Consider the following 144,179-nt stretch of genomic DNA (forward strand, 5'->3'; position numbering starts at 1 on the left):
GCTGCAGGTGACATGCACCCATGGGGATGAAACCCTTGTGGGTGAGTCAGCCTCTGGGGTCATCCTTACTGAGCACTGCTGCAGGTGACATGCACCCATGGGGATGACACCCTTGTGGGTGAGTCAGCCTCTGGGGTGATCCTTACTGAGCATCGCTGCAGGTGACATGCACCCATGGGGATGACACCCCTGTGAGTGAGTCAGCCTCTGGGGTGATCCTAACTGAGCACAGCTGCAGGTGACATGCACCCATGTGGATGACACCTCTATGGGTGAGTCAGCCTCTGGGATGATCCTTACAGAGCACCGCTGCAGGGGACATGCACCCATGGGGATGACACCTCTATGAGTGAGTCAGCCTCTGGGGTGATCCTTACTGAGCACTGCTGCAGGTGACATGCACCCATGAGGATGACACCTTTATGAGTGAGTCAGCCTCTGGGGTGATCCTTACTGAGCACTGCTGCAGGTGACATGCACCCATGGGGATGACACCTCTGTGGGTGCGTCACCCTCTGGGGTGATCCTTACTAAGCACCGCTGCAGATAACATGCACCCATGGGGATGACACCACTGTGAGTTAGTCAGCCTCTGGGGTGATTCTTACTGAGCACCGCTGCAGGTGATATTCACCCATGGGGATGACACCCTGTGAGTGAGTCAGCCTCTGGGGTGATCCTTACTGAGCACCGCTGCAGGTGACATGCACCCATGGGGATGACACCTCTTTGAGTGAGTCAGCCTTTGGGGTGATCCTTACTGAGCACTGCTGCAGGTGACATGCACCCATAGGGATGACACCCCTGTGAGTGAGTCAGCCTCTGGGGTGATCCTTACTGACCATCGCAGAAGGTGACATGCACCCATGGGGATGACACCTCTGTGAGTGAGTCAGCCTCTTGGGTGATCCTTACTAACCACCGCTGCAGGTGACATGCACCCATGGGGTTGACACCACTGTGAGTGAGTCAGCCTCTTGGGTGATCCTTACTGAGCACTGCTGCAGGTGACATGCACCCATGGGGATGACAACTCTGTGAGTGAGTCAGCCTCTGGGGTGATCCTTACTGAGCACCGCTGTAGGTGACATGCACCCATGGGGATGACGCCTCTGTGGGTGAGTAAGCCTCTGGGGTGATCCTTACTGACCATCGCTGAAGGTGACATGCACCCATGGGGATGACACCCCTGCGGGTGAGTAAGCCTCTGGGCTGATCCTTACTGAGCACCGCTGCAGGTAACATGCATCCATGGGGATGACACCTCTGTGAGTGAGTCAATCTCTGGGGTGATCCTTACTGAGCCCTGCTGCTGGTGAAATGCACCCATGGGGATGACACCTCTGTGAGTGAGTCAATCTCTGGGTTGATCCTTACTGAGCACTGCTGCAGGTGACATGCACCCATGGGGATGACACCCCTGTGAGTGAGTCAGCCTCTGGGGTGATCCTTACTGAGTTCCGCTTTAGGTGACATGCATCCGTGGGGCTGACACCCCTGTGAGTGAGTCAGCCTCTGGGGTGATCCTTACTGAGCAACGCCGCTGCAGGTGACATGCACCCATGGGGATGACACCCTTGTGGGTGAGTCAGCCTCTGGGGTGATCCGTACTGAGCATCGCTGCAGGTGACATGCACCCATGGGGATGACACCCCTGTGAGTGAGTCAGCCTCTGGGGTGATCCTAACTGAGCACTGCTGCAGGTGAAATGCACCCATAGGGATGACACTTCTGTGAGTGAGTCAGCCTCTTTGGTGATCCTTACTGAGCACTGCTGTAGGTGACATGCACACATGGTGATGACACCTCTGTGGGTGAGTCAGTCTCTGGGGTGATCCTTACTAAGCACCGCTGCAGGTGACATGCACCCATGGGGTTGACACCACTGTGAGTGAGTCAGCCTCTTGGGTGATCCTTACTGAGCACTGCTGCAGGTGACATGCACCCATGGGGATGACACCTCTGTGAGTGAGTAAGCCTCTGGGGTGATCCTTACTGAGCACCGCTGCAGGTGACATGCACCCATGGGGATGACGCCTCTGTGGGTGAGTAAGCCTCTGGGGTGATCCTTACTGACCATCGCTGAAGGTGACATGCACCCATGGGGATGGCACCCCTGCGGGTGAGTAAGCCTCTGGGCTGATCGCTGATCCTTACTGAGCACCGCTGCAGGTAAAATGCATCCATGGGGATGACACCTCTGTGAGTGAGTCAATCTCTGGGGTGATCCTTACTGAGCCCTGCTGCAGGTGAAATGCACCCATGGGGATGATACCTCTGTGAGTGAGTCAATCTCTGGGGTGATCCTTACTGAGCACTGCTGCAGGTGACATGCACCCATGGGGATGACACCTCTGTGAGTGAGTCAGACTCTGGGGTGATCCTTACTGAGCTCCACTGCAGGTGACATGCACCCATGGGGACGACACCCCTGTGAGTGAGTCAGCCTCTAGGGTGATCCTTACTGAGCTCCGCTGCAGGTGACATGCACCCATGGGGATGACACTCCTGTGAGTGAGTCAGCCTCTGGGGTGATCCTTAATGAGCACCGCCGCTGCAGGTGACATGCTCCCATGGGGATGACACTCCTGTGGGTGAGTCAGCCTCTGGGGTGATCCTTACTGAGCACCACTGCAGGTGACATGCACCCATAGGCATGACACCCTTGTGGGTGAGTCAGCCTCTGGGGTGATCCTTACTGAGCACCGCTGCAGGTGACATGCACCCATGGGGATGACACTTCTGTCAGTTAGTCAGCTTCTGGGTTGATCCTTACTGAGCACTGCTGCAGGTGACATGCACCCATGGGGATGACACCCCTGTGAGTGAGTCAGCCTCTGGGGTGATCCTTACTGAGTTCCGCTTTAGGTGACATGCATCCGTGGGGCTGACACCCCTGTGAGTGAGTCAGCCTCTGGGGTGATCCTTACTGAGCACCGCCGCTGCAGTTGACATGCACCCATGGCGATGACACTCCTGTGGGTGAGTCAGCATCTGGGGTGATCCTTACTGAGCACTGCTGCAGGTGACATGCACCCATGGGGATGACACCCTTGTGGGTGAGTCAGCCTCTGGAATGATCCTTACTGAGCATCGCTGTAGGTGACATGCACCCATGGGGATGACACTCCTGTTGATGAGTCAGCCTCTGGGGTGATCCTTACTGAGCACCACTGCAGGTGACATGCACCCATGGGGATGACACCCTTGTGGGTGAGTCAGCCTCTGGGGTGATCCTTACTGAGCACCGCTGCTGGTGACATGCACCCATGGGGATGACACTCCTGTTGGTGAGACAGCCTCTGGGGTGATCCTTACTGAGCACTGCTGCAGGTGACATGCACCCATGGGGATGACACCTCTGTCAGTTAGTCAGCTACTGGGCTGATCCTTACTGAGCATCGCTGCAGGTGACATGCACCCATGGGGATGACATTCCTGTTGGTGAGTGAGCCTCTGTGGTGATCCTTACTAAGCCCCGCTCCAGGTGACATGCACCCATGAGGATGACACCATTGTGGGTGAGTCAGCCTCTGTGGTGATCATTACTGAGCACCGCTGCAGGTGACATGCACCCGTGGGGAAGACACCTCTGTGGGAGAGTCAAGCTCTGTGGTTATCCTTACTGAGCACCGCTGCAGGTGACAAGCACCTATGGGGATGACACCTCAGTGAGTGAGTCAGCCTCTGGGGTGATCCTTACTGAGCACAGCTGCAGGTGACATGCACCCTTGGGGATGACACCCCTGTGGGTGAGTCAGCCTCTGGGGTGATCCTTACTGAGTACCGCTGCAGGTGACATCCACCCATGGGGATGAAACCCTAGTGGGTGAGTCAGCCTCTGGGGTGATCCTTGCTGAGCACCGCTGCAGGTGACATGCACCCATGGGGATGACACCCCTGTGAGTGAGTCAGCCTCTGGGGTGATCCTAACTGAGCACAGCTGCAGGTGACATGCACCCATGTGGATGACACCTCTATGGGTGAGTCAGCCTCTGGGATGATCCTTACAGAGCACCGCTGCAGGGGACATGCACCCATGGGGATGACACCTCTATGAGTGAGTCAGCCTCTGGGGTGATCTTTACTGAGCACTGCTGCAGGTGACATGCACCCATGAGGATGACACCTTTATGAGTGAGTCAGCCTCTGGGGTGATCCTTACTGAGCACTGCTGCAGGTGACATGCACCCATGGGGATGACACCTCTGTGGGTGAGTCACCCTCTGGGGTGATCCTTACTAAGCACCGCTGCAGATAACATGCACCCATGGGGATGACACCACTGTGAGTGAGTCAGCCTCTGGGGTGATCCTTACTGAGCACCGCTGCAGGTGATATTCACCCATGGGGATGACACCCTTGTGGGTGAGTATGCCTCTGGGGTGATCCTAACTGAGCACCGCTGCAGGTGACATGCACCCATGGGGGTGACACCTCTTTGAGTGAGTCAGCCTTTGGGGTGATCCTTACTGAGCACTGCTGCAGGTGACATGCACCCATGGGGATGACACCCCTGTGAGTGAGTCAGCCTCTGGGGTGATCCTTACTGACCATCGCAGAAGGTGACATGCACCCATGGGATGACACCCCTGTGAGTGAGTCAGCCTCTTGGGTGATCCTTACTGAGCTCTGCTGCAGGTGAAATGCACCCATAGGGATGACACCTCTGTGAGTGAGTCAGCCTCTGGGGTGATCCTTACTGAGCACTGCTGAAGGTGACATGCACACATGGTGATGACACCTCTGTGGGTGAGTCAGTATCTGGGGTGATCCTTACTAAGCACCGCTGCAGGTGACATGCACCCATGGGGTTGACACCACTGTGAGTGAGTCAGCCTCTTGGGTGATCCTTACTGAGCACTGCTGCAGGTGACATGCACCCATGGGGATGACACCTCTGTGAGTGAGTAAGCCTCTGGGGTGATCCTTACTGAGCACCGCTGCAGGTGACATGCACCCATGGGGATGACGCCTCTGTGGGTGAGTAAGCCTCTGGGGTGATCCTTACTGACCATCGCTGAAGGTGACATGCACCCATGGGGATGGCACCCCTGCGGGTGAGTAAGCCTCTGGGCTGATCCTTACTGAGCACCGCTGCAGGTAACATGCATCCATGGGGATGACACCTCTGTGAGTGAGTCAATCTCTGGGGTGATCCTTACTGAGCCCTGCTGCTGGTGAAATGCACCCATGGGGATGACACCTCTGTGAGTGAGTCAATCTCTGGGGTGATCCTTACTGAGCACTGCTGCAGATGACATGCACCTACGGGGATGACACCTCTGTGAGTGAGTCAGCCTCTGGGGTGATCCTTACTGAGCTCCACTGCAGGTGACATGCACCCATGGGGATGACACTCCTGTGAGTGAGTCAGCCTCTGGGGTGATCCTTACTGAGCACCGCCGCTGCAGGTGACATGCTCCCATGGGGATGACACTCCTGTGGGTGAGTCAGCCTCTGGGGTGATCCTTACTGAGCACCACTGCAGGTGACATACACCCATGGGGATGACACCCTTGTGGGTGAGTCAACCTCTGGGGTGATCCTTACTGAGCACTGCTGCAGGTGACATGCACCCATGGGGATGACACCTCTGTCAGTTAGTCAGCTTCTGGGTTGATCCTTACTGAGCACTGCTGCAGGTGACATGCACCCATGGGGATGACACCCCTGTGAGTGAGTCAACCTCTGGGGTGATCCTTACTGAGTTCCGCTTTAGGTGATATGCATCCGTGGGGCTGACACCCCTGTGAGTGAGTCAGCCTCTGGGGTGATCCTTACTGAGCACCGCCGCTGCAGGTGACATGCACCCATGGGGATGACACCCTTGTGGGTGAGTCAGCCTCTGGGGTGATCCTTACTGAGCACTGCTGCAGGTGACATGCACCCATGGGGATGACACCCTTGTGGGTGAGTCAGCCTCTGGGGTGATCCTTACTGAGCATCGCTGCAGGTGACATGCACCCATGGGGATGACACCCCTGTGAGTGAGTCAGCCTCTGGGGTGATCCTTACTGAGCACTGCTGCAGGTGAAATGCACCCATAGGGATGACACTTCTGTGAGTGAGTCAGCCTCTGGGGTGATCCTTACTGAGCACTGCTGTAGGTGACATGCACACATGGTGATGACACCTCTGTGGGTGAGTCAGTCTCTGGGGTGATCCTTACTAAGCACCGCTGCAGGTGACATGCACCCATGGGGTTGACACCACTGTGAGTGAGTCAGCCTCTTGGGTGATCCTTACTGAGCACTGCTGCAGGTGACATGCACCCATGGGGATGACGCCTCTGTGGGTGAGTAAGCCTCTGGGGTGATCCTTACTGACCATCGCTGAAGGTGACATGCACCCATGGGGATGGCACCCCTGCGGGTGAGTAAGCCTCTGGGCTGATCGCTGATCCTTACTGAGCACCGCTGGAGGTAACATGCATCCATGGGGATGACACCTCTGTGAGTGAGTCAATCTCTGGGGTGATCCTTACTGAGCCCTGCTGCAGGTGAAATGCACCCATGGGGATGACACCTCTGTGAGTGAGTCAATCTCTGGGGTGATCCTTACTGAGCACTGCTGCAGGTGACATGCACCCATGGGGATGACACCTCTGTGAGTGAGTCAGCCTCTGGGGTGATCCTTACTGAGCTCCACTGCAGGTGACATGCACCCATGGGGACGACACCCCTGTGAGTGAGTCAGCCTCTAGGGTGATCCTTACTGAGCTCCGCTGCAGGTGACATGCACCCATGGGGATGACACTCCTGTGAGTGAGTCAGCCTCTGGGGTGATCCTTACTGAGCACCGCCGCTGCAGGTGACATGCTCCCATGGGGATGACACTCCTGTGGGTGAGTCAGCCTCTGGGGTGATCCTTACTGAGCACCACTGCAGGTGACATGCACCCATAGGCATGACACCCTTGTGGGTGAGTCAGCCTCTGGGGTGATCCTTACTGAGCACCGCTGCAGGTGACATGCACCCATGGGGATGACACTTCTGTCAGTTAGTCAGCTTCTGGGTTGATCCTTACTGAGCACTGCTGCAGGTGACATGCACCCATGGGGATGACACCCCTGTGAGTGAGTCAGCCTCTGGGGTGATCCTTACTGAGTTCCGCTTTAGATGACATGCATCCGTGGGGCTGACACCCCTGTGAGTGAGTCAGCCTCTGGGGTGATCCTTACTGAGCACAGCCGCTGCAGTTGACATGTACCCATGGCGATGACACTCCTGTGGGTGAGTCAGCATCTGGGGTGATCCTTACTGAGCACTGGTGCAGGTGACATGCACCCATGGGGATGACACCCTTGTGGGTGAGTCAGCCTCTGGAATGATCCTTACTGAGCATCGCTGTAGGTGACATGCACCCATGGGGATGACACTCCTGTTGGTGAGTCAGCCTCTGGGGTGATCCTTACTGAGCACCACTGCAGGAGACATGCACCCATGGGGATGACACCCTTGTGGGTGAGTCAGCCTCTGGGGTGATCCTTACTGAGCACTGCTGCAGGTGACATGCACCCATGGGGATGACACCTCTGTCAGTTAGTCAGCTACTGGGCTGATCCTTACTGAGCATCGCTGCAGGTGACATGCACCCATGGGGATGACATTCCTGTTGGTGAGTGAGCCTCTGTGGTGATCCTTACTAAGCCCCGCTCCAGGTGACATGCACCCATGAGGATGACACCCTTGTGGGTGAGTCAGCCTCTGTGGTGATCATTACTGAGCACCGCTGCAGGTGACATGCACCCGTGGGGAAGACACCTCTGTGGGAGAGTCAAGCTCTGTGGTTATCCTTACTGAGCACCGCTGCAGGTGACAAACACCTATGGGGATGACACCTCAGTGAGTGAGTCAGCCTCTGGGGTGATCCTTACTGAGCACAGCTGCAGGTGACATGCACCCTTGGGGATGACACCCCTGTGGGTGAGTCAGCCTCTGGGGTGATCCTTACTGAGTACCGCTGCAGGTGAAATCCACCCATGGGGATCAAACCCTAGTGGGTGAGTCAGCCTCTCGGGTGATCCTTGATGAGCACCGCAGCAGGTGACATGCACCCATGGGGATGACACCCCGGTGGGTGAGTAAGCCTCTGGGGTGATCCTTACTGAGCACCGCTGCAGGTGACATGCACCCATGGGGATGACACCTCTGTGAGTGAGTCAGCCTCTGGGGTGATCCTTACTGAGTACTGCTGCAGGTGACATGCACCCATGGGGATGACACCCCTGTGAGTGAGTCAGCCTCTGGGGTGATCCTTACTGACCATCCCTGAAGGTGACATGCACCCATGGGGATGACACCCCTGTGAGTGAGTCAGTCTCTGGGGTGATCCTTACTTAGCACTGCTGCAGGTGAAATGCACCCATGGGCATGACACCTCTATGGGTGAGTCAGCCTCTGGGGTGATCCTTACTAAGCACCGCTGCAGGTGTCATGCACCCATGGGGATGACACCACTGTGAGTGAGTCAGCCTCTGAGGTGATCCTTACTGAACACCGCTGCAGGTGACATGCACCCATGAGGATGACACCCTTGTGGGTGAGCCAGCCTCTGGGGTGATCCTTGCTGAGCACCGCTGCAGGTGACATGCACCCATGGGGTCGACACCCCTGTGGGCGAGTAAGCCTCTAGGGTGATTCTTACTGAGCACCGCTGCAGGTGACATGCACCCATGGGTATGACACCTCTGTGAGTGAGTCAGCCTCTGGGGTGATCCTTACTGAGCACTGCTGCAGGTGACATGCACCCATGGGATGACACCCCTGTGAGTGAGTCAGCCTCTGGGGTGATCCTTACTGACCATCGCTGAAGGTGACATGCACCCATGGGGATGACACCCCTGTGAGTGAGTCAGCCTCTAGTGTGATCCTTACTGAGCACTGCTGCAGGTGAAATGCACCCATGGGGATGACACCTCTGTGAGTGAGTCAGCCTCTGGGGTGATCCTTACTGAGCACTGCTGTAGGTGACATGCACCCGTGGGGATGACACCTCTGTGGGGGAGTCAGCCTCTGGGGTTATCCTTACTGAGCACTGCGGCAGGTGACATGCACCCATGGGGGTGACACCTCTGTGAGGGAGTCAGCCTCTGGGGTGATCCTAACTGAGTACAGCTGCAGGTGACATGCACCCATGGGGATGACACCTCTGTGAGTGAGTAAGCCTCTGGGGTGATCCTTACTGAGCACCACTGCATGTGACATGCACCCAGGGGGATGACACCTCTGTGGGTGAGTAAGCCTCTGGGGTGATCCTTACTGACCATCGCTGAAGGTGACATGCACCGGTGGGGATAACACCCCTGTGGGTGAGTTTGCCCCTGGGGTGATCCTTACTGAGTAACGCTGCAGGTGACATGCACCCATGGGGATGACACCTCCGTGAGTGAGTCAATCTCTGGGGTGATCCTTACTGAGCACTGCTGCAGGTGACATGCACCCATGGGGATGACACCTCTGTGAATGAGTCAGCCTCTGGGGTGATCCTTACTGAGCTCCGCTGCACGTGACATGCACCCGTGGGGATGACACCCTTGTGAGTGAGTCAGCCTCTGGGGTGATCCTTACTGAGCACCGCTTCAGGTGACTTGCAGCTGTGGGGATGACACTTCTGTGAGTGAGTCTGCCTCTGGGGTGATCCTTACTGAGCACTGCTGCAGGTGACATGCACCCATGGGGATGACACCCCTGTGAGTGAGTCAGCCTCTGGGGTGATCCTTACTGAGCACTGCTGAGAGTGACATGCACCCATGGGGATGACACCCTTGTGGGTGAGTCAGCCTCTGGGGTGATCCATACTGAGCACTGCTGCAGGTGGCATGCACCCTTGGGGATGACACCCCTGTGGGTGAGTCAGCCTCTGGGGTGATCCTTACTGAGCACTGCTGAGGGTTACATGCACCCTTGGGGATGACACCCCTGTGAGTGAGTCAGTCTCTGGGGTGATCCTTACTGAGCACTGCTGCAGGTGACATGCACCCATGGGGATGACACCTCTGTAGGTGAGTCAGCCTGTGGTGTGATCCTTGCTGAGCACCGCTGCAGGTGACATGCACCCATGGGGATGACACCCTTGTGGGTGAGTCAGCCTCTGCGGTGATTCTTACTAAGCACTGCTGCATGTGAAATGCAACCATGGGGATGACACCTCTGTGAGTGAGTCAGCCTCTGGGGTGACCCTTACTGAGCACTGCTGTAGGTGACATGCACCCATGGGGATGACACCTCTGTGGGTGAGTCAGCCTCTGGGGTGATCCTTACTGAGCACTGCTGCAGGTGACATGCACCCATGGGGGTGACACCTCTGTGAGAGAGTCAGCCTCCGGGGTGATCCTAACTGAGCACAGCTGTAGGTGACATGCACCCATGGGGATGACACCTCTGTGAGTGAGGAAGCCTCTGGGGTGATCCTTACTGAGCACTGCTGCAGGTGACATGCACCCATGGGGATGACACCCCTGTGAGTGAGTCAGCCTCTGGGGTGATCCTTACTGACCATCGCAGAAGGTGACATGCACCCATGGGGATGACACCCCTGTGAGTGAGTCAGCCTCTTGGGTGATCCTTACTGAGCTCTGCTGCAGGTGAAATGCACCCATAGGGATGACACCTCTGTGAGTGAGTCAGCCTCTGGGGTGATCCTTACTGAGCACTGCTGTAGGTGACATGCACACATGGTGATGACACCTCTGTGGGTGAGTCAGTATCTGGGGTGATCCTTACTAAGCACCGCTGCAGGTGACATGCACCCATGGGGTTGACACCACTGTGAGTGAGTCAGCCTCTTGGGTGATCCTTACTGAGCACTGCTGCAGGTGACATGCACCCATGGGGATGACACCTCTGTGAGTGAGTAAGCCTCTGGGGTGATCCTTACTGAGCACTGCTGCAGGTGAAATGCACCCATGGGGATGACACCTCTGTGAGTGAGTCAGCCTCTGGGGTGATCCTTACTGAGCACTGCTGTAGGTGACATGCACCCGTGGGGATGATACCTCTGTGGGGAAGTCAGCCTCTGGGGTTATCCTTACTGAGCACTGCGGCAGGTGACATGCACCCATGGGGGTGACACCTCTGTGAGGGAGTCAGCCTCTGGGGTGATCCTAACTGAGTACAGCTGCAGGTGACATGCACCCATGGGGATGACACCTCTGTGAGTGAGTAAGCCTCTGGGGTGATCCTTACTGAGCACCACTGCATGTGACATGCACCCAGGGGGATGACACCTCTGTGGGTGAGTAAGCCTCTGGGGTGATCCTTACTGCCCATCGCTGAAGGTGACATGCACCGGTGGGGATAACACCCCTGTGGGTGAGTTTGCCCCTGGGGTGATCCTTACTGAGTAACGCTGCAGGTGACATGCACCTATGGGGATGACACCTCCGTGAGTGAGTCAATCTCTGGGGTGATCCTTACTGAGCACTGCTGCAGGTGACATGCACCCATGGGGATGACACCTCTGTGAATGAGTCAGCCTCTGGGGTGATCCTTACTGAGCTCCGCTGCACGTGACATGCACCCGTGGGGATGACACCCTTGTGAGTGAGTAAGCCTCTGGGGTGATCCTTACTGAGCACCGCTGCAGGTGACATGCACCCATGGGGATGACGCCTCTGTGGGTGAGTAAGCCTCTGGGGTGATCCTTACTGACCATCGCTGAAGGTGACATGCACCCATGGGGATGGCACCCCTGCGGGTGAGTAAGCCTCTGGGCTGATCCTTACTGAGCACCGCTGCAGGTAACATGCATCCATGGGGATGACACCTCTGTGAGTGAGTCAATCTCTGGGGTGATCCTTACTGAGTCCTGCTGCTGGTGAAATGCACCCATGGGGATGACACCTCTGTGAGTGAGTCAATCTCTGGGGTGATCCTTACTGAGCACTGCTGCAGGTGACATGCACCTATGGGGATGACACCTCTGTGAGTGAGTCAGCCTCTGGGGTGATCCTTACTGAGCTCCACTGCAGGTGACATGCACCCATGGGGACGACACCCCTGTGAGTGAGTCAGCCTCTAGGGTGATCCTTACTGAGCTCCGCTGCAGGTGACATGCACCCATGGGGATGACACTCCTGTGAGTGAGTCAGCCTCTGGGGTGATCCTTACTGAGCACCGCAGCTGCAGGTGACATGCTCCCATGGGGATGACACTCCTGTGGGTGAGTCAGCCTCTGGGGTGATCCTTACTGAGCACCACTGCAGGTGACATGCACCCATGGGGATGACACCCTTGTGGGTGAGTCAGCCTCTGGGGTGATCCTTACTGAGCACTGCTGCAGGTGACATGCACCCATGGGGATGACACCTCTGTCAGTTAGTCAGCTTCTGGGTTGATCCTTACTGAGCACTGCTGCAGGTGACATGCACCCATGGGGATGACACCCCTGTGAGTGAGTCAGCCTCTGGGGTGATCCTTACTGAGTTCCGCTTTAGGTGACATGCATCCGTGGGGCTGACACCCCTGTGAGTGAGTCAGCCTCTGGGGTGATCCTTACTGAGCACCGCCGCTGCAGGTGACATGCACCCATGGGGATGACACCCTTGTGGGTGAGTCAGCCTCTGGGGTGATCCTTACTGAGCACTGCTGCAGGTGACATGCACCCATGGGGATGACACCCTTGTGGGTGAGTCAGCCTCTGGGGTGATCCTTACTGAGCATCGCTGCAGGTGACATGCACCCATGGGGATGACACCCCTGTGAGTGAGTCAGCCTCTGGGGTGATCCTTACTGAGCACTGCTGCAGGTGAAATGCACCCATAGGGATGACACTTCTGTGAGTGAGTCAGCCTCTTTGGTGATCCTTACTGAGCACTGCTGTAGGTGACATGCACACATGGTGATGACACCTCTGTGGGTGAGTCAGTCTCTGGGGTGATCCTTACTAAGCACCGCTGCAGGTGACATGCACCCATGGGGTTGACACCACTGTGAGTGAGTCAGCCTCTGGGGTGATCCTTACTGACCATCGCTGAAGGTGACATGCACCCATGGGGATGGCACCCCTGCGGGTGAGTAAGCCTCTGGGCTGATCGCTGATCCTTACTGAGCACTGCTGTAGGTAACATGCATCCATGGGGATGACACCTCTGTGAGTGAGTCAATCTCTGGGGTGATCCTTACTGAGCCCTGCTGCAGGTGAAATGCACCCATGGGGATGACACCTCTGTGAGTGAGTCAATCTCTGGGGTGATCCTTACTGAGCACTGCTGCAGGTGACATGCACCCATGGGGATGACACCTCTGTGAGTGAGTCAGCCTCTGGGGTGATCCTTACTGAGCTCCACTGCAGGTGACATGCACCCATGGGGATGACACTCCAGTGAGTGAGTCAGCCTCTGGGGTGATCCTTAATGAGCACCGCCGCTGCAGGTGACATGCTCCCATGGGGATGACACTCCTGTGGGTGAGTCAGCCTCTGGGGTGATCCTTACTGAGCACCACTGCAGGTGACATGCACCCATAGGCATGACACCCTTGTGGGTGAGGCAGCCTCTGGGGTGATCCTTACTGAGTTCCGCTTTAGGTGACATGCATCCGTGGGGCTGACACCCCTGTGAGTGAGTCAGCCTCTGGGGTGATCCTTACTGAGCACCGCCGCTGCAGTTGACATGCACCCATGGCGATGACACTCCTGTGGGTGAGTCAGCATCTGGGGTGATCCTTACTGAGCACTGCTGCAGGTGACATGCACCCATAGGGATGACACCCTTGTGGGTGAGTCAGCCTCTGGAATGATCCTTACTGAGCATCGCTGTAGGTGACATGCACCCATGGGGATGACACTCCTGTTGATGAGTCAGCCTCTGGGGTGATCCTTACTGAGCACCACTGCAGGTGACATGCACCCATGGGGATGACACCCTTGTGGGTGAGTCAGCCTCTGGGGTGATCCTTGCTGAGCACCGCTGCTGGTGACATGCACCCATGGGGATGACACTCCTGTTGGTGAGTCAGCCTCTGGGGTGATCCTTACTGAGCACTGCTGCAGGTGACATGCACCCATGGGGATGACACCTCTGTCAGTTAGTCAGCTACTGGGCTGATCCTTACTGAGCATCGCTGCAGGTGACATGCACCCATGGGGATGACATTCCTGTTGGTGAGTGAGCCTCTGTGGTGATCCTTACTAAGCCCCGCTCCAGGTGACATGCACCCATGAGGATGACACCCTTGTGGGTGAGTCAGCCTCTGTGGTGATCATTACTGAGCACCGCTGCAGGTGACATGCACCCGTGGGGAAGACACCTCTGTGGGAGAGTCAAGCTCTGTGGTTATCCTTACTGAGCACCGCTGCAGGTGACAAGCACCTATGGGGATGACACCTCAGTGAGTGAGTCAGCCTCTGGGGTGATCCTTACTGAGCACAGCTGCAGGTGACATGCACCCTTGGGGATGACACCCCTGTGGGTGAGTCAGCCTCTGGGGTGATCCTTACTGAGTACCGCTGCAGGTGACATCCACCCATGGGGATGAAACCCTAGTGGGTGAGTCAGCCTCTGGGGTGATCCTTGCTGAGCACCGCTGCAGGTGACATGCACCCATGGGGATGACACCCCTGTGAGTGAGTCAGCCTCTGGGGTGATCCTAACTGAGCACAGCTGCAGGTGACATGCACCCATGTGGATGACACCTCTATGGGTGAGTCAGCCTCTGGGATGATCCTTACAGAGCACCGCTGCAGGGGACATGCACCCATGGGGATGACACCTCTATGAGTGAGTCAGCCTCTGGGGTGATCCTTACTGAGCACTGCTGCAGGTGACATGCACCCATGAGGATGACACCTTTATGAGTGAGTCAGCCTCTGGGGTGATCCTTACTGAGCACTGCTGCAGGTGACATGCACCCATGGGGATGACACCTCTGTGGGTGAGTCACCCTCTGGGGTGATCCTTACTAAGCACCGCTGCAGATAACATGCACCCATGGGGATGACACCACTGTGAGTGAGTCAGCCTCTGGGGTGATTCTTACTGAGCACCGCTGCAGGTGATATTCACCCATGGGGATGACACCCTGTGAGTGAGTCTGCCTCTGGGGTGATCCTTACTGAGCACCGCTGCAGGTGACATGCACCCATGGGGATGACACCCTTGTGGGTGAGTCAGCCTCTGGGGTGATCCTTCCTGAGCACCGCTGCAGGTGACATGCACCCATGGGGATGACACCCTTGTTGGTGAGTATGCCTCTGGGGTGATCCTAACTGAGCACCGCTGCAGGTGACATGCACCCATGGGGGTGACACCTCTTTGAGTGAGTCAGCCTTTGGGGTGATCCTTACTGAGCACTGCTGCAGGTGACATGCACCCATGGGGATGACTCCCCTGTGAGTGAGTCAGCCTCTGGGGTGATCCTTACTGACCATCGCAGAAGGTGACATGCACCCATGGGGATGACACCCCTGTGAGTGAGTCAGCCTCTTGGGTGATCCTTACTGAGCTCTGCTGCAGGTGAAATGCACCCATAGAGATGACACCTCTGTGAGTGAGTCAGCCTCTGGGGTGATCCTTACTGAGCACTGCTGTAGGTGACATGCACACATGGTGATGACACCTCTGTTGGTGAGTCAGTATCTGGGGTGATCCTTACTAAGCACCGCTGCAGGTGACATGCACCCATGGGGTTGACACCACTGTGAGTGAGTCAGCCTCTTGGGTGATCCTTACTGAGCACTGCTGCAGGTGACATGCACCCATGGGGATGACACCTCTGTGAGTGAGTAAGCCTCTGGGGTGATCCTTCCTGAGCACCGCTGCAGGTGACATGCACCCATGATGATGACGCCTCTGTGGGTGAGTAAGCCTCTGGGGTGATCCTTACTGACCATCGCTGGAGGTGACATGCACCCATGGGGATGGCACCCCTGCGGGTGAGTAAGCCTCTGGGCTGATCCTTACTGAGCACCGCTGCAGGTAACATGCATCCATGGGGATGACACCTCTGTGAGTGAGTCAATCTCTGGGGTGATCATTACTGAGCCCTGCTGCTGGTGAAATGCACCCATGGGGATGACACCTCTGTGAGTGAGTCAATCTCTGGGGTGATCCTTACTGAGCACTGCTGCAGGTGACATGCACCTATGGGGATGACACCTCTGTGAGTGAGTCAGCCTCTGGGGTGATCCTTACTGAGCTCCACTGCAGGTGACATGCACCCATGGGGACGACACCCCTGTGAGTGAGTCAGCCTCTAGGGTGATCCTTACTGAGCTGCGCTGCAGGTGACATGCACCCATGGGGATGACACTCCTGTGAGTGAGTCAGCCTCTGGGGTGATCCTTACTGAGCACCGCCGCTGCAGGTGACATGCTCCCATGGGGATGACACTCCTGTGGGTGAGTCAGCCTCTGGGGTGATCCTTACTGAGCACCACTGCAGGTGACATGCACCCATGGGGATGACACCCTTGTGGGTGAGTCAGCCTCTGGGGTGATCCTTACTGAGCACTGCTGCAGGTGACATGCACCCATGGGGATGACACCTCTGTCAGTTAGTCAGCTTCTGGGTTGATCCTTACTGAGCACTGCTGCAGGTGACATGCACCCATGGGGATGACACCCCTGTGAGTGAGTCAACCTCTGGGGTGATCCTTACTGAGTTCCGCTTTAGGTGACATGCATCCGTGGGGCTGACACCCCTGTGAGTGAGTCAGCCTCTGGGGTGATCCTTACTGAGCACCGCCGCTGCAGGTGACATGCACCCATGGGGATGACACCCTTGTGGGTGAGTCAGCCTCTGGGGTGATCCTTACTGAGCATCGCTGCAGGTGACATGCACCCATGGGGATGACACCCCTGTGAGTGAGTCAGCCTCTGGGGTGATCCTTACTGAGCACTGCTGCAGGTGAAATGCACCCATAGGGATGACACTTCTGTGAGTGAGTCAGCCTCTGGGGTGATCCTTACTGAGCACTGCTGCAGGTGACATGCACCCATGGGGATGACACCTCTGTGGGTGAGTCACCCTCTGGGGTGATCCTTACTAAGCACCGCTGCAGATAACATGCACCCATGGGGATGACACCACTGTGAGTGAGTCAGCCTCTGGGGTGATTCTTACTGAGCACCGCTGCAGGTGATATTCACCCATGGGGATGACACCCTGTGAGTGAGTCTGCCTCTGGGGTGATCCTTACTGAGCACCGCTGCAGGTGACATGCACCCATGGGGATGACACCCTTGTGGGTGAGTCAGCCTCTGGGGTGATCCTTCCTGAGCACCGCTGCAGGTGACATGCACCCATGGGGATGACACCCTTGTTGGTGAGTATGCCTCTGGGGTGATCCTAACTGAGCACCGCTGCAGGTGACATGCACCCATGGGGGTGACACCTCTTTGAGTGAGTCAGCCTTTGGGGTGATCCTTACTGAGCACTGCTGCAGGTGACATGCACCCATGGGGATGACACCCCTGTGAGTGAGTCAGCCTCTGGGGTGATCCTTACTGACCATCGCAGAAGGTGACATGCACCCATGGGGATGACACCCCTGTGAGTGAGTCAGCCTCTTGGGTGATCCTTACTGAGCTCTGCTGCAGGTGAAATGCACCCATAGGGATGACACCTCTGTGAGTGAGTCAGCCTCTGGGGTGATCCTTACTGAGCACTGCTGTAGGTGACATGCACACATGGTGATGACACCTCTGTTGGTGAGTCAGTATCTGGGGTGATCCTTACTAAGCACCGCTGCAGGTGACATGCACCCATGGGGTTGACACCACTGTGAGTGAGTCAGCCTCTTGGGTGATCCTTACTGAGCACTGCTGCAGGTGACATGCACCCATGGGGATGACACCTCTGTGAGTGAGTAAGCCTCTGGGGTGATCCTTACTGACCATCGCTGAAGGTGACATGCACCCATGGGGATGGCACCCCTGCGGGTGAGTAAGCCTCTGGGCTGATCCTTACTGAGCACCGCTGCAGGTAACATGCATCCATGGGGATGACACCTCTGTGAGTGAGTCAATCTCTGGGGTGATCCTTACTGAGCCCTGCTGCTGGTGAAATGCACCCATGGGGATGACACCTCTGTGAGTGAGTCAATCTCTGGGGTGATCCTTACTGAGCACTGCTGCAGGTGACATGCACCTATGGGGATGACACCTCTGTGAGTGAGTCAGCCTCTGGGGTGATCCTTACTGAGCTCCACTGCAGGTGACATGCACCCATGGGGACGACACCCCTGTGAGTGAGTCAGCCTCTAGGGTGATCCTTACTGAGCTGCGCTGCAGGTGACATGCACCCATGGGGATGACACTCCTGTGAGTGAGTCAGCCTCTGGGGTGATCCTTACTGAGCACCGCCGCTGCAGGTGACATGCTCCCATGGGGATGACACTCCTGTGGGTGAGTCAGCCTCTGGGGTGATCCTTACTGAGCACCACTGCAGGTGACATGCACCCATGGGGATGACACCCTTGTGGGTGAGTCAGCCTCTGGGGTGATCCTTACTGAGCACTGCTGCAGGTGACATGCACCCATGGGGATGACACCTCTGTCAGTTAGTCAGCTTCTGGGTTGATCCTTACTGAGCACTGCTGCAGGTGACATGCACCCATGGGGATGACACCCCTGTGAGTGAGTCAACCTCTGGGGTGATCCTTACTGAGTTCCGCTTTAGGTGACATGCATCCGTGGGGCTGACACCCCTGTGAGTGAGTCAGCCTCTGGGGTGATCCTTACTGAGCACCGCCGCTGCAGGTGACATGCACCCATGGGGATGACACCCTTGTGGGTGAGTCAGCCTCTGGGGTGATCCTTACTGAGCATCGCTGCAGGTGACATGCACCCATGGGGATGACACCCCTGTGAGTGAGTCAGCCTCTGGGGTGATCCTTACTGAGCACTGCTGCAGGTGAAATGCACCCATAGGGATGACACTTCTGTGAGTGAGTCAGCCTCTGGGGTGATCCTTACTGAGCACTGCTGTAGGTGACATGCACACATGGTGATGACACCTCTGTGGGTGAGTCAGTCTCTGGGGTGATCCTTACTAAGCACCGCTGCAGGTGACATGCACCCATGGGGTTGACACCACTGTGAGTGAGTCAGCCTCTTGGGTGATCCTTACTGAGCACTGCTGCAGGTGACATGCACCCATGGGGATGACGCCTCTGTGGGTGAGTAAGCCTCTGGGGTGATCCTTACTGACCATCGCTGAAGGTGACATGCACCCATGGGGATGGCACCCCTGCGGATGAGTAAGCCTCTGGGCTGATCGCTGATCCTTACTGAGCACCGCTGGAGGTAACATGCATCCATGGGGATGACACCTCTGTGAGTGAGTCAATCTCTGGGGTGATCCTTACTGAGCCCTGCTGCAGGTGAAATGCACCCATGGGGATGACACCTCTGTGAGTGAGTCAATCTCTGGGGTGATCCTTACTGAGCACTGCTGCAGGTGACATGCACCCATGGGGATGACACCTCTGTGAGTGAGTCAGCCTCTGGGGTGATCCTTACTGAGCTCCACTGCAGGTGACATGCACCCATGGGGACGACACCCCTGTGAGTGAGTCAGCCTCTAGGGTGATCCTTACTGAGCTCCGCTGCAGGTGACATGCACCCATGGGGATGACACTCCTGTGAGTGAGTCAGCCTCTGGGGTGATCCTTACTGAGCACCGCCGCTGCAGGTGACATGCTCCCATGGGGATGACACTCTTGTGGGTGAGTCAGCCTCTGGGGTGATCCTTACTGAGCACCACTGCAGGTGACATGCACCCATAGGCATGACACCCTTGTGGGTGAGTCAGCCTCTGGGGTGATCCTTACTGAGCACCGCTGCAGGTGACATGCACCCATGGGGATGACACTTCTGTCAGTTAGTCAGCTTCTGGGTTGATCCTTACTGAGCACTGCTGCAGGTGACATGCACCCATGGGGATGACACCCCTGTGAGTGAGTCAGCCTCTGGGGTGATCCTTACTGAGTTCCGCTTTAGGTGACATGCATCCGTGGGGCTGACACCCCTGTGAGTGAGTCAGCCTCTGGGGTGATCCTTACTGAGCACCGCCGCTGCAGTTGACATGTACCCATGGCGATGACACTCCTGTGGGTGAGTCAGCATCTGGGGTGATCCTTACTGAGCACTGCTGCAGGTGACATGCACCCATGGGGATGACACCCTTGTGGGTGAGTCAGCCTCTGGAATGATCCTTACTAAGCATCGCTGTAGGTGACATGCACCCATGGGGATGACACTCCTGTTGGTGAGTCAGCCTCTGGGGTGATCCTTACTGAGCACCACTGCAGGTGACATGCACCCATGGGGATGACACCTCTGTCAGTTAGTCAGCTACTGGGCTGATCCTTACTGAGCATCGCTGCAGGTGACATGCAACCATGGGGATGACATTCCTGTTGGTGAGTGAGCCTCTGTGGTGATCCTTACTAAGCCCCGCTCCAGGTGACATGCACCCATGAGGATGACACCCTTGTGGGTGAGTCAGCCTCTGTGGTGATCATTACTGAGCACCGCTGCAGGTGACATGCACCCGTGGGGAAGACACCTCTGTGGGAGAGTCAAGCTCTGTGGTTATCCTTACTGAGCACCGCTGCAGGTGACAAGCACCTATGGGGATGACACCTCAGTGAGTGAGTCAGCCTCTGGGGTGATCCTTACTGAGCACAGCTGCAGGTGACATGCACCCTTGGGGATGACACCCCTGTGGGTGAGTCAGCCTCTGGGGTGATCCTTACTGAGTACCGCTGCAGGTGACATCCACCCATGGGGATGAAACCCTAGTGGGTGAGTCAGCCTCTGGGGTGATCCTTGCTGAGCACCGCTGCAGGTGACATGCACCCATGGGGATGACACCCCCGTGGGTGAGTAAGCCTCTGGGGTGATCCTTACTGAGCACCGCTGCAGGTGACATGCACCCATGGGGATGACACCTCTGTGAGTGAGTCAGCCTCTGGGGTGATCCTTACTGAGTACTGCTGCAGGTGACATGCACCCATGGGGATGACACCCCTGTGAGTGAGTCAGCCTCTGGGGTGATCCTTACTGACCATCCCTGAAGGTGACATGCACCCATGGGGATGACACCCCTGTGAGTGAGTCAGTCTCTGGGGTGATCCTTACTTAGCACTGCTGCAGGTGAAATGCACCCATGGGCATGACACCTCTATGGGTGAGTCAGCCTCTGGGGTGATCCTTACTAAGCACCGCTGCAGGTGTCATGCACCCATGGGGATGACACCACTGTGAGTGAGTCAGCCTCTGAGGTGATCCTTACTGAACACCGCTGCAGGTGACATGCACCCATGAGGATGACACCCTTGTGGGTGAGCCAGCCTCTGGGGTGATCCTTGCTGAGCACCGCTGCAGGTGACATGCACCCATGGGGTCGACACCCCTGTGGGCGAGTAAGCCTCTGGGGTGATTCTTACTGAGCACCGCTGCAGGTGACATGCAACCATGGGTATGACACCTCTGTGAGTGAGTCAGCCTCTGGGGTGATCCTTACTGAGCACTGCTGCAGGTGACATGCACCCATGGGATGACACCCCTGTGAGTGAGTCAGCCTCTGGGGTGATCCTTACTGACCATCGCTGAAGGTGACATGCACCCATGGGGATGACACCCCTGCGAGTGAGTCAGCCTCTGGGGTGATCCTTACTGAGCACTGCTGTAGGTGACATGCACCCGTGGGGATGACACCTCTGTGGGGGAGTCAGCCTCTGGGGTTATCCTTACTGAGCACTGCGGCAGGTGACATGCACCAATGGGGGTGACACCTCTGTGAGGGAGTCAGCCTCTGGGGTGATCCTAACTGAGTACAGCTGCAGGTGACATGCACCCATGGGGATGACACCTCTGTGAGTGAGTAAGCCTCTGGGGTGATCCTTACTGAGCACCACTGCATGTGACATGCACCCAGGGGGATGACACCTCTGTGGGTGAGTAAGCCTCTGGGGTGATCCTTACTGACCATCGCTGAAGGTGACATGCACCGGTGGGGATAACACCCCTGTGGGTGAGTTTGCCCCTGGGGTGATCCTTACTGAGTAACGCTGCAGGTGACATGCACCCATGGGGATGACACCTCCGTGAGTGAGTCAATCTCTGGGGTGATCCTTACTGAGCACTGCTGCAGGTGACATGCACCCATGGGGATGACACCTCTGTGAATGAGTCAGCCTCTGGGGTGATCCTTACTGAGCTCCGCTGCACGTGACATGCACCCGTGGGGATGACACCCTTGTGAGTGAGTCAGCCTCTGGGGTGACCCTTACTGAGCACCGCTTCAGGTGACTTGCAGCTGTGGGGATGACACTTCTGTGAGTGAGTCTGCCTCTGGGGTGATCCTCACTGAGCACTGCTGCAGGTGACATGCACCCTTGGGGATGACACCCCTGTGAGTGAGTCAGCCTCTGGGGTGATCCTTACTGAGCTCCGCTGCAGGTGACATGCACCCATGGGGGCGACACCCCTCTGAGTGAGTCAGCCTCTGGGGTGATCCTTACTGAGCATCGCTGCAGGTGACATGCACCCATGGGGATGACACCCCTGTGAGTGAGTCAGCCTCTGGGGTGATCCTTACTGAGCACTGCTGCAGGTGAAATGCACCCATAGGGATGACACTTCTGTGAGTGAGTCAGCCTCTTTGGTGATCCTTACTGAGCACTGCTGTAGGTGACATGCACACATGGTGATGACACCTCTGTGGGTGAGTCAGTCTCTGGGGTGATCCTTACTAAGCACCGCTGCAGGTGACATGCACCCATGGGGTTGACACCACTGTGAGTGAGTCAGCCTCTGGGGTGATCCTTACTGACCATCGCTGAAGGTGACATGCACCCATGGGGATGGCACCCCTGCGGGTGAGTAAGCCTCTGGGCTGATCGCTGATCCTTACTGAGCACTGCTGTAGGTAACATGCATCCATGGGGATGACACCTCTGTGAGTGAGTCAATCTCTGGGGTGATCCTTACTGAGCCCTGCTGCAGGTGAAATGCACCCATGGGGATGACACCTCTGTGAGTGAGTCAATCTCTGGGGTGATCCTTACTGAGCACTGCTGCAGGTGACATGCACCCATGGGGATGACACCTCTGTGAGTGAGTCAGCCTCTGGGGTGATCCTTACTAAGCTCCACTGCAGGTGACATGCACCCATGGGGATGACACTCCTGTGAGTGAGTCAGCCTCTGGGGTGATCCTTAATGAGCACCGCCGCTGCAGGTGACATGCTCCCATGGGGATGACACTCCTGTGGGTGAGTCAGCCTCTGGGGTGATCCTTACTGAGCACCACTGCAGGTGACATGCACCCATAGGCATGACACCCTTGTGGGTGAGTCAGCCTCTGGGGTGATCCTTACTGAGTTCCGCTTTAGGTGACATGCATCCGTGGGGCTGACACCCCTGTGAGTGAGTCAGCCTCTGGGGTGATCCTTACTGAGCACCGCCGCTGCAGTTGACATGCACCCATGGCGATGACACTCCTGTGGGTGAGTCAGCATCTGGGGTGATCCTTACTGAGCACTGCTGCAGGTGACATGCACCCATAGGGATGACACCCTTGTGGGTGAGTCAGCCTCTGGAATGATCCTTACTGAGCATCGCTGTAGGTGACATGCACCCATGGGGATGACACTCCTGTTGATGAGTCAGCCTCTGGGGTGATCCTTACTGAGCACCACTGCAGGTGACATGCACCCATGGGGATGACACCCTTGTGGGTGAGTCAGCCTCTGGGGTGATCCTTGCTGAGCACCGCTGCTGGTGACATGCACCCATGGGGATGACACTCCTGTTGGTGAGTCAGCCTCTGGGGTGATCCTTACTGAGCACTGCTGCAGGTGACATGCACCCATGGGGATGACACCTCTGTCAGTTAGTCAGCTACTGGGCTGATCCTTACTGAGCATCGCTGCAGGTGACATGCACCCATGGGGATGACATTCCTGTTGGTGAGTGAGCCTCTGTGGTGATCCTTACTAAGCCCCGCTCCAGGTGACATGCACCCATGAGGATGACACCCTTGTGGGTGAGTCAGCCTCTGTGGTGATCATTACTGAGCACCGCTGCAGGTGACATGCACCCGTGGGGAAGACACCTCTGTGGGAGAGTCAAGCTCTGTGGTTATCCTTACTGAGCACCGCTGCAGGTGACAAGCACCTATGGGGATGACACCTCAGTGAGTGAGTCAGCCTCTGGGGTGATCCTTACTGAGCACAGCTGCAGGTGACATGCACCCTTGGGGATGACACCCCTGTGGGTGAGTCAGCCTCTGGGGTGATCCTTACTGAGTACCGCTGCAGGTGACATCCACCCATGGGGATGAAACCCTAGTGGGTGAGTCAGCCTCTGGGGTGATCCTTGCTGAGCACCGATGCAGGTGACATGCACCCATGGGGATGACACCCCTGTGAGTGAGTCAGCCTCTGGGGTGATCCTAACTGAGCACAGCTGCAGGTGACATGCACCCATGTGGATGACACCTCTATGGGTGAGTCAGCCTCTGGGATGATCCTTACAGAGCACCGCTGCAGGGGACATGCACCCATGGGGATGACACCTCTATGAGTGAGTCAGCCTCTGGGGTGATCCTTACTGAGCACTGCTGCAGGTGACATGCACCCATGAGGATGACACCTTTATGAGTGAGTCAGCCTCTGGGGTGATCCTTACTGAGCACTGCTGCAGGTGACATGCACCCATGGGGATGACACCTCTGTGGGTGAGTCACCCTCTGGGGTGATCCTTACTAAGCACCGCTGCAGATAACATGCACCCATGGGGATGACACCACTGTGAGTGAGTCAGCCTCTGGGGTGATTCTTACTGAGCACCGCTGCAGGTGATATTCACCCATGGGGATGACACCCTGTGAGTGAGTCTGCCTCTGGGGTGATCCTTACTGAGCACCGCTGCAGGTGACATGCACCCATGGGGATGACACCCTTGTGGGTGAGTCAGCCTCTGGGGTGATCCTTCCTGAGCACCGCTGCAGGTGACATGCACCCATGGGGATGACACCCTTGTTGGTGAGTATGCCTCTGGGGTGATCCTAACTGAGCACCGCTGCAGGTGACATGCACCCATGGGGGTGACACCTCTTTGAGTGAGTCAGCCTTTGGGGTGATCCTTACTGAGCACTGCTGCAGGTGACATGCACCCATGGGGATGACTCCCCTGTGAGTGAGTCAGCCTCTGGGGTGATCCTTACTGACCATCGCAGAAGGTGACATGCACCCATGGGGATGACACCCCTGTGAGTGAGTCAGCCTCTTGGGTGATCCTTACTGAGCTCTGCTGCAGGTGAAATGCACCCATAGGGATGACACCTCTGTGAGTGAGTCAGCCTCTGGGGTGATCCTTACTGAGCACTGCTGTAGGTGACATGCACACATGGTGATGACACCTCTGTTGGTGAGTCAGTATCTGGGGTGATCCTTACTAAGCACCGCTGCAGGTGACATGCACCCATGGGGTTGACACCACTGTGAGTGAGTCAGCCTCTTGGGTGATCCTTACTGAGCACTGCTGCAGGTGACATGCACCCATGGGGATGACACCTCTGTGAGTGAGTAAGCCTCTGGGGTGATCCTTACTAAGTACCGCTGCAGGTGACATCCACCCATGGGGATGAAACCCTAGTGGGTGAGTCAGCCTCTGGGGTGATCCTTGCTGAGCACCGCTGCAGGTGACATGCACCCATGGGGATGACACCCCTGTGAGTGAGTCAGCCTCTGGGGTGATCCTAACTGAGCACAGCTGCAGGTGACATGCACCCATGTGGATGACACCTCTATGGGTGAGTCAGCCTCTGGGATGATCCTTACAGAGCACCGCTGCAGGGGACATGCACCCATGGGGATGACACCTCTATGAGTGAGTCAGCCTCTGGGGTGATCCTTACTGAGCACTGCTGCAGGTGACATGCACCCATGAGGATGACACCTTTATGAGTGAGTCAGCCTCTGGGGTGATCCTTACTGAGCACTGCTGCAGGTGACATGCACCCATGGGGATGACACCTCTGTGGGTGAGTCACCCTCTGGGGTGATCCTTACTAAGCACCGCTGCAGATAACATGCACCCATGGGGATGACACCACTGTGAGTGAGTCAGCCTCTGGGGTGATTCTTACTGAGCACCGCTGCAGGTGATATTCACCCATGGGGATGACACCCTGTGAGTGAGTCTGCCTCTGGGGTGATCCTTACTGAGCACCGCTGCAGGTGACATGCACCCATGGGGATGACACCCTTGTGGGTGAGTCAGCCTCTGGGGTGATCCTTCCTGAGCACCGCTGCAGGTGACATGCACCCATGGGGATGACACCCTTGTTGGTGAGTATGCCTCTGGGGTGATCCTAACTGAGCACCGCTGCAGGTGACATGCACCCATGGGGGTGACACCTCTTTGAGTGAGTCAGCCTTTGGGGTGATCCTTACTGAGCACTGCTGCAGGTGACATGCACCCATGGGGATGACTCCCCTGTGAGTGAGTCAGCCTCTGGGGTGATCCTTACTGACCATCGCAGAAGGTGACATGCACCCATGGGGATGACACCCCTGTGAGTGAGTCAGCCTCTTGGGTGATCCTTACTGAGCTCTGCTGCAGGTGAAATGCACCCATAGGGATGACACCTCTGTGAGTGAGTCAGCCTCTGGGGTGATCCTTACTGAGCACTGCTGTAGGTGACATGCACACATGGTGATGACACCTCTGTTGGTGAGTCAGTATCTGGGGTGATCCTTACTAAGCACCGCTGCAGGTGACATGCACCCATGGGGTTGACACCACTGTGAGTGAGTCAGCCTCTTGGGTGATCCTTACTGAGCACTGCTGCAGGTGACATGCACCCATGGGGATGACACCTCTGTGAGTGAGTAAGCCTCTGGGGTGATCCTTACTGAGCACCGCTGCAGGTGACATGCACCCATGGGGATGACGCCTCTGTGGGTGAGTAAGCCTCTGGGGTGATCCTTACTGACCATCGCTGGAGGTGACATGCACCCATGGGGATGGCACCCCTGCGGGTGAGTAAGCCTCTGGGCTGATCCTTACTGAGCACCGCTGCAGGTAACATGCATCCATGGGGATGACACCTCTGTGAGTGAGTCAATCTCTGGGGTGATCATTACTGAGCCCTGCTGCTGGTGAAATGCACCCATGGGGATGACACCTCTGTGAGTGAGTCAATCTCTGGGGTGATCCTTACTGAGCACTGCTGCAGGTGACATGCACCTATGGGGATGACACCTCTGTGAGTGAGTCAGCCTCTGGGGTGATCCTTACTGAGCTCCACTGCAGGTGACATGCACCCATGGGGACGACACCCCTGTGAGTGAGTCAGCCTCTAGGGTGATCCTTACTGAGCTGCGCTGCAGGTGACATGCACCCATGGGGATGACACTCGTGTGAGTGAGTCAGCCTCTGGGGTGATCCTTACTGAGCACCGCCGCTGCAGGTGACATGCTCCCATGGGGATGACACTCCTGTGGGTGAGTCAGCCTCTGGGGTGATCCTTACTGAGCACCACTGCAGGTGACATGCACCCATGGGGATGACACCCTTGTGGGTGAGTCAGCCTCTGGGGTGATCCTTACTGAGCACTGCTGCAGGTGACATGCACCCATGGGGATGACACCTCTGTCAGTTAGTCAGCTTCTGGGTTGATCCTTACTGAGCACTGCTGCAGGTGACATGCACCCATGGGGATGACACCCCTGTGAGTGAGTCAACCGCTGGGGTGATCCTTACTGAGTTCCGCTTTAGGTGACATGCATCCGTGGGGCTGACACCCCTGTGAGTGAGTCAGCCTCTGGGGTGATCCTTACTGAGCACCGCCGCTGCAGGTGACATGCACCCATGGGGATGACACCCTTGTGGGTGAGTCAGCCTCTGGGGTGATCCTTACTGAGCATCGCTGCAGGTGACATGCACCCATGGGGATGACACCCCTGTGAGTGAGTCAGCCTCTGGGGTGATCCTTACTGAGCACTGCTGCAGGTGAAATGCACCCATAGGGATGACACTTCTGTGAGTGAGTCAGCCTCTGGGGTGATCCTTACTGAGCACTGCTGCAGGTGACATGCACCCATGGGGATGACACCTCTGTGGGTGAGTCACCCTCTGGGGTGATCCTTACTAAGCACCGCTGCAGATAACATGCACCCATGGGGATGACACCACTGTGAGTGAGTCAGCCTCTGGGGTGATTCTTACTGAGCACCGCTGCAGGTGATATTCACCCATGGGGATGACACCCTGTGAGTGAGTCTGCCTCTGGGGTGATCCTTACTGAGCACCGCTGCAGGTGACATGCACCCATGGGGATGACACCCTTGTGGGTGAGTCAGCCTCTGGGGTGATCCTTCCTGAGCACCGCTGCAGGTGACATGCACCCATGGGGATGACACCCTTGTTGGTGAGTATGCCTCTGGGGTGATCCTAACTGAGCACCGCTGCAGGTGACATGCACCCATGGGGCTGACACCTCTTTGAGTGAGTCAGCCTTTGGGGTGATCCTTACTGAGCACTGCTGCAGGTGACATGCACCCATGGGGATGACACCCCTGTGAGTGAGTCAGCCTCTGGGGTGATCCTTACTGACCATCGCAGAAGGTGACATGCACCCATGGGGATGACACCCCTGTGAGTGAGTCAGCCTCTTGGGTGATCCTTACTGAGCTCTGCTGCAGGTGAAATGCACCCATAGGGATGACACCTCTGTGAGTGAGTCAGCCTCTGGGGTGATCCTTACTGAGCACTGCTGTAGGTGACATGCACACATGGTGATGACACCTCTGTTGGTGAGTCAGTATCTGGGGTGATCCTTACTAAGCACCGCTGCAGGTGACATGCACCCATGGGGTTGACACCACTGTGAGTGAGTCAGCCTCTTGGGTGATCCTTACTGAGCACTGCTGCAGGTGACATGCACCCATGGGGATGACACCTCTGTGAGTGAGTAAGCCTCTGGGGTGATCCTTACTGAGCACCGCTGCAGGTGACATGCACCCATGGGGATGACGCCTCTGTGGGTGAGTAAGCCTCTGGGGTGATCCTTACTGACCATCGCTGAAGGTGACATGCACCCATGGGGATGGCACCCCTGCGGGTGAGTAAGCCTCTGGGCTGATCCTTACTGAGCACCGCTGCAGGTAACATGCATCCATGGGGATGACACCTCTGTGAGTGAGTCAATCTCTGGGGTGATCCTTACTGAGCCCTGCTGCTGGTGAAATGCACCCATGGGGATGACACCTCTGTGAGTGAGTCAATCTCTGGGGTGATCCTTACTGAGCACTGCTGCAGGTGACATGCACCTATGGGGATGACACCTCTGTGAGTGAGTCAGCCTCTGGGGTGATCCTTACTGAGCTCCACTGCAGGTGACATGCACCCATGGGGACGACACCCCTGTGAGTGAGTCAGCCTCTAGGGTGATCCTTACTGAGCTGCGCTGCAGGTGACATGCACCCATGGGGATGACACTCCTGTGAGTGAGTCAGCCTCTGGGGTGATCCTTACTGAGCACCGCCGCTGCAGGTGACATGCTCCCATGGGGATGACACTCCTGTGGGTGAGTCAGCCTCTGGGGTGATCCTTACTGAGCACCACTGCAGGTGACATGCACCCATGGGGATGACACCCTTGTGGGTGAGTCAGCCTCTGGGGTGATCCTTACTGAGCACTGCTGCAGGTGACATGCACCCATGGGGATGACACCTCTGTCAGTTAGTCAGCTTCTGGGTTGATCCATACTGAGCACTGCTGCAGGTGACATGCACCCATGGGGATGACACCCCTGTGAGTGAGTCAACCTCTGGGGTGATCCTTACTGAGTTCCGCTTTAGGTGACATGCATCCGTGGGGCTGACACCCCTGTGAGTGAGTCAGCCTCTGGGGTGATCCTTACTGAGCACCGCCGCTGCAGGTGACATGCACCCATGGGGATGACACCCTTGTGGGTGAGTCAGCCTCTGGGGTGATCCTTACTGAGCATCGCTGCAGGTGACATGCACCCATGGGGATGACACCCCTGTGAGTGAGTCAGCCTCTGGGGTGATCCTTACTGAGCACTGCTGCAGGTGAAATGCACCCATAGGGATGACACTTCTGTGAGTGAGTCAGCCTCTGGGGTGATCCTTACTGAGCACTGCTGTAGGTGACATGCACACATGGTGATGACACCTCTGTGGGTGAGTCAGTCTCTGGGGTGATCCTTACTAAGCACCGCTGCAGGTGACATGCACCCATGGGGTTGACACCACTGTGAGTGAGTCAGCCTCTTGGGTGATCCTTACTGAGCACTGCTGCAGGTGACATGCACCCATGGGGATGACGCCTCTGTGGGTGAGTAAGCCTCTGGGGTGATCCTTACTGACCATCGCTGAAGGTGACATGCACCCATGGGGATGGCACCCCTGCGGGTGAGTAAGCCTCTGGGCTGATCGCTGATCCTTACTGAGCACCGCTGGAGGTAACATGCATCCATGGGGATGACACCTCTGTGAGTGAGTCAATCTCTGGGGTGATCCTTACTGAGCCCTGCTGCAGGTGAAATGCACCCATGGGGATGACACCTCTGTGAGTGAGTCAATCTCTGGGGTGATCCTTACTGAGCACTGCTGCAGGTGACATGCACCCATGGGGATGACACCTCTGTGAGTGAGTCAGCCTCTGGGGTGATCCTTACTGAGCTCCACTGCAGGTGACATGCACCCATGGGGACGACACCCCTGTGAGTGAGTCAGCCTCTAGGGTGATCCTTACTGAGCTCCGCTGCAGGTGACATGCACCCATGGGGATGACACTCCTGTGAGTGAGTCAGCCTCTGGGGTGATCCTTACTGAGCACCGCCGCTGCAGGTGACATGCTCCCATGGGGATGACACTCTTGTGGGTGAGTCAGCCTCTGGGGTGTTCCTTACTGAGCACCACTGCAGGTGACATGCACCCATAGGCATGACACCCTTGTGGGTGAGTCAGCCTCTGGGGTGATCCTTACTGAGCACCGCTGCAGGTGACATGCACCCATGGGGATGACACTTCTGTCAGTTAGTCAGCTTCTGGGTTGATCCTTACTGAGCACTGCTGCAGGTGACATGCACCCATGGGGATGACACCCCTGTGAGTGAGTCAGCCTCTGGGGTGATCCTTACTGAGTTCCGCTTTAGGTGACATGCATCCGTGGGGCTGACACCCCTGTGAGTGAGTCAGCCTCTGGGGTGATCCTTACTGAGCACCGCCGCTGCAGTTGACATGTACCCATGGCGATGACACTCCTGTGGGTGAGTCAGCATCTGGGGTGATCCTTACTGAGCACTGCTGCAGGTGACATGCACCCATGGGGATGACACCCTTGTGGGTGAGTCAGCCTCTGGAATGATCCTTACTAAGCATCGCTGTAGGTGACATGCACCCATGGGGATGACACTCCTGTTGGTGAGTCAGCCTCTGGGGTGATCCTTACTGAGCACCACTGCAGGTGACATGCACCCATGGGGATGACACCTCTGTCAGTTAGTCAGCTACTGGGCTGATCCTTACTGAGCATCGCTGCAGGTGACATGCAACCATGGGGATGACATTCCTGTTGGTGAGTGAGCCTCTGTGGTGATCCTTACTAAGCCCCGCTCCAGGTGACATGCACCCATGAGGATGACACCCTTGTGGGTGAGTCAGCCTCTGTGGTGATCATTACTGAGCACCGCTGCAGGTGACATGCACCCGTGGGGAAGACACCTCTGTGGGAGAGTCAAGCTCTGTGGTTATCCTTACTGAGCACCGCTGCAGGTGACAAGCACCTATGGGGATGACACCTCAGTGAGTGAGTCAGCCTCTGGGGTGATCCTTACTGAGCACAGCTGCAGGTGACATGCACCCTTGGGGATGACACCCCTGTGGGTGAGTCAGCCTCTGGGGTGATCCTTACTGAGTACCGCTGCAGGTGACATCCACCCATGGGGATGAAACCCTATTGGGTGAGTCAGCCTCTGGGGTGATCCTTGCTGAGCACCGCTGCAGGTGACATGCACCCATGGGGATGACACCCCCGTGGGTGAGTAAGCCTCTGGGGTGATCCTTACTGAGCACCGCTGCAGGTGACATGCACCCATGGGGATGACACCTCTGTGAGTGAGTCAGCCTCTGGGGTGATCCTTACTGAGTACTGCTGCAGGTGACATGCACCCATGGGGATGACACCCCTGTGAGTGAGTCAGCCTCTGGGGTGATCCTTACTGACCATCCCTGAAGGTGACATGCACCCATGGGGATGACACCCCTGTGAGTGAGTCAGTCTCTGGGGTGATCCTTACTTAGCACTGCTGCAGGTGAAATGCACCCATGGGCATGACACCTCTATGGGTGAGTCAGCCTCTGGGGTGATCCTTACTAAGCACCGCTGCAGGTGTCATGCACCCATGGGGATGACACCACTGTGAGTGAGTCAGCCTCTGAGGTGATCCTTACTGAACACCGCTGCAGGTGACATGCACCCATGAGGATGACACCCTTGTGGGTGAGCCAGCCTCTGGGGTGATCCTTGCTGAGCACCGCTGCAGGTGACATGCACCCATGGGGTCGACACCCCTGTGGGCGAGTAAGCCTCTGGGGTGATTCTTACTGAGCACCGCTGCAGGTGACATGCAACCATGGGTATGACACCTCTGTGAGTGAGTCAGCCTCTGGGGTGATCCTTACTGAGCACTGCTGCAGGTGACATGCACCCATGGGATGACACCCCTGTGAGTGAGTCAGCCTCTGGGGTGATCCTTACTGACCATCGCTGAAGGTGACATGCACCCATGGGGATGACACCCCTGCGAGTGAGTCAGCCTCTGGGGTGATCCTTACTGAGCACTGCTGTAGGTGACATGCACCCGTGGGGATGACACCTCTGTGGGGGAGTCAGCCTCTGGGGTTATCCTTACTGAGCACTGCGGCAGGTGACATGCACCAATGGGGGTGACACCTCTGTGAGGGAGTCAGCCTCTGGGGTGATCCTAACTGAGTACAGCTGCAGGTGACATGCACCCATGGGGATGACACCTCTGTGAGTGAGTAAGCCTCTGGGGTGATCCTTACTGAGCACCACTGCATGTGACATGCACCCAGGGGGATGACACCTCTGTGGGTGAGTAAGCCTCTGGGGTGATCCTTACTGACCATCGCTGAAGGTGACATGCACCGGTGGGGATAACACCCCTGTGGGTGAGTTTGCCCCTGGGGTGATCCTTACTGAGTAACGCTGCAGGTGACATGCACCCATGGGGATGACACCTCCGTAAGTGAGTCAATCTCTGGGGTGATCCTTACTGAGCACTGCTGCAGGTGACATGCACCCATGGGGATGACACCTCTGTGAATGAGTCAGCCTCTGGGGTGATCCTTACTGAGCTCCGCTGCACGTGACATGCACCCGTGGGGATGACACCCTTGTGAGTGAGTCAGCCTCTGGGGTGATCCTTACTGAGCACCGCTTCAGGTGACTTGCAGCTGTGGGGATGACACTTCTGTGAGTGAGTCTGCCTCTGGGGTGATCCTCACTGAGCACTGCTGCAGGTGACATGCACCCTTGGGGATGACACCCCTGTGAGTGAGTCAGCCTCTGGGGTGATCCTTACTGAGCACCGCTGCAGGTGACATGCACCCATGGGGGCGACACCCCTCTGAGTGAGTCAGCCTCTGGGGTGATCCTTACTGAGCTCCGCTGCTGGTGACATACACCCATGGGGATGACACCCCTGTGAGTGAGTCAGCCTCTGGGGTGATCCTTACTGAGCACTGCTGAGGGTGACATGCACCCATGGGGATGACACCCTTGTGGGTGAGTCAGCCTCTGGGGTGATCCATACTGAGCACTGCTGCAGGTGGCATGCACCCTTGGGGATGACACCCCTGTGGGTGAGTCAGCCTCTGGGGTGATCCTTACTGAGCACTGCTGAGGGTTACATGCACCCTTGGGGATGACACCCCTGTGAGTGAGTCAGTCTCTGGGGTGATCCTTACTGAGCACTGCTGCAGGTGACATGCACCCATGGGGATGACACCTCTGTAGGTGAGTCAGCCTGTGGTGTGGTCCTTGCTGAGCACCGCTGCAGTTGACATGCACCCATGGGGATGACACCCTTGTGGGTGAGTCAGCCTCTGGGGTGATTCTTACTAAGCACTGCTGCATGTGAAATGCAACCATGGGGATGACACCTCTGTGAGTGAGTCAGCCTCTGGGGTGACCCTTACTGAGCACTGCTGTAGGTGACATGCACCCATGGGGATGACACCTCTGTGGGTGAGTCAGCCTCTGGGGTGATCCTTACTGAGCACTGCTGCAGGTGACATGCACCCATGGGGGTGACACCTCTGTGAGAGAGTCAGCCTCCGGGGTGATCCTAACTGAGCACAGCTGTAGGTGACATGCACCCATGGGGATGACACCTCTGTGAGTGAGGAAGCCTCTGGGGTGATCCTTACTGAGCACCGCTGCAGGTGACATGCACCCATGGGGATGACACCTCTGTGGGTGAGTAAGCCTCTGGGGTGATCCTTACTGACCATCGCTGAAGGTGACATGCACCCATGGGGACGGCACACCTGTGAGTGAGTCAATCTCTGGGGTGATCCTTACTGAGCATTGCTGCAGGTGAAATGCACCCATGGGGATGACACCTCTGTGAGTGAGTCAATCTCTGGGGTGATCCTTACTCAGCACTGCTGCAGGTGACATGCATCCGTGGGGATACCACCCCTGTGGGTGAGTAAGTGTGTCACCCTGGCCTGGATGCCACAAATATATTAAAGCTGTGTCTGAGAGCAAGCGGGAGGTTCTCTGTTCTGGGGAACATTAGCATGCAATGCCTCCTGTCTCAGGCCAGTAGGGGGAGCTGGCTGCCCCTATAAAAGCTGGTACTGGGGGCAGGGTTAGGGAGAACTGGATGACCTGTCTCAGCACTGAGACGTGTCCCGGAGCAGAGCAGGGACAGAAAGTTGTATTGCACCTAAGAGGAAGTGTGGCAGGAGGAGAGCCACAAGCCAGAGACAAGAGGCGAAGTGAGCCTGTCTTGGCAGATAGAGGATTTAATTTACCAGACTTTGGTGTCTGAGGCTGGGAGGATTCCACATCCTAAAGCAGATAACCAGTCCGCAGGGTATATTCCTTGGCCTAAGAAGCCTGGAGCCCCTGCCACAACAGAAGGTACCAGCAAAGCCGTACAAGGCTGGGAGCAGAAAGGAACCCACGTCGCAGGTCATACAGGTGAGAATACACGGAGAGCTCGGAAACGTGGGCTGTTACCCTATAAGGAGGAGATAGCCAGAAGGAGCGCAGAAAGCACGGTAGGCCTACACCCTCACCCTGACCAGGGCCAATTTCCCCATTGCTCTCAGACATCCAGGTCCTCTCCTAGCCAGGACTGTTTGTGGGTCAGTTTACCTGTTCTAGTAAAGACCCTGGACTGCAACCTGTTGTCTGTGTGCTCCTTGCTCCTTCAGCACTATCAGCACTGGGACTCTCACTACCATCACTCCCACCATCCACTACACTGCCCTGGGGCCGCACTCTTCCCGTGGGGAGTCACACCAACCCAGCTGCATACATCATCAGCCCCAGCGGTCTGCCTTGCAGCGGCGGTTCCTAATGACCGCAAATCCACGAGTGGCGTAGTCGGACATAATCATTAGCACATAACGGACTACCACTGGCCTGACCACCCTGAGCCACGGAACCGGGTTGCCACTACTACTCCCACCGTTTCCCTATTGCCCGGATCCGAGTGCCCCACGGCCCAGGGGACGAGTCAGCTTTGGCGTAGTCGGCAGGATTGCAAACAACCCACCACAAACGGGTGTTGCGTGCCTGAAAAAGACTTTGCACTTACCTGAAAAGAGGTTTCCCGCCGTTCGGAGCCGTTTCCCGCCATTTCCAGCCGTCTCCCGCCATCTTCCGTCGGTTCCCGCCATCTTCAGCCGTTTTCCCGCCATCGGACGCCATCTTCAGGACGCCGCGCGGGAAGAAGAGGGGCGTGGACGTCCAAACCGCGCGAGACCCAGAAGCTCCGCCCCAAGCACCGACGCTGCGCAAGGTCCTGGAAGGGAGAGAGAGTGACGCTGACGTCATCAGGACGCGACGCAAGGTCCTCGTCCAGAGCAGCACCAGCGGAGACGCGGCCTACAGAAGAGGATCGTCGGAAGGTAGGCCACGCTTAACTAGGGGGGAGGAAGATGTCGGATACGGAGGCGCCCACTACCACCAACGCAGCTGCAGCAGCGGTGATGCCATTTTCCCTGCCCTACATCCCTGGAGCGGCCTGACTGCCCAAGTACTCAGGGGAGCCCCATGCCCTTACTGACTTTAAGGAAAGGCTGTACAGTTTGTTCCAGGTTTACCCCCTGACAGAGGAACAGAAGGTTAGCATACTAACAGGGCAGTTAACTGGGCAAGCCCAAAGGGAGGTAAAGTCATGGCCCACTGAGGAGAAAAGGACCGTGAAGGGTATTGTGGCCCGGCTGCGGGGTACCTTTGACACACGTACCTCCGCTGAGATTAAAATGAGGTTCTATGGATGTAAGCAGCGGGCACAGGACAGCATCAGAGACTATGCCCTAAATTTGCAGGAAGCCCTGAGGGCTATCCAACAAACTGACCCTGGCAGCGTGCAGGAAACTGATAAGCTGCTAACAGAACAATTCATAGAAGGTCTGCTGTCTAGCGCCCACAGGGCCCAACTGCGCCTCATGTTCTTTCAGAACCCTGATCTGACCTTTGCCCAATTTAAGGACAGGGCCATAAGGGTGCTCCGTAAAACCGCAACCAGTGGCGCTATAAACCCCCGGCGCCCTGCTCTCACATACCACCAGGAGGCGGCGCCCTCCTCTATGGACTCCGTGGAGGCTGACGCACAGGCCCTGAACCAAGCCCCGTTGAAAGACCTGCACCACCAAGTCCAGGAGCTGACCAGGAGCGTCGCGGCGTTGACCAGGACTGTCCAGGCGTTGCAAGTGGACCCGTCAAGACCGATCGAGTTGGCTTCAAGTCCGGAGGATGTCCTGTGGCGTCGACAGAGGAGGATCCCGTCGTTGCAAGGGAGGCCCACAGACCGCTACGCAGAGGATGGACAGCCCATTTGCCGTCGATGCAACCAGCCCGGACACATTCCCAGGTACTGTAATTTAAACGGGTCCAACCTGAGGCAGAGGGCCAACCCCCAGGCATAAGATCACCAGGCCCTTATAATTGGCGTGATAAGTACGTTGGGGGGCGCCCGGTTTTACCCGTGGTGCTGGATGGTATCCCCATGAGCGCCTTGCTGGATACTGGGTCGCAAGTAACCACTATCCCTTATGTACTTTTTAAGCAGTATTGGAGTGATGCTGATATCACACAGTATCCAGACAGTAACTTGAGCATCATCGCCAGTAATGACTTACCCGTGCCGCAGATGGGGTTCAAGGAGATGACCATTAAAATTGGTAAAGTTGAACTGCCGGCACAGGGAGTGATTATTGTTGACATTGACCGTCATGAAATTCACCCTAAAATAACTGTGGGTACTAACGTGATTGAAAATTGTCTTTCAGAGGTAATTGTAATTCTACAACAGGTGGCGGTGAATGCTAGTTCCAGCTAACAGAGGGTCCTCAACAAGGAGATAAAAGCCCTGATGAGACGGCAGCAGGTAGAACTGTCTGGTGGTGAGATCGGTAGCGTAAGACTGAGTGACCCATTCCCCATTTCCATGCCTCCCAAAAGTGAAATGATGACCTGGTGTCGGACTGCAATCGGGTTGAGAGGTAGAGACTACCAAGCCATGGTAGAACCCGTGTACTCAGACAGCAGGCCCACCATTTTGACAGCACGGGGGGGTGGTTGATGTCCGTCATGGGAGGGTGCCTGTCCGCATCCTCAACATTGGGGAGAGGGAAGTACACTTACCCAGGTATGCTACTCTCGCCAAACTGTTTGTTGTCGAACACAAAGCTATCAGGGCCGTGGAACCCTTGCCTCCATCTCCACAGGCGGAGGGTAATGGCTCCCAGAAACAAAAGGAGGACTGGTGCCAGAAACTCCATGTGGGTGCTGACTCCACTCCCCTGCACCAAAAACAAGGAGTCTACCGGGTGGTACAGGAGTACGAGAGAGTCTTTAGTAAGCACCCGCTAGACTTCGGCAGAGTAAAAGGGATAGAACACCACATCCCCACAGGGAGCCACCCACCAATAAAAGAGCGGCACAGACCTGTACCCCCTGCACACTATCAGAACGCAAAGGGCATGCTAAGAGAGATGAAAGAAGCTGGGGTCATTAGAGACAGCTGTAGCCCCTGGGCAGCCCCCTTGGTTCTGGTCAAAAAGAAAGACGGCACCATGAGAATGTGCGTAGACTATAGACAAATCAACCGTATCACCAATAAAGACGCATATCCGCTGCCTAGAATAGAGGAGTCTTTAGCCGCACTAAAATCTGCTAACTTCTTTTCTACTTTGGACCTTACTAGCGGGTACTGGCAGGTTCCTTTGGCAGAGGCTGACAAGGAGAAGACCGCCTTCACCACCCCGATGGGACTGAGCGAGTTCAACTGTATGCCTTTCGGGCTCTGCAACGCACCAGGGACCTTCCAGCGGCTGATGGAATGCTGTCTAGGGCACCGAAACTTTGAGACGGTCCTCCATTACCTGGACGACATGATCGTCTATTCGAAAACCTACGAGGACCATCTAAAGCACCTGGCCGAGGTGTTCAAAGCCCTGGCAGGCTATGGCCTGAAGGTCAAACCATCGAAGTGTCACCAGCTGAAACCAAAGGTCCAGTACCTAGGGCACGTGGTAAGCGTGGAAGGAGTGGCCCCCGACCCTGACAAGGTCACGGCAATGAAGAGCTGGCCAAGCCCCTCGAACATCAAAGAGGTGAGACAGTTTCTCGGATTGGTAGGCTACTACCAAAGGTTCATCCCCGGGTTCACTAAGATGGCAGCTCCTATGCAGGACCTCCTAATCGGACAGTCTAAGTCCAGGAGCCAAAAGCCGCCCTTCAAGTGGGATAAACCGGAAGAGGAGTCCTTCCGCCAGCTAAAGATGGCCCTCACAGGGGATGAGATCCTGGCCTACCCTGATTATGGTCAGCCTTTTATTCTCCACACGGATGCCAGTAATGTGGGACTGGGAGCCGTACTGTCCCAAAACCAACAGGGCAGAGAAAGGGTGATCGCGTACGCCAGCCGGAAGCTGAGGCCCACCGAGAGGAACCCGGAGAATTACAGCTCCTTCAAGCTAGAATTCTTGGCGGTGGTGTGGGCCGTGACGGAACGCTTCAAGCATTACCTGGCCTCCGCAAAGTTCACCGTGTACACGGACAACAACCCATTGACACACCTGGACAATGCAAGACTGGGTGCCCTAGAACAGCGGTGGATGGCCCGTGTCTCCAACTATGACTTCGTGATCAAGTACCGGGCCGGCAAAACCAATGCCAACGCTGATGCCCTGTCGAGGACGCCTCACTTACCTGAAGGTGACGAAGACCCAGAAGAGCTGGAGGAGGTAGAACGCCCCGCGTTTCACCGGTATGGAGCCGCTCAATACTCCCACCGCGTGAAGGTGGAGGATCTAACAACCGTGATGATCAATCCCCTACCTCACCACAGCTGGGCCGAGACCCAAGATAGTGACCCTGCCATCCGCCTGGTGAAAGATCTGCTGACCCAGGAAGACGCCCGCATGGATCCGGATGCTCCAGAGGAATCCAAGCAGCTGTGGAAGGAGAAGAGCAAGCTGTTCCTCTACGAAGGCAAGCTGTGTAGAAGGATTGTCAACCACCGGACCCATGAGCTTACCTGGCAAGTCGTGGTCCCAAGGTGGGATGCAGCTATGGTCCTGGGGCTTACCATGACAGAGCGGGGCACTTCGGTTGGGAGAAACTGGAGTTCCTGCTAAGAGGATGGTTCTTTTGGGTCGGCATGAGAGGGGCTGTAGAAAAGTGGTGCAGAGACTGTGGCCCTTGTCACCTAAGGAGGAAGGACCGCACCAGCCAGAAGACACCCTTGAGGCCCATCGTCACCACGCAGCCTCTTGAGCTGGTAGCTCTAGACCACGTCAAGTTGGCTCCAAGCCGGTCAGGGTACATCTATGCCCTGACAATCGTGGACCACTATTCCCGTTTTCTCGTGGTGGTCCCGGTAAAAGACTTGACAGCCCAAACAGCGGCCAGAGCCTTCCAGCAATACTTCTGTCGTCCAAACGGGTATCGGGAACAGGTCCTGACAGACCAGGGTCCAGCATTCGAGGCTGAAATCTTCCAAGAGTTCTGCAACCTCTATGGCTGTAAGAAGATTCGTACAACGCCTTACCACCCCCAAACCAACGGAATGTGTGAGAAGATGAACAATATAGTCGTTGATCTCCTGAAGATGTTGCCCCTGGAGGAACGCAGCCTGTGGCCAGACATAATAGACCGGTGAATGCTACAAACTGCACCCCGGCTTACCTGATGCGAGCCAGACCAGGTAAGCTGCCAATAGACCTGGAGATGGGAGTCCTAATGCCTGAGGACACCTCCCCGGATGCAGACTGGGATACGGAAAGGCAACTGCAGTACAAGAAAGTACAGGAGAGTATGGAGAGGAGCCTGGCCCAGGTGAGAGAAAGGCAAGAAAGACTCTTCAACCAACACGCCCCTGCTGGTCCCCTAGAACCTGGTGAGCAGGTCCTGAAGCGGAAGAGAAGGCTACATAAGTTGGACGACCAGTGGGAAAGGGAACCTTACACCATACTGCAGTCTGACCACGACAACCCAAAGGTGTGCGTAATCACCAAGGACAGAGGAGAAACCACTAGTGTCGTCTCCAGGGACCACCTCAAAAGATGCCCCGAGCAACTCCGTAGTGCAGAAGAGGATCAGAGTGACCTTGAACCCGCAGAGGACAAGGAAGAAATAATCAGGACCGTTCTCGGAGAGTTCCCTCAGTCCTGGACTCGCATAAATGATGCCATAGTGGTACCCGTCCTGCATTTCCTGCAACCGGCACAGCAACAACCAACACCAGAGCCGGAAGGTGAAGAGGAGCAAGCGGTTCCAGAGGCAGAAGAGCCGGCACCAGCAGCTCAGGAGAGTCAACCCTCTGCTGACAGTGAGCCTGCCATGCCTGCGGTAAGCCAAAGGACCCGCAGACAGCTGCCTGCCCTACCTGTACACCCAGCTGGTAGCTGTACCCCTAACGCTAGTGGGGAAAGCCAGGTTGGTCCACCACCAGACAGTGGGCTACATAGATCAACCAGGAGCACAAAGGGGCAGATACCCGCTCGCTGGAAAATATAGAGCGCGCTAAAATTGTAAATAACCAAGTTGCCAAATGTTGAAATGTTTGTCAAGTTACATGCGTGATTAGTAATTGTGTGTTTCAGTTCCTTACAGTTGCCGTACAGACTCGAAGGTTATGGACTTTTAGTAACCAGGATTTTGTATGGACTGTGTGCGGAGCCTGACCAAGGAATGAACTAAGACTGTAAAGGACTTGAGGTAGGACAGACCCCCACCTGGTTAAGGCTCCCCGTTGTGCTGGTGATATGGACACCCAGTCACAGGCCACACTGTGACCTTAAGAACTCAATCTGGGCGTCGTCTGTCTGTTAATGTTTTATGGTTATGCACATTGTCTTTGTTTATTGTTTAGTCCCGGAGTACTAAATTTCACTAGGGGGGAATGTGTCACCCTGGCCTGGATGCCACAAATATATTAAAGCTGTGTCTGAGAGCAAGGGGGAGGTTCTCTGGTCAGGGGAACATTAGCATGCAATGCCTTCTGTCTCAGGCCAGTAGGGGGAGCTGGCTGCCCCTATAAAAGCTGGTACTGGGGGCAGGGTTAGGGAGAACTGGATGACCTGTCTCAGCACTGAGATGTGTCCCGGAGCAGAGCAGGGACAGAAAGTTGTATTGCACCTAAGAGGAAGTGTGGCAGGAGGAGAGCCACAAGCCAGAGACAAGAGGCGAAGTGAGCCTGTCTTGGCAGATAGAGGACTTAATTTACCAGACTTTGGTGTCTGAGGCTGGGAGGATTCCACATCCTACAGCAGATAACCAGTCCGCAGGGGACTGTATATTCCTTGGCCTAAGAAGCCTGGAGGCCCTGCCACAACAGAAGGGACCAGCAAAGCCGTACAAGGCTGGGAGCAGAAAGGAACCCACGTCGCAGGTCATACAGGCGAGAATACACGGAGAGCTTGGAAACGTGGGCTGTTACCCTATAAGGAGGAGAGAGCCAGAAGGAGCGCAGAAAGCACGGTACACCTACACCCTCACCCTGACCAGGGCCAATTTCCCCATTGCTCTCAGACATCCAGGTCCCCTCCTAGCCGGGACTGTTTGTGGGTCAGTTTACCTGTTCTAGTAAAGACCCTGGACTGCAACCTGTTGTCTGTGTGCTCCTTGCTCCTCCAGCACTATCAGCACTGGGACTCTCACTACCATCACTCCCACCATCCACTACACTGCCCTGGGGCCGCACTCTTCCCGTGGTGAGTCACACCAACCCAGCTGCACACATCATCAGCCCCAGCGGTCTGCCTTGCAGCGGCGGTTCCTAATGACCGCAAATCCACGGGTGGCGTAGTCGGACATAATCATTAGCACATAACGGACTACCACTGGCCTGATCACCCTGAGCCACGGAACCGGGTTGCCACTACTACTCCCACCGTTTCCCTATTGCCCGGATCCTAGTGCCCCACGGCCCAGGGGGCGAGTCATAAGCCTCTGGGGTGATCCTTACTGAGCACTGCTCCAGGTGAAATGCACCCATGGGGAAGACACCTCTGTGAGTGAGTCAATCTCTGGGGTGATCCTTACTGAGCAACGCTGCAGGTGACATGCACCCGTGGGGATGACACCCCTGTGAGTGAGTCAGCCTCTGGGGTGATCCTTACTGAGCACTGCTGCAGGTGACATGCACCCATGGGGATGACAACTCTGTGAATGAGTCAGCCTCTGGGGTGATCCTTACTGAGCTCCGCTGCAGGTGACATGCACCCGTGAGGGATGACACCCCTGTGAGTGAGTCAGCCTCAGGGGTGATCCTTACTGAGCACCGCTGCAGGTGACATGCAGCTGTGGGGATGACACCTCTGTGAGTGAGTCTGCCTCTGGGGTGATCCTTACTGAGCACTGCTGCAGGTGACATGCACCCTTGGGGATGACACCCCTGTGAGTGAGTCATCCTCTGGGGTGATCCTTACTGAGCTCCGCTGCAGGTGACATGCACCCAAGGGGACGACACCCCTCTGAGTGAGTCAGCCTCTGGGGTGATCCTTACTGAGCTCCGCTGCTAGTGACATGCACCCATGGGGATGACACCCCTGTGAGTGAGTCAGCCTCTGGGGTGATCCTTACTGAGCACTGCTGAGGGTGACATGCACCCATGGGGATGACACCCTTGTGGGTGAGTCAGCCTCTGGGGTGATCCTTACTGAGCACTGCTGCAGGTGACATGTACCCATGGGGATGACACCCCTGTGGGTGAGTCAGCCTCTGGGGTGATCCTTACTGAGCACTGCTGAGGGTGACTTGCACCCATGGGGATCAAACCCTTGTGGGTGAGTCAGCCTCTGGGGTGATCCTTACTGAGCACTGCTGCAGGTGACATGCACCCATGGGGATGACATCCCTGTGGGTGAGTAAGCTTCTGGGGTGATCCTTACTGAGCACTGCTGCAGGTGACATGCACCCATGGGGATGACATCCCTGTGGGTGAGTAAGCTTCTGGGGTGATCCTTACTGAGCACCGCTGCAGGTGACATGCACCGATGTGAAGACACCCCTGTGGGTGAGTCAGCCTCTGGGGTGATCTTTACTGAGCGCCACTGCAGGTGACATGCACCCATGGGGATGACACCCCTGTGAGTGAGTCAGCCTTTGGGGTGATCCTTACTGAGCACCGTTGCAGGTGACATGCACGCATGAGGATGACACCACCGTGGGTGAGACAGCCTCTGTGGTGATCCTCACTGAGCACTGCTGCAGGTAACATGCACCCATGGGGATGACACCCCTGTGAGTGAGACAGCCTCTGGGGTGATCCTTACTGAGCACCGCTGCAGGTGACATGCACCCATTGGGATGACACCCCTGTGGGTGAGTCAGCCTCTGGGATGATCCTTAATGAGCTCCGCTGCAGGTGACATGCACCTGTGGGGATGACACCACTGTGGGTGATTCAGCCTCTGGGTGATCCTTACTGAGCACCACTGCAGGTGACATGCACCCATGGGGATGACACCTCTGTGGGTGAGTCAGCTTCTGGGGTGATCCTTACTGAGCACCGCTGCAGGTGACATGAACCCATGGAGATGACACCTCTGTGGGTGAGTCAGCCTCTGTGAAGTTCCTTACTGAGCACCGCTGCAGGTGACATGCACCGATGTGATGACACCCCTGTGGGTGAGTCAGCCTCTGGGGTGATCCTTACTGAGCACTGCTGCAGGTGACATGCACCCATGGGGATGACATCCCTGTGAGTGAGTCAGCCTGCGGGGTGATCCTTACTGAGCACCGCTGCAGGTGACATGCACCCATGGGGATCACACCCCTGTGAGTGAGTCATCCTCTGGGGTGATCCTTACTGAGCACCGCTGCAGGTGACATGCACCCATAGGGATGACACCCCTGTGAGTGAGACAGCCTCTGGGGTGATCCTTACTGAGCACCGCTGCAGGTGACATGCCCCCATGGGGATGACACCTCTGTGAGTGAGTCAGCCTCTGGGGTGATCCGTACTGAGCACTGCTGCAGGTGACATGCACCCATGGGGATGACACCCCTGTGGGTGAGACAGCCTCTTGGGTGATCCTTACTGACCATCCCTGAAGGTGACATGCACCCCTGGGGATCACACCTCTGTGGGTGAGTCAGCCTCTAGGTGGGATTGATAAAAGGGGTAGAACCTGTCTGTGTAACACCAAAATCCACTTTCAGGCCCCATCAAAGGCAGTATCCTCTTAAGCCAGAAGATGAGCAGGGTATAGAACCCATTATACAGCGCCTCCTCCAGGCAGGGGTGATTGTACCCTGCCCCAGCTCACCTTGTAACACACCCTTGTTTCCAGTAAAAAATCTGTTGGATGGCACTTGTTGCAGGACGTTCAAGCTGTAAACAAGGCTGTGATTCCAAGAGCCCCCACAGCACCAGACCCCTAAACCAGTCTCAAAAAGACAAATGATGTCCTTATTAGGAATGAGTAACTTTTGCAGGCGCTGGATAGCCAACTATGCTGCTATTACCGGCCCCCTCAGTGCACTCATCTTTGATGAGCCGTTGGCAGCACAAGACCATATATCCTGGACACCAGTGGACGAGAAAGCCTTCTGTGAGCTAAAACAGATTTTAGTTAGTTCCTCAGTGTTAGGATTGTGTCACCCCAGGCCTGGATGCCACAAACTTGTAAGGCTGTGTCTGAGAGCAGGAGGGAGGTTCTCATGTCATGGACCATTTGCATGCAGCATCTCCTGTCCCAGGCCAGTAGGGGGAGCAGGCTGCCCCTATAAAAGCTGGTACTGAGGGCAGGGTTAGGGAGACCAGGACCCACTTCTGAAGCATCCAGAAGGGTTCCCAGAGGAGAGGGACAGGTCAGCCACAGCTGAGGAGTCCAGGAGGCAAAGGAGGAACAGAAAGCCAGGGACAGAGGCGACGAGAGCCGGTCCTGGTTGAAAGAGAGAACTACACAGCCGGACACTGGGGTCCGAGGCTGTCAGGGTTGCAAGCCCTGCAGCAGATAACCAACCCGCAAGGGATTTCAGGTCCCTTGGCCTAAGAAGCCTGGAGGCTCCGCCACACAGAGGGACCGGTACAGCACAGAGAAGCTACAGGTACCTAAGGCCCGAGTCGCAAGCCATGCAGGCGTAGTACACGGCCAGCTTAGGGACGTGGACTATCATTAGTGTTGAGCCGAACTGTTCGTCGAACTGTTCGTCGAACACCTTCGAACACCATTAAAACCAATGGCAGGCAAACAAAAACACAGAAACACATAGAAAACACCTTCAAAGGTGTCCAAAAGCTGACAAACTGCTCAGAAGACACAACTAACACATGGAAAAGTGACAAGTACATATAGTCATGCGAAAAGAAAAGAGGTGGAGTAAAAGGAGGGGGAGACACAAAAAGTGAGAAGCCGACACGTTCAGTCCGCTCCTGCCCGTGCCACCTCCGTGTCGCCGGGTTTGTGCTAGAGCCGCGGTGAACCCTGACTGCCAGCCCCCTCTCCCAATACTGGTGCCTGTCCGCTGGTGGGTCGAGCGAGCCCCCCGGAGGTGGAGGCAGCTCTAAGCTTTTTCATTTAAATTGTCTCTCTAATTTGAATTAATACACTTTAAATCCATTTACAAGGATCTATTGGAGGGCAAGTCTCATGCCAGCAGCCGCGTAATTCCAGTTTCAGTAGCGTCCACTAAAGCTGCTGCAGTTAAAAAGCTTTTATAAGGATCGAGCTCGGCTGTCCACCGCAAGGCATCCTACTGCCAGTCCCAGCCCCTATGCCTTGGGGTGCCTCCTGATGCTCTTCACTGAGTATCCCGTGGTCCCGAAGCATTTCCTTTGAAAAAATTAAGTGTCCAAACTACAGGTGGTGTAGCTTGCTTAACAGCCGGGATAATCCGCTGACTAGCAGACACTGCTACTAGGCACAAAGTATTTCCTGGGCTAGATGCAGTTAAAAATTTGTAATTAGATACTCTCGTTGGATGCTGAGAAAGCATTCCATAGAGTCTCCTGGCACGCCATATATTATTCTCTTAAAAAGTTTGGGGTAGGGGTCTAGGGGACCCTTTTATAGCCAAAATCACGGCCCTGTATCGCAATACGTCACCTAGGCTGAAGATAAATGGAACTGTAGCACCCTGAGGGCTCGGTTGCTACAGAGGTATTGCACCTCACCCAGAGGTGTGATATCTCACTTTCAGGTAAGGATGGAGTGTGGATCAGGACCCGACACCTGCATGCATTACACCACATTGCCGTGGGGCAGGGCGACCAATATGCCCCTGAGATGGGCACGACAGTCCCTGTCCCTGGCTGGAGTGGGGGGAGGGAACACTGAGGAAGGGGAACCCTGTAGTGCAGGAGCAGGGAGGAAGCAGTTCCTGGGTGCATTGAGAAGGGAGTATAAAAGGTGGGCACCATCTTAGTTCAGTGCAGAGAAGTCTGAGCAGAAGTGACAGGGAGCAGGGGCTCTGCATGAGCTCTGCTCCGGAGACGGGCCTAGTAACAGAGGCCCAGGCCTGGAAGAGGGAGAAGGAAGGAAGAGGAGCAGAGAAGGCTCCAGGAACGAGGAATGAAGGGATCCCAGGGGTGCGGACGGGCGAGTCGCCACCGCACGCCCGAATCCACCTGCGTGGAGGGGTCAGGCCAAAGGGGGAGACCGGTCCCCGAAACTAGTGGAGGCAGGAAACGACCCTCAGCTAGAAACCAGAGGCTGTGACATTTTATGTGGCACAGCCACTCGCTACACCCGCTAGGAAGGCACCACATAGGGTCAGGGAAACTGGCGCCAAGTTTACCAAGAGGAGGCCCGAGGCAGCCGGACAGAAGGGTTGGTAAGAAAGGCCAGACAAAGGACACACAAAGGGGGTCCTGTGAAGCACTCCAAAGTTATCTGGGAGTTGTCTGAGCCCCTCACCTGGTGAGCACAGTATGACGTGGGCAGCCGTTACCTGCAGACGTGGTCTGGATAATAAGAACTGTGAGTAAAGGCCCTGGATTGCATCACTGACTCCGTGTCGTTACTGCTGCTGCCCTGCACCATCACCCCCATCCTCCGCATACACTGCCCTGAGGCTATACTCCTCCCGTGGGGAGTTATGCTACGCTCTGCTGCACCCACAACACCAGCCTCAGCGGTCTGCCCTGCAGCGGCGGTTCACTCTGACCGCAATCCACGGGTGGCATAGTCGGACATTTAAACATCAAAACCACATAAATAGTTCCGCCACTGGTTTGACCGCCCTGAGCCACGGAACCGGGTCGCCGCCACGGAGACTACAACCACCAGCATCCACCAAAAAGGGTCCGGCTCCGGGTGTCCCAAGGCCCAGGGGGCGCGTCAGAACATTTTCATCACCTTTCATAATCACCAATGGGACAAGGCAGGGATGTCCTCTGTCCCCTCTCTTATACATCCTAGTGACGGAGCACCTGCTCTCATCAATTCGCCATAACCCCAATATTAGGTGGATTGAGGTGGGAGGCACCGAGTACAAGTGCTCTCTATTTGCTGATGATGTCCTAGTATATATCACTCAATCACATATATCCATCCCTGCTGTTATGGCTGAAATAGATCACTTTGTTACATGGTCAAATTTTAAAATCAATGCAGCGAAGTCTGAGGCCCTCGATGTCTCCCTCCCCAAATCCATACAGGATTCCATCCAGTCCAACTTTCCCTTTGCCTGGCCCTCACAGGGTATCAAATACTTAGGAATTCCTATTCATAGAGACCTCTCCCATCTATGTTATCTTAATTTTGGGCCCTTTATTGAACAACTCCATACAGACCACGGTTGGCAAGTTAGAACTGTAAGATTCACTACGTGAACCACTGGTGTTTTGTGGAAAAGCACATGTACACTGTGTTCCAAATTATTATGCAAAAAGTGTTTAGGAGTGATAAGGGAAGAATTTGTTTGTTTGTCAGTTAAACTCATTGAAAGTGATGTGTGTCAGGGCTCTTTATATCACTGTAAGCAATTGCAGACACCTGTGCTAATTAGTTTGGCAGGTGTGTCCAATGAAAGGCAAGACTACTTAAGAAGGCTGTCCCACATTATTAAGCAGCCTACATTTTCTGCCAAAATGGGAAAGAAAAAGGATGTGTCGGCTGCTGAGAAGCAACAAATTGTAGAGTGTTTAAGTCAAGGCATGACTACAATCAACATTGTGAGATGATCAGGATGAAGTGACTTGGCAATCAAGAAGTATGTAGCTGATTCACAGTACACACGTGTGCGTGCTGATAAGAGCAAATTGAGGACTCTTTCCTACAGGCAATTACGTCAGGTTAAAAGAGCAGCGGCAAAAAAGCCTTGTCATAGCAGCAGACAAGTTTTTGAAGCTGCTGGTGCCTCCAAAGTCCCCCGAACAACAAGATGCAGGGTCCTTCAGAGGTTTGCAGCTGTGCATACGCCATCCTGTCGACCTCCTCTATCCACTTCACACAAGCAGAAACGGCTCCAGTGGGCCAAACATTACATGAAGACTGATTTCAATACTGTTTTATTCACGGATGAGTGCCGTGCAATGCTCGATGGTCCAGATGGATGGAGTGGAGGATGGCTGGTTGATGGACACCCCACGCAAACACGGCTACAGCGCCAACAAGGAGGAGGTGGAGTAATGTTTTGGGCTGGAATCATGGGGAGAGAGATTGTCGGCCCCTTTAGGATCCCTGAAGGGGTAAAGATGAACTCCATAATGTATGTGGAGTTTCTCAAACAGCACTTCCTGCCATGGTTCAAGAAGAAGAACCTTGTATTCCACAGCAAGATCATTTTTATGCATGATAATGCACCGTCTCATGCTGCACATAACACATCTGCATCTCTGGCTGATATGGGCATAAAAGGAGACAAACTTATGGTGTGACCCCCATGCTCCCCTGACCTCTACCCCATTCAGAACCTCTGGAGCATCATCAAAAGGAGTGTCTATGATGGCGGGAGGCAGTTCACATCTAAGCAACAGCTCTGGGAGGGTATTCTGTCCTCATGCAAAACAATTGAAGCAGAAACCATCCAAAACCTGACAAATTCAATGGACGAGAGAGTTCAGAAGCTCCTTTCGAACAAGGGGTCCTATGTGCAAATGTAACATCACCTAGAATAAAGTTTTGAGTTGAAAACTGTTTGATTTCAGTTTCTAATAACCTGCTAATGCTTATAATTTCAAAAATGACCATTTTTTTGGTCTTTATTAAAATGAAAAGCTTGATCGAAGAGTGTGGGGGATCTAAGAGTGTGGCAACCCAGTAGTCAGGATTACTTCAAATTCTGACAATCTGAGGGTCATGTTGCAGGTAGTGCAGCAAGAAGGCACTTATGTGTCTTGCGCATCTCGGAGCCCCAAAATTATTTTCCGGGCTAGATGCAGCTAAAAATTATTATTAATTTTAAATCTGGTGGAGCTTAGTATAGATGGCCTAATAGAATCAGTACTGCACACTGCTACAAAGCCCAAATTATTTTCCAGCCAAGATACAGATAAACATGATTAGTAATTTTAAATCTGGTGGAGCTTAGTATAGATGGCCTAATAGAATCAGTACTGCACACTGCTACAAAGCCCAAATAATTTTCCAGCCAAGATACAGATAAACATGATTAGTAATTTGAAAGCTTAAAATGGTTGGTGAGGTGATTTTAACCAATCATCAAGCTTTTACTCTCCCCAGGATGACACAGGGGTAGAAAAGTCGTTTCGGATCCATGATTTGTTCATCTTTATAAACGTGAGTCTGTCTACATAATCAGTGGAGAGCCGCGTGCGCTTATCTGTCAGCACACCACCAGCAGCGCTGAACACACGTTCAGACAGAACGCTGGCTGCGGGGCATGACAAGATCTCCAAGGCGTAAGTGGCTAGCTCCGGCCATTTATCCAGATTGGAAGCCCAAAAAGAACAAGGGTCCAGTGACACAGTCATGGCTTCAATGTTTACTTGGAGATACTCCTGTACCATCGTCTCTAGGCGTTGACTATGTGTCAGACTTCTTGTCTCCTATGGCCTTGCAAAGGATGGGCTAAAAAAGTGGTGAAATGATTCCGCAAAATTGATGTTACCAGCAGATACTGTGTTTCTGTTATGGTTTGAGTGCTGAACACTCGACGGACCCACGGTTGGCAAGTTGGAACTGTGAGATTCACTACGTGCACCACTGGTGTTTTGTGGAAAAGCACATGTAAGATTCTGCAACAGTCTCTGCTTGATACTCCTGCATGCATGCATCCCTTTCTATGGCAGGAATAATTTCTGCAAATTTACTTTTGTACCGGGGATCTAACAGTGTGGCAACCCAGTAGTCAGGATTATTTCTAATTCTCACAATTCGAGGGTCATGTTGCAGGTAGTGCAGCAAGAAGGCACTCATGTGTGTTGCGCATCCAGGAGCAGCAAGTCCCTGTTGTGTTGGTGGCGAGGTAACAATCATGCTTCCTTCCTCTGTCCTCTCCCCCCAACCTCGCACAACAGAAATGTGATCAAGGTCTCCCTCATCTGATGAGTCTTCCATCAGTTTGTCCTCCACTTCTTCCTGGGCTCCTGCACCTTCTTCACTAGTTTGGCTGCTACCATGCGCCCTGGTAAAACCATCTCCCCCACCCTCACATGCCTGCCGCCTTGGTGCTGCCGACCGTCTGGACCTTGCAGATGTTAGCCCTTCCGCATACAACTCCTCCTCCTCTACTTCCTCCACCTCCTCTTATGCCACCACCTGACTCCGAATTCTGTTTAACATGTGCTCCAGCATGTAAATCACTGGAATAGTCATGCTGATAATGGCATCGTCAGCACTAAACATCTTCGTCGCCATTTCAAAACTGTGCAGAAGGGTGCATAGGTCCCTGATCTGAGACCACTCCTCCAGCGTGATTTGCCCCACCTCTGGATCTCGTTGGCCCAGGCTATACGTCAGAACGTATTGTACCAGGGCTTGTCGGTGCTGCCACAGTCGCTGCAACATGTGCAGAGTTGAATTCCACCGGGTAGGCACATCGCATTTTAGCCGGTGAAGTGGCAGGCCCAACGACTTCTGTAGAGATGTAAGTCGCTGAGCTGCGGGATGCGAACGGCGGAAGTGAGCACACAGTGACCGTGTCCTCTGCAGAAGGCCATCTAGTCCGGTATAGTGGGCTAAAAATTGCTGGACAACCAGGTTCAACACGTGAGCCATACAAGGCACGTGTGTGACATTGCCCCGGCGAAGGGCCGCACCCAGGTTTGCAGCATTGTCGCACACGGCCTTCCCTGGTTTCAGGTCCAGTGGAGACAACCATTCATGAAATTGGTTCTCCAGAGCTGACCACAACTCCTCAGCTGTGTGACTCACATTTCCCAGACATTTCAAAGTAAAAACCGCCTGATGACGTTGAGCCCTACTGCCAGCATAGTAAGGAGGTGTGCAGGATCCCTTCTGCGCAGTTAGAAAGCTTGTGGCATGACCAGACAGGCTTTGGGTGCAGGTGGAGGACCGAGAGGAGGTTGAGGAGGCAGAAGCAGTGGAGGTACTTTGAGATAAAGAGGATTGACGCACAACTCGTGGGGACGGCAAGACTTGGACAGCAGCCCCTTGTCCTGCTGTCACCATAGTTACCCAGTGCCCAGTCAGCGACATGTAACGCCCCTGTCCATGCCTACTCATCCAAGTGTCTGTGGTGAAATGCACCCTGTCACATACAGAGTTTCTCAAAGAAGCGGTGATGTTGTGTGCGACATGCTGGTGGAGCGCAGGCACACCTTTCTTTGAGAAGTAGTGCCGACTGGGCATCTGGTACTGGGGCACTGCGACGGACATAAGGTCTCGAAAATCCTCTGTGTCCACCAGGCGGAAAGGCAGCATTTCTGTAGCCAAGAGCTTGCAGATGGTGAAATTCAACCTCTTAGCTTTCTCATGGCTAGGAGGAAATGGTCTTTTACTTGTCCACATCTGAGGGACCGAGGGCTGGCTATTGTGCTTAGACGGGGTTGATAAGGGTGTCCCCGGCAAACTGCCAGTCTGTGAGGAAGATGCAGGCGGACATGTTAGGTTGCCTTGATCCAAAGGTGGTGCTATCGATGTCGGACAGCGCTCAACACCAGCTGGTGTTACCACCTCCAAAGAAAATGATGACCTGCCAATCACGCTGGCTGTTGCGGGTAAAGAGGTGGCAGGTCTGCGCCCCAAAACAGGTGTGACTGCTGTCCCCCCAGTCACAGAGGATGAAGAGGCCGCGGATGCACAAGATATGGCAGACGGTGGTTGGCCCGGCCGGCTAGGCCGCATTGTAGCACAGTGAGCTTCCCACTGCAACTTATGCTTCATGTCCATGTGGCGGTTCATGCATGAAGTACTCAAACTATGTATTTTTTGGCCTCTACTTAGCTTTTGCTGACAAATGTTACAGATAACACGAGTTAGGTCATCTTTATCGATCTGAAAAAATGCCCAGGCTATGCAAGGCTTAGCACCCATGCGACCTGAAGAGCCACCACGACTTGTGGTCAGAGCCAGAGTTGTGTTTGAGGATGCAGTTGTTGACGTGCTTCCAGTACTATGTCTCTGTCCAGGAAGGCGCAACCTGACCTCGTCGTCACTAGCATTCTCCTCCACCTCCACTGCTGACCTCATCTCTTGGCTGACTGTGGGTTGACAGTAAGTGGGATCTCCAACCTCATCATCATCACCCTGTGCGTTATCACACCCGTCGTCCTCAGAGCCAACCTGTTCCTGCCCTGACAAAAAACTAAAGTTGTCGCTCCAACCAGGTATTTGAGTCTCATCATCGTCTTCCTCATTGTCTTCACCAAAAGGAGTTACAGTTTGGGAATGAGGGTCTACATTATGGTCAGAACCTTCAGCGTCTGGTCCTGGATCCAACTCATAAAGATTCTGGGCATCAGTGCAGATCATTTCCTCGTCTGGATTCACAGAAGCGCTCGATCCGATCTCTGATTCCCAGGCTATAGTATGAGTAAACAGCTCTGCAGACTCAACCATCTGTTCTACCTCATACTCAGATGGGCAGCTGGAGATTTGGGAGCTGTGAGGAAGCAAATGCGACTGGGGTGACACCTTTGAGGACTGGAGTATTTGTGATGTTGAAGTTGATGTGGAGGAGAGCCCACTTAAAGGAATACTTTATACCCGTTGAAGCACCTGCTGTTTTTGTGCCTCATCTGCAATTTGTAGCGATTGGCGTGGCCGTAAGAAAGGGATCTTATCACATTGTCCGCTAAAAGAAGTAGACATTTTAGTTTGGCTGGAAGATGGTCTTTCTTCTGCAGATGTTACTGTTGCTTTAACACCTACCCCACGGACACAACCTTTTTTCCCCTTTCCAACACGCCTATTCCCCTTTCCACCAGCAGCAGGCCTTTTTCCACTCATTTTGGTGGTTAACTAATTCACAACTCTGGAGTTGTTTGCACAAAAAAACAATGGATGGGAACCGAGCAGAGCTGAGTGGCCAAACTGTGGTATTAGGCCAAAACTATTGGCTGGGTTAGATGCAGAAAAAAATTATATTCTATTTGCAACCTGATGGAGGTCAGTATAGATGGACTAATAGAACAAGTCCCACACACAGCTAGAAGCCAAAATATTTTTTCAGAGGTAGATGAAGAAAAAAATTATATTCAGTTTTCAACCTGATGGAGGTCAGTATAGATGGACTAATAGAACAAGTCCCACACACTGCTAGAAGGTCAAATATTTTTTCAGAGCTAGATGCAGAAAAATATTATATTCAATTTGCAACCTGATGGAGGTCAGTATAGATGGACTAATAGAACAAGTCCCACACACTGCTAGAAGGTCAAATATTTTTTCAGAGCTAGATGCAGAAAAATATTATATTCAATTTGCAACCTGATGGAGGTCAGTATAGATTGACTAATAGAACAAGTCCCACACACTGCTAGAAGGCCAAATATTTTTTCAGAGCTAGATGCAGATAAAAAATTATTTTGAATTTGCAACCTGATGGAGGTCAGTATAGATGGACTAATAAAACAAGTCCCACACACTGCTAGAAGCCCAAATATTTTTTCAGAGGTAGATGCAGAAAAAAATTATATTCAGTTTGCAACCTGATGGAGGTCAGTATAGATGGACTAGTAGAACAAGTCCCACACACTGCTAGAAGGACAAATATTTTTTCAGAGCTAGATGCAGATAAAAATTATTTTTAATTTGCAACCTGATGGAGGTCGGTATAGATGGACTAATAGAACAAGTCCCACACACTGCTAGAAGGCCAAATATTTTTTCAGAGCTAGATGCAGACAAAAAATTATTTTAAATTTGCAACCTGATGGAGGTCAGTATAGATGGACTAGTAGAATAAGTCCCACACACTGCTAGAAGGACAAATATTTTTTCAGAGCTAGATGCAGAAAAAAATTATATTCAATTTGCAACCTGATGGAGGTCAGTATAGATGGACTAATAGAACAAGTCCCACACACTGCTAGAAGGCCAAATATTTTTTCAGAGCTAGATGCAGACAAAAAATTATTTTTAATTTGCAACCTGATGGAGGTCAGTATAGATGGACTAATAGAACAAGTCCCACACACTGCTAGAAGGCCAAATATTTTTTCAGAGCTAGATGCAGAAAAAAATTATATTCAATTTGCAACCTGATGGAGGTCAGTATAGATGGACTAATAGACCAAGTCCCACACACTGCTAGAAGCCCAAATATTTTTTCAGAGCTAGATGCAGAAAAAAATTATATTCAGTTTTCAACCTGATGGAGGTCAGTATAGATGGACTAATAAAACAAGTCCCACACACTGCTAGAAGGCCAAATATTTTTTTTCGAGCTAGATGCAGAAAAATATTATATTCAATTTGCAACCTGATGGAGGTCAGTATAGATGGACTAATAGACCAAATCCCACACACTGCTAGAAGCCCAAATATTTTTTCAGAGCTAGATGCAGAAAAAAATTATATTCAATTTGCAACCTGATGGAGGTCAGTATAGATGGACTAATAGAACAAGTCCCACACACAGCTAGAAGCCCAAATATTTTTTCAGAGGTAGATGCAGAAAAAAATTATATTCAGTTTGCAACCTGATGGAGGTCAGTATAGATGGACTAATAGAACAAGTCCCACACACTGCTAGAAGGCCAAATATTTTTTCAGAGCTAGACGCAGAAAAATATTATATTCAATTTGCAACCTGATGGAGGTCAGTATAGATGGACTAATAGACCAAGTCGCACACACTGCTAGAAGCCCAAATATTTTTTCAGAGCTAGATGCAGAAAAAAATTATATTCAATTTGCAACCTGATGGAGGTCAGTATAGATGGACTAATAGAACAAGTCCCACACACAGCTAGAAGCCCAAATATTTTTTCAGAGGTAGATGCAGAAAAAAATTATATTCAGTTTGCAACCTGATGGAGGTCAGTATAGATGGACTAATAGAACAAGTCCCACACACTGCTAGAAGGCCAAATATTTTTTCAGAGCTAGATGCAGAAAAATATTATATTCAATTTGCAACCTGATGGAGGTCAGTATAGAAGGACTAATAGAATCATAGAATCATAGAATGGTAGAGTTGGAAGAGACCTCCTGGGTCATCTGGTCCAACCCCCTGCTCAAAGCAGGATTCACTAGATCATCTCAGACAGATGTCTGTCCAGCCTCTGTTTGAAGATGTCCATTGAAGGGGAACTCACCACCTCTCGTGGCAGCCTGTTCCACTCATTAATCACCCTAACTGTCAAAAAGTTTTTTCTAATATCTAATCTGTGTCTCCTCCCATTTAGTTTCATCCCATTGCTTCTAGTCTTTCCTTGTGCAAATGAGAATAAAGATGATCCTTCTACAATGTGACAGCCCTTGACATATTTGTAGACAGCTATTAAGTCTCCTCTCAGTCTTCTTTTTTGCAAGCTAAACATTCCCAAATCCTGCAACCGTTCCTCATAGGACATGGTTTGCAGACCAGTCACCATTCTGGTCGCTCTTCTCTGAACTTGCTCCAGTTTGTCTATGTCTTTTTTAAAATGTGGTGCCCAAAACTGTACACAGTATTCCAGATGAGGTCTGACCAAAGAGGAGTAAAGACCGATAATGACTTCACGTGATCTAGACTGTATGCTTCTGTTAATACATCCCAGAATTGTATTTGCCTTTTTTGCTGCTGCATCACACTGTTGACTCATGTTCAGTCTATGATCTATTAGTATACCTAAGTCTTTTTCACATGTACTGTTGCTTAGCTCTATTCCTCCCATTCTGTATATGCTTTTTTCATTTTTATTGCCCAGATGTAGTACTTTGCATTTTTCCCTGTTAAAAACCATTCTGTTGGTTGCTGCCCACTGCTCCAGTTTATTTAGGTCTTTTTGAATCCTCTCTCTCTCTTCTCTAGTATTAGCTATCCCTCCTAGCTTTGTGTCATCAGCAAATTTAATCAGTTTACCCTCAATTCCTTCATCTAAATCATTGATAAAGATGTCGAACAATACAGGTCCCAGGACGGAGCCCTGTGGTACCCCACTTGAGACATTCATCCAGCTGGATGTGAAGCCATTTACAACCACCCTTTGAGTCCGATCACTAAGCCAGTTATGAATCCACCTAACAGTTGCCTGGTCCATTGCATACTTGGTCATTTTTTCAATAAGGATGGTGTGAGATACTTTGTCAAATGCTTTGCTGAAGTCAAGATATACTATATCTACAGCATTTCCCTGATCCACCCAGTCAGTGATTCTGTCATAGCCAAGTCCCACACACTGCTAGAAGCCCAAATATTTTTTCAGAGCTAGATGCAGAAAAAAATTATATTCAATTTGCAACCTGATGGAGGTCAGTATAGATGGACTAATAGAACAAGTCCCACACACAGCTAGAAGCCCAAATATTTTTTCAGAGGTAGATGCAGAAAAAATATATATTTGTAGCGCCCCGAGGGTTCGGCTGCTACAGGGGTATTGCACCTCAGACCAGAGGTGTGATATTCCACTCCCGGGTAAGGATGGAGTATGGACCAGGGCTCAGTTAGCTGCATACAGCACACACACCCCATTTCCGAGGGACAGCTCAACGGTGCTCCCACTAGACAGAAGTGCAGGCACGACCGAGTATGTCCCTGCCTGGAGTGGGGAGGGGGGGTGGAACACCCAGTGCTGTAGGGGCAGATAGGGGTTGGTTCCTGAGCGTAGATAGGAGCTCATTGGTTGCTGGTCACCTGGGTTCATGGTCAGAGGGAGGTATAAAAGGTGGGCACCATCTTAGAACAGTGTTCAGTCTGTGAGGAGAGGAGAGCAGACAGGGAGCAGCAGCTCAGGCTGAGTGCTGCTCCAGAGGCAGGCCTAGAGAAGAGGCCAGAGCCTGAGAGGAGAAGGAGAAGTGGGCCTGGAGAAGAGGCCAAGGGAAGGAGGAGAAGACAGAACAGGAAAGAAGGAGAGAGAGAGAAACAGAAGGGCTCAGGAACAAGAAGGTGGAAGGGACCCTAAGAACCCACGAGAATCCAGGGTGAAGGGTCAGGCAGATTAAGGGTACCGGATCCCAAGTTGGTGGAGGAGAAACTACCCTCAGCCAAAGACCGGTCGTCGTGATCATATATTGGTGCGACACCTCATCAAACCTGCTAGGAAGGCACCATATAGGACAGCGGAGGACGGGGCCCACGTTTAACCGCACAGGTCCGCGGCAGCTGGACAAAAGTGGATCACTGGTGAGGCAGGCCAGAGAAAGGACAAAAGGGGGTCCTGAGCCATGCTCCTGAACTGCCTGGGAGTTGACCGAGCCCCGCACCTGGTGGACGCAGCACGGCTCGGCGGTCACTGCCGACGGAAGTGACCCAGAACAAATGAACTGTGAGTAAAGACCCTGGACTGTAACTTGTTGTCCGTGTGCTCCTTCACGCCTCCAGCACTACCAGTACCGAGACTCTCACTACCATCACTCCCACCATCCACTACACTGCCCTGGGGCCGCACTCTTCCCGTGGGGAGTCACACCATCCCAGCTGCACACGTCATCAGCCCCAGCAGACTGCCTTGCAGCGGCGGTTCCTAATGACCGCAATCCAAGGGTGGCGTAGTCGGACATTATCTGAAGCATGTAGCAGACTACCATTGGCCTGACCACCCTGAGCCGTGGGACCGGGCCGCCACCACTACTACTCCCATCGTTCCCCTATCGCCCGGATCCGCGTGCCCCACGGCCCAGGGGGCGAGTCAGCTTTGGCGTAGTCGGCGGGATCATTACCAACCCGCCACAAGCGGGTATTGCGTGCCTGAAGAAAACTGCACATGTACCTTAAAAAGAAGTTTCCCGCCGTCCGGAGTCGTTTCCCGCCATCCGGAGCCGATTCCCGCCATCAGACGCCATTTTGGACCGTTTCCCGCCATCTTCATCCGTTTTTCCCGCCCTGGCAAAGCGGACGCCATTATGTGCGCACCAAAGGACAGCAGGAAGCCACCTCCCATCGTGGGCCAGGTCCCAGAATGGCGCCAAAGAAGGAGCCCGCCCCCACCAGCCATGAATGCAGCAGTGGAGATGTCCATCAGCGTGGGAGGGCTGCCCCTGAGAGTGATTGTCAGCAGAACGCCCCAGGACCACCCCCCATGGGGGCGGAAAGAGAAGAAAACTGTGGGGCAGGGGGTGGTCTGGATCAGTTTGGCCAGGCCGCACCCGGAGATGGAGAAAGAAATCAGCTCCAGTACTTTGGCGAGGGGCCTGCTGCAAGCTACACCACCATGCAGCCTCACCGAGCTGCTAGCCCATCTCCCCAAGGAGGACCCCGAGTATACGCGGGCGGCGTTGGAGGAGCTGGACCGGAGGATGGTCCAGGCGCAGCAGGACGTGATCGCCGGGTGGAAGGAGGAAGTGGCCCGGCGGGCTGTGACCCTGCAGCAGGAGGCGCCATCGACGTCCAGCAGCACACCAGCCACCGAGGGCAGTGAAGGCAGAGCGGAGGCTAAAGACGACGCCGCGGAGGAGGCCGCGACAGCAGAGGCAGGTAACAGAGACGCCCCTGCCCCGAACCCTAGGGCCGCCGACCTGCCCCTGCACCCTGTTGCGGAGCCCAACGCACCTGGACCCGCCGTCGACACCGTGCCTCCACCGCCATCAACCGGCCCCCAGGCCATCGACGCTGCCAGTGAGCCCCGCCCCACGCCGTGCCCTCTGACCCCGGGCTGCTCAGCCAACCGCCATCGCAGGCCCGGCCGCAAGGCCCAGCGCCCCCGGGCGCCGCTGCCCCGACGGAACCCCCTGCACCTGCTGTACCACCCTTGGGAGCAACAAGGAAACGACTAGCACGGGCCTGGTCGCAAGGCCACGTGCCCCCGGGCGCCGCCAACCCGCTTGCGCCCCCTGCTGCTGCAGTACCACCGCTGGGAGCAGATCTCTTCGCCCAACACACCAGTCCGGATGGGCTTCCATTCATCTGGCCCCCCGAATTTGTCAACCCCCGCTTCCAGAGGAGCCCGCCCGCGAAGGTTGAAGTACCATCTGAGCCCCTCATACCTGCTCCGGCGCCTCAGGAAATCCCCCAGCTGCCATTGGAGGATGCCCAGTTTGAATGGGACCCCACAGGGGAGGACCTGATGGGGTTCACGAAGGAAACACGAGCGGGCGCAGCCGAGCGGCGGGAGGCCTGCCGCCAACAGCTGGAAATGTTTGAGAAGGAGCAGCGAGAGCGGCGGGTGAAGCAAGAGAAGCTGCAGGTCCAGAGCGCGGAGCAGAAAATGAAGGCTCGGCGAGATCCCCGAACTGCCCGCAGTCCCCGAGTCACCGGGACTGTTGTGAAGTTCCAGATGGAGCACGGCTGGGGTTTCATCCGAGACCCTGAGACCATCAGCGATATATTCGTGACAAGGAGAGATGTGGAGAGTCACCTGCCGGAAGGCCATCGTGGGCGGGACCTATTTCCGGGTGATGTGGTGTCTTACACCTGACACCAAGGCGTGAAGGGATGGTACGCCCTCCACGTCCACAGAGTAGTAGAGGAGGAGGAACAACACTACTCGGACGCTGAGTATCAAGAGGACCCGGATGGGCCTGAAGATTATGAGGAGCAAGGAGCGGCTGGAGGGTATCGCTACCAGTAAACAGTAGCATACCAGCGTAAATAGTTACCCGTCAGGGTACAGAGAACTGTGTGGGACTGTTTCAAATTGAGTGTGGTCCCCGTTGGGACTGATATAGGACCGTGTGAAAGTTATCCCCTACATCCCCTACCCTGAGCAGCCATTTCCCTTCCCAAAACTGGCCGAGGACTGAGAGCGACCACCCCTTTGTACATAGTTGCGCTTCTTAAAGCGCCCCCTACTGGTTTTATAAAAAAGACTGCAACGTCTACCTCAAGATTTACTGGACTGTTGCACCTTTACCTGGTCGAGATCCAAGAATACAAGAATGTGTCTTGCTTAAAAATGTTTTACATGAGAAAGTTTAATATGCTGCTAGGTAATAATGCAAATGTTTTACAAGATGTTTTAAATGACAAAAGAGTTCCAGAGGCATTAGCAAAGTGTTTTATAATAGTGACAAGAAAAGAAAAGTGTTTCCCATAAAGGGAATTGAACCGTATTACCTGTTTTCTGATGTGAAAAGTTATTGAAAAAGTTTTGCATGTCCTGTAATTATCTGTTTTTGCTCTTTTCCAGCCCGAGGACGTACTGTGCTTTACCAGGGGGGAATGTAGCGCCCCGAGGGTTTGGCCGCTACAGGGGTATTGCACCTCAGACCAGAGGTGTGATATTCCACTCCCGGGTAAGGATGGAGTATGGACCAGGGCTCAGTTAGCTGCATACAGCACACACACCCCATTTCCGAGGGACAGCTCAACGGTGCTCCCACTAGACAGAAGTGCAGGCACGACCGACTATGTCCCTGCCTGGAGTGGGGAGGGGGGGTGGAACACCCAGTGCTGTAGGGGCAGATAGGGGTTGGTTCCTGAGCGTAGATAGGAGCTCATTGGTTGCTGGTCACCTGGGCTCATGGTCAGAGGGAGGTATAAAAGGTGGGCACCATCTTAGAACAGTGTTCAGTCTGTGAGGAGAGGAGAGCTGACAGGGAGCAGCAGCTCAGGCTGAGTGCTGCTCCAGAGGCAGGCCTAGAGAAGAGGCCGGAGCCTGAGAGGAGAAGGAGAAGTAGGCCTGGAGAAGAGGCCAAGGGAAGGGGGAGAAGACAGAACAGGAAAGAAGGAGAGAGAGAGAAACAGAAGGGCTCAGGAACAAGAAGGTGGAAGGGACCCTAAGAACCCACGAGAATCCAGGGTGAAGGGTCAGGCAGATTAAGGGTACCGGATCCCAAGTTGGTGGAGGAGAAACTACCCTCAGCCAAAGACCGGTCGTCGTGATCATATATTGGTGCGACACCTCATCAAACCTGCTAGGAAGGCACCATATAGGATAGCGGAGGACGGGGCCCACGTTTAACCGCACAGGTCCGCGGCAGCTGGACAAAAGTGGGTCACTGGTGAGGCAGGCCAGAGAAAGGACAACTGCCTGGGAGTTGACCGAGCCCCGCACCTGGTGGACGCAGCACGGCTCGGGCGGTCACTGCCGACGGAAGTGACCCGGAACAAATGAACTGTGAGTAAAGACCCTGGACTGTAACTTGTTGTCCGTGTGCTCCTTCGCGCCTCCAGCACTACCAGTACCGAGACTCTCACTACCATCACTCCCACCATCCACTACACTGCCCTGGGGCCGCACTCTTCCCGTGGGGAGTCACACCATCCCAGCTGCACACGTCATCAGCCCCAGCGGACTGCCTTGCAGCGGCGGTTCCTAATGACCGCAATCCAAGGGTGGCGTAGTCGGACATTATCTGAAGCACGTAGCAGACTACCATTGGCCTGACCACCCTGAGCCGCGGGACCGGGCCGCCACCATTACTACCCCCATCGTTCCCCTATCGCCCGGATCCACGTGCCCCACGGCCCAGGGGGCGAGTTATATTCAGTTTGCAACCTGATGGAGGTCAGTATAGATGGACTAATAGAACAAGTCCCACACACTGCTAGAAGGCCAAATATTTTTTCAGAGCTAGATGCAGACAAAAAATTATTTTGAATTTGCAACCTGATGGAGGTCAGTATAGATGGACTAGTAGAACAAGTCCCACACACTGTTAGAAGGACAAATATTTTTTTAGAGCTAGATGCAGAAAAAAATTATATTCAATTTGCAACCTGATGGAGGTCAGTATAGATGGACTAATAGAACAAGTACCACACACTGCTAGAAGGCCAAATATTTTTTCAGAGCTAGATGCAGACAAAAAATTATTTTGAATTTGCAACCTGATGGAGGTCAGTATAGATGGACTAATAGAACAAGTCCCACACACAGCTAGAAGCCCAAATATTTTTTCAGAGGTAGATGCAGAAAAAAAATATATTCAGTTTGCAACCTGATGGTGGTCAGTATAGATGGACTAATAGAACAAGTCCCACACACTGCTAGAAGGCCAAATATTTTTTCAGAGCTAGATGCAGAAAAATATTATATTCAATTTGCAACCTGATGGAGGTCAGTATAGATGGACTAATAGACCAAGTCCCACACACTGCTAGAAGCCCAAATATTTTTTCAGAGCTAGATGCAGAAAAAAATTATATTCAGTTTTCAACCTGATGGAGGTCAGTATAGATGGACTAATAGAACAAGTCCCACACACTACTAGAAGGCCAAATATTTTTTCAGAGCTAGATACAGAAAAATATTATATTCAATTTGCAACCTGATGGAGGTCAGTATAGATGGACTAATAGACCAAGTCCCACACACTGCTAGAAGCCCAAATATTTTTTCAGAGCTAGATGCAGAAAAAAATTATATTCAATTTGCAACCTGATGGAGGTCAGTATAGATGGACTAATAGACCAAGTCCCACACACTGCTAGAAGCCCAAATACTTTTTCAGAGGTAGATGCAGAAAAAAATTATATTCAGTTTGCAACCTGATGGAGGTCAGTATAGATGGACTAATAGAACAAGTCCCACACACTGCTAGAAGGCCAAATATTTTTTCAGAGGTAGATGCAGAAAAAAATTATATTCAGTTTGCAACCTGATGGAGGTCAGTATAGATGGACTAATAGAACAAGTCCCACACACTGCTAGAAGGCCAAATATTTTTTCAGAGCTAGATGCAGACAAAAAATTATTTTGAATTTGCAACCTGATGGAGGTCAGTATAGATGGACTAGTAGAACAAGTCCCACACACTGCTAGAAGGACAAATATTTTTTCAGAGCTAGATTGAGAAAAAAATTATATTCAATTTGCAACCTGATGGAGGTCAGTATAGATGGACTAATAGACCAAGTCCCATACACTGCTAGAAGCCCAAATATTGTTTCAGAGCTAGATGCAGCAAAAAAATTATATTCAGTTTGCAACCTGATGGAGGTCAGTATAGATGGACTAGTAGAAGAAGTCCCACACACTGCTAGAAGGACAAATATTTTTTCAGAGCTAGATGCAGATAAAAATTATTTTTAATTTGCAACCTGATGGAGGTCAGTATAGATGGATTAATAGAACAAGTCCCACACACTGCTAGAAGCCCAAATATTTTTTCAGAGCTAGATGCAGATAAAAATTATTTTTAATTTGCAACCTGATGGAGGTCAGTATAGATGGACTAATAGAACAAGTCCCACACACTGCTAGAAGGCCAAATATTTTTTCAGAGCTAGATACAGACAAAGAAATATTTTTAATTTGCAACCTGATGGAGGTCAGTATAGATGGACTAATAGACCACGTCCCACACACTGCTAGAAGGCCAAATTTTTTTTCAGAGGTAGATGCAGACAAAAAATATTTTTAATTTGCAACCTGATGGAGGTCAGTATAGATGGACTAATAGAACAAGTCCCACACACTGCTAGAAGCCCAAATATTTTTTCAGAGGTAGATGCAGAAAAAAATTATATTCAGTTTGCAACCTGATGGAGGTCAGTATAGATGGACTAATAGAACAAGTCCCACACACTGCTAGAAGGCCAAATATTTTTTCAGAGCTAGATGCAGACAAAAAATTATTTTGAATTTGCAACCTGATGGAGGTCAGTATAGATGGACTAGTAGAACAAGTCCCACACACTGCTAGAAGCCCAAATATTTTTTCAGAGCTAGATGCAGATAAAAATTATTTTGAATTTGCAACCTGATGGAGGTCAGTATAGATGGACTAGTAGAACAAGTCCCACACACTGCTAGAAGCCCAAATATTTTTTCAGAGCTAGATGCAGATAAAAATTATTTTTAATTTGCAACCTGATGGAGGTCAGTATAGATGGACTAATAGAACAAGTCCCACACACTGCTAGAAGGCCAAATATTTTTTCAGAGCTAGATGCAGACAAAAAATTATTTTGAATTTGCAACCTGATGGAGGTCAGTATAGATGGACTAGTAGAACAAGTCCCACACACTGCTAGAAGGACAAATATTTTTTCAGAGCTAGATGCAGAAAAAAATTATATTCAATTTGGAACCTTATGGAGGTCAGTATAGATGGACTATTAGAATGATGCTATGCCCAAAAGGTTTTACTTCACTAGGTGCAGTAAAAAAATTGGTATTCTATACACAGGTGGTGTATCTTGCAACACAGATAGGCTACTCCACTGACTAACACACTCTGCAATAGGCCAAAAAGGATTAGCTTTGCTAGATTCAGCCAAATGCTGTGAAAAAAACTTGCACAGCACTGGCACAGACCTGCCTGGCAAAAACTGATAGAAACTGATGTAACTTAGTCCTGAAAAGGACTGCAATTACAATTAGTCTTTACTCCCACAACCTATCTATTTAAGAGCACAGACCAGCCTGATAAAAGTCGTAGGAAATGCTGTAACCTAGTCCTTAAAAGGACTGCAATCACAACTATTCCCTACTCCCAAGCTATCTGTAGATTTGTGCGAAAATTGGCTTGAAATTAACAAGGTATAGCGCACACAGCAACAGCGGTGCCGTCTAACACGCAGCTGCAGCAGTGAGAAAATGGTGGCGACGGGGAAAATGGTTGGGTCTTATAGGGCAAGGACATGCGACATACACTGCCAATGACACATGCCCTTGCTTGTGTGAAAAAAAGCACTTCGCTCCGTGTGTGCACTGCTGATAGGCTGACAGATTGCACCTCCCCACTGTAAATGCGGGAAAGAGAAAAAAAATGGAGATCTTCATTATTCCTGCAGAGATCCATCCCCTGCCCCTCCCCCCGCCCCGCTGTACACTCAAACTGCTTATTAACATTAATTTTCATCATTACTGAGAAAAAATCCAGTTATGATTTTGGTGCACGAACAGTTATCGAACATAACCTCGAACAGCCGAATTTTTCTCAAATCGTTCGTGTTCGCCGAACGGCTCGAACACCACCCAAAACAGCTCGAATTTGAGATTGGCGAACAGTTCGAGTCGAACAACGCTCATCTCTAACTATCATACCATTAAAGGGGGAGATAGTCAGCAAGGGCAGAGAGAGAACGGTAGGCCTACCCACTCACCCTGACCAGCGGAGCTCACCCGAATGCCCTCAGACACCCAGGTCCATTCCTACCCTGTATCCTGGTGGGTCTGTGATAAGATCTTCAGTAAAAGACCCTGGACTACATTATTGGACTCTGTGTGGTTACTGCTGCGCCTGCACCATCACCCCCAGCATCCTGTTACACTGCCCTGAGGCTACACTCCTCCCGTGGGGAGTTGTACTATTCCCTGCTGCACCCCCAACACCAGCCTCAGCAGTCTGCCTTACAGCGGCGGTCCTCCCTGACCGTAATCCACGGGTGGCGTAGTCGGACTTTCAAAACCTACAAATACACTGCCACAGCATATGGTCTGACCACCCTGAGCCACGGGACCGGGTCGCCACTACTACTCCCAGCATTGCCCTGAAGCCCAGTCCCGAGTGCCCCATGGCCCAGGGGGCGAGTCAACTTTGGCGTAGTCGGCAGTATTGTGACCAACCCTCCACAAACGGGTATTGCGTGCCTGAAAAAGACTGTACGCGTACCTTAAAAAGGAGGTTTCCCGCCATCCGGAGCCATTTCCCGCCATTTTCAGCCGTTTTCCCGCCATCTTCAGCCGTTTTCCCGCCATCGGACGCCATCTTCAGGACGCCGTGCGGGAAGAAGAGGGGCGTGGACGTCCAAAGCGCGCAAGACTTGAAGCCCCGCCCTATGCACCGACGCTGCGCAAGGTCCTGGAAGGGGGAGAGAGCGATGCTGACATCACCAGGGCGCGACGCAAGGTCCTCGTCCGGAGCAGCACCAGCTGAGCCGCGGCCTACAGAAGAGGATCGTCGGAAGGTAGGCCACGCTTAACTAGGGGGGAGGAAGATGACGGACACGGAGTGGCCCTCTACAACCGGCGGGGCTGCAATAGCGGTGATGCCGTTCTCTATGCCCTACATCCCCGGAGCAGCCTGGCTGCCCCAATACTCAGGGGACTCCCATACCTTAACTGACTTTAGGGAAAGACTACACACCTACATCCTTATAGGCAACATTAAGGAGTATACTGGAGTTTGGACACAAATGAAAGTTTAAAATTCTTATATATTTTATTGAATCATAATTAAAACAATCACCACAACAATTAAAATTTAAGCAGGAAAGCCATCCATCAGCACACAGGATTATACATGTAGGTCTCAGGTAACGGCTGCATTTAATAATTTAGCATAATCAAAGATAATAGAATTAATGAAAATTGTCAATTAAATTTGTAGTTTCCTCATCGGTCTAAGGTGTCCATTGCCATAGAGTGACAGTGTCAGCGGTATAGGCAAAAGCACAAATTATGTGCTCTAAAGTGACCATGCTAGCAGCAACAATTTGTAGTCAGGTTGATGCCTAAATAGTCAGAGGTAGTAGGATTGGAAAGTGACAGTGCTAGCAGCAAAAATAAAAGTAGATTAATGCCAACGCAGCGACAACATGATTTGATTGGACACGGTTACTATTTAAGGTGCAGGTTTACTTAGGATAGTTAACGCCCCTTGGAAGAAGCGTGGCGAAACGGCGGCGTCGGGGTGCAGAACCAGGAATCGTGGGTTACTCTTTCTGGCTGTAAGTAGTTTACCCCACTGTCTATGTTAAACCTGAGGTCTGTTTTGGATTGACACTTGTGTGTACCAGTGTCTAGTTATTATTTACTATGCGTTACGCAATAGCCTACTATTGGGCATTATTTGGGCATCAATTTAACCACATTTTGTTGCCGCTAGCACTGTCACTTTAAAAGTCCGTAGTCTGGTTTTCATTTTATAGGCTGGCACTAATCTACCTTTAATCTTGTTGCTGCTAGCACTGTCACTTTTTAATCCAACCCTCTCTGACTATCTAGATATTAACCTAACTACATAATTGACACTTTGTGTGAACCAGTGTTTAGTCATTACCTACTGTGCGTTACGCAATAATCCATTATTGGACATTATTTGGGCATCAATCTAACCATATTTTGGTGCCGCTAGCACTGTCACCTTAAAAATCCATAATTTGGTTCATATTTTCTAGGTTGGCATTAATCTATTTTTATTTTTGCTGCTAGCACTGTCACTTTCCAATCCTACTACCTCTGACTATTTAGGCATCAACCTGACTACAAATTGTTGCTGCTAGCACGGTCACTTTAGAGCACATAATTTGTGCTTTTGCCTATACCGCTGACACTGTCACTCTATGGCAATGGACACCTTAGACCGATGAGGAAACTACAAATTTAATTGACAATTTTCATTAATTCTATTATCTTTGATTATGCTAAATTATTAAATGCAGCCGTTACCTGAGACCTACACGTATAATCCTGTGTGCTGATGGATGGCTTTCCTGCTTAAATTTTAATTGTTGTGGTGATTGTTTTAATTATGATTCAATAAAATATATAAGAATTTTAAACTTTCATTTGTGTCCAAACTCCAGTATACTCCTTAATGTTGCCTATAAGGATGTAGGTGTGTTGTCATGTGCAATTTGGAGTAACTTTGTTAGTGCTGTGACGTATGATAGTCATTATATTCTTTCTGTTTATTAGCAGAGTGTCACTATAATTCCCTAGATGGATTTCAAGGCAAAAGAGACCTCGTGGCGGTCTAAGGCCACGGACCTATTTAAGCAGGGAAACACTTGCACTTCCCAGGAGATTTCTCAAGAGGGCAAAGATCTAATCACACAGTATAGGAGTGCAGTACAGAGAAAAACTAAACTTTGGTGGAACAAAATCTCTCTGGAGAATTACTTTGAACAAAAAATCGTACCACGGGACCTTAGGGTTCAAGTTTATCCGTCTTTTGATTTGGATGATACGGAATTGGTAAAGAGGTGGAAGTTAGCGGCACAAATGTGCTCTCTAGAATTTATAAATATCATTATAGAGAAAAACACACGGTCTTTTAATACACTTGATAAGGAAATCGATGATATCCACAGATCTTTGCAGAAAGATATTACTAAAGAGAAATTGGAATTATCTCTAAAGAATATTGACAAGGATTTGGATAAATGGGAGAATAATATCAGCAATAAAATCTAAAAAATATCAGAGAGATTTGAGAGATTATGAGAATGACAAAATTTTCAAATGGCAGAACTCGAGAAAACAAACATATATGGCTTCTAATATTCAACCACGAGAGAGTCAAACCTCTCGATCTGAAGAAAGCATGTCTTGTAGTGAGACGGAGAGTATAGGAGACTCTTACCCGAGGACCAGAGCTGGCCAGAACAGGACACGGAGATATCCTGATATTTTTTCCCGGAAAGGAACCAGAAAAAGGAATGATCAACTAAAGGTAGTAAACCTGTCCAATCATATCATTACCGACGCACAACTTCAGCTATTGCAAAAAGGACTAACGTTTTCCCCATCGTGTCATCTAGATAAGTTCGAGGTGGTGAAAGATGTACACTTATTTGCCAGAAAAATTCTTCTAAAAAAATTTCACCATCGGACGAGCAATGACCAAATACCCCAGACTATCCAGGAACAGGAGGCATTACAGATTCTTGAAGAGCTATCGGAGGAACAACCGCCTTCCAACTATGGTAAGTTTCCTCTAAATCTGATTAAAAAATCTAAAACTTTTCCCCCCTTAGGGTCGTGTGCTTCCGTGGATATCTTTACCAAAATGGTTGTGGCCGAAATTGAAGGACTTCCACCCAGTCCGAACTGGATATCCAACTTATCTAAAAACGAGAGGACGGCACTTCAGGAATTACAGTCCTTAAGGGGTGTCACAATAAAACCAGCGGACAAAGGGGGGAATTTAGTAATATGGCCGAACGACCTCTATGAGAAGCAAGCTTACAAAATTCTAGGGGTACCTACATGTTACAGGAAACTCTCGTGGAACCCAACCAATGAATTCCATCAACAATTAATAAATATTCTAACGAAAGCATATGAGCAGGATATTATTCCTAAAAGATTCCTTGATGCCGTGACAAATTTACATCCCAAACTTCCTACTTTTTACCTATTACCCAAACTACACAAGAATCAGCTAGATCCGCCAGGGAGGCCTATAGTGTCAGGCAATGGGGGTCTATGTGAAATTGTATGTCTTGTCATCGACGATTACCTCAGACCTATAGTTCGTACCCTGCCTTCCTTTATCCAGGATACGACGGCTGCATTACAACGACTAAGTGATCTTCAATTAGAAGACAACATGACAATGGTGACAGCCGAATTTGAAGCTTTATACTCTTCAATCAAACACACTGACGGTATTAAGGCAGTGAAATGGTTCTTGGAATCAAGTGGAATGGATCCCCCTCTTGCCGAACTCTTGGTGATTCTTTTGGAGTTCATCTTGGAGCATAATATTTTCATGTTTAATAATACAGTATATTTGCAAACACAAGGGACAGCAATGGGGGCTGCATGTGTCCCCTCATATGCAAATCTATTCTTAGGGGCGTGGGAACGTCAAATCTTTCAGGTCGAACCAATATCTGGTAAAGACAATGTACATGGTTGGATGCGTTACATCGATGACGTCTGGTTCATCTGGGAGGGTCCCTTAGCGGAACTTGTAGATTTCATGGCTAATTTGAATTGCAACTGTCTGAATATTAAATTGACGTATAACTATGGGAGATCATTGGATTTTCTCGATATCCGCATTGGGACCCTTCCGGATGGACGGATTGTCACCGATGTATTTCGAAAGGCCACCTCTACAAACACTCTTCTACATGCCTCCTCATCACATATCCCCTCTACAATCAGAGGAATACCGATCGGCCAATTTATGAGGACCAAAAAGATCTGCTCAAGTGATGAGGTTTTTATGAACCAGGCCAAAGAGTCGGCAAGTAGATTTGAAGAAAGGGGATATAGCAAGAGATGTATACAGAAGGGATTCTCAAGAGCCCACCATACCCCGAGAAGGGATTTATTATTTGGAACAGCCACAAGGGAGAACCGGATACCAAGTCAAGAAATAAGACTAATCACTACGTACAACAAACAATGGAAAGAGATGTCAAACATAGTGCAGAAACATTGGGGTATACTAGTAATGGATCCAACATTGAAAACAATTCTACCTAAGACACCATCCATAGTGGCCAGAAGATCCAAGAATTTGAAGGATGTCCTGGTACATAGCCATTACCAACCAGATATGATGCCGAAGAACCTAGTCAGCAGTACATTGGTCGGTTTCTTTCCATGTAGCTTCTGTAAGGCATGTAGAAACTTGAAAAAGAGCAGGACCTTTTCTAACCATGATGCCTCAAGGACATTTCAAATAAGAAAATGTTTGACCTGCACCTCAAAAGGTGTTATTTATCATGCCGAATGCCCTTGTGGGATGATCTACATAGGCCTGACAATGAGGGAATTAAAGGTACGTGTGCGTGAACATGTCAGAGATATCGAGAAGGCTATAGCTGTTAATGACACTAAAATGTTAAAAACTCTGCCTAGACATTTCAAAGAATATCATGGCTGTAAAACAGAGGGTTTAGTGATCAAGGCTACTAATCAGGTCACCCTGGGTCCCAGGGGTGGTGACTTGGGGAGGATCTTGGCCCAAGTGGAAAGTAGGTGGATTTATAGGTTGGGCACTATATCCCCGCAAGGCCTAAATGAAAATCTGGGTTTTGCCTCCTTCTTGTGATAAACTTGATAAATTTGCAACGGTAATCTCCTGTTTGAAGTGTATGTTTTTAACCTTTTTTCTTTTAATTATGCATATTTATTGTATGTATTTTATATCTTGCACTTTAGTGGTACAGTAAATCTGAGAGTCCTTGCTGGGCAGAGCCGTTGAATTTAACTGGAAGAATATTTCATCTTCTGGACTGCTTGGAGGGAAAAAGAGGAACATCATCAGGGCCTACACAAAAGATGTTGGACCGAATAGATCCCTGATATTTGGCTTCACCCAGTGTACAATTGGGTGACCAGAGGCAACTGCCCCACAGGGAAGAAATCTGTGATATATGTGTACTATTTGAATTAATATGGGCTGTTGGATTTTGGGATAAAAAAGTACATTTTTGATTGATCCCCCTCTCACCCCTATTATACACCCCTTTTTGGCTTTGCTGAGATGATTTTTGTTGGTGTTACATACAGGGTCTAAGTGTATAAGGGATGGTGATTGGGTGATCGATGCAAATAGGGACCCTCAGTGAATTTCTTTCTCTTTCTTCTTCTTTTTCTTTTCTTTTCTTTTATTTTGTTTTTCTAATTTGACTTAGTTTTCATTCTATATTTACTTACTTCTGGTTTTCTTCTCCTTCTCTCCAGCAGTCATAATTAATTAATTTGTTCTTTCTCTTTTCTTTTGTGTCTTCTGTCTCGCTAGTATAACTCTCCCACCACTACTACATTGTCCCTGCTCTGTGAGCCCCCCGCTGCCAGATATTGCGTATATCATGCCTTGCTTGGTAGGTGCGCGTGCGCAGCCGACGTGACCTGCTGACTTCCGCTTTGGCGCACCTGGGAGGGCTAAGCGTTCCACGCTTGCGTTCCAAGCGCCGGAAGCGGAAGTCTCTGGTTTGTGATGCAGGCTGCCGGACGGCGATCACGCGCCCATAATACCGAGCAACGCAGCAACAACATGATTTGATTGGACACGGGTGCTATTTAAGGTGCAGGTTTACTTAGGATAGTTAACGCCCCTTGGAAGAAGCGTGGCGAAACGGCGTCATCAGGGTGCAGCACCAGGAATCGTGGGTTACTCTTTCTGGCTGTAAGTAGTTTACCCCACTGTCTATGTTAAACCTGAGGTCTGTTTTGGATTGACACTTGTGTGTACCAGTGTCTAGTTATTATTTACAATGCGTTACGCAATAGCCTACTATTGGGCATTATTTGGGCATCAATTTAACCACATTTTGTTGCCGCTAGCACTGTCACTTTAAAAGTCCATAGTCTGGTTTTCATTTTATAGGCTGGCACTAATCTACCTTTAATCTTGTTGCTGCTAGCACTGTCACTTTTTAATCCAACCCTCTCTGACTATCTAGATATTAACCTAACTACATAATTGACACTTTGTGTGAACCAGTGTTTAGTCATTACCTACTGTACCTTACACAATAATCCATTATTGGACATTATTTGGGCATCAATCTAACCATATTTTGGTGCCGCTAGCACTGTCACCTTAAAAATCCATAATTTGGTTCATATTTTCTAGGTTGGCATTAATCTATTTTTATTTTTGCTACTAGCACTGTCACTTTCCAATCCTACTACCTCTGACTATTTAGGCATCAACCTGACTACAAATTGTTGCTGCTAGCACGGTCACTTTAGAGCACATAATTTGTGCTTTTGCCTATACCGCTGACACTGTCACTCTATGGCAATGGACACCTTAGACCGATGAGGAAACTACAAATTTAATTGACAATTTTCATTAATTCTATTATCTTTGATTATGCTAAATTATTAAATGCAGCCGTTACCTGAGACCTACACGTATAATCCTGTGTGCTGATGGATGGCTTTCCTGCTTAAATTTTAATTGTTGTGGTGATTGTTTTAATTATGATTCAATAAAATATATAAGAATTTTAAACTTTCATTTGTGTCCAAACTCCAGTATACTCCTTAATGTTGCCTATAAGGATGTAGGTGTGTTGTCATGTGCAATTTGGAGTGACTTTGTTAGTGCTGTGACGTATGATAGTCATTTTAGGGAAAGACTGCACAGTTTATTCAAAGGTTATCCCCTGACAGAAGAACAGAAAGTGAGCATTCTGACGGGGCAGCTCACCGGTGCAGCCCAGCGGGAAGTGAAATCATGGTCAGATGAGGAGAAAAGGACAGTAAAGGACATTCTGACCCGGCTGCGGAGTATCTTTGATACCCGCACCTCAGCAGAAATCAAAATGCGGTTCTATGGCTGTAAGCAGCGGGCCCAGGATAGTATCAGAGACTATGCTTTGAACCTGCAAGAAGCCCTGAGAGCTATCAAACAAGCTGACTCTGGTAGCAAGCAGGACACTGATAAACTGTTGACTGACCAGTTCATAGAAGGTCTGCTGTCCAGCGCCCACAAAACCCAGCTGCGCCTCATGGCCCTACAGAACCCCGATTTGACTTTTGCACAGTTCAAGGATAGGGCCATCCGGGTACTCAGAGAACCCGCACCAGGTGGCGCTGTAGCTTCCTGGCGCCCTGCCATCACTTACCACCAGGGGGCAGCGCCCTACCCCGCAGACCTTGTGGGGGCTGATGCACAGGCCCTAAACCCATCCCAACCTGCAGACCTGCACCATCAGGTCCAGAAGCTAACAAAGAGTGTGGCTGCATTGACCAGGACCGTGCAGTCGTTACAGGTGGACCCGTCAGGACCCATCAAGCTGGCTTCCAGTCCGGAGGATGTCCCGTGGCGTCGACAGAGGAGGATCCCGCCGTTCAGAGGGAGGCCCGCCGACCGCTACACTGAGGATGGACAGCCGATTTGCCGCCGTTGCAGTCAGCCAGGACACATAGCAAGGTACTGTACTTTAAATGGGTCCGACCTGGGGCAGAGGGCCAACCCCCAGGCATAAGGTCATCAGGCCCGTCTAATTGGCGTGATAAGTACGTGGGGGGACACCCGGTCTTACCCGTAGTGCTGGACAGTATCCCCATGAGTGCACTGCTGGACACCGGGTCTCAAGTGACTACCATCCCCTACGTACTTTTCAAGCGGTACTGGAGTGACGCTGACATAACCCGCTACCCAGGCGATGACTTAAGCATCATCGCCAGCAATGGCCAACCCGTGCCGCAGGTGGGGTTCAGAGAGATGACCATCAAGATTGGTAAGGTGGAATTACCGGCACAGGGAGTGATCATTGTGGACATTGACCGTCGTGAAAGTCACCCTAAAATAACCTTGGATACTAATGTGATTGAAAACTGTCTTTCAGAAGTAATTGTGATTTTACAGCAAGTGGCGATGAATGCGAGCTCCAGCCAACAGAGGGTCCTCCAGAAAGAGATAAGAGCCCTGATGAGACGGCAACAGGTAGAACTGTCTGGTGGTGAGATCGGTAGCATAAGAATGAGTGACCCATTCCCCATTTCCATGCCTCCCAAAAGTGAAATGATGATCTGGTGTCGGACTGGGTTGAGAGGCAGAGACTAACAAGCCATGGTAGAACCCGTGTACTCAGACAGCAGGCCCACCATTTTGACAGCCCGGCGGGTGGTTGATGTCCGTCATGGGAGGGTGCCCGTTCGCATTCTCAACATTGGGAAGAGGGAGGTACACTTACCCAGGTACGCTACACTTGCCAAACTGTTTGCACAAAGCTATCAGGGCCTTGGAACCATTGCCTCCACCTCCACAGGCGGAGGGTAATGGCTCCCAGAAACAAAAGGAGGACTGGTGCCAGAAACTCCATGTGGGTGCTGACTCCACTCCCCTGCACCAAAAAAAAGGAGTCTACCGGGTGGTACAGGAGTACGAGAGAATCTTTAGTAAGCACCCGCTAGACTTCGGCAGAGTAAAAGGGATAGAACACCATATCCCCACAGGGGAGCCACCCACCAATAAAAGAGAGACACAGGCCTGTACCCCCTGCACATTATCAGAACGCCAAGCGTATGCTGAGAGAAATGAACGAAGCTGGGGTCATTAGAGATAGCTGTAGCCCCTGGGCAGCTCCCTTAGTTTTGGTAAAAAAGAAAGACGGTACCATGAGAATGTGCATGGACTATAGACAAATCAATCGTATCACCCACAAAGATGCATATCCGCTGCCTAGAATAGAGGAGTCTTTAGCAGCTCTAAAATCAGCTAATTTCTTCTCTACTTTGGACCTTACTAGCGGGTACTGGCAGGTTCCTGTGGCAGAGGCTGACAAGGAGAAGACCGCCTTCACCACCCCGATGGGATTGAGCGAGTTCAACTGTATGCCCTTCGGGCTCTGCAATGCACCAGGCACCTTCCAGAGGCTGATGGAATGCTGTCTAGGGCACCGAAACTTCGAAATGGTCCTCCTTTACCTGAATGACGTGATCGTCTATTTGAAGACTTACGAGGACCATCTAAAGCACCTGGCCGAGGTGTTCGAAGCCTTAGCAGGCTATGGCCTGAAAGTGAAACCTTCAAAGTGCCACCTGTTAAAACCAAAGGTCCAATACCTAGGACACGTGGTGAGTGCAGAGGGAGTAGCCCCCGACCCCGACAAAGTTACAGCCATCAAGAGCTGGCCAAGCCCCTCTAACATCAAGGAAGTGAGGCAATTCCTCCGGTTGGTAGGCTACTACCGAAGGTTCATCCCCGGGTTCACTAAGATGGCAGCCCCTATGCAGGACCTCCTGATAGGACAGTCTAAGTCCAGAAGCCAAAAGCCACCCTTCAAGTGGGACAAGCCAGAAGAGGAGTCCTTCCACCAGTTGAAGATGGCCCTCACGGGTGATGAGATCCTGGCCTACCCAGATTATGGCCAGCCTTTTATCCTCCACACAGATGCCAGTAATGTGGGGCTGGGAGCCGTACTGTCACAGAACCAACAGGGCAGAGAAAGGGTGATCGCGTATGCCAGCCGGTAGCTGAGGCCCACTGAAAGAAACCCGGAGAACTACAGCTCCTTCAAGCTAGAATTCTTGGCAGTGGTATGGGCCGTCACAGAGCGGTTTAAGCATTACCTGGCCTCCGCAAAGTTCACCGTGTACATGGACAACAACCCGTTAACACATCTGGACAATGCAAGACTAGGTGCCCTAGAACAGCGGTGGATGGCCCGGCTATCCAATTATGACTTCACAATTAAATACCGGGCAGGCAGAACCAATGCCAATGCAGACGCCCTATCAAGAATGCCCCACCAACCTGAAGGAGAAGACGACTCGGAAGAGCTGGAGGAAATAGAGCTCCCTGCGTTCCACTGGTATGGGGCCACTCAGTATTCTCACCGGGTAAGAGACAAAGACTTAACCACTGTCATGTTCAACCCCTTACCCCACCATGGCTGGGCCGAAACGCAAGATAGCGACCCTGCAATACGCCTGGTGAAAGACATGTTAGCCCAGGAAGACGCTAGCCCTGGCCCGGACGCTCCAGAGGAAGCCAAGCAGATATGGAAGGAGAAAAGCAGGCTATTCCTCTACGAGGGTAAGCTGTGCAGAAGGCTTGTCAATGTCAACCACCGGACGCACGAGCTGACCTGGCAGATAGTGGTCCCAAGGCGAGATGCAGCAATGGTCCTGGAGGCCTACCATGACAGAGCGGGACACTTCAGGTGGAAGAAACTGGAGTTCCTACTGAGAGAGCGGTTCTACTGGGTCGGCATGAGAAGGGCCATCGAGAAATGGAGCAGGGACTGCGGCCCACGTCACCTCAGAAGGAAGGACCGTACCAGCCAGCAGACACCCCTGAGGTCCATCGTCACCAGGCAGCCTCTTGAGCTGGTAGCTCTGGACCATGTGAAATTGGCTCCAAGCCGGTCGGGCTATGTCTATGCCCTGACAATTGTGGACCATTACTCCCGGTTCCTGGTAGTGGTTCCTGTTAAAGAACTGACAGCCCAAACAGCGGCCAGAGCCTTCCAGCAACACTTCTGCCATCCACATGGGTATCCGGAACAGGTCTTGACAAATCAAGGTCCAGCGTTTGAGGCTGAAGTATTCCAGGAGTTCTGCAACCTCTACGGCTTAGGAAGATTCGGACAATGCCTTACCACCCGCAAACCAACGGGCTGTGTGAGAAAATGAACAATATCGTCATTGATCTCCTCAAGACGTTACCCCTGGAAGAACGCAGCCTGTGGCCGGAGAAGCTGCCAGACCTAATTGACTTGTACAACCATATCCCGGTGAATGCTACAAATTGCACCCCGGCTTACCTAATGCAAGCAAGACCAGGTAAGCTGCTGATTGACCTGGAGATGGGAGTCCTGACACCTGAGGACACCTCCCCAGACGCGGACTGGGATACAGAACGGCGGCTACAGTACAAGAAGGTACAGGAGAGTGTGGAGAGGGTTCTGGCTCAAGCGAGAGAAAAGCAAGAGAGGCTCTTCAACCAACACGCCCCTGCTGGTCCCCTCGAACCTGGTGAGCAGGTCCTGAAGCGGAAGAGAAGGCTACACAAGCTGGATGACCAGTGGGAGAGAGACCCATACACAATACTGAAGTCTGACCACAACAACCCCAAGGTATGTGTCATTACCAAGGATGGAGGAGAAACCACTAGCACCGTCTCCAGAGACCACCTAAAACGGTGCCCCGAGCAACTACAGAGTCCAAGTGAAGATCAAGATGACCTTGAACCCGCAGAGGACTAGGAAGAGATGATCAGCACAGTTCTCGGAGAATTCCCCCGGACCTGGACTCAGATAAATGGCGCAATAGTGGTACCCGTCCTACACTTCCTTCAGCCTACCCAGCAGGAGCCTACAGGAGGGCAGGAAGAACAAGAAGAGCAAGCAGCCCCAGAGGCAGAAGAATCCACGCCAGCAGCCCAGGAGAGTCAACCCTCTGCTGACAGTGAGCGTGCCATGCCTGCGGTAAGCTAAAGAACCTGCGGACAGCTGCCTGCCCTGCCTATGAACCTAGCTAGTAGCTGTACCCTCAATGATAGTGGGGAAAGCCAGGTTGGTCCACCACCAGACAGTGGGTTAAGGAGGTCAACCAGGAGCACTAGGGGTCAAACACCAGCTCGCTGGAGGATATAGGTACAAGATCTAAATGTACCATGTATATATTTAATATGTTTGTTACCTGTAACTAATAGTGTTTTCTCCAGTTTTTCTAGATATATGGACTGACTGGTTATGAACTTTGGATAACCGGAACTACATTGTAAATAGTTGCACTTGGTGCCTTTTGCGAAGACGGCCACGGAAGAAAAACCTGTCTGGCCTCGTGTGGTCTAAAGTGGATAGCTTCGCCTTGCAGCCATGCCCAGGGCCAACGTTTGAGGTTTGCTTTGGACAGGTCCCCGCACCGGTTGAGACTTCACCTTATTGGGTGAAATGGACACCCGGTCACAGACCATACTGTGACCTAAAGAACTCAATATGTGGTGTTGTTTGTTATTTCTTTCTCTGTTGTGTTTATGTTATAATTTATACCCTGTATTCGTGTTTCTTGTTAGTCCCGGAGTACTAAGCTTTACTAGGGGGGAATGTGTCACCCCAGGCCTGGATGCCACAAACTTGTAAGGCTGTGTCTGAGAGCAGGAGGGAGGTTCTCTGGTCATGGACCATTTGCATGCAGCACCTCCTGTCCCAGGCCAGTAGGGGGAGCAGGCTGCCCCTATAAAAGCAGGTACTGGGGGCAGGGTTAGGGAGACCAGGACATACTTCTGAAGCACCCAGAAGGGTTCCCAGAGGAGAGGGACAGGTCAGCCGCAGCTGAGGAGTCCAGGAGGCAAAGGAGGAACAGAAAGTCAGGGACAGAGGCGACGAGAGCCGGTCCTGGTTGAAAGCGAGAACTACGCAGCCGGACACTGGGGTCCGAGGCTGTCAGGGTTGCAAGCCCTGCAGCAGATAACCAACCCGCAAGGGATTTCAGGTCCCTTGGCCTAAGAAACCTGGAGGCTCCGCCACACAGAGGGACCGGTACAGCACAGAGAAGCTACAGGTACCTAAGGCCCGAGTCGCAAGCCATACAGGCGTAGTACACGGCCAGCTCAGGGACGTGGGCTATCATACCACTAAAGGGGGAGATAGTCAGCAAGGGCAGAGAGAGAACGGTAGGCCTACCCACTCACCCTGACCAGCGGAGCTCGCCCGAATGCCCTCAGACACCCAGGTCCATTCCTACCCTGTACTCCTGGTGGGTCTGTGATAAGATCTGCAGTAAAAGACCCTGGACTGCATTATTGGACTCTGTGTGGATACTGCTGCGCCTGCACCATCACCCCCAGCATCCTGTTACACTGCCCTGAGGCTACACTCCTCCCGTGGGGAGTTGTACTATTCCCTGCTGCACCCCCAACACCAGCCTCAGCGGTCTGCCTTGCAGTGGCGGTCCTCCCTGACCGCAATCCACGGGTGGCGTAGTCAGACTTTCAAAACCTACAAATACACTGCCACAGCATATGGTCTGACCACCCTGAGCCACGGGACCGGGTCGCCAATATTACTCCCAGCATTGCCCTGAAGCCCGGTCCCGAGTGCCCCACGGCCCAAGGGGCAAGTCAGGATCACCAGACTACACAACACCTGTTATTCAGACAACTGATTGTAAAGCTATGTGTGACACTTTGCAACGATCAGGCCCCTGCTGTGAGGTCGCTGATCGTTGCAAAGTGTCCTGGACCATTTTTTGGTCGTTGCTCTCCCGCTGGTCAGCACACATCGCTGTGTGTGACCAGCGGGAGCAGCGATCAGGCTGGTAACTATGGTAAACATCGGGTTACTAGGGGCACACGCGCACCTAGTAAGCCGTTGTTTATCATGGTTACGAGCCTGCTAAAGTGAGCGGTAACCTCCCGCTCACTGTAGCAGAGTGGTAACCATGATAAACAACGGGATACTAGGAGCGCGTGTGCCCCTAGTAACCCGATGTTTACCATAGTTACCAGCCTGCTCCTGCTTCAGCAGGCTGGTAACCTGGAGCAGGACATCGTGGAAAGATTCTTTCCACGATGTCGCTGCTCCCCTGATCGTTGGTGAGCCTGCCTGTTTGACAGCTCACCAGCGACCACATAGCGACGCAGCAACGATCCCTGACAGGTCGTATCGTTGTCGGGATCGTTGCAGCGTCGCTAAGTGTGACGGGGCCTTAAGGATGGGTACATGACTTCTGTGCTTCTGCAGGAATATGGAGGCAAGAGCCGGCCACTGGCCTACTATCCCTCCAAGCTGGATGCAGTAGCGAGAGCCCTGTCCCCATGTGTACATGCAGCAGCTGCAGCAGCTGAGGCTGTGAAGTCTTCAGCCTCACTAGTACTGTTTCACCCTCTCACCCTCAGGGTGCCACATGCTGGAGCCATAATACTTCCGCTGAGTAAGATCTCCTATCTTTCTCCCTCCAGATATCTTTCTTGTATGACCTTGTTACTATCACAGCCACACCTGATGATAGAAGGATGCACCACGCTGAACCCATCCACACTTATGCCGATACCTCTAGATGGGGAACGACATAACTGCTTAGACTCCATCTCAGAAAGAGTGCTGCCCAGAGCCGATCTTAAAGATACGCCGATTCCTGACAGTGACTTAGTACTGTTTGTAGATGGATCCTGCAGAGAGAACCCAGATGGTACAAATGCTGCAGGGTATGCAGTGGTGACACAGGATAAAGCGCTCCCAAAACACCTAGCAGCACAAGCAGCAGAACTTGTAGCACTCACAGAAGCTTGTAAACTCGCTAAAGACAAAAAGGTGTCTATATACACTGACAGGCAATACGCCTTTTCTACCACACGTGTTTGCACAACAGTGGAAAAATAGGGATATGGTTACTTCCACAGGTAAAGAAATAAATCATAAAAATCTCATTAAACCCGTTAGAGGCAATACAGCTTCCCAAGAAAATAGCAATATGTAAATGTGCAGCATATACACGTAAAGATTAAACCATTTCCAAGTGCAACGAAAAGGCAGACAGGGCGGCAAAGCAAGCGGCTACCACAAATATACTGACGTTACATGAGGCAAAAACATTGACTTACAATCCTCAAAGAAATGCAACAAGCATCACCAAAATCTGAACAAACTAAATGGGTAACAAAAGGGGCCATCTTAAAAGATGGCCTAGATGTATCTACAGAAAATATATATATATACTGCCCAGTAACCTCTTCAGATATGCCACTGTATTGAGCCATGGCATTAGCCATGTCTCAATAGGAGGGATGGTAGAGATCATATCGAAGGTATTTACAACGTACGGCTTTACCAACTATTCAAAACATTTGTTTAACCTGTATTACTTGTGCAAAAAATAATTCCCAAGGGAACCTGAAACCAAAGAAAGGACAATTTCCACACCTGAATATCCATTCCAACACATCTGTATGGATTTTATTGAACTGAACAAGTGCAAAGGAAAAAAGTACTGTCTTGTCATTATAGATGCTTTCAGCAGGTGCATTGAAGTTTTTCCAACAGTCCACCCTGTTGCATTAACGGAAAAACCATGCACGAAACAGGGAAAAATTGGCTGTATTGTCTCCCACTGTTTGTACTAAATATGCATGTCACGCCAACATCTGTAGGGCTGACGGCCTTTGAAATCATATACGGGAGACCTTTTCTGTTACCTCAGTTAAAACCCTTTAAAAGAATAGAGGAAGTTGACTGTACATTAGCAGAATACATGGCTAAGATATTAACTCACAAAGAAGTTTCTATCCCTAATTTTGTTCCAAGAGACCCATTAACAAAACCTGAGATTGTGAAACCTGCAGATTGGGTCTTTGTGAGGGTTATAAAGAAGAAATACTGGCACTACTGGCACTGTTGACTACTCCTACTGCGGTCAAGATTGCTGAGCGCTCCTCTTGGATCCATCTCTCACACTGTAAACTTGTCAGACAGGTAGGGACAGAGTAGGATCTGACTTGCCTGTAAAAGTCCAGCTACAAAGGGAGGTTTTCCACAAGGGGAAGCTTGCCTCAAACTGGTGAAGTCTCCCATTCCCTTCCCGGATAGAAGTGTCAGATCTAGTATGTGTATATCAGGGTTAGTTACATGTATATTTTTATGTCCATGGTAATGGGAGATTGGAGAAGAATGGATCCAGAAGGAAAGGAAAGTCCAGGGTGGTGAAATGGTTTCTAATTTAAGACCTTAAATCTTACTTTTGAAATCGGACAGGAGGCTGCTATACTAGTGGACTTCTGCCTGTTATATAAAGGATGCAGAGATAAGGAACTAGCAGAGTCCGATAAGTATGTTTGTATCATAAGTTCAAATAGCAGGGGGGACCGAATGTGTGTTGACTGGCATAAAGCAGCATGGACAACAGTACCCCGAGGTTATGGGTATAAGCCTTAGGCTGTGTGCCCACGATGCATTTTTAATGCATTTCTGCAGCATTTTTGCAGCTGCGGAAACGCATTAAAAACGCTTGGTAGAAGGCCTGCCATGTTCCCCAATGATAATCCGTATGTGCTGTGCACATGATGCGGAAATTTCCGCTGCGGATTATCATTGCGGAAAAAAACGCAGCACTACCAATTATTTTGCGGAAGTGCTGCGTCTTTGCCGCCATTGACTTGCATTAGAACGCATGGATTACGCATCACTGTATATGTAGATGCGTAATCCAAGCGTTCTAATGTGCGGATGGTACCCGGGTGTAGATGAGAGGAGAGTCTCATCCACACCCAGGTACCATTAAAAAATCTGTAAAAAAAGAATAAAATAAAAAATAAATGTATATTTACCTTCTGGCGGCCCGCGCAGCGCTCCTCCTTGCTTCCCGGCACTTTGCAGTGGATTGAAGGACCTGCGCTGACGTCAGAGTCATGTGACGGGTCACACCACGCTGACGTTGGCAGGTCTTTCAATCCACTGCTGCCGGCAGCCGGGACCGAGCGAAACAAGCCAGCACGGGCCATCGGAGGGTGAAGTATATATTTATTTTTTTATTTTTACCACTCTCTCGGGTCACACTATATAAATCCATGCCTTTTGCATGGATTTATATAGTGTGATCTAGTTGTCACAAGCACTTTCCAAGTGATGCTAATCACTTGGAAAGCGCTTGTCAATCCACATGCGGAAATGTCAGTGAATAACGCTCCATTTCCGCATGTCCCTGGCAGGAAAACGCATGTACAATCCGCATGTACAATCCGCATGTACAATCTGCATGTACAATCCGCATGTACAATCTGCATGTACAATCCGCATGCGTTTTTTTCTGCCAGGGAGATGCAGAAACGCTCAGGAAAAAATCATTTCTGCATCGTGGGCACATAGCCTTATGGCTACACAGACTTAAAAGCCCGACTCTCCATTAGAAAAAAAAACTTCCTCTTGCACAAATAAGGAAAATTGCAACCAGCTACGTTATTACCAGCGGATTTAGAAAAGGGAGGAGAATATCAGGATGAGGAAGAGGGAAGGACTGTGAGCCAAAACCTGCCCCTGCTTTTCAGACTGGCAGATGAGGAAGCTCGGTGTGACATTGACACATGAACATGACTGGAGGCAGACACATAGGGGTTGTTAGATATCACTGATGTCCCCTCACTAACCCCTCTGCTGAGTATTTTGTAGATGGTTCCAGAGCTCGGGACAGCGATCAAGGACGGTTCATCACCGGGTGTGCAGTAGTCCACAATGGTAAGGCAGTAATACATGAACCACTCTCCTCCAGCGGCTCTGCGCCAGAGACTGAGCTGACGGTGCTCGCTGCAGCTGGCAATCTGGGAAAAGGTAAAGAGATTCATGTATTTTCGGACTCGAGATATGTTTTAAAGGGTCACACATGACTTTGGCGCCATTTGGCGGAGCCGTAATTTTCTGACCTCTGCTGGCAAACCTATGAGGCGGTAGAGCAGCTACTCACAGCACTCACCCTTCCCTGAAGGGCAGCTATCGGCATACATGGAACAAATTCCCCTTGCAGTAGGGATTGCCTTGGCCGACCAGGTGGCTAAGGAAGCAGCACGACTACCTCTGACTGGTATACTGGCCATAGCAGACACGGCCCCGCTAGGGAACTCAGTGACCACGAGTGCAGGTAGCCCCTTTTCACAGAGGAGACTGTCACTGCACCGGCCCCAATGGCCATTGATCGTGAACAACTGCAGGTCTTCCAGATCCAGGCTCCCCCACACAAACAGAACGCATAGGCCAAAGCGGGTGCTGTACGGTCAGAGTCAGGGGTATGGCAAGTAAACACTAGGATTTTCCTCCCACGCTGCCTGTTCCCCATGATGGCTGCCCTAGCACGTTCCCCTGAGGTATAAAGCAAAAAGTTTCGAGCCCTCCAGCGTGGAACACAAGGCAGCTATAGTGATGTGGCTATAAGCTCAGAACTAACTTTGAGCAGTGGGTCCAAGGACTGTCAGTCACCACTTTCGAGGAGCTGAAGAATATTATGGTAAAAGACCAATTTCTTCATCTTTGCTCCGTGGAGGTGCGACAGTTTGTGTTGGACCGAGAGTCAAAGGAGGCCACCAAAGCAGCACAGATCGCTGATGCGTATGTGGCCAATCATACGCCTGAGGTGTGGAAGTCAGCCATCGCCAGCTGGAAAACGGATAAGCCAACATCCACCCCCCAGTGACCCTGCCATCCGATCCTCGAGGGGTCCTGCCCCATCTTCCAGCACCGGCCTGCATTTGACTCCCGGCTGTGCTATACCTGTGAACGAACCGGTCACATCAGCCTCGTCTGCCCGGAGTGGCAGAAGATGAACTCCACTCCTGAGGTCCCAGGTCCTACTGCAGCCATTCTTTTTGTGGGTGGGGCAGTTGGCAGGGCTCGTGAGAATTCGCAACCGGTTACTGTGGGCAACACCGTTACTGTTGTGCTCAAGGACACCGGACTCCTGAGAAAAAATACTGACCGAATACTGACCAAATACTGATAGTGGAGTAGTTATCGCATAAGTTGGGATTTCATAAAATTCTGAAGGGCTGAGGACAGCCCACAACCCAGCCCATGTGAGGTCATCATGAAGAGGGGTGTGTGTGGGTGGAACAGATCAAGCCGAATTAAGATCTGGGTTCCTGTAGAGAGATACATTTCGGTGTATGTGTGGCACCCCAGGGGTCCGGTTGCCACATTGGCATTGCCTCCCTCACAGGGGGTGATGCCATGCCTAAAAGCAAGGAGGGGTCCCCTGATCAGGTGTACCAGCATTCAACACTTTCCTGGCTCCAGACCAGACAGGGGAGCTCCTCCCCTTTAAATTGGAACCTGGAGGCGGGGTTAGAAAAGGTTAGTTGAAGGAGAGTTGGAGACAGGAGAGCGACGAGGAAGGACCTGGGGAAGGGAGCTGTGAACAAGCTTGCCCCAGAGAGAAGCGCAAGGAATCGGACACAGGAGTCCGTGGTTGTGGGGCACTGAAGGCCCGGCAGCTAAATCCGGAGGGCAGGAGACTGCAGGTCTCCTGGCCCCACCAGACGCCCGGCGGCTCAGCAGCATCCTAGGGCCCAGCGCCGCCAAGAAAGAGCGACACTTGAAGAAGGCTCGAGCTGCCTGCCATACGGGTCAGGAATAGACGTTTTGCTAAGGAACGAGGGCAGGAGCATAGCTTAAGCGACAGGGCCAAAGAGAATAGCGCAGAGGGAAGGCCTACAGCTCCACCTGGTCGAGGTGGATTCTGAAACTAATTCTAGGCCACCCGGATCTCCACCACCAGCTAGTACCCGTGCCTCGGTCTGCTCTGACAAAGCGCAAGTAAAGATAGAGGAAACTGCCGTTAATTTGTTGCCTGGTCATTATCTGCGCCCTCAGCCCTGCATTATACTGCACCAACAACATCTACCTCCACTATTCATCATATACTGCCCTGGAGCTAAGCTCTGCCTGTGGAGAGCTGAACCAACTCTGCTGCGTCACCATCAGCTCCAGTGGATCTGCACCGCAGCGGTGGCCCCATATAGCTGCATACCACAAGTGGCATCACAAATACATTCCCCAAAAGTGACTTTTACACTTTTCCTTCATTTGACCGCCCGGGGCCACGGATCGGGTCACTGCCATCGTGACTACCCCAGAAAAGGACTGGCCCGGCTACCGACTACCCCACAGCCTCAGGGGGCGTGTCAACTTGGCTTCACGAACAGGATTCGAAGCCCGGTATAACCGGGTACTGTGTGCCGTAGACTTTGCTGAGCTGTATAATCTCATGATTTGACGTCAGCGGAGGGGAAGCAGGAGGCCTCAATCCGGAACCACTGGGTAAGCGATCCCTCTCGCCTGCAGAGCACGATACTGGTACGCCAGCAGGAACCCAGGACCTGGCTGAGGTTCACTGGGGGGCGGAGGGAAGGTGCCCAACCTGGTAGAGGATCCATCTGTGGGCGCGGCCACCGCCACTGTAATGCCTTTATCCATGCCGTATATTCCAGGGGCGGCGTGGTTGCCTCAGTACTCAGGGAGTCGCACACCCTGAGTGAATTTGAGGAGAGACTGCGAAGTTTGTTCCAAGTGTACCCCCAGTCTGAGCAGCAAAAAGTCAGCATTCTCATAGGCCAGCTAATCGGTGCAACCCAGAGAGAGGTGAAGTACTGGCCGGACAGGGACAAAAGCACTGTTAATACTGGCCCGGTTCAAGGATACCTTTGACACCTGCACAGCAGCGGAAATTAAAATGAAGTTCTACGGGTGTAAACAGAGGGTGCAGGACAGTGTACGGGACTATGCTCTAAACGCTGCGGGCCATTAAACAGGTAGACCCCGACAGTGTGCGAGACGAGGACAGATTGCTAACTGAGCAGTTTATTGAGGGGCTCCTGTCTAACGCTCACTGGACACAGCTGCGCATTATGGCTCTGCAAAACCCTGATCTGGACTTTGCGCAATTTAAAGACCGGGCCATCCGGGTGCTGCGAGAACCAATCCCAAGTGGCACTGCACCCCTCTGGCACCCAGCTATCACATACCGCCAGGAGGCGGCGTCCTTTTCCCCGGCACCTGTGGAGGCTGACGCACAAACCCTAGATAATGACCCCTCTGCAGACCCTCTTCAGGTCCAGGAGCTGACCAAAAGTGTGGCTACACTAACCAAAACCGTGCCGTCCATGCAAGTGTCTCCAAAGTAAAGGATCCAGCTGACTTCCAGTCCAGATGACGTCCCGTGGCGACGGCAGAGAAGAATCCCACCGACCAGAGGGAGAAACAGCGATCGCTACGACCAGAATGGACAACCCATCTGCTGCTGCTGTCAAAAGGTGGGGCACCTCGCAAGATTATGCGATTTAAATGAGAAACCCCAGGGCTAGAGGGCCAACCCCCAGGAGTAAGATGACCAGACCCACAAAGCTGGCGAGACAAGTACGTGGGAGGACGACCGGTCCTACCCGTCGTGCTTGATGGCATCCCGATGAACGCGTTACTGGACACTGGTTCCCAGGTGACCACGATGCCATATATCCTTTATAAACAATACTGGACTGATTCAGACATTACCCACCGTCCAGATGAACATCTTAGCATCTATGCCAGGAATGGTCAGCCCTTGCCTCAGGTGGGGTATAAAAAGGTGACCATAAAGGTTGGCCGAGTAGAATTACCATCACAAGGAATGATTATTGTTGATATCGATCTCTGAGAAAGTCATCCTATGATAACTATAGGCACCAATGTGATAGAGAATTGTCTTGGGGAAATTATTGTTTTGTTGCAGCAGGTCACAGAGACTGCCAGTTCCAGTCAGCAGCGAGTTCTGCAGAAGGAGATCAGAGCCCTGATGCAGAGACAACAGGTAGAGCTGTCTGGTGGAGAAGTCGGCAGTGTCAGGATGAGTGATCCATTCCCCATTGCAATGCCCCCTAGGAGTGAAATGTTAATATGGTGTCGGGCAGCAATAGGTCTCAGGGGTCAAGATTATCAGGCCCTGCTAGAACCCGTGTACTCTGACATTGGCCCACCATCTTGACAGCCAGGGGGGTGGTCGATGTCCGCAAGGGGAGAGTGCCGATCCGCATCCTGAATTGTGGGGAGAGAGAGGTCCATTTACCCCGGTATGCCACCCTTGCTAAGCAGTTCACTGTCAGTAACAATGCAATAACGGCAGTGGAACCCTTGCCTCTGTCCAAACCGGCGGAGGATAATGGCTCCAAGGGGCAGATGGAGGATTGGTGTCAGAAGCTACAAGTGGGCACTGACTCCACCCCTTTGCACCAAAAGCACGGAGTATACCGGGTGGTCCAAGAATATGAGCGCGTCTTTAGCAAACACCCACTAGACTTTGGGCAGGTAAAAGGGGTCCAACATCATATCCCCACAGGAGATCATCCGCCCATTAAAGAGAGGTACCGGCCTGTACCCCCAGCTCACTATCAGTGTGCCAAGGGAATGTTACGGGAAATGAAGGAGGCTGGGGTTGTGGCGCCCCTGAGGGTTCAGTCGCACACAGAGGTAGTGCACCTCACCCAGAGGTGTGGCATCTCCTTCTCTCAGGAGAGGATGGAGCACTGCCCGGGACCCCAACACCTGCACTCAACACTACACTACTTCAGGCCGGCTGGAAGGGCAATATGCACTGCTTTCTGCTGCCCTGTCCCTGGCTGGAGTGGGGGGAAACCAAAGTGAGGGGGAACCAAGTAGTGGGTGTGGGTGGAGGACGCAGAACAGGGGAGCACTTAAAGAAGATACATATATATATAGGGAAGCCATCTTTTAAGGAAGTCGTACGGAGGGAGAGAGAGTGAGAGGACGTGAGGAGCCGAGGCTCTGCAGGCAGGCTCGGCCTGTCACGCCAAAAGCTGAGAGAGGATTGAGAGGGGAGTCAGGGAGGAAGGCTCCAGTAACAGAAGGGATCCCAGGGGGTACGGTGAGTGCAGGAGGGCACCCGTACGCCCGAATCTGCCAGGCGTCAGAGGGATCAGGCTGCAAGAAGGGAACCGGTCCCTGGACTAGCCGAGTTACTTCAAGTCTCAGCTAGAAAACCGGAGGCTTCTGCACTTTTAAGGTGCAGTCGCCACATTCGCACCTAAGCCGCCGAAAAGGTCACCAAGTCAGGTCCGGGAACTTCAAGTTGCCCAGAGGGATCTCAAGGTACCTGATCGGGATTTTGTGTGGCGGGGCGCAGGGCAGGAGGGAGAGACCCAGAGCGGGAAGTCGGCTAAGAAAGGAACATACAGAGAGGGGGTCCCGTTAAGTGCTTCTGATATACTTGAGGGAGTGCTGAACCCCTGCCTGGAAAATGCAGCGCGACGTGGGAGACAGTCACCTGTATATTGCCACTCAGATGACTGCACTGTTTCTGTCAGTTATTTCTACCGCGCTATCGGTCCTGCACTACAACGCCCAGCATCACCATCTGCACCTACACTGCCCTGGAGCTGTGCTCTGCCTGTGGGGAGCCGCACCAACCCAGCTGCCCTAACATCTGCTCCAGAGGTCTGCAGCAGCGCCGGTACCCATAACCGGGAACCACAGGTGGCGTCACAAGACAAAACTGTTATTCATCCCTTGCAGTAACAAACCCCTTTTAAAGAGTGACCCCACGGTACGGTCCCGGGAGCCGACTGCCGTGACATCCCAAGAAGGTAAAGGCCCGGTAGCGAGTCCCCCATATCCCCCTGGGCGAGTCAGGGTGATCAGAGATTGTTTGGTATAGCTATTGGGCTTAATTATGAAATGATACAGTATATAATAACTGAAATAGCTGTGTATCAATTTAAAATTTAACTTTTAATCAAAGACTTTTAAAATAAGGTGCAGGTGCTCACAGACTGACATATATGTGATGCCCAGCTGCGCTTGATATCACAGATCCTGGAAGAGTGCATTGATGGATTCCTCCACAAGAGGCCCCCACAACCATTCACACATCTCCACCTTCCACCTCAGACCACCAGAGGGAGCCCGATAGGGATAGATAAATAGGGAAGGTGGAGCCAGGCAGCAGTTAGTCTAGACTGGAGTCGACAGAGAGAAAACCTGTTGAGAGAGTTCCTGCAGTAAAGAAGCCTGAGTAAGGTTAGTCTGCAGTGGAGCACAGTCCAGACTCAGTTGTAGCTCAGAGTAGTGAGCTTTAGATGTGCCGGCGCCATAAGATCGGTGAAGCGCGGCCAGCTGCTGTTAGTGTGTACAGCCGAGTAGGCCGAAGGCGAGTGGAGAGTTAGTACATAGGGGGCAGAGGAGCTTAACTAGCTCACCCCGAAGAAGAATTTACCGGACACCGGGTCCGAAGTTTACCGGGATCTCTATGACCCAGTAAGATATAACCGGAATCCCTGGAGAACTACAAGTTCCAGGATCGCTGAGGTGGTAAGCCATGCCAGCACGCCGCCAGGGATGTTACAGTGCCCCCCCCTTTACGCCCCCTCTTCTTCAAGCCCGGACTGACTGGCGTGAGCATGATTAGTGATCCCACTGGACTATGAACCAAGGAGTGCCTGGAGGGGCATAACAAAGTATCAACTTGGTCCGACCAAGGTCACACGGCGGCTCAGTCAACTCCATGAACCAGGGAGGAACCGAGCAGAGGGACCAGGTGTTACTCCAGGTCAGACCCCGGTCACAGCTGTTGACCCACACCGGTGAATGCAAGAACAGACAGGTTAGGCTGGCATACAGACAGGTGGGTACTGGCAGGCACGGCTGGTATGCAGACAGGTGGGTATTGGCAGGCATGGCTGGTATGCAGACAGGTGGACACTGGCAGGCACAGCTGGCATGCAGACAGGTGAGCACTAGTAGACATGGCTGGCATGCAGACAGGCGGGTACTGGCAGGTAGGAACACAAGAAGGATAGGGACCAGTACAGACTGGGACACAGGAACGGAGCCGCAGGTGCGGTAGACAAGCAGAGCAAAACCCGCAGATGAGGTAGACAAGCAGAGCAGAGCAAAACCCGCAGGTGTGGTAGACAAGCAGAGCAGAGCAAAACCCGCAGGTGCGGTAGACAAGCAGAGCATAGCAAAACCTGCAGGTGCGGTGAACGAACAGAGCAGAGCAAAACCCGCAGGTGCGGTGAACAAGCTGAGCAGAGCGAAACCGCCAGTGCAGCGAACAAGCAGAGCGGAGCAGAGCGAAACCGCCGGTGCGGTGGACAAGCAGAGCGGAGCAAAACTGCAGGTGCGGTGAACAAGTAGAGCAGAGCGAAACCGCAGGTTCGTTGAACAAGCAGGGCAGAGCAAAACCACAGGTGCGGTGAACAAGCAGAACCAGATACACACAAGGTACTTACAATGAAGTAGCAAGTGTACACAAAACTCACAAACAGAAGTTCAGAGACAACAAGTTGGAGTTAGGTGCAGGTTCAGACACTGCAGGAAAAGGGTAGGTTCGGACATAGAGAGAAACAGATAACGGGCTAGGACACAGTTCAGACAGGAACTGAACCAGGAATAAGATACAGGAAGGAGCCTGGGAACTCAGCCCCCATGGTGGCGGAGACAGACTAGAAGTCACAGATACAGGTAACAGGCCTGGGTATACAGCCCCCAGGGGCGGAAACAGACAAGATACAGGACAGGCCCTGGCAACTCAGTTGCACAGAACACACTGAATGAAAGTGTTGCTCAGGCACCCCCTACTGGGTGGAGGGGGTTTAAGTATCCAGTGACTCACAGCAATAGGCTGGGGAGGCATTAGGAGTGCGCACACAGTAACTATAAGAATTTGGCAGTAGCCGCGCCGCCGCCCTAAGCAATCAGACAAGAGACACACAGGTACTGGAGCAAAGTGTGCAGCCTGGATTTATAGGTAAGATGGCGGTCTTGCATGGTGGGAGGTGGTAAGCCATGCCAGCACGCCGCCAGGGATGTTACACATAAAATGAGAACAATGGGGATAGGGGAAAATATATGTATGTGGGTTAAGAACTGGCTCAGTGATAGGAAACAAAGGGTGGTTATTAATGGAACACACTCAGACTGAGTCACAGTTAACAGTGGGGTACCACAGGGGTCAGTATTGTGCCCGCTTCTTTTTAACATATTTATTAATGACCTTGTAGGGGGCATACAGAGGCAGCACGGTGGCTCAGTGGTTAGCGCTGGGTTCAAATCCCACCAAGGACAACATCTGCAAGGAGTTTGTATGTTCTCTCCGTGTTTGCGTGGGTTTCCTCCGGGTTCTCTGTTTTCCTCCCACACTCCAAAGACATACTGATAGGGAATGTAGATTGTGAACCCCAATGAGGACAGCGCCCATAATGTCTGTAAAGCGCTGTCGAATTAATGGCGCTATATAAGTGAGTAAAATAAATAAATAAATACAGAGTAGTATTTCAATATTTGCAGATGACACTAAACTCTGCAGGGTAATCAATACAGAGGAGGACAATTTTATATTACAGGAGGATCTATGTAAACTACAAGCTTGGGCTGATAAATGGCAAATGAACTTTAATGGGGATAAATGTAAGGTAATGCACTCGGGCAGAGCAAATAAAATGTATAATTATATGCTTAATTGTAAAACACTGGGCAAAAGTGTCACTGAAAAAGACCTGGGTGTATTGGTGGATGACAAGCTCATGTTTGGTGGCCAGTGTCAGGCAGCTGCTGCAAAGACAAATAAAATAATGGGATGCATTAAAAGAGGCATAGATGCTCATGAGGAGAAGATAATTTTACCTCTATACAAGTCACTAGTGTGACCACACTTAGAATACTGTGTACAGTTCTGGTCTCCAGTGTGTAAGAAAGACATAGCTGAACTAGAGCGGGTGCAGAGAAGAGCGACCAAGGTTATTAGAGGACTGGAGGGTCTGCAATACCATGACAGGTTATTACACTTGGGGTTATTTACTGTGGAAAAACAAAGGCTTAGGGGTGATCTTATTACTATGCACAAGTATATGAGGGGACAGTACAAAGACCTTTCTACTGATCTTTTTACTCTGAGGCCAGAGACGGGGACAAGGGGGCATCTTCTACGTCTGGAGGAAAGAAGGTTTAATCATAATCACAGACGCGGATTCTTTACTGTAACAGCAGTGAGACTGTGGAGCTCTCTGCCACATGATGTTGTAATGAGGGATTCACTACTAACATTTAAGAAGGGCCTGGATGCCTTTCCTGAAAAGTATAATATTACAGGTTATATATACTAGATTCCTTGATAGGGCGTTGATCCAGGGAACTAGTCTTATTGCCGTATGGAGTCAGGATGGAATTTTTTTCCCCAATGTGGAGCTTAGTGTTTGCCACATGTTTTTTTTTGCCTTCCTCTGGATCAACATGTTAGGCTATGGGGTGAACTAGATGGAATTAGCTTTCCTTCAACCTTAAAAACTATGTTACTATGTTACTATATATAAATAATGATACATTGTAACACTTTGATACAATATCTAATTACAGTTTTTTCTTAGCCATTCCCTAAACCAAATCTTTTCTCTTTCTCAAAAATTTCCAGAAACGCTTTATTTAGAAATTACATTTTCTCATCCTTAAACAGATCAGATGACTGAGCCTTCAGTTTACATTGCATTATGTCACTGTGAGCTGGTCCCACCTGCCTCTGTCCGTCAATTCCGGCCATTTTTCTTTTTGGGGAGAGGTCACAGCTTTGAATTTTTAACTCTTTCTGTGAAGAAATTGACTTTTGAATCATCTGATATGGCTTATAATATATATAAAATCTTCTGCGTATTTCATAGTTTTCATTTCAAGGATGACTCATTGGCTTTTGATATAATTTTACCTTTTCTGGTTTTACAAATTTAGCTTCATTTATTTTCTTTTCACGATTTTCATGTTTTCTAGCAAAATCAAGCAACTGTTCACATTTAAAATAAAGATTCCTTTTGTGACGCAATAACTCGAGATACCGGATTTAAAAATTTTAATTTTTGTACAAAAGTTGTTATCATTTGTTGTAATTTTCCATTTTTGATGAGAATTTTGTACAACCGTTCAAATATGGACATGAATGTATATATACATTCTTTCCTACCAATTTTTACATTTTGTAGATCATCTACAGTACAGACCAAAAGTTTGGAAACACCTTCTCATTTAAAGATTTTTCTGTATTTTCATGACTATGAAAATTGTACATTCACACTGAAGGCATCAAAACTATGAATTAACACATGTGGAATCATATACTTAACAAAAAAGTGTGAAACAACTGAAAATAAGTCTTATATTCTAGGTTCTTCAAAGTAGCCACCTTTTGCTTTGATGACTGCTTTGCACACTCTTGGCATTCTCTTGATGAGCTTCAAGAGGTAGTCACCAGAAATGGTCTTCCAACAATCTTGAAGGAGTTCCCAGAGATGCTTAGCACTTGTTGGCCCTTTTGCCTTCACTCTGCGGTTCTGCTCACCCCAAACCATCTCGATTGGGTTCAGGTCTGGTGACTGTGGAGGCCAGGTCATCTGGCGTAGCACCCCATCACTCTCCTTATTGGTCAAATAGCCCTTACAGAGCCTGGAGGTGTGTTTGGGGTCATTGTCCTGTTGAAAAATAAATGATGGTCCAACTAAACGCAAACCGGATGGAATAGCATGCCACTGCAAGATGCTGTGGTAGCCATGCTGGTTCAGTATGCCTTCAATTTTGAATAAATCCTGACAGTGTCACCAGCAAAGCACCCCCACACCATCACTCCTCCTCCTCCATGCTTCACGGTGGGAACCAGGCATGTAGAGTCCATACGTTCACCTTTTCTGCGGCTCACAAAGACATGGTGGTTGGAACCAAAGATCTCAAATTTGTACCAAAGCAAAGATTTCCACTGGTCTACTGTCCATTCCTTGTGTTCTTTAGCCCAAACAAGTCTCTTCTGCTTGTTGCCTGTCCTTAACAGTGGTTTCCAAGCAGCTATTTTATCATGAAGGACTGCTGCACAAGTCTCCTCTTAACAGTTGGTGTAGAGATGTTTCTGCTGCTAGAACTCAGTGTGGCATTGACCTGGTCTCTAATCTGAGCTGCTGTTAACCTGCGATTTCTGAGGCTGGTGACTCGGATAAACTTATCCTCAGAAGCAGAGGTGACTCTTAGTCTTCCTTTTCTGGGGCGGTCCTCATGTGAGCATGTTTCTTTGTAGCGCTTGATGGTTTTTGCAACTGCACTTGGGGACACTTTCAAAGTTTGCCCAATTTTTTGCATTGACTGATCTTCATTTCTTAAAGTAATGATGGCCACTCGTTTTTCTACACTTACCTGCTTTTTTCTTGCCATAAAACAAATTCTAACAGTCTATTCAGTAGGACTATCAGCTGTGTATCCACCAGACTTCTGCACAACTCAACTGATGGCCCCAACCCCATTTATAAGGCAAGAAATCCCACTTATTAAACCTGACAGGGCACACCTGTGAAGTGAAAACCTTTTCCGGTGACTACCTCTTGAAGCTCATCAAGAGAATGCCAAGAGTGTGCAAAGCAGTCATCAAAGCAAAAGGAGGCTACTTTGAAGAACCTAGAAAATAAGACATATTTTCAGTTGTTTCACACTTTTTTGTTAAGTATATAATTCCACATGTGTTAATTCATAGTTTTGATGCCTTCAGTGTGAATGTACAATTTTCATAGTCATGAAAATACAGAAAAATCTTTAAATGAGAAGGTGTGTCCAAACTTTTGGGCTGTACTGTATGTCTGGGAAATCCTTAATGGCACAGTAAATCAAATATTTTAATCTGTCAGTAACATGCCATTCATTAGGAGAGTCATGATCAGAGGACATTAAATTTAGGCATCTGAAAAATGTTACAGGAATCCACATTTTAAATAATTGATTCCTCTCCTCATTGGTTAAATCAAACTTATCAGAAAAGCTCTCAAATATCTCTACATTTCTACAGACATAGATTTTGACATCATATTTTGGCATGATTTTGTAAAATTTTAGCAAATTTTTCCTAACTTTAATTTAGAGTTGGGCCTCGGTAGCTTCTAAATTTTCTGCTATTTTTAGTAGGCCTTTTACGTCAGCTCCTCCTACATCACTCACGTCTCCTTCCAAAACACCTAATATGTAAGCTTCTTGCACGTCAATCATGTCTCCTCCCATGTCAGTTTTTTGTATATCGGTATCTTCAGCAAACACAAGGTCACCTTCAGTAGTTGTCACGGACACGTGTCTCACATCTTGCTCAATTTCCACATTACAGTCAGAATCAGTATCACCATTTGACACTATTTCTACACAATTGACCTTCTTAGACTTTTCTGACACAAGACTATGAATATTTTAAAATTTTTCGTTGTCTTTTTGAAAGGACATTAGCTTAGATTCTAGCTGTAAATTATGCAATTCACATTCTCTATATAAGCTAAGCCATAAAGCATCTAAGTCAGTTTCATGAGTAGCCTTGAATTTAAGGTTACTTTGTTTAGCAAAAGAAGAAATTATATCCATATTTTGCTTACATTTTTCAGCTTCTCTTTTACGCTGGGCTTTGATCAGCACGTCTTATCCTCAGCTCGTCTGATCTTTGTAGTACCTCTGGTGCCTGTCAATCCATCTGGAGAATATATCAGTCCTCAATCTATAGGTTCTTTCTGATTCTTGAAGTTAGTGGATTTCCTGACACTTGAACAACAGCTGCAAGCCTCTTCTCTCCCCCCTTTGTTCAAGAAGGAAATTCCAATTGAAAAATCAGGACTGGATGCTCACCAAATGGACTTCTTATCAGATGCGATTGAGTAAAGAATATATATCACAATTAGAGATGAGCGTTGTTCTACTCGAACTGTTCGCCAATCTCAAATTCGAGCTGTTTTGGGCGGTGTTCGAGCCGTTCGGCGAACACGAGCAATTTGAGAAAAATTCGGCTGTTCGAGGTTATGTTCGATAACTGTTCGTGCACCAAAATCATAACTGGATTTTTTCTCAGTAATGATGAAAATTAATGTTAATACGCAGTTTGAGTGTACAGCGGGGTGGGGGGAGGGGCAGGGGATGGATCTCTGCAGGAACAATGAAGATCTCCATTTTTTTTTTTCTCTTTCCCGCATTTACAGTGGGGAGGTGCAATCTGTCAGCCTATCAGCAGCGCACACACGGAGCGAAGTGCTTTTTTTCACACAAGCAAGGGCATGTGTCATTGGCAGTGTATGTCACATGTCCTTGCCCTATAAGACCAAGCCATTTTCCCCGTCGCCACCATTTTCTCACTGCTGCAGCTGCGTGTTAGACGGCACCGCTGTTGCTGTGTGCGCTATACCTTGTTAATTTCAAGCCAATTTTCGCACAAATCTACAGATAGCTTGGGAGTAGGGAATAGTTGTGATTGCAGTCCTTTTAAGGACTAGGTTACAGCATTTCCTACGACTTTTATCAGGCAGGTCTGTGCTCTTAAATAAATAGATTGTGGGAGTAAAGACTAATTGTAATTGGAGTTCTTTTCAGGACTAGGTTACATCAGTTCCTATCAGTTTTTGCCAGGCAGGTCTGTGCCAGTGCTGTGCAAGTTTTTTTCACAGCATTTGGCTGAATCTAGCAAAGCTAATCCTTTTTGGCCTATTGCAGAGTGTGTTAGTCAGTGGAGTAGCCTATCTGTGTTGCAAGATATACCACCTGTGTATAGAATACCAATTTTTTTACTGCACCTAGTGAAGTAAAATCTTTTGGGCATAGCATCATTCTATTAGTCCATCTATACTGACCTCCATCAGGTTGCAAATTGAATATAATTTTTTTCTGCATCTAGCTCTGAAAAAATATTGGGCTTCTAGCTGTGTGTGGGACTTGTATTAGTCCATCTATACTGACCTCCATCAGGTTGCAAACTGAATATATATTTTTCTGCATCTACCTCTGAAAAAATATTGGGCTTCTAGCTGTGTGTGGGACTTGTTCTATTAATCCATCTATACAGACCTCCATCAGGTTGCAAACTGAATATATTTTTTTCTGCATCTACCTCTGAAAAAATATTGGGCTTCTAGCTGTGTGTGGGACTTGTTGTATTAGTCCATCTATACTGACCTCCATCAGGTTGCAAACTGAATATATTTTTTTCTGCATCTACCTCTGAAAAAATATTGGGCTTCTAGCTGTCTGTGGGACTTGTTCTATTAATCCATCTATACAGACCTCCATCAGGTTGCAAACTGAATATATTTTTTTCTGCATCTACCTCTGAAAAAATATTGGGCTTCTAGCTGTGTGTGGGACTTGTTGTATTAGTCCATCTATACAGACCTCCATCAGGTTGCAAACTGAATATATTTTTTTCTGCATCTACCTCTGAAAAAATATGTGGCCTTCTAGCAGTGTGTGGGACTTTCTCTATTAGTCCATCTATACTGACCTCCATCAGGTTGCAAACTGAATATAATTTTTTTCTGCATCTAGCTCTGAAAAAATATTTGGCCTTCTAGCAGTGTGTGGGACTTTCTCTATTAGTCCATCTATACTGACCTCCATCAGGTTGCAAATTAAAAATAATTTTTATCTGCATCTACAGTACCTCTGAAAAAATATTTGGGCTTCTAGCTGTGTGTGGGACTTGTTCTATTAGTCCATCTATACTGACCTCCATCAGGTTGCAAATTGAATATAATTTTTATCTGCATCTAGCTCTGAAAAAATATTTGGTCTTCTAGCAGTGTGTGGGACTTTCTCTATTAGTCCATCTATACTGACCTCCATCAGGTTGCAAATTGAATATAATTTTTATCTGCATCTAGCTCTGAAAAAATATTTGGCCTTCTAGCAGTGTGTGGGACTTGTTCTATTAGTCCATCTATACTGACCTCCATCAGGTTGCAAATTCAATATAATTTTTATCTGCATCTACCTCTGAAAAAATATTTGGGCTTCTAGCTGTGTGTGGGACTTTCTCTATTAGTCCATCTATACTGACCTCCATCAGGTTGCAAATTAAAAATAATTTTTATCTGCATCTACCTCTGAAAAAATATTTGGGCTTCTAGCTGTGTGTGGGACTTGTTCTATTACTCCATCTATACTGACCTCCATCAGGTTGCAAACTGAATATATTTTTTTCTGCATCTAGCTCTGAAAAAATATTTGGCCTTCTAGCAGTGTGTGGGACTTTCTCTATTAGTCCATCTATACTGACCTCCATCAGGTTGCAAATTAAAAATAATTTATATCTGCATCTAGCTCTGAAAAAATATTTGGCCTTCTAGCAGTATGTGGGACTTTCTCTATTCGTCCATCTATACTGACCTCCATCAGGCTGCAAATTAAAAATAATTTTTATCTGCATCTACCTCTGAAAAAATATTTGGCCTTCTAGCTGTGTGTGGGACTTGTTCTATTAGTCCATCTATACTGACCTCCATCAGGTTGCAAATTGAATATAATTTTTATCTGCATCTAGCTCTGAAAAAATATTTGGTCTTCTAGCAGTGTGTGGGACTTTCTCTATTAGTCCATCTATACTGACCTCCATCAAGTTGCAAATTGAATATAATTTTTATCTGCATCTAGCTCTGAAAAAATATTTGGCCTTCTAGCAGTGTGTGGGACTTGTTCTATTAGTCCATCTATACTGACCTCCATCAGGTTGCAAATTCAATATAATTTTTATCTGCATCTACCTCTGAAAAAGTATTTGGGCTTCTAGCTGTGTGTGGGACTTTCTCTATTAGTCCATCTATACTGACCTCCATCAGGTTGCAAATTAAAAATAATTTTTATCTCCATCTACCTCTGAAAAAATATTTGGGCTTCTAGCTGTGTGTGGGACTTGTTCTATTACTCCATCTATACTGACCTCCATCAGGTTGCAAACTGAATATATTTTTTTCTGCATCTAGCTCTGAAAAAATATTTGGCCTTCTAGCAGTGTGTGGGACTTTCTCTATTAGTCCATCTATACTGACCTCCATCAGGTTGCAAATTAAAAATAATTTATATCTGCATCTAGCTCTGAAAAATATTTGGCCTTCTAGCAGTGTGTGGGACTTTCTCTATTCGTCCATCTATACTGACCTCCATCAGGCTGCAAATTAAAAATAATTTTTATCTGCATCTACCTCTGAAAAAATATTTGGCCTTCTAGCTGTGTGTGGGACTTGTTCTATTAGTCCATCTATACTGACCTCCATCAGGTTGCAAACTGAATATAATTTTTTTCTGCATCTAGCTCTGAAAAAATATTTGGCCTTCTAGCAGTGTGTGGGACTTTCTCTATTAGTCCATCTATACTGACCTCCATCAGGTTGCAAATTAAAAATAATTTATATCTGCATCTAGCTCTGAAAAAATATTTGGCCTTCTAGCAGTGTGTGGGACTTTCTCTATTAGTCCATCTATACTGACCTCCATCAGGTTGCAAACTGAATATATATTTTTTCTGCATCTACCTCTGAAAAAATATTTGGGCTTCTAGCTGTGTGTAGGACTTGTTCTATTAGTCCATCTATACTGACCTCTATCAGGTTGCAAACTGAATACAATTTTTTTCTGCATCTACCTCTGAAAAAATATTTGGGCTTCTAGCTGTGTGTGGGACTTGTTCTATTAGTCCATCTATACTGACCTCCATCAGGTTGCAAATTGAATATAATTTTTTCTGCATCTAACCCAGCCAATAGTTTTGGCCTAATACCACAGTTTGGCCACTCAGCTCTGCTCGGTTCCCATCCATTGTTTTTTTGTGCAAACAACTCCAGAGTTGTGAATTAGTTAACCACCAAAATGAGTGGAAAAAGGCCTGCTGCTGGTGGAAAGGGGAATAGGCGTGTTTTGAAGGGGAAAAAAGGTTGTGTCCGTGGGGTAGGTGTTAAAGCAACAGTAACATCTGCAGAAGAAAGACCATCTTCCAGCCAAACTAAAATGTCTACTTCTTTTAGCGGACAATGTGATAAGATCCCTTTCTTATGGCCACGCCAATCGCTACAAATTCCAGATGAGGCACAAAAACAGCAGGTGCTTCAACGGATATCAAGTGCTCCTTTAAGTGGGCTCTCCTCCACATCAACTTCAACATCACAAATACTCCAGTCCTCAAAGGTGTCACCCCAATCGCACTTGCTTCCTCACAGCTCCCAAATCTCCAGCTGCTCGTCTGAGTATGAGGTAGAACAGATGGTTGAGTCTGCAGAGCTGTTTACTCATACTATAGCCTGGGAATCAGAGGTCGACTCCAGCGCTTCTGTGAATCCAGACGAGGAAATGATCTGCACTGATGCCCAGAATCTTTATGAGTCGGATCCAGGACCAGACGCAGAAGGTTCTGACCATAATGTAGACCCTCGTTCCCAAACTGTAACTCCTGTTGGTGGAGACAATGAGGAAGACGATGATGAGACTCAAATACCTGATTGGAGCGACAACTTTAGTTTTTTGTCAGGGCAGGAACAGGTTGGCTCTGAGGACGACGGGTGTGATAACGCACAGGGTGATGATGATGAGGTTGGAGATCCCACTTACTGTCAACCCACAGTCAGCCAAGAGATGAGGTCAGCAGAGGAGGTGGAGGAAGATGCTAGTGACGACGAGGTCAGGTTGCGCCTTCCTGGACAGAGACGTAGTACTGGAAGCACGTCAACAACTGCATCCTCAAACACAACTCTGCCTCTCACCACAAATCGTGGTGGCTCTTCAGGTCGCATGTGTGCTAAGCCTTGCATAGCCTGGGCATTTTTTCAGATCGATAAAGATGACCCAACTCGTGTTATCTGTAACATTTGTCAGCAAAAGCTAAGTAGAGGCCAAAAAATACATAGTTTGAGTACTTCATGCATGAACCGGCACATGGACATGAAGCATAAGTTGCAGTGGGAAGCTCAGTGTGCTACAATGCGGCCTAGCCGGCCGGGCCAACCACCGTCTGCCATATCTTGTGCATCTGCGGCCTCTTCATCCTCTGTGACTGGGGGGACAGCAGTCACACCTGTTTTGGGGCGCAGACCTGCCACCTCTTTACCCGCAACAGCCAGCGTGATTGGCAGGTCATCATTTTCTTTGGAGGTGGTAACACCAGCTGGTGTTGAGCGCTGTCCGACATCGATAGCACCACCTTTGGATCAAGGCAACCTAACATGTCCGCCTGCATCTTCCTCACAGACCGGCAGTTTGCCGGGGACACCCTTATCAACCCCGTCTAAGCACAATAGCCAGCCCTCGGTCCCTCAGATGTGGACAAGTAAAAGACCATTTCCTCCTAGCCATGAGAAAGCTAAGAGGTTGAATTTCACCATCTGCAAGCTCTTGGCTACAGAAATGCTGCCTTTCCGCCTGGTGGACACAGAGGATTCTCGAGACCTTATGTCAGTCGCAGTGCCCCAGTACCAGATGCCCAGTCGGCACTACTTCTCAAAGAAAGGTGTGCCTGCGCTCCACCAGCATGTCGCACACAACATCACCGCTTCTTTGAGAAACTCTGTGTGTGACAGGGTGCATTTCACCACAGACACTTGGACGAGTAGGCATGGACAGGGGCGTTACATGTCGCTGACTGGGCACTGGGTAACTATGGTGACAGCAGGACAAGGGGCTGCTGTCCAAGTCTTGCCGTCCCCACGAGTTGTGCGTCAATCCTATTTATGTCAAAGTTCCTCCACTGCTTCTGCCTCCTCAACCTCCTCTCGGTCTTCCACCTGCACCCAAAGCCTGTCTGGTCATGCCACAAGCTTTCTAACTGCGCAGAAGGGATCCTGCACACCTCCTCACTATGCTGGCAGTAGGGCTCAACGTCATCAGGCGGTTTTTACTTTGAAATGTCTGGGAAATGTGAGTCACACAGCTGAGGAGTTGTGGTCAGCTCTGGAGAACCAATTTCATGAATGGTTGTCTCCACTGGACCTGAAACCAGGGAAGGCCGTGTGCCACAATGCTGCAAACCTGGGTGCGGCCCTTCGCCGGGGCAATGTCACACACGTGCCTTGTATGGCTCACGTGTTGAACCTGGTTGTCCAGCAATTTTTAGCCCACTATCCCAGACTAGATGGCCTTCTGCAGAGGGCACGGTCACTGTGTGCTCACTTCCGCCGTTCGCATCCCGCAGCTCAGCGGCTTACATCTCTACAGAAGTCGTTGTGCCTGCCACTTCACCGGCTAAAATGCGATGTGCCTACCCGGTGGAATTCAACTCTGCACATGTTGCAGCGACTGTGGCAGCACCGACAAGCCCTGGTGCAATACGTTCTGACGTATAGCCTGGGCCAACGAGATCCAGAGGTGGGGCAAATCACGCTGGAGGAGTGGTCTCAGATCAGGGACCTATGCACCCTTCTGCACAGTTTTGAAATGGCGACGAAGATGTTTAGTGCTGACGATGCCATTATCAGCATGACTATTCCGGTGATTTACATGCTGGAGCACATGTTAAACAGAATTCGGAGTCAGGTGGTGGCACAAGAGGAGGTGGAGGAAGTAGAGGAGGAGGAGTTGTATGCGGAAGGGCTAACATCTGCAAGGTCCAGATGGTCGGCAGCACCAAGGCGGCAGGCATGTGAGGGTGGGGGAGATGGTTTTACCAGGGCGCATGGTAGCAGCCAAACTAGTGAGGAAGGTGCAGGAGCCCAGGAAGAAGTGGAGGACGAACTGATGGAAGACTCATCAGATGAGGGAGACCTTGATCACATTTCTGTTGTGCGAGGTTGGGGGGAGAGGACAGAGGAAGGAAGCATGATTGTTACCTCGCCACCAACACAACAGGGACTTGGTGCTCCTGGATGCGCAACACACATGAGTGCCTTATAGAATCATAGAATCATAGAATGGTAGAGTTGGAAGGGACCTCCTGGGTCATCTGGTCCAACCCCCTGCTCAAAGCAGGATTCACTAGATCATCTCAGACAGATGTCTGTCCAGCCTCTGTTTGAAGACGTCCATTGAAGGGGAACTCACCACCTCTCGTGGCAGCCTGTTCCACTCATTAATCACCCTAACTGTCAAAAAGTTTTTTCTAATATCTAATCTGTGTCTCCTCCCATTTAGTTTCATCCCATTGCTTCTAGTCTTTCCTTGTGCAAATGAGAATAAAGATGATCCTTCTACAATGTGACAGCCCTTGACATATTTGTAGACAGCTATTAAGTCTCCTCTCAGTCTTCTTTTTTGCAAGCTAAACATTCCCAAATCCTGCAACCGTTCCTCATAGGACATGGTTTGCAGACCAGTCACCATTCTGGTCGCTCTTCTCTGAACTTGCTCCAGTTTGTCGATGTCTTTTTTAAAATGTGGTGCCCAAAACTGTACACAGTATTCCAGATGAGGTCTGACCAAAGAGGAGTAAAGACCGATAATGACTTCACGTGATCTAGACTGTATGCTTCTGTTAATACATCCCAGAATTGTATTTGCCTTTTTTGCTGCTGCATCACACTGTTGACTCATGTTCAGTCTATGATCTATTAGTATACCTAAGTCTTTTTCACATGTACTGTTGCTTAGCTCTATTCCTCCCATTCTGTATATGCTTTTTTCATTTTTATTGCCCAGATGTAGTACTTTGCATTTTTCCCTGTTAAAAACCATTCTGTTGGTTGCTGCCCACTGCTCCAGTTTATTTAGGTCTTTTTGAATCCTCTCTCTCTCTTCTCTAGTATTAGCTATCCTTCTTGCTGCACTACCTGCAACATAACCCTCGAATTGTGAGAATTAGAAATAATCCTGACTACTGGGTTGCCACACTGTTAGATCCCCGGTACAAAAGTAAATTTGCAGAAATTATTCCTGCCATAGAAAGGGATGCACGCATGCAGGAGTATCAGCAGAGACTGTTGCAGAATCTTACATGCGCTTTTCCACAAAACACCAGTGGTGCACGTAGTGAATCTCACAGTTCCAACTTGCCAACCGTGGGACCGTCAAGTGTTCAGCACTCAAACCGTAACAGAACCACAGTATCTGCTGGTAATATCAATTTTGCGGAATCATTTCACCACTTTTTTAGCCCATCCTTTGCAAGGCCACAGGAGACAAGAAGTCTGACACATAGTCAACGCCTAGAGACGATGGTACAGGAGTATCTCCAAGTAAACATTGAAGCCATGACTGTGTCACTGGACCCTTGCTCTTTTTGGGCTTCCAATCTGGATAAATGGCCGGAGCTAGCCACTTACGCCTTGGAGATCTTGTCATGCCCCGCAGCCAGCGTTCTGTCTGAACGTGTGTTCAGCGCTGCTGGTGTTGTGCTGACAGATAAGCACACGCGGCTCTCCACTGATAATGTAGACAGACTCACGTTCATAAAGATGAACAAATCATGGATCCGAAACGACTTTTCTACCCCTGTGTCATCCTGGGGAGAGTAAAAGCTTGATGATTGGTTAAAATCACCCTACCAACCGTTTTAAGCTTTCAAATTACTAATCATGTTTATCTGTATCTTGGCTGGAAAATAATTTGGGCTTTGTAGCAGTGTGCAGTACTGATTCTATTAGGCCATCTATAATAAGCTCCACCAGATTTAAAATTACTAATCATGTTTATCTGTATCTTGACTGGAAAATAATTTGGGCTTTGTAGCAGTGTGCAGCACTGATCCTATTAGGCCATCTATACTAAGCTCCACCAGATTTAAAATTAATAATAATTTTTAGCTGCATCTAGCCCGGAAAATAATTTTGGGGCTCCGAGATGCGCAAGACACATAAGTGCCTTCTTGCTGCACTACCTGCAACATGACCCTCATATTGTCAGAATTCGAAGTAATCATGACTACTGGGTTGCCACACTCTTAGATTCCCCAAACTTTTCGATCAACCTTTTCATTTTAATAAAGACCAAAAAAATGGTCATTTTTGAAATTATAAGCATTAGCAGGTTATTAGAAACTGAAATCAAACAGTTTTCAACTCAAAACTTTATTCTAGGTGATGTTACATTTTCACATAGGACCCCTTGTTCGAAAGGAGCTTCTGAACTCTCTCGTCCATTGAATTTGTCAGGTTTTGGATGGTTTCTGCTTCAATTGTTTTGCATGAGGACAGAATACCCTCCCAGAGCTGTTGCTTAGATGTGAACTGCCTCCCGCCATCATAGACACTCCTTTAGATGATGCTCCAGAGGTTCTGAATGGGGTAGAGGTCAGGGGAGCATGGGGGTCACACCATAAGTTTGTCCCCTTTTATGCCCATATCAGCCAGAGATGCAGATGTTTTATGTGCAGCATGAGATGGTGCATTATCATGCAAAAAAATGATCTTGTTGTGAAATACACGGTTCTTCTTCTTGAACCATGGCAGGAAGTGCTGTTTGAGAAAATCCACATACATTATGGAGTTCATCTTTAGCGCCTTCAGGGATCCTAAAGGGGCCGACAATCTCTCTCCCCATGATTCCAGCCCAAAACATTACTCCACCTCCTCCTTGTTGGCGCTGTAGCCGTGTTTGCGTGGGGTGTCCATCAACCAGCCATCCTTCACTCCATCCATCTGGACCATCGAGCGCTGCACGGCACTCATCCGTGAACAAAACAGTTTTGAAATCAGTCTTCATGTAATGTTTGGCCCACTGGAGCCGTTTCTGCTTGTGTGAAGTGGATAGAGGAGGTCGACAGGATGGCGTATGCACAGCTGCAAACCTCTGAAGGACCCTGCATCTTGTTGTTCGGGGGACGTTGGAGGCACCAGCAGCTTCAAAAACTTGTCTGCTGCTATGACAAGGCTTTTTTGCCGCTGCTCTTTTATCCTGACGTAATTGCCTGTAGGAAAGAGTCCTCAATTTGCCCTTATCAGCACGCACATGTGTGTACTGTGAATCAGCTACATACTTCTTGATTGCCAAGACACTTCATCCTGATCATCGCACAATGTTGATTGTAGTCATGCCTTGACCTAAACACTCCACAATTTGTTGCTTCTCAGCAGCCGACACATCCTTTTTCTTTCCCATTTTGGCAGAAAATGTAGGCTGCTTAATAATGTGAGACAGCCTTCTTAAGTAGTCTTGCCTTTCATTGGACACACCTGCCAAACTAATTAGCACAGGTGTCTGCAATTGCTTACAGTGATATAAAGAGCCCTGACACACATCACCATCAATGAGTTTAACTGACAAACAAACAAATTCTTCCCTTATCACTCCTAAACACTTTTTGCATAATAATTTGGAACACAGTGTACATGTGCTTTTCCACAAAACACCAGTGGTTCACGTAGTGAATCTTACAGTTCTAACTTGCCAACCGTGGTCTGTATGGAGTTGTTCAATAAAGGGCCCAAAATTAAGATAACATAGATGGGAGAGGTCTCTATGAATAGGAATTCCTAAGTATTTGATACCCTGTGAGGGCCAGGCAAAGGGAAAGTTGGACTGGTTGGAATCCTATATGGATTTGGGGAGGGAGACATCGAGGGCCTCAGACTTCGTTGCATTGATTTTAAAATTTGACCATGTAACAAAGTGATCTATTTCAGCCATAACAGCATGGATGGATATATGTGATTGAGTGATATATACTAGGACATCATCAGCAAATAGAGAGCACTTGTACTCGGTGCCTCCCACCTCAATCCACCTAATATTGGGGTTATGGCGAATTGATGAGAGCAGGTGCTCCGTCACTAGGATGTATAAGAGAGGTGAAAGAGGACATCCCTGCCTTGTCCCATTGGTGATTATGAAAGGTGATGAAAATGTTCCATTTATCTTCAGCCTAGGTGACGTATTGCGATACAGGGCCGTGATTTTGCCTATAAAAGGGTCCCCTAGACCCCTACCCCAAGCTTTTTAAGAGAATAATATATGGCGTGCCAATAGACTCTATGGAATGCTTTCTCAGCATCCAACGAGAGTATCTAATTACAAATTTTTAACTGCATCTAGCCCAGGAAATACTTTGTGCCTAGTAGCAGTGTCTGCTAGTCAGCGGATTATCCCAGCTGTTAAGCAAGCTACACCACCTGTAGTTTGGACACTTAATTTTTTCAAAGGAAATGCTTCGGACCCCCGGGACACTCGGTGAAGAGCATCGGGGAGGCAACCCAAGGCACAGGGGCTGGGACTGGCGGTAGGACGCCTTGTGGTGGACCGCCAAGCTCGATCCTTATAAAAGCTTTTTAACTGCAGCAGCTTTAGTGGACGCTACTGGAGCTGGAATTACCGTGGCCGCTGGCATGAGACTTGCCCTCAAATAGATCCTTGTAAAAGGATTTAAAGTGTACTCATTCAAATTAGAAAGACAATTTAAATTTAAAATATTAGACCTGCCTCCTCCGCAGGGGGGCTCGCTCGACCCACCAGCGGGCAGGCACCAGTATTGGGAGAGGGAGGCTGGCCGTCAGGGTCCACCGCGGCTCTGGCACAAACCCGGCGACACGTAGGTCGCACTGGCAGGAACGGACTGGCCGTGTCGGCTTTGCACTTTTTTGGTTTTAGAAGGGCATGACATGCCTTTATCTGTGTCTCCCCCTCCTTCTACTCCTCCACCTCTTTTCTTTTCGCATGACTATATGTACTTGTCACTTTTCCATGTGTTAGTTGTGTCTTCTGAGCAGTTTGTCAGCTTTTGGACACCTTTGAAGGTGTTTTCTATGTGCTTCTATGTGTTTTAGTTTGCCTGCCATTGGTTTTAACGGTGTTCGACGAACAGTTCGGCGAACCGAACTCGAACACTACGGGGGTGGCTCAACACTAGATGACACCCCTGTGAGTGAGTCAGCCTTTAGGGTGATCCTTACTGAGCACCGCTGCAGGTGACATGCACCCATGAGGATGACACCCCTGTGAGTGAGTCAGCCTCTGGGGTGATCCTTACTGAGCACCGCTGCAGGTGACATGCACCCATGGGGATGACACCCCTGTGAGTGAGTCAGCCTTTAGGGTGATCCTTGAGCACCGCTGCAGGTGACATTCACCCATGAGGATGACACCTCTGTGAGTGAGTCAGCCTCTGGGGTGATCCTTACTGAGCACCGCTGCAGGTGACATGCACCCATGGGAATGCCACCCCTGTGGGTGAGTCAGCCTCTGGGGTGACCCATACTGAGCACTGCCGCTGCAAGTGACATGCACCCATGGGAATGACACCCCAGTGGGTGAGTCAGCCTCTTGGGTGATCCATACTGAGCACTGCTGCTGCAGGTTACATGCACCCATGGGGTTGACACCTCCTGTGAGTGAGGCAGCCTCTGGGGTGATCCTTACTGAGCACCGCTACAGGTGACAAGCACCCATGGGGATGACACCCCTGTGAGTGAGTCAGCCTCTGGGGTGATCCTTACTGAGCACCGCTGCAGGTGACATGCACCCATGGGGATGACACCCCTGTGAGTGAGTCAGCCTTTAGGGTGATCCTAACTGAGCACCGCTGCAGGTGACATGCACCCATGAGGATGACACCTCTGTGGGTGAGTCAGCCTCTGGGGTGATCCTTACTGAGCACCGCTGCAGGTGACATGCACCAGTGGAGATGACACCTCTGTGAGTGAGTCAGCCTCTGGGGTGATCCTTACTGAGCACCGCTGCAGGTGACATGCACCCATGGGAATGCCACCCCTGTGGGTGAGTCAGCCTCTGGGGTGACCCATACTGAGCACTGCCGCTGCAGGTGACATGCACCCATGGGAATGACACCCCTGTGGGTGAGTCAGCCTCTGGGGTTATCCATACTGAGCGCTGCTGCTGCAGGTTACATGCACCCATGGAGATGACACCTCTGTGAGTGAGTCAGCCTCTGTGGTGATCCTTACTGAGCACCGCTGCAGGTGACAAGCACCCATGGGGATGACACCCCTGTGAGTGAGACAGCCTCTGGGGTGATCCTTACTGAGCACTGCTGCAGGTGACATGCACCCATGGGGATGACACCCCTGTAGGTGAGTCAGCCTCTGGGGTGATCCTTACTGAGCACCACTGCAGGTGACATGCACACATGGGGATGACACCCCTGTGGGTGAGTCAGCCTCTGGGGTGATCCTTACTGAGCACCGCTGCAGGTGACATGCACCCATGGGGATGACACCCCTGTGAGTGAGTCAGCCTTTAGGGTGATCCTTACTGAACACCACTGCAGGTGACCTGCACCCATGAGGATGACACCTCTGTGGGTGAGTCAGCCTCTGGGGTGATCCTTACTGAGCACTGCTGCAGGTGACATGCACCCATGAGGATGACACCCCTGTGGGTAAGTCAGCCTCTGGGGTGATCCTTACTGAGCACCACTGCAGGTAACATGCACCCATGGGGATGACACCCCTGTGAGTGAGTCAACCTTTAGGGTGATCCTTACAGAGCACCACCGCTGCAGGTGACATGCACCAGTGGAGATGACACCTCTGTGAGTGAGTCAGCCTCTGGGGTGATACTTACTGAGCACTGCCGCTGCAGGTGACACCCCTGTGGGTGAGTCAGCCTCTGGGGTGATCCTTACTGAGCACTGCTGCAGGTGACATGCACCAGTGGAGATGACACCTCTGTGAGTGAGTCAGCCTCTGGGGTGATACTTACTGAGCACTGCCACTGCAGGTGACATGCACCCATGGGGATGACACCCCTGTGAGTGAAACAGCCTCTGGTGTGATCCTTACTGAGCACCGCTGCAGGTGACATGTGTGACGCCTCGTGACGCCTCTACTCGTAAAGCCCGTGTTTTACCCTGGGTATGGGGGACTCGGTGTCGTGCTCAGGGACATGTCATTAGAAAGAGATGGTATGGGCTTGTCCGGGTTGAGTGGCTGATTAACGACTACGCCACCTGTGGCACCTGGTGAAGGGTCACCAGCGCCGCTGCAGTCCGCTGAGGCATGGTGATATGGCGGCCAAAGTTATTACTACTCCCCACAGGCGGAGCAAGGCCTCAGGGCAGAGGGACAGGATGGAGGGGGGTAGTAGTAGATGGAGACAGGCTCCACGTCTCACGGTGTGGCGCAGAATAAACAGTCCGGAGGCTATAGGGGTGAACTTCCAAGGCTTTACTCACTTTAGAGATGGCAGATGGAAGGCGACTCCCTGCTCCCCGTGGAGTCCTGCGGTCACCAGGGACGGGGGTCCGGCAACCTCCGAGTAAGTCCAGCGTTCAGTCGGGACCCTACACCAGAGTGTTCCTGAACTACAGACCGAATCCTTTCCTGTCCGTGTGTGTGTGCGAAATAGGCCAGATCTCCCTCTGAGCTCCTCTCAAATAAAGGGCACAGGTGGCTGCGCCATTCCTTCCGATACCCGACGGGATCCTCAGGGCCTACCCGGGCTTCCCTGACAAGGACGTAGAGTAGCAAGATCAGGTGTCGGGGGCCGGTACCCCTCTTTGCAGCCAGAATCCCTCTGACTAGATCAGCATAGAGAGGACAGGTGGCGTACTCCGCTCCGTCTGCATCCTCCCTGGGATCCATTTGCTATGGAGCCACACTCTCAACCTCCAGGCCTTCTTGGTCCTGGTCCTTGGCCGGGTTGAGACATTCCTTGTCTACAACCTACCTCTCGTCCCAAGGCCAGGGTACGAGGGCTATGTCCCTTGCCGGTGCAGGCCCACACAGGATCTGCGCTCCCGGAGGGAGGTCACATAAACACACAGTATTTGACAGCACAGAGAACAGCCGAAGAACACCAACTCTCTCATCAAGGACCAGCGACAGACCAAGACCAAAGATGGCTAAACATTAAATACTAAATTTGAAGTGTAACTAAATTGTGAGTCCTCCACCCTCACCCACTAACTGGTTCCTACCACTTTGTGTTCCCCAGTCTCCCTGTAACCAGGGGAGCAGAACCTAGTGCATACTAGCCCCCTCTGGTAGAGAAATGTGGTGTTAGATGCAAAGGTTGGGTCACGACTATCACACTGTTCTTACCTCAGAGGAGGAACACCACACTCCATTAAAGAAGTGCAGCATCCCTTTGGCGGTCGAACCCTCAGGGGCGCCACACATGCACCCATGGAGATGACACCGCTGTGAGTGAGTCAGCCTCTGGGGTGATCCTTACTGAGCACCGTTGCAGGTTAGATGCACCCATGGGAATGACACCCCTGTGGGTGAGTCAGCCTCTGGGGTGATCCTTACTGAGCAGTGCTGCAGGTGACATGCACCCATGCGGATGACACCCCTGTGAGTGAGGAAGCCTCTGGGGTGATCGTTACTGAGCACTGCCACTGCAGGTGAAATGCAACCATGGGGATGACACCTCTGTGAGTGAGACAGTCTCTGGTTTGATCCTTACAGATCACCGCTGCAGGTGACATGCACCCATGGGGATGAAACATCTGTGAGTGAGTCAGTTTCTGGGGTAATCCTAACTGAGCACCACTGCAGGTGACATGCACCCATGGGGATGACACCCCTGTGAGTGAGTCAGCCTTTGGGGTGATCCTTACTGAGCACCGCTACAGGTGACATACACCCATGGGGATGACACCTCTGTGGGTGAGTCAGCCTCTGGGGTGATCCTTACTGAGCGCTGCTACAGGTGACATGCACCCATGGGGATGACACTCCTGTGAGTAAGTCAGCCTTTGGGGTGATTCTCACTGAGCACCGCTGCAGGTGACATGAACCCATGGGGATGACACCCATGTAAGTGAGTCAACCTCTGGGGTGATCTTTACTGAGCACCTCTTCAGGTGAAATGCACCCATGGGGATGACACCCCTGTAAGTGAGTCAACCTCTGGGGTGATCCTTACTGAGCACCGCTGCAGGTGACATGCAACAGTGGGGATGACACCTCTGTGGGTGAGTCAGCCTCTGGGGTGATACTTACTGAGCACCGCTGCAGGAGACATGCACCCATGGGGATGACACCCTTGTGGGTGAGACAGCCTCTGTGGTGATCCTTACTGAGCACCGCTGCAGGTGACATGCACGCATGGGGATTACAACCCTGTGGGTGAGACAACCTCTGGGGTGATCTTTACTGAGCACCGCTTCAGATGAAATGCACCCATGGGGATGACACCCCTGTAAGTGAGTCAGCCTCTGGGGTGATCCTTACTGAGCACCGCTGCAGGTGACATGCAACAGTGGGGATGACACCTCTGTGGTTGAGTCAGCCTCTGGGGTGATACTTACTGAGCACCGCTGCAGGAGACATGCACCCATGGGGATAACACCCCTGTGGGTGAGACAGCCTCTGGGGTGATCCTTACTGAGCACCGCTGCAGGTGACATGCTCCCATGAGGATAACACCCCTGTGAGTGAGTCAGCCTTTAGGGTGAAACTTACTGAGCACCGCTGCAGGTGACATGCACCCATGGGGATGACACCACTGTGGGTGAGTCAGCCTCTGGGGTGATCCTTACTGAGCACTGCCACTGCAGGTGACATGCACCCATGGGGATGACACCCCTGTGAGTGAGACAGGCTCTGGTGTGATCCTTACTGAGCACCGCTGCAGGTGACATGAACCCATGGGGATGACACCTCTGTGAGTGAGACAGCCTCTGGTGTGATCCTTACTGATCACAGCTGCAGGTGACATGCACCCATGGGGATGACACCCCTGTGGGTGAGACAGCCTTTGGAGTGATACTCACTGAGCACTGCTGCAGGTGACATGTACCCGTGGGGATGACACCTCTGTGAGTGAGTCAGCCTCTGGGGTGATCTTTACTGAGCACCGCTGCAGGTGGCATGCACCCGTGGGGATGACACCCCTGTGAGTGAGTCAGCCTTTGGGGTGATCCTTTCTGGGCACCGCTACAGGTGACATGCACCCATGGGGATGACAACCCTGTGGGTGAGTCGGCCTCTGGGGTGATCATTACTGTGCACCGCTGCAGGTGACATGCACCTATGGGGAAGACACCCCTGTGGGTGAGTCAGCCTCTGGGGTGATCCTTACTGAACAATGCTGCAGGTGACATGCACACATGGGGATGTCACCCCTGTGGGTGAGTCAGCCTCTGGAGTGATCCTTACTGAGCACCGCTGCAGGTGACATGCACCCATGAGGATGACACCCCTGTGAGTGAGTCAGCCTTTAGGGTGAAACTTACTGAACACCGTTGCAGGTGACATGCACCCATGAGGATGACACCACTGTGGGTGAGTCAGCCTTTGGGGTGATCCTAACTGAGCACCGCTGCAGGTGACAAGCACCCATGGGGATGACACCCCTGTGAGTGAGTCAGCTTCTGGGGTGATCCTTACTGAGCACCTCTGCAGGTGACATGCACCCATGGAGATGACACCTCTGTGAGTGAGACTGCCTCTGGGGTGATCCTTACTGAGCACCGCTGCAGGAGACATGCACCCATAGGGATAACACCCCTGTGGGAGAGACAGCCTCTGGGGGGATCCTTACTGAGCACCGCTGCAGGTGACATGCACCCATGGGTATGACACCCCTGTGGGTGAGTCAGCCTCTGGGGTGATCCTTACTGAGCACCGTTGCAGGTGACATGCACACATGGGGATGACACACCTGTTGGTGAGTCAGCCTCTGGGGTGATCCTTACAGAGCACCGCTGCAGGTGACATGCACCCATTGGGATGACACCACTGTGGGTGAGTCAGACTCTGTGGTGATCCTTACTGAGCACCGCCGCTGCAGTAGACATGCACCCATGGGGATGACACCTCTGTGAGTGAGTCAGCCTCTAGGGTGATCCTTACTGAGCACCGCTGCAGGTGACATGCACCCATGGGGATGACACCCCTGTGAGTGAGTCAGCCTCTGGGGTGATCCTTACTGAGCACTGCCGCTGCAGGTGACATTCACCCATGGGGGTGACACCTCTGTGAGTGAGTCAGCCTCTGGGGTGATCCTTACTGAGCACCGCTGCAGGTGACATGCACCCATGGGGATGACACCCCTGTGAGTGAGTCATCCTCTGGGGTGATCCTTACTGAGCACCACTGAAGGTAACATGCACCCACGGGGGTGACACCCCTGTGAGTGAGTCAGCCTCTGGGGTGATCCTTACTGAGCACAGCTGCAGGTGACATGCACCCGTGGGGATGACACCTCTGTGAGTGAGTTAGCCTCTGGGGTGATCCTTACTGAGCACCGCTGCAGGTGACATGCACCCATGGGGATGACACCCTTGTGGGTGAGTCAGCCTCTGGGGTGATCCTCACTGAGCACTGCTGCAGGTGACATGCACCCGTGGGAATGACACCCGTGTGAGTGAGTCAGCCTCTGGGGTGATCCTTACTGAGCACCGCAGCAGGTGACATGCGCCCATGGGGATGACACCCCTGTGAGTGAGTCAGCCTCTGATGTGATCCTTACTGAGCACCGCTGCAGGTGACATGCACCCATGGGAATGACACCTCTGTGTGTGAGTCAGCCTCTGGTGTGATACTTACTGAGCACCTCTGCAGGTGACATGCACCCATGGGGATGACACCCCTGTGAGTGAGACAGCCTCTGGGGTGATCCTTACAGAGCACATCTGCAGGTGACATACACCCGTGGGAATGACACCCCTGTGAGTGAGTCAGCCTCTGGGGTGATCCTTACTGAGCACCGCTGCAGGGACATGCACCCATGGGGATGACACCCCTGTGAGTGAGTCAGCCTCTGGGGTGATCCTTACTGAGCACCGCTGCAGGTGACATGCACCCGTGGGGATGACACCCCTTTTGAGTGAGACAGCCTCTGGGGTGATCCTTACTGAGCAACGCTGCAAGTGACATGCACCCATGGGGATGACACCCCTGTGGGTGAGACAGCCTTTGGAGTGATATTCACTGAGCACCGCTGCAGGTGACATGCACCCGTGGGGATGACACCCCTTTGAGTGAGACAGCCTCTGGGGTGATGCTTACTGAGCACCACTGCAGGTGACATGCACCCGTGGGGATGACACCCCTGTAAGTGAGTCAACCTCTGGGGTGATCTTTACTGAGCACCGCTTCAGATGACATGCACCCATGGGGATGACACCCCTGTAAGTGAGTCAACCTCTGGGGTGATCCTTACTGAGCACCGCTGCAGGTGACATGCACCCATGGGGATGACAACTCCTGTGGGTGAGCCAGCCTCTGGGGTGATCCTTACTAAGCATGGCCGCTCCAGGTGACATGCAACCATGGGGATGACAACCCTGTGCATGAGTCAGCCTCTGGGGTGATCCTTACCGAAACTCGCTACAGGTGGCATGCACCCATGGGGATGATACCCCTGTGGGTGAGTCAGCCTCTGGGGTGATCCTTACTGACCACCACTGCAGGTGATATGCAACTGTGGGGATGACACCTCTGTGGGTGAGTCAGCCTCTGGGGTGATCCTTACTGAGCACCTCTGCAGGTGACATGCTCCCATGAGGATGACACCTCTGTGGGTGAGTCACCCTCTGGGGTGATCCTTACTGAGCACCGCTGCAGGTGACATGCACCCATGGGAATGACACCCCTGTAGGTGAGTCAGCCTCTGGGGTGATCCTTACTGAGCACCGCTGCAGGTGACAAGCACCCATGGGGATGACACCCCTGTGGATGAGTCAGACTCTGGGGTGATCCTTACTGAGCACCGCTGCAGGTGACATGCACCAGCAAAGATGACACCTCTGTGGGTGAGGCAGCCTCTGGGGTGATCCATACTGAACACCGCTGCTGGTGACATGCACCCATGGAGATGACACTCCTGTGGGTGAGTCAGCCTCTGGGGTGATCCTTACTGAGCACCGCTGCAGGTGACATGCACCAGCGGAGATGACACCTCTGTGGGTGAGGCAGCCTCTGGGGTGATCCATACTGAACACCGCTGCTGGTGACATGCACCCATGGTGATGACACCCCTGTCGGTGAGTCAGCCTCTGGGGTGATCCTTACTGTGCACCGCTGCAGGAGACATTCACCCATGGAGATGACACTCCTGTGGGTGAGTCAGCCTCTTGGGAGATCCTTACTGAGCACCGCGGCAGGTGACATGCACCTATGGGGATGACACCCCTGTGGGTGAGTCAGCCTCTGGGGTGACCCTTACTGAGCACCGCTGAAAGAGACATGCACCAAGGGAGATGACACCCCTGTGGGTAAGTTAGCCTCTGGGGTGATCGTTACTGAACACCACTGCAGGTGACATGCACCCATGGGGATGAAACCCTGTGAGTGAGTCAGCCTCTCGGGTAATCCTTACTGAGCACCTCTGCAGGTGACATGCACCCATGGGGACGACACCCCTGTGGGTGAGGCAGCCTCTGGGGTGCTCCTTACTGAGCACTGCTGTAGGTGACATGCACCCATTGGTATGACACCCCTATGGGTAATTCAGCCTCTGGTGTGATCCTTACTGAGCACCGCTGCAGGTGACATGCACCCATGGGGCTGACACCACTGTGAGTGAGTCAGCCTCTGGGGTGATCCTTACTGAGCACTGCCGCTGCAGGTGACATGCAACAATGGGGATGACACCCCTGTGGGTGAGTCAGCCTCAGGGGTGATCCTTTCTGAGCACCGCTGCAGGTGACATGCACTAGTGGAGATAACACTTCTGTGGGTGAGTCAGCCTCTGGGGTGATCCTTACTGAGCACCGCTGCAGGTTACATGCACCCATGGGGATGACACCCCTGTGAGTGAGGAAGCCTCTGGGGTGATCCTTATTGAGCACTGCCACTGCAGGTGACATGCACCCATGGGGATGACACCCCTGTGAGCGAGACATCCTCTGGTGTGATCCTTACTGAGCACCGCTGCAGGTGACATGCACCCATGGGGATGACACCCCTGTGGGTGAGACAGCCTCTGGGGTGATCCTTACTGAGCACTGCTGCAGGTGACATGCACCCGTCGGGATGACACCTCTGTGAGTGAGTCAGCCTCTGGGGTGATCTTAACTGAGCACCGCTGCAGGTGATATGCAACTGTGGGGATGATACCTCTGTGGGTGAGTCAGCCTCTGGGGTGATACTTACTGAGCACCGCTGCAGGTGACATGCACCCGTGGGGATGACCCCCCTGTGAGTTAGTCAGCCTTTAGTGTGATCCTTACTGAGCACCTCTGCAGGTGACATGCTCCCATGAGGATGACACCTCTGTGGGTGAGTCAGCCTCTGGGGTGATCCTTACTGAGCACCGCTGCAGGTGACATGCACCAGTGGAGATGACACCTTTGTGGGTGAGTCAGCTTCTGGGGTGATCCTTACTGAGCACTGCCGCTGCAGCTGACATGCACCCATGGGGATGACACCTCTGTCAGTGATTCAGCCTCTGGGGTGATCCTTACTGAGCACCGCTGCAGGTGACATGCACCCATGGGGATGACACCCCTGTAGGTGAGTCAGCCTCTGGGGTGATCCTTACTGAGCACCGCTGCAGGTGACAAGCACCCATGGGGATGACACCCCTGTGGGTGAGTCAGCCTCTGGGGTGATCCTTACTGAGCACCGCTGCAGGTGACATGCACCAGCGGAGATGACACCTCTGTGGGTGAGGCAGCCTCTGGGGTGATCCATACTGAACACCGCTGCTGGTGACATGCACCCATGGAGATGACACTCCTGTGGGTGAGTCAGCCTCTGGGGTGATCCTTACTGTGCACCGCTGCAGGAGACATGCACCCATGGAGATGACACTCCTGTGGGTGAGTCAGCCTCTTTGGAGATCCTTACTGAGCACCGCGGCAGGTGACATGCACCTATGGGGATGACACCCCTGTGGGTGAGTCAGCCTCTGGGGTGATCCTTACTGAGCACCGCTGAAAGAGACATGCACCAAGGGAGATGACACCCCTGTGGGTGAGTTAGCCTCTGGGGTGATCGTTACTGAACACCACTGCAGGTGACATGCACCCATGGGGATGACACCCCTGTGAGTGAGTCAGCCTCTCGGGTAATCCTTACTGAGCACCTCTGCAGGTGACATGCACCCATGGGGACGACACTCCTGTGGGTGAGGCAGCCTCTGGGGTGCTCCTTACTGATCACTGCTGTAGGTGACATGCACCCATTGGTATGACACCCCTATGGGTAATTCAGCCTCTGGGGTGATCCTTACTGAGCACCGCTGCAGGTGACATGCACCCATGGGGCTGACACCACTGTGAGTGAGTCAGCCTCTGGGGTGATCCTTACTGAGCACTGCCGCTGCAGGTGACATGCAACAATGGGGATGACACCCCTGTGGGTGAGTCAGCCTCAGGGGTGATCCTTACTGAGCACCGCTGCAGGTGACATGCACTAGTGGAGATGACACTTCTGTGGGTGAGTCAGCCTCTGGGGTGATCCTTACTGAGCACCGCTGCAGGTTACATGCACCCATGGGGATGACACCCCTGTGAGTGAGGAAGCCTCTGGGGTGATCCTTATTGAGCACTGCCACTGCACGTGACATGCACCCATGGGGATGACACCCCTGTGAGCGAGACAGCCTCTGGTGTCATCCTTACTGAGCACCGCTGCAGGTGACATGCACCCATGGGGATGACACCCCTGTGAGTGACTCAGCCTCTGGGGTGATCCTTACTGAGCACCGCTGCAGGTGACATGCACCCGTGGGGATGACACCCCTGTGAGTGACTCAGCCTCTGGGGTGATCCTTACTGAGCACCGCTGCAGGTGACATGCACCCGTGGGGATGACACCTCTGTGAGTGAGTCAGCCTCTGGGGTGATCTTAACTGAGCATTGCTGCAGGTGACTTGCACCCGTGGGGATGACACCCCTGTGAGTGAGTCAGTTTCTGGGGTAATCCTTACTGAGCACGGCCGCTGCAGGTGACATGCACCCATGGGGATGACACCCTTGTGAGTGAGACAGCCTTTGGAGTGATACTCAATGAGCACCGCTGCAGGTGACATGCACCCATGGGGATGACAACCCTTTGAGTGAGACAGCCTCTGGGGTGATACTTACTGAGCACCACTGCAGGTGACATGCACCCATGGGGATGACACCACTGTAAGTGAGTCAACCTCTGGGGTGATCTTTACTGAGCACCGCTTCAGATGACATGCACCCATGGGGATGACACCCCTGTAACTGAGTCAACCTCTGGGGTGATCTTTACTCAGCACCGCTTCAGATGACATGCACCCATGGGGATGACACCCCTGTAAGTGAGTCAACCTCTGGGGTGATCTTTACTGAGCACCGCTTCAGATGACATGCACCCATGGGGATGACACCCCTGTAACTGAGTCAACCTCTGGGGTGATCTTTACTGAGCACCGCTTCAGATGACATGCACCCATGGGGATGACACCCCTGTAAGTGAGTCAACCTCTGGGGTGATCCTTACTGAGCACCGCTGCAGGAAACATGCAACCATGGGGATGACAACCCTGTGCATGAGTCAGCCTCTGGGGTGATCCTTACCGAACCTCGCTGCAGGTGACATGCACCCATGGGGATGACACCCCTGTGGGTGAGTCAGCCTCTGGGGTGATCCTTACTGAGCACCGCTGCAGGTGATATGCAACTATGGGGATGACACATCTGTGGGTGAGTCAGGCTCTGGGGTGATACTTACTGAGCACCGCTGCAGGTGACATGCACCCATGGGGATGACACCCCTGTGAGTTAGTCAGCCTTTAGGGTGATCCTTACTGAGCACCTCTGCAGATGACATGCACCCATGAGGATGACACATCTGTGGGTGAGTCAGCCTCTGGAGTGATCCTTACTGAGCACCGCTGCAGGTGACATTCACCAGTGGAGATGATACCACTGTGGGTGAGTCAGCCTCTGGGGTGATCCTTACTGAGCACTGCCGCTGCAGCTGACATGCACCCATGGGGATGACACCTCTGTGAGTGATTCAGCCTCTGGGGTGATCCTTACTGAGCACCGCTGCAGGTGACATGCACCCATGGGGATGACACCCCTGTAGGTGAGTCAGCCTCCGGGGTGATCCATACTGAGCACCGCTGCAGGTGACAAGCACCCATGGGGATGACACCCCTGTGAGTGAGTCAGCCTTTGGGGTGATCCTTACTGAGCACCGCTGCAGGTGACATGCACCAGCGGAGATGACACCTCTGTGGGTGAGTCAGCCTCTGGGGTGATCCATACTGAACACCTCTGCAGTTGACATGCACCCATGGGGATGACACCACTGTGAGTGAGTCAGCCTCTGGGGCGTTCTTTGCTGAGCACCGCTGCATGTGATATGCACCCATGGGGATGACACCCCTGTGGGTGAGACAGCCTTTGGGGTGATACTCACTGAGCAGCGCTGCAGGTGACATGCACCCATGGGGATGACACCCCTGTGATTGAGTCAGCCTCTGGGGTGATCCTTACTGAGCACTGCCGCTGCAGGTGACATGCACCCATGGAGATGACACCCCTGTGAGTGAGACAGCCTCTGGGGTGATCCTTACTGAGCACCACTGCAGGTGACATGCACCCGTGGGGATGACACCCCTGTGGATGATACAGCCTTTGGGGTGATACTCACTGAGCACTACTGCAGGTGACATGCACCCATGGGGATGACACCACTGTTAGTGAGTCAGCCTCTGGGGTGTTCTTTACTGAGCTCCGCTGCAGGTGATATGCACCCATGGAGATGACACCCCTGTGAGTGAGACAACCTCTGGGGTGATCCTTATTGAGCACTGCTGCTACAGGTGACATGCGCCCATGGAGATGACACCCCTGTGGGTGAGACAGCCTTTGGGGTGATCCTTACTGAGCACTGCTGCAGGTGACATGCAACCATGGGGATGACACCCCTATGAGTGTGTCAGCCTCTGGGGTGATCCTTACTGAGCACCGCTGCAGGTGACATACACCCATGGGGATGACACCCCTGTGAGTGAGACAGCCTCTGGGGTGATCCTTACTGAGCATCACTGCAGGTGACATGCAACCATGGAGATGACACCCCTGTGAGTGAGACAGCCTCTGGGGTGATCCTTACTGAGCACTGCTGCAGGTGACATGTGCCCATGGGGATGACACCCCTGTGAGTGAGTCAGCCTCTGGGGTGATCCTTACTGAGCACCGCTGCAGGAGACATGCATCCATGGGGATGACACCCCTGTGGGTGAGACAGCCTCTGGGGTGATCCTTACTGAGCACCACTGCAGGTGACATGCACCCATTGGTATGACACCCCTATGGGTAATTCAGCCTCTGGGGTGATCCTTACTGAACACCGCTGCAGGTGACATGCACCCATGGGGCTGACACCACTGTGAGTGAGTCAGCCTCTGGGGTGATCCTTACTGAGCACTGCCGCTGCAGGTGACATGCAACAATGGGGATGACACCCCTGTGGGTGAGTCAGCCTCAGGGGTGATCCTTTCTGAGCACCGCTGCAGGTGACATGCACTAGTGGAGATAACACTTCTGTGGGTGAGTCAGCCTCTGGGGTGATCCTTACTGAGCACCGCTGCAGGTTACATGCACCCATGGGGATGACACCCCTGTGAGTGAGGAAGCCTCTGGGGTGATCCTTATTGAGCACTGCCACTGCAGGTGACATGCACCCATGGGGATGACACCCCTGTGAGCGAGACATCCTCTGGTGTGATCCTTACTGAGCACCGCTGCAGGTGACATGCACCCATGGGGATGACACCCCTGTGGGTGAGACAGCCTCTGGGGTGATCCTTACTGAGCACCGCTGCAGGTGACATGCACCCGTCGGGATGACACCTCTGTGAGTGAGTCAGCCTCTGGGGTGATCTTAACTGAGCACCGCTGCAGGTGATATGCAACTGTGGGGATGATACCTCTGTGGGTGAGTCAGCCTCTGGGGTGATACTTACTGAGCACCGCTGCAGGTGACATGCACCCGTGGGGATGACACCCCTGTGAGTTAGTCAGCCTTTAGGGTGATCCTTACTGAGCACCTCTGCAGGTGACATGCTCCCATGAGGATGACACCTCTGTGGGTGAGTCAGCCTCTGGGGTGATCCTTACTGAGCACCGCTGCAGGTGACATGCACCAGTGGAGATGACACCTTTGTGGGTGAGTCAGCTTCTGGGGTGATCCTTACTGAGCACTGCCGCTGCAGCTGACATGCACCCATGGGGATGACACCTCTGTCAGTGATTCAGCCTCTGGGGTGATCCTTACTGAGCACCGCTGCAGGTGACATGCACCCATGGGGATGACACCCCTGTAGGTGAGTCAGCCTCTGGGTGATCCTTACTGAGCACCGCTGCAGGTGACAAGCACCCATGGGGATGACACCCCTGTGGGTGAGTCAGCCTCTGGGGTGATCCTTACTGAGCACCGCTGCAGGTGACATGCACCTGCGGAGATGACACCTCTGTGGGTGAGGCAGCCTCTGGGGTGATCCATACTGAACACCGCTGCTGGTGACATGCACCCATGGAGATGACACTCCTGTGGGTGAGTCAGCCTCTGGGGTGATCCTTACTGTGCACCGCTGCAGGAGACATGCACCCATGGAGATGACACTCCTGTGGGTGAGTCAGCCTCTTTGGAGATCCTTACTGAGCACCGCGGCAGGTTACATGCACCTATGGGGATGACACCCCTGTGGGTGAGTCAGCCTCTGGGGTGATCCTTACTGAGCACCGCTGAAAGAGACATGCACCAAGGGAGATGACACCCCTGTGGGTGAGTTAGCCTCTGGGGTGATCGTTACTGAACACCACTGCAGGTGACATGCACCCATGGGGATGACACCCCTGTGAGTGAGTCAGCCTCTCGGGTAATCCTTACTGAGCACCTCTGCAGGTGACATGCACCCATGGGGACGACACTCCTGTGGGTGAGGCAGCCTCTGGGGTGCTCCTTACTGATCACTGCTGTAGGTGACATGCACCCATTGGTATGACACCCCTATGGGTAATTCAGCCTCTGGGGTGATCCTTACTGAGCACCGCTGCAGGTGACATGCACCCATGGGGCTGACACCACTGTGAGTGAGTCAGCCTCTGGGGTGATCCTTACTGAGCACTGCCGCTGCAGGTGACATGCAACAATGGGGATGACACCCCTGTGGGTGAGTCAGCCTCAGGGGTGATCCTTACTGAGCACCGCTGCAGGTGACATGCACTAGTGGAGATGACACTTCTGTGGGTGAGTCAGCCTCTGGGGTGATCCTTACTGAGCACCGCTGCAGGTTACATGCACCCATGGGGATGACACCCCTGTGAGTGAGGAAGCCTCTCGGGTGATCCTTATTGAGCACTGCCACTGCAGGTGACATGCACCCATGGGGATGACACCCCTGTGAGCGAGACAGCCTCTGGTGTGATCCTTACTGAGCACCACTGCAGGTGACATGCACCCATGGGGATGACACCCCTGTGGGTGAGACAGTCTTTGGAGTGATACTTACTGAGCACCGCTGCAGGTGACATGCACCCTTGGGGATGACACCCCTGTGAGTGACTCAGCCTCTGGGGTGATCCTTACTGAGCACCGCTGCAGGTGACATGCACCCGTGGGGATGACACCTCTGTGAGTGAGTCAGCCTCTGGGGTGATCTTAACTGAGCATTGCTGCAGGTGACTTGCACCCGTGGGGATGACACCCCTGTGAGTGAGTCAGTTTCTGGGGTAATCCTTACTGAGCACGGCCGCTGCAGGTGACATGCACCCATGGGGATGACACCCTTGTGAGTGAGACAGCCTTTGGAGTGATACTCAATGAGCACCGCTGCAGGTGACATGCACCCATGGGGATGACAACCCTTTGAGTGAGACAGCCTCTGGGGTGATACTTACTGAGCACCACTGCAGGTGACATGCACCCATGGGGATGACACCACTGTAAGTGAGTCAACCTCTGGGGTGATCTTTACTGAGCACCGCTTCAGATGACATGCACCCATGGGGATGACACCCCTGTAACTGAGTCAACCTCTGGGGTGATCTTTACTCAGCACCGCTTCAGATGACATGCACCCATGGGGATGACACCCCTGTAAGTGAGTCAACCTCTGGGGTGATCTTTACTGAGCACCGCTTCAGATGACATGCACCCATGGGGATGACACCCCTGTAACTGAGTCAACCTCTGGGGTGATCTTTACTGAGCACCGCTTCAGATGACATGCACCCATGGGGATGACACCCCTGTAAGTGAGTCAACCTCTGGGGTGATCCTTACTGAGCACCGCTGCAGGTAACATGCAACCATGGGGATGACAACCCTGTGCATGAGTCAGCCTCTGGGGTGATCCTTACCGAACCTCGCTGCAGGTGACATGCACCCATGGGGATGACACCCCTGTGGGTGAGTCAGCCTCTGGGGTGATCCTTACTGAGCACCGCTGCAGGTGATATGCAACTATGGGGATGACACATCTGTGGGTGAGTCAGCCTCTGGGGTGATACTTACTGAGCACCGCTGCAGGTGACATGCACCCATGGGGATGACACCCCTGTGAGTTAGTCAGCCTTTAGGGTGATCCTTACTGAGCACCTCTGCAGATGACATGCACCCATGAGGATGACACATCTGTGGGTGAGTCAGCCTCTGGAGTGATCCTTACTGAGCACCGCTGCAGGTGACATTCACCAGTGGAGATGACACCACTGTGGGTGAGTCAGCCTCTGGGGTGATCCTTACTGAGCACTGCCGCTGCAGCTGACATGCACCCATGGGGATGACACCTCTGTGAGTGATTCAGCCTCTGGGGTGATCCTTACTGAGCACCGCTGCAGGTGACATGCACCCATGGGGATGACACCCCTGTAGGTGAGTCAGCCTCCGGGGTGATCCATACTGAGCACCGCTGCAGGTGACAAGCACCCATGGGGATGACACCCCTGTGAGTGAGTCAGCCTTTGGGGTGATCCTTACTGAGCACCGCTGCAGGTGACATGCACCAGCGGAGATGACACCTCTGTGGGTGAGTCAGCCTCTGGGGTGATCCATACTGAACACCTCTGCAGTTGACATGCACCCATGGGGATGACACCACTGTGAGTGAGTCAGCCTCTGGGGCGTTCTTTGCTGAGCACCGCTGCATGTGATATGCACCCATGGGGATGACACCCCTGTGGGTGAGACAGCCTTTGGGGTGATACTCACTGAGCAGCGCTGCAGGTGACATGCACCCATGGGGATGACACCCCTGTGATTGAGTCAGCCTCTGGGGTGATCCTTACTGAGCACTGCCGCTGCAGGTGACATGCACCCATGGAGATGACACCCCTGTGAGTGAGACAGCCTCTGGGGTGATCCTTACTGAGCACCACTGCAGGTGACATGCACCCGTGGGGATGACACCCCTGTGGATGATACAGCCTTTGGGGTGATACTCACTGAGCACTACTGCAGGTGACATGCACCCATGGGGATGACACCACTGTTAGTGAGTCAGCCTCTGGGGTGTTCTTTACTGAGCTCCGCTGCAGGTGATATGCACCCATGGAGATGACACCCCTGTGAGTGAGACAACCTCTGGGGTGATCCTTATTGAGCACTGCTGCTACAGGTGACATGCGCCCATGGAGATGACACCCCTGTGGGTGAGACAGCCTTTGGGGTGATCCTTACTGAGCACTGCTGCAGGTGACATGCAACCATGGGGATGACACCCCTATGAGTGTGTCAGCCTCTGGGGTGATCCTTACTGAGCACCGCTGCAGGTGACATGCACCCATGGGGATGACACCCCTGTGAGTGAGACAGCCTCTGGGGTGATCCTTACTGAGCATCACTGCAGGTGACATGCAACCATGGAGATGACACCCCTGTGAGTGAGACAGCCTCTGGGGTGATCCTTACTGAGCACTGCTGCAGGTGACATGTGCCCATGGGGATGACACCCCTGTGAGTGAGTCAGCCTCTGGGGTGATCCTTACTGAGCACCGCTGCAGGAGACATGCATCCATGGGGATGACACCCCTGTGGGTGAGACAGCCTCTGGGGTGATCCTTACTGAGCACCACTGCAGGTGACATGCACCCATGGAGATGACACCCCTGTGAGTGAGTGAGGCTCTGGGTTGATCCTTACTGAGCACCACTGTAGGTGACATGCACCCATGGGGATGACACTCCTGTGAGTGAGTCAGCCTTTGGGGTGATCCTTACTGAGCACCGCTGCAGGAGACATGCATCCATGGGGATGACACCCCTGTGGGTGAGTCAGCTTCTGGGGTGATCCTTACTGAGCACTGCTACAGGTGACATGCACACATGGGGATGACACCCCTGTGAGTGAGTCATCCTCTGGGGTGATACATACTGATCACCGCTGCCGCAGGTGACATGCACCCATGGGGATGACACCTCTGTGGGTGAGTCAGCCTCTGGGATGATCCTTACCAAACATCGCTGCAGGTGACATGCACCCGTGGGGATGACACTACTGTGGGTGAGTCAGCCTCTGGGCTGATCCTTACTGAGCACTGCCGCTACAGGTGACATGCACCCATGGGGATGACACCACTGTGAGTGAGTCAGCCTCTGGGGTGATCTTTACTTAGGTCTGCTACAGGTGACATGCACCCATGGGGATGACACCCCTGTGATTGAGTCAGCCTTTGGGGTGATCCTCACGGAGCACCGCTGCAGGTGACATGTGACGCGCCCCCTGGGCCGAGTGTACACGTGTGTGGGTTACCCAGAGCCGGGTCTCTGGGGATTGTAGTCTCCGTGGCAGCGACCCGGTCCCGTGGCCAAACCAGGGTGGTCAAACCAGTGGCGGTCGTGTATGAGTTTTATTTTAATTGTCCGACTACGCCACCCTTGGATTGCGGTCAGGGTGTACCGCCGCTGCGAGGCAGTCCGCTGAGGCTGGTGTGGTGTGCGCAGCAAAGGATGGAACAACTCCCTACGGGAAGAGTATAGCCTCAGGGCAGGGAATGTGGATGATGGGTGTGATGGTGCACAGGCGCAGCAGGAACAGTCTTTGCAGTGCAGTTCAGGGTCTTTACTGGTGATAATAAGGCAGACCCTCCCAGGAGTACTGGCTAGCACAAGAGGCCTGGTCAGTCTGTGAGCAAGCAGGAGCTCCCCTGGCCAGGTGGAGTTGTAGGCCTCCCCGTCTGTCTGCACTCTTCCTGGCTACCTTGCTGTAAGCGAGTGGAAGTAGCCCACGTCCCTGAGTGTACCGTGTGGTGCTCACCCGTATGGCTGGTGACTTGGGGCCTTCTGATAGCCTCCACTCCTCGATGGTGGTGCTGGTCCCTTCCTTGTGACTGAGCCTCTGGGCTTCTATGGCCAGAGGACCTGGAATCCCCTGCCGGCTGGTTTCTGCTGTTGGACTTAGAGATCCTTACAGCCTCGGACTCCGGTGTCCGGTTCTTAGATTCTTCTGCCAGGGCGAGCTCTGCTTAGCTCCAGCCCCTGGCACTTAGCTCCTGCTCCTACAGAGCTCCTAGCTGTTGCTTTCCCTGTGTCTTTCTCTCCTAACCTCGCCCCAGATCCAGTTTATATAGGGCAGGTTCCTCCCCTATCTGCCCTGGGACAGGAGGTTTTGCATGTTTAAGGGCTCTTGACCAGGAAACCTCCCACTTGCTCTCAGACGTGATATTTCTATCACTGTGGTAACCAGACCCCTGTGGTGCCACATTCCCCCCTAGTGAAATTTAGTACTCCGGGACTAAACACATTTTTAAAACATACACGAATACAAGGGTATAAACAATAATACAACAACATATGTACAAGAAGTTTTAGTCTTTAGAGGTCACGGCGTGTCCGTGACCGGGTGTCCATGTCACCCAACAAGGTGAAGTCTTGGAACAAAGTAGGGGACCTGTCCAAAGCAAACCCCAAACGTTGGCACTGGGCATGGCTGCAAGGCTGAGGCTAGCTACTTTGGGCCACAAGGAGGCCACGCCAGACAGGTTTTTCTCTTCCGCGGCCATCTTCGCAAGAGGCACCAAGTGCAACTATCTACATTGTAGTTCCGGTTATTCAGCGTCCATAACCTGTCAGTCCAAATAAACCTGAAGGGTAACTAGAGAAACATAATCATTGAACAGGCAACAAAAACATAAACCATTTTCAGCATTTGCAATTTACAGGTAAATTCACATTACATTTTTGACTCTCCAGCGAGCGGGCATCTGTCCTCTAGTGCTCCTTGTGGACCTACGTAACCCACTATCTGGTTCTGCACTACAGGGTGTAGAAGGTGTTGCGGGTAGGCCTGGCAGCTTTCTGCATACTCTTTGGCTTACTAGGGGCAAGGCAGGCTCACTACTAGCAAAGGGTTGATTCTCCTGGGCTGCTGGTATGGATTCTTCTGCCTCCTGGGCCGGCTGCTTTTCTGACACTCCCTGTTCTACTGTAGGCCCTTGAGGGGCTGGCTGGAGAAAGGTGAGGACGGGTACCACGACTGCGTTGTTGATTTGAGTCCAGGACCGGGGAAAGTCTCCGAGTACGGTACTGTTCATTTCTTCCCTTTCCTCTGCGGGTTGAGGGTTCTCTCGATCTTCGTCAGGGCTTTGCAGCTGCTCGGGACCCTTTTTCAGGTGGTCTCTGGAGACAATGGCTGTGGTCTCTCCTCCATCCTTACTGATTACGCAGACTTTTGGATTACCATGACTTGAAGGCAGTACTGTGTACGGGTCCTTCTCCCATTGGTCGTCCAACTTGTGGAGCCGCCTCTTTCTCTTCAAGACCTGCTCTCCAGGTACCAGGGGAACAGCGGGAGCATGCTGGTTATAAGCCTTCTCTTGCCTTTCTCTTGCTTGAGACAGACTTCGCTCGACGCTCTCCTGTACTTTCCGGTACTGCTGCTGCCGTTCTGTATCCCAGTCTGCCTCTGGTGAGGTGTCCTCAGGTGTCAGGACTTCCATATCCAGGTCAATAAGCAGCTTACCAGGTCTTGCTCTCATTAGGTAAGCCGGGGTACAGTTGGTGGAACCTACGGGGATGTGATTATACAAGTCCACCAGATCAGGCAGTTTTTCAGGCCACAGACTGCGTTCTTCCAGGGGCAACATTTTTAGCAAGTCTATCACCACCTGGTTCATTTTCTCACATAGTCCGTTGGTCTGAGGGTGATAGGGCATTGTTCTTATCTTCCTGCAGCCATACAGGTTGCAGAACTCCTGGAAGACCTCCGCTTCGAAGGCTGGTCCTTGGTCCATCAGCACTTGCTCCGGATACCCGTGTGGACGGCAGAAGTGCAGCTGGAAGGCTCTGGCTGCTGTTTGAGCCGTTAAGTCTTTGACAGGGACCATCACCAGGAACCGGGAGTAGTGATCTACGATGGTGAGGGCGTAGACGTATCCAGATTTGCTTGGAGCCAGTTCCACATGGTCCAGGGCTACCAGTTCCAGTGGCTGCCTGGTGATGATGGACTGCAGGGGAGTCTTCTGGCTAGCACGGTCCTTTCTTCTTAGGTTGCACGGGCCACAGTCTCTGCACCATCTCTCGATGGCTCCTCTCATGCCTACCCAGTAGAACCGTCCACGCAACAGGAACTCCAGCTTCTTCCATCTGAAGTGCCCTGCTCCGTCGTGGTATGCATCCAGAACCATAGCCACGTCTCATCTTGGACCACTACCTGCCAGGTCAGCTCATGTGTTCGAGAGTTGACCAGAGTTGACGGCGCGCGAATTTGTTTAACTTGTTTATCCTAGGGTATCACAAGAAAGAAGACAGACATCAAGTCAGCAGGGACAAGGAGCAGCATGGCAGATGTGACAACCTACATGGTGAGCTGCAACATGTGCTACATGTTCACAGATCGACCAGAAGCTGAAACCAACTTCACCTGCCAGAAGTGTAGACTACTGGCTCTTTTAGAAGAAAAGGTGCGGGGACTGGAAGAAAGAATTGCGACATTAAAACTCATCAAGGAAAATGAAGACTTCCTGGACAGAACAGAAGCGTCACTACTGGTCACAGAAAGTGAAGGAAGCGTCAGAGAACCTCCAGAGGCAGACAAGTGGAGGCAGGTGACCAAAAGAAGCAAGAAGACCATGGAGACACCACCAACCACACAACTGAGAAACAGATTCCAAGGACTTGTGGAGGACGAAGATGGCACACCTAAGGATGAAGAACTACCAGCAAGCAAAAAAGAAAAGAGCACCCAGAAACACCCAGAAGCGACAAGAAAAAGGACAGCCAAGAAGGGAAGAAGAGTGGTGGTGGTGGGAGACTCACTACTGAGAGGAACAGAAGCAGCTATCTGCAGACCGGACATAACCGCAAGAGAAGTATGCTGCCTCCCAGGGGCGAAGATTAAGGATGTTACCGATAGGATACCGAAGCTCATCAGTACCAAGGATGTCCACCCATTTCTTCTGATACATGTTGGCACCAATGACACGGCAAAGAAGGACCTACCGACAATCTGCAAGGACTTTGAAGCATTGGGGAAGAAAGTAAAAGAACTGGATGCGCAGGTAGTTTTTTCTTCTATCCTTCCAGTAGACGGGCATGGCGTCAGGAGATGGAACAGGATCCTTGATGTGAACAACTGGCTGAGACGATGGTGCAGACAACAAGGATTTGGATTCCTGGACCACGGTGTGAATTACCTCTATGACAGACTCCTTGCCAGAGACGGACTACACCTCAACAAACCCGGGAAACACACATTCGCCAGGAGACTCGCAACACTCATCAGGAGGGCGTTAAACTAGAAGAAGAGGGGCTGGGAAGAAAAATGCCGGACACGAACATGCAACCAGAGAACATACTAATGAAAGATATGAAGTGCGACAAAGAAGGTCCAAGACAAGATACTTGGAAGGGAGGTAAGAAAATTTCTAATACAATCCGCAGGGAGAAGATTGGAACAAAACAAAATCGTGTAAACTGCACGCTAGCAAATGCCAGGAGCCTGACAAACAAGATGGATGAACTGGAAACCGAAATATCTACAGGTAACTATGACATACTGGGAATAACCGAGACATGGTTAGATGAAAGCTATGACTGGGCAGTTAACTTACAGGGTTACAGTCTGTTTAGAAGGGATCGAAGAAGTCGGAAAGGGGGTGGAGTCTGTCTATATGTAAAGACGTGTCTAAAGCCTACAATACGGGAGGATGTATGGGAGGGAAATGAGGAGGTCGAGTCCTTATGGGTGGAGATACATGGGGCAAAAAACAATAATAAAATTATCATAGGAGTCTGTTATAAACCACCAAATATAGCAGAAGCCACGGAAAGTCTATTAATGAGACAAATAGACGAAGTAGCAAAAAATAACGAGGTGATTATTATGGGGGACTTCAACTACCCCGATATAGACTGGGAAACCGAAAGCTGTAGATCTCAGAAAGGAAACAGGTTTCTGTCATATTAACTAACAGGCCAGACAGAATAACTGAGGTGCAGGTCGGGGGGCACCTGGGAAATAGTGACCACAACATTATACAATTCCACATGTGCTTCAGTAGGGTGCCCAGCAAGGGAGTCACAAAAACAATGAACTTCAGGAGGGCAAAGTTTGATCAGCTAAGAGATGCCCTTCACCTTATAGACTGGGATAGTATCTTTAGTAATAGGAGCACGGATAGAAAATGGGAACTTTTCAAAACAGTCCTACATAGTCACTGTAGAAGGTACATACCTTATGGGAATAAAAGGGCTAGGAATAGGGGGAAGCCAATGTGGCTAAATAAGGAAGTCAAGAGGGCAATGAAAAACAAAAAAAGGGCTTTCGGTAAACTTAAACAAGAAGGCAGCGAGGAAGCGCTAATATCTTATAGGGAAAAAAACAAAATCTGAAAGAAACAAATAAGAATAGCAAAGAGGAGACAGAGAGACTAATTGCCAAGGAAAGTAAAACGAATCCCAAACTGTTCTTTAACTATATAAACAGTAAAAGGATTAAAACTGATGGAGTTGGCCCATTGAAAAATAACCTGGGTAAAATCATAGAGGGCGATGAGGGTAAAGCAAACCTACTCAATAGCTTCTTCTCCACTGTTTTCACAAAAGAAAACAATTTATCGGAGTGATAAAGTAAACCCTCCGCTAAATATCACCCACCTAACCCAGGAGGAAGTTCAGAAACGCCTAAATAATATCAAAATAGACAAGTCACCAGGCCCAGATGGCATACACCCCCGGGTACTAAAAGAATTAAGTAATGTGATAGACAGACCGCTGTATCTTATATTCAAGCACTCTTTATGGACAGGGACTGTCCCACTAGACTGGCGCCAAGCAAATGTGGTACCAATATTCAAAAAGGGGTCTAAAAGTGATCCTGGGAACTATAGACCAGTAAGCTTAACGTCTGTTGTGGGTAAATTGTTTGAAGGATTTCTTAGAGATGCTATTGTAGAATATCTTAATGATAATAACTGTCTAACTCCATATCAACATGGATTCATGAGGGATCGCTCCTGCCAAACAAACCTGATCGCCTTCTACGAGGAGTTGAGCTCACAGCTGGACCGGGGAGAGTCAGTGGATGTTGTAGACCTTGACTTCTCCAAAGCGTTTGATACCGTGCCACACAAAAGGTTGGTTTATAAAATGAGAATGCTTGGTCTGGGGGATAATGTGTGCAAGTGGGTAAATAGCTGGCTGAGTGATAGAAAGCAGAGGGTGGTTATCAATGGAGTAAGCTCAGGGTGTGTCAGGGTTACTAGCGGGGTGCCTCAAGGGTCTGTCTTGGGCCCTATATTATTTAATATATTTATTAATGATCTAGTGGATGGGTTGCATAGTAAAATAGCAATATTTGCAGATGATACTAAACTTTGCAAAGTAGTTAATACTGATGAGGATAGGGCACAGCTACAGGAGGATTTAGATAAATTGGGGAGTTGGGCCAAAAAATGGCAAATGGGGTACAATGCCGATAAATGTAAGGTCATGCACATGGGAAAGAAAAACAGCAGTCACCCATACATATTAAATGGGAAACCGTTGGGGAAATCTGACATGGAGAAGGACCTGGGCGTCTTGGTTAATAGCAAATTAAATTGGAGTGCCCAGTGTCAGGCAGCAGCTGCGAAGGCAAATAGAGTCATGGCATGCATCAGAAGAGGAATAGGGGCATATGATGAGAACATTGTTCTTCCTCTGTATAAAGCGCTGGTAAGGCCGCACTTAGAATATTGTGCACAGTTCTGGGCTACGGTGCTCAGGAAAGACATATTGGAGCTAGAGAGGGTACAAAGGAGGGCGACTAAGGTAATAAAGGGAATGGAGGGACTAGAATACCCAGAGAGGTTGTCAAAATTAGGCCTATTTACGTTGGAAAAGAGAAGGCTTAGGGGAGACCTCATAAACATGTATAAATACATCAGGGGGCAGTACAGAGATCTCTCCCATGACCTGTTTATACCAAGGATGGTGACAGATGAGGGGGCACACTATGCGTCTGGAGGAAAGGAGGTTCCTGCACCAGCATAGAAGGGGATTCTTTACGGTCAGAGCCGTGAGACTCTGGAACTCTCTGGGAGAGGAAGTGGTGATGTCCAACTCACTTAATGAGTTCAAGAGAGGCCTGGACGCCTTTCTTGAGAACAATAAAATTACATCTTATGCTTAGTTAATTAATCCAGGGATTTAATCTGACTGCCAGATTGGTGTCGGGAAGTGAATTTTTCCTCAATGATGTAAATTGGCCTATACCGCATGGTGTTTTGTTGCCTTACCCTGGATCAACGCTGCGGAATAGCTGCAGTGCACAAGAAATAGGCTGAACTGGATGGACGCTTGTCTTTTTTCGGCCTTATAAACTATGTAACTATGTAATTCTCCGGCACAGCTTCTCCTTGTAGAGAAACAGCTTACTTTTCTCCTTCCACAGTTGCTTGGTCTCCTCCGGAGCGTCTGGGTCAAGACGGGCATCAGCCTGTGTCAGCATTTCCTTTACCAGATGGACTGCGGGATCACTGTCTTGTGTTTCCGCCCAGCTGTAGTGGGGTAAGGGATTGAACGTAGCAGAGCGCCTGTCCCTCACACGGTGGGAATACGGGGTAATCCCATGACGGTGGAACGCAGGGAGTTCGACTTCTTCCAGTTCTTCTGGATCTTCCCCTACGTCCGGTAAGTTTGGCATTCTGGACAGGGCATCCACGTTGGCATTTGAGCGTCCCGCCCGGTATTTGATGGTGAATTCATAGTTGGACAGGCGGGCCATCCATCTCTGCTACAGGGCACCAAGTTTTGCAGTGTCCAGGTGTGTCAACGGGTTGTTATCCGTGTACACGGTGAACTTGGAAGAGGCAAGGTAATGCTTGAAACGTTCGGTCACTGCCCATACCACTGCCAGGAACTCTAGCTTGAATGAGCTATAATTCTCAGGGTTTCTCTCTGTGGGCCGTAGTTTTCGGCTGGCGTAAGCGATTACCCGTTCTTTCCCCTGCTGGATCTGGGACAGTACGGCTCCTAGCCCGATTTTGCTCGCTTCCGTGTGGAGGATAAAGGGCTGGCCGTAGTCAGGGTACACCAGGATTTCATCCCCTGTGAGGGCCATGTTCATCTGGCGGAAGGACTCCTCTTCCAGCTTTTCCCACCTGAAGGGCGGCTTCTGGTTTTTGGCCTTCCTGGATTGACCTATCAGGAGGTCCTGCATAGGGGCTGCCATTTTGGTGAAACCGGGAATGAATCTTCGGTAGTAGCCTACCAACCCGAGGAACTGCCGCACTTCCTTTATGCTGGAGGGCCTTGGCCAGTCTTTAATCACGGTGATCTTATCGGGGTCAGGAGCCACTCCATAAGCACTCACCACGTGTCCCAGGTACTGCACCTTTGGTTTCAGGAGGTGACACTTGGAGGGTTTCACCTTTAGGCCGTAGCTTGCCAGGGCGTCAAACACTTCTGCCAGGTGTTTCAGATGGTCCTCGTAGGTTTTGGAATAAATGATGACATCGTCCAGGTATAACAGGACCGTCTCGAAATTCCAGTGTCCCAGACAGCATTCCATCAACCGCTAGAAGGTTCCTGGTGTGTTGCAGAGCCCGAACGGCATACAGTTGAATTCGCTGAGACCCATCGGGGTGGTGAATGCAGTCTTCTCCTTGTCTGCCTCTGCTACAGGAACCTGCCAGTACCCGCTAGTAAGATCCAAAGTGGAGAAGAAGTTAGCAGATTTTAATGCAGCTAAAGATTCTTCTATTCTAGGTAACGGGTACGCATCTTTGAGTGTGATACGGTTGACCTTTCTGTAGTCTACACACATTCTCATTGTGTTGTCCTTCTTTTTCACTAGAACTAGTGGAGCTACCCAGGGGCTACAGCTGTCCCTGATTACCCCAGCCTCCTTCATGTCCCGCAACATCCCCTTTGCATGCTGATAGTGTGCAGGGGGTACAGGTTGGTATCTTTCCTTTATGGGTGGATGATCTCCTGTGGGGATGTGATGTTCTACCCCCTTTACCCGCCCGAAGTCTAGCGGGTGTTTACTAAAGACTCTTTCATACTCCTGAACCACCTGGTAGACTCCCTGTTTTTGGTGTGAGGGAGTGGAGTCAGTACCCACATTCAGTTGCTGACACCAGTCCTCCATTTGTTTCTTAGAGCCGTTACCTTCCTCTGGTTGAGATGGAAGCAAGGGTTCCACGGCCCTTACAGAATTTTGGTTTATGGTGAACAATTTGGCTAGCGTGGCATACCGGGGCAGGTATACTTCTCTCTCCCCGATATTTATGATGCGGACGGGCACCCTCCCATGGCGTACATCGACCACCCCCCGTGCTGTCAAAATGGTGGGCCTACTGTCTGAGTAGACGGGTTCTACCATTGCTTGGTAGTCTCTACCTCTTAGACCAATAGCTGCCCGGCACCAGACCATCATCTCACTTTTCGGTGGCATGGCAATAGGGAACGGGTCACACATTCTCACGCTACCAATCTCACCACCAGATAGTTCCACTTGTTGCCGTTTCATCAGTGCCCGGATCTCTTTTTGGAGAACACGCTACTGGCTGGAACTGGCGTTCATGGCAACCTGCTGTAAAATGAGAATTATCTCTGCAAGACAATTTTCAATCACGTTAGTACCCAAGGTTATTTTAGGGTGACTCTCACGACGGTCAATGTCCACAATAATCAGTGCTTGTGCCGCCAGTTCGACTTTACCAACCTTAATGGTCACCTCTTTGAACCCCACCTGCGGCACGGGCTGACCATTGCTGGCGATGATACTCAGGTCATCATCTGGGTAGCGGGTTATGTCCGAGTCATACCAGTACCGCTTAAAGAGCACATATGGGATGGTAGTCACCTGTGACCCAGTGTCTAGTAGGGCACTCATAGGAATGCCATCCAGTACCACAGGCAAGACCGGACGTCCCCCTACGTATTTATCACGCCAGTTCGATGAGCCTGATGATCTTATGCCTGGGGGTTGGCCCTCTACCCCAGGTTGTGCCCGTTTAAATGACAGTACCTTGCCATACGTCCGGGTTGATTGCAGCGGCGGCAGATGGGCTGTCCGTCCTCGTTGTAGCGGTCGCTGGGTCTTCCTCTGGACGGCGGGATCCTCCACTGTCGGCGCCATGGGACGTCCTCCGGTCCGGATGCCAGTTGGATCTTTCCTGGAGAGGATACCTGTAACGACTGCACAGTCCTGGTTAATGCGGCAACGCTTTTGGTCAGTTCTTGGACCTGATGGTGCAAGTCTGCAGCCGGGTCTTTTTCCAAAGCCTGCGCACCAGCTCCCACAGGCTCTGAAGACAAGGGCGCCGTCGCCTGGTGATGGGTAATAGCAGGGCGCCGGTAGGTTACAGCGCTACCCGGTGCCGGTTCTCCGAGCACCCGGATGGCCCTGTGTTTGAACTTTGCAAAGTCTAAACCAGGGTTCTGCAAGGCCATTGCACGTAACTGGGTTCGGTGGGCGTTGGACAGCAGACCCTCAATGAATTGCTCAGTTAACAGTTCATCTGCATTCCGCACACTGTCAGGGTCCGCCTGTTTAATGGCTCCCAGGGCCTCTTGCAAATTCAAAGCATAGTCTCTTATACTGTCTTGGGCCCGCTGCTTGCACCCATAAAATCTCATTTTGATCTCTGCTGAGGTGCGGGTATCGAAAGTGTCCCTCAGACGGGCTAAGATCTCCTTCACGATCTCCTTGTTCCTGACTGACCAGGACTTTACTTCACGTTGGGCTGCGCCGGTTAGCTGGCCTACCAATATGCTCACTTTTTGTCCCTCCATCAGGGGGTATACTTTAAACAGGCTGTACAGTCTCTCTTTAAAGTCGCTTAGGGTATGTGACTCCCCTGAGTATTGGGGCAGCCAGGCCGCTCCAGGGATGTAAGGCATAGTGAACGGCATTACTGCGGCAGCGGCCGCGCTGGTGGTAGAGGGTCCCTCCGTGTCCGTCATCTTCCTCCCCCCTAGTTAAGTGTGGCCTACCTTCTGTTGCTTCTTCACCGCAGGCCGCAGCTCCGCAGACGATCGTCAGGGTAAAGGACCTCGCGTCGCGCTCCGATGACGTCAGCGTCGCTCCCTCTCCTTCCAGGACCTTGCGCAGCGTCTGTGCGTAGGGCGGAGCTTCAGGTCTCGGGCGCTTTCGGCGTCCACGCCCCTCTTCTTCCCCCGCGGCGTCCCGAAGATGGCGCCCGATGGCGGGAAAACGACTGCGGATGGCAGGAAAACAGCTGCGGATAGAGGGAAAACGGCTAAAGATGGCGGGAAACGGCTCCGTATGGCGGGAACCTTCACCACGGCAGGTATGACAGTCTTTTGAAGGCGCGCAGTACCCGGTGGTTGTGGGCACGGATCCTGCCGACTACGCCAAAGCTGACGCGCCCCCTGGGCCGAGTGTACACGTGTGTGGGTTACCCGGTGCCGAGTCTCTGGGGATTGTAGTCTCCGTGGCGGCGACCCGGTCCCGTGGCTCAGGGTGGTCAAACCAGTGGCGGTTGTGTATGAGTTTTAGGTTAATTGTCCGACTACGCCACCCGTGGATTGCAGTCAGGGTGTACAGCCGCTGCGAGGCAGTCCGCTGAGGCTGGTGTGGTGTGCGCAGCAAAGGATGGAATAACTCCCCACGGGAAGAGTATAGCCTCAGGGCAGGAAATGTGGATGATGGGAGTGATGGTGCACAGGCGCAGCAGGAACGACTCAGAGTCTTTGCATTGCAGTTCAGGGTCTTTACTGGTGATAATAAGGCAGACCCTCCCAGGAGTACTGGCTAGCACAAGAGGCCTGGTCAGTCTGTGAGCAAGCAGGAGCTCCCCTGGCCAGGTGGAGTTGTAGGCCTCCCCGTCTGTCTGCACTCTTCCTGGCTACCTTGCTGTAAGCGAGTGGAAGTAGCCCACGTCCCTGAGTGTACCATGTGGAGCTCACCCGTTTGGCTGGTGACTTGGGGCCTTCTGATAGCCTCCGCTCCTCGATGGCGGTGCTGGTCCCTTCCTTGTGACTGAGCCTCCGGGCTTCTATGGCCAGAGGACCTGGAATCCCTTGCCGGCTGGTTTCTGCTGTTGGACTTAGAGATCCTTACAGCCTCGGACTCCGGTGTCCGGTTCTTAGATTCTTCTGCCAGGGCGAGCTCTGCTTAGCTCCAGCCCCTGGCACTCAACTCCTGCTCCTATAGAGCTCCTAGCTGTTGCTTTCCCTGTGTCTTTCTCTCCTAACCCTGCCCCAGATCCAGTTTATATAGGGCAGGTTCCTCCCCTATCTGGCCTGGGACAGGAGGTGTTGCATGTTTAAGGACTCCTGACCAGGAAACCTCCCACTTGCTCTCAGACGTGATATTTCTATCACTGTGGTAACCAGACCCCTGGGGTGCCACACATGCGCCCATGGAGATGAGACCCCTGTAAGTGAGTCAACCTCTGGGGTGATCTTTACTGAGCATCGCTGCAGGTAACATGCACCCATGGGGATGACACCTCTGTGGGTGAGTAAGCCTCTGGGGTGATCCTTACTGAACACGGCCGCTGCAGGTGACATGCACCCATGGGGATGACACCCCTGTGGGTAAGTCAGCCTCTGGGGTGATCCTTACCGAACATCGCTGCAGGTGACATGCAACTGTGGGGATGACACCTCTGTGGGTGGGTCAGCCTCTAGGGTGATCCTTACTGAGCACCGCTGCAGGTGGCATGCAACTGTGGGGATGACATCTCTTTGGGTGGGTCAGCCTCTGGGGTGATCCTTACTGAGCACAGCTGCAGGAGACATGCACCCATGGGGATGACACCCCTGTGAGTGAGTCAGCCTCTGGGCTGATCCTTACTGAGCACCGCTGCAGGTGACATGCACCCATGGGGATGACACCCCTGTGAGTGAGGCAGCCTCTGGGGTGATCCTTACTGAGCACCGCTGCAGGTGACATGCACCCATGGGGATGACACCCCTGTTAGTGAGTCAGCCACTGGGGTGATCCTTTCTGAGCACCGCTGCAGGAGACATGCACCCATGGGGATGACACCCCTGTGGGTGAGACAGCCTCTGGGGTGATCCTTACTGAGCACCGCCACTGCAGGAGACATGCACCCATGGGGATGACACCCCTGTGGGTGAGTAAGCCTCTGGGGTGATCCTTACTGAGCACCGCTGCAGGTGACATGCACCCATGGGGATGACACCCCTGTGGGTGAGTAAGCCTCTGGGGTGATCCTTACTGAGCACCGCTGCAGGTGACATGCACCCATGGGGATGACACCCCTGTGGGTGAGTCAGCCTCTGAGGTGATCCTTACTGAGCACCGCTGCAGGTGATATGCACCCATGGGGATGACACCCCTGTGAGTGAGACAGCCTCTGGGGTGATCCTTACTGAGCACCACTGCAGCTGACCAGGCATCCGACTTCTGCTAAATGAGGCTACCCGTATTGTGCTGCTGATAGCTCGACTTGTGAAGGTCACAGCTGCCCCAAGCTTGCAGTGTGTACAGAGCTCAAGTAGACCTACACAATGAGGGGTGGCACTTTTTAATTGTCAGAGCGGTTCTGGTACCAGACATGTCCAAACTCCATTACCGTTTGCTCCGGTTTTGAAGGTCCAATCGAAAATTGGTTACATACACTTTGTAGCCCTCTCTCTCCCCTTTCCATAGACACCTCATATGTGCATGTGCGACATTTTCCTAAGAATCGGCAACCCAAGAAGTGAGGCACCCCTACCCGGAAAATGGCAAGTGAAAGAATGACATTGAGCTTTTTTTTCTTAAGTCTGAAATGAATGGGTACAAGTGTTCAGGGCCTGTTTATGGAGCTAAGAAGGGGCCACCGTCCCAAAACTTTCAGCGTGAATAGAGGTCGCCGAGACGCACAGTTAGAGGGGCTACATGACCCACTTTGCACAAATGTAATCTAGGGGGCGGAGCACCTTGCACATTTCTTGGGTACAAGTTGTCAGGGCCTGTCTATGGAGCTATGAAGGGGCCACCATCCCCAATTTTTCAGGGTGAATAGAGCTTGCTGAAACGCACAGATAGAGGGACTACATGACCCACTTTGCGCAAATTTAATCTAGGGGGCGGAGCACTTTGCACATTTCTTAGGTGCAAGTTGTCAGGGCCTGTCTATGGAGCTATAAAGGGGCTACCGTCCCCAAACTTTCAGGGTGAATAGAGTTTGCCGAGACGCAGATTTAGAGGGGCTACATGACCCACTTTGCTCGAAGTAAAAAAAAAAAAAAAAACAACATAAAGATACATGAATAGACTATATATTTTTTTTATTTAAAAGTGTGACAGAACCAGGCTGTTCCCTAGCTCCTAGAGCTCCCACCCATCTTCCAATTGTGAGACACATTTCTGATCGGGATGAGCAGAATCTGCTGGACGCTTGGCAGCTCAGTGTGCTGAGATACCGCACAGACGATTTCTCTGCGGTGCTCCTGCCGATTCTCCATATGATTGGTTTAGCTGACACTGATGACTGTCTGGTGGTTCTGTAGTCTTCCCCTGAATTTACCACCAGGTCACGGGCAAGACACATATCTTCAAGTGTCTTCTCTCGATAGACTCTCTCAGCCATTTAGTTAGTGTGTGACAAGTACCTGGCAAGCATGTGCTTTTCAGCATCAGAGTATTGTGGCATCGTCCATGTCTCACACACCCGTCGTACAAGCTGGCTGGTGATGTTTGGCAGGCTGTACCTGTAGAGGAAGATAGGACAGGGTCAGGACTAGTGATGAGCGAGTACTAAAATGCTCGGGTGCTCGAAGCTCTGGCCGAGCTCACCGTGATACTCGGGTGCTCGACCCGAGGAACGAGCCCAATGTTAGTCTATGGGAGACCCGAGCATTTTTGCGGCGGCACCTCCAGCAGTCTGTAGAAAGCCTAAAAAGTGCCCAAAACGATAGTGACAGTGCTCAAATGACATGGGGACAGCATGGATGTCCCAGGAAGCATTTCTGACCCCCAGGTTACTGCTGTCAACAACGTGGTCAGAGGTATTAAGCCACTTTTACGGGCTCACAATAAAACGTTCAAAAACGAAACTGAAACTGTTTTCCTGTGAAATATGTTAAGGAACATCCTTTCCAGGGTAAAGACTTGTGTATAAGTGTGGCATCCGTGAGGGTTCAGTCGCCACAGAGGTACTGCACCTCACCCAGAGGTGTGGCATCTCCTTCTCTCAGGTAAGGATGGAGTACTGCCCGGGACCCCAACACCTGCACTCAGCACTACACTACTCCAGGCCGGCTGGAAGGGCATTATGCACTTCTTTTGCTGCCCTGTCCCTGGCTGGAGTGGGGGGAACCAAAAGTGAGGGGGAACCAGTAGTGGGTGTGGGTGGAGGACGCAGAACAGGGGAGCACTTGAATGGGAGGTATATATAAAGAGGAGCCATCTTAGTTAGTCAGGTCAGTGAGTAGTAAGTGAGAGAGAGGAGGAGAGGAGGGGAGCAGAGTCTCTTCAGGAGCTCTGCTCCAGAGTGGGGTCTAGTAAGAGAGGCCCAGGAGTGAGGGGAATCAAGGAGGAAGGCTCCAGGAACTGAAGGGATCCCAGGGGGTACGGTGAGTGCAGGACAAATCTGCCAGGCAGTGGAGGGATCAGGCCGCAAGAAGGGAACTGGTCCCTGGACTAGCCGAGTTACTCCAGGTCTCGGCTGGAAAACCGAGGCTTCTGCACTTTCATGGTGCAGTTGCCACAACCGCACCTAAGCTGCCGTGAAGGGCACCAAGTCAGGTCCGGGAACTTCAAATTGCCCAGAGGGATCTCAGTGTACCCGATCGGGACTTTGTGTGGCGGGGCGCAGGGCAGGAGGGAGAAGACCCAGCGTGGGAAGTCGGCTAAGGAAGGAACATAAAGAAAGGGGGTCCCGTGCAAGTCCTTGTCCCAGGGCAGTGTTCAATTGCACCTCCCTCATTCCTTGCAATGCAAGCACAAGTATGCAGCCAACCACCCACCCACAGGCTGCAATACTATACTGCGTGCTTGCTTGCACTCTAAATTGGGCCTTTTAGGCATGTGGAGGCGGAATCTGGCCACCACGTCATGGCTGCATCGGCTGCCTGGTATCCATACTCAGTCCCCAGCCGCCCGGCGGCCAGGTGTCCACACTTGGTCCCCAGCCGCCACGGGGCGGCCGGGTGTCCATAAACGGTCCCCAGCCGCCCCTATTTGTCCCGGTGCACCTTATACACAAGCGCGCATACCAAAACATTACCTGTGCCCTCCCCAGTGCATTTAGTGGGAAGGACAGCCTAACCACAAACACGTGGACAAGTGAATGTGGCCAGGGATGGTCCATCTCACTGACGCCTTCACACTGGGTTAATAATACGGAAGCCAGGACACAGTTGGACACTGGGATGCAACACGTCCTCCAGACATAGAGGATTGCGGGTCCTGGGTCAATCAGGCTTCAACACAAAGTTCAGAAGGTAGACAGCAGCAGTGGTTGGCCTCCTACACAACAAGTAAATTATTCATCATCATGAGGCCATCCATCTCCTTAGCTTTCTGTTCCTTGGAATGCAAACGC

Source organism: Phyllobates terribilis, unplaced genomic scaffold, assembly GCF_046119375.1.
Source record: "Phyllobates terribilis strain yellow unplaced genomic scaffold, ASM4611937v1 Scaffold_318__1_contigs__length_2195899, whole genome shotgun sequence".
Taxonomy (NCBI): Eukaryota; Metazoa; Chordata; class Amphibia; order Anura; family Dendrobatidae; genus Phyllobates; species Phyllobates terribilis.